General features: G+C 37.0%; 6 protein-coding genes and 1 long non-coding RNA gene across 8 annotated transcripts; 3 read left to right on the forward strand and 4 right to left on the reverse strand.

Moving 5' to 3' along the window:
- The first annotated feature begins 1,956 nt into the window (after positions 1-1,956).
- LOC120416281 (glucose-fructose oxidoreductase domain-containing protein 1) lies at positions 1,957-3,492 on the forward strand. Its single transcript, XM_039577995.2, has one exon. It carries the CDS (start codon positions 2,066-2,068, stop codon positions 3,245-3,247), a length of 1,182 nt encoding a protein of 393 aa, XP_039433929.1. The 5' UTR covers positions 1,957-2,065; the 3' UTR covers positions 3,248-3,492.
- A 5,611-nt stretch (positions 3,493-9,103) lies between these two features.
- Positions 9,104-10,381, reverse strand: LOC120416282 (protein tantalus). Its single transcript, XM_039577996.2, has 2 exons — positions 10,075-10,381; positions 9,104-10,005 (listed from the first exon to the last, which is right to left on the reverse strand). Exons 1-2 carry the CDS (start codon positions 10,143-10,145, stop codon positions 9,360-9,362), a joined length of 717 nt encoding a protein of 238 aa, XP_039433930.1. The 5' UTR covers positions 10,146-10,381; the 3' UTR covers positions 9,104-9,359.
- A 3,865-nt stretch (positions 10,382-14,246) lies between these two features.
- On the forward strand, positions 14,247-16,144 carry LOC120416280 (geranylgeranyl transferase type-1 subunit beta). Its single transcript, XM_039577994.1, has 3 exons — positions 14,247-14,745; positions 14,812-15,280; positions 15,340-16,144. Exons 1-3 carry the CDS (start codon positions 14,630-14,632, stop codon positions 15,904-15,906), a joined length of 1,152 nt encoding a protein of 383 aa, XP_039433928.1. The 5' UTR covers positions 14,247-14,629; the 3' UTR covers positions 15,907-16,144.
- Positions 16,145-22,357: 6,213 nt separating this feature from the next.
- Positions 22,358-24,018, reverse strand: LOC120416279 (aladin-like). The gene is made up of 2 exons (XM_039577993.2): positions 23,830-24,018; positions 22,358-23,767 (listed from the first exon to the last, which is right to left on the reverse strand). The coding sequence occupies exons 1-2, from the start codon at positions 23,938-23,940 to the stop codon at positions 22,442-22,444; spliced, it is 1,437 nt and encodes a 478-aa protein (XP_039433927.1). The 5' UTR covers positions 23,941-24,018; the 3' UTR covers positions 22,358-22,441.
- Positions 24,019-27,743: 3,725 nt separating this feature from the next.
- On the reverse strand, positions 27,744-102,924 carry LOC120416261 (CD109 antigen). Of its 2 annotated transcripts, XM_052707200.1 has the most exons (9): positions 102,724-102,924; positions 102,324-102,658; positions 39,953-44,123; positions 39,707-39,893; positions 39,248-39,642; positions 38,998-39,191; positions 29,040-29,214; positions 28,867-28,972; positions 27,744-28,804 (listed from the first exon to the last, which is right to left on the reverse strand). In XM_052707200.1, the coding sequence occupies exons 3-9, from the start codon at positions 44,084-44,086 to the stop codon at positions 28,590-28,592; spliced, it is 5,406 nt and encodes a 1,801-aa protein (XP_052563160.1). In that variant the 5' UTR covers positions 44,087-44,123; positions 102,324-102,658; positions 102,724-102,924; the 3' UTR covers positions 27,744-28,589. The 2 variants fall into 2 exon arrangements, with proteins under 2 accessions (XP_052563160.1, XP_039433898.1); XM_039577964.2 differs by having other exon boundaries at positions 102,324-102,924.
- On the forward strand, positions 31,411-32,556 carry LOC128092740 (uncharacterized). Its single transcript, XR_008211965.1, has 2 exons — positions 31,411-31,667; positions 32,020-32,556. It is a non-coding gene; the product is annotated as an uncharacterized LOC128092740 (long non-coding RNA).
- On the reverse strand, positions 33,045-33,885 carry LOC128092739 (uncharacterized). Its single transcript, XM_052707202.1, has 2 exons — positions 33,738-33,885; positions 33,045-33,685 (listed from the first exon to the last, which is right to left on the reverse strand). The coding sequence occupies exon 2, from the start codon at positions 33,590-33,592 to the stop codon at positions 33,194-33,196; it is 399 nt and encodes a 132-aa protein (XP_052563162.1). The 5' UTR covers positions 33,593-33,685; positions 33,738-33,885; the 3' UTR covers positions 33,045-33,193.
- Positions 102,925-107,244: the final 4,320 nt, after the last annotated feature.

A 107,244-nucleotide genomic window follows, 5' to 3' on the forward strand; every position in this document is an offset into this window, starting at 1 on the left:
GTAAAATTGTTAATTTGTTAAATCGACGGTAACATTTCAAAAGGCATCATGTACATTTTGACACTTTCTGGGTTATTGTATATTCTGAAAGTACTTCTAATAAGCTACCTCTCCACCAAAAATGAGCAAAAGTTACTTCAGTAAAGTCTGTTTAAATATGATTTTAAATAAAGTAACATAAACAAAATCTCTGCCATCAGCAGTCCCTGTTTATATAGCCCTGTCAACCTGTCAAACAAAAGGCTACATAAACCTCGTGACGAAAAAAAAAGCAACATGAAAAAAGCGCCATGTACATTCGGCGAAGAAAAACGAATCATAACAAAGCGCCCCCCTCAGTGACAGCAGGGTGATATCGACGTTGGTGATTTCAAAAGAAGTTATGTTTGTTTTTCTCAAATAAAATTACGGAAATTATGTTTTATTGAATATGGATGATCAAGTATCAACAAAAGCAACGTTTTTCATCGTTCGTTATCATTAGAACATCTTATTTTGCTTTTATATAAAAATGGTAATTGAAAATGGATGCTCAACATTCAAATGCGTTTTTCTCAAAACGCATGGTTTGTACATGATGCTTTTTGAAATGTTGGCATCGAAATGGTTAAATGGTTAAATTATAAAATTGTAAAATTGTAAAATTGTAAAATTGTAAAATTGTAAAATTGTAAAATTGTAAAATTGTAAAATTGTAAAATTGTAAAATTGTAAAATTGTAAAATTGTAAAATTGTAAAATTGTAAAATTGTAAAATTGTAAAATTGTAAAATTGTAAAATTGTTAAATTGTTAAATTGTTAAATTGTTAAATTGTTAAATTGTTAAATTGTTAAATTGTTAAATTGTTAAATTGTTAAATTGTTAAATTGTTAAATTGTTAAATTGTTAAATTGTTAAATTGTTAAATTGTTAAATTGTTAAATTGTTAAATTGTTAAATTATTAAATTGTTAAATTGTTAAATTGTTAAATTGTTAAATTGTTAAATTGTTAAATTGTTAAATTGTTAAATTGGGTACTAAAGCCCTATGCCAATTTTTATGTACAACGGTAAAAAACACGATTAAAAACCATTTCTGATCACTTTTTTTCATTTTAATGCAAAATTTTTTTTTGACAAGACAACATTTTTTCGATGGATTAACTATGGTCCCCTTTGAACGAGCTGTCAAGTAGGAGCTTTTCTGTCAAGAAGGACCGCGAGGTTAATTTTTCAAAATTGATTTAAAAATCCATTTTAACTACTTTGTGGTCGTACAAAGGGTCATTGTACTCAGAAAAATAAGCTCTATCGCTGTAAACAATAATATCAGCAATCTAAGCTTCATTTTAGGACCCAATTGTTAAATTGTTAAATTGTTAAATTGTTAAATTGTTAAATTGTTAAATTGTTAAATTGTTAAATTGTTAAATTGTTAAATTGTTAAATTGTTAAATTGTTAAATTGTTAAGTTGTTAAATTGTTAAATTGTTAAATTTTTAAAATGTTAAATTGTTAAATTGTTTAATTGTTTAATTGTTTAATTGTTAAATCAAGTGTTAAATTGTTAAATTGTTAAATTGTTAAATTGTTAAATTGTTAAATTGTTAAATTGTAAAATTGTAAAATTGTAAAATTGTAAAATTGTAAAATTGTAAAATTGTAAAATTGTAAAATTGTAAATTTTAAAATTCGATATGTCTATATTTTTAGGATTTCTACAATTTAAAAAAAATATAACATTGTAAGGCTCTAGAGCTTGCAGCTGCAAGTGAAAATGTTATGGTTGATAAGGGATAATCCACAAATCAAAATATTTTTTTAATGTTCAAAATTATACGAAATAATGTTTCGTAATTTTTTGGAAGGAACTTGTTACAAATTTCATTTCACCTATTAATTTACATCACCTTGGTTTTGATGTCATCGTTTCGGAGTTTGACAGCTGTTTGTTTTGTTGTGATTTTTCGTGTCGAACTTTTCTCGCGAGTTGGATGCTGTGTGGCTCCGCGGACAGTCCCGTTATCTTTTTGATGATAAATTCTTGAAAAATCCGTGGTTCCCCATTCTACGATCGTTTCAAAATGTTGCCCGGCATCGGGATGTTTGGCACGGGCGAGATAACGAAGGTGCTGGTGCCGATCCTGCGGGACAAAGGGTTCAACATCGCGGCGATTTGGGGACGAACCGTGCGGGAGGCGGAGGACGCGGCGCTGGAGTTGCAGATTCCGTTCTTTACCAGTAAGATAGACGACGTGCTGCTGCGGAAGGATGTGGATTTGGTGTTTATTACCTGTCCGCCGTATCTGCACTCGCAGATTTCGGTCAAAGCCCTCGGGATCGGGAAGCACGTCGTGTGCGATAAACCGATGAGTCTTTTTCAATCTGACGCGCTGAAGATGGTCCGCGCTTGCCAGTATTATCCGTCATTGATTTCCATCGTAAATCACTCGCTGCGATTCTTGCCAGCCATTGGGCACATGAAGAAAGCAATCCACGAAGGCTATCTTGGACCGCCGGAACAGCTGTCGCTGGTGGACGTGAAGGTCCGGATGGGTTCGCTGTTCCACAACAAGTTTGACTGGCTTTGCGACGAAACGATGGGCGGTGGTGTGCTGAACCTGGTCGGCAGTCACGTGATTGATTTAGTCAAGTTCCTGACTGAGCGGCGAGCCGTTCGGGTGCACGGAACCGTCCGGACGTACGTGAAGCACATGGGACAAATCAACGGCATTCGGCAGATCACGGCGCCCGATTTTTGCACCTTCCAAATGGAGCTGGAAACGGGAACGCTCGTCACGGTCAACATCAACTGCCACATCTCGAACAACGCCTTTCACCAAGAAGTGGCCGTTTACGGTGGAGAAGGTCATCTCACCGTGCGCGGAGGAGATCTCGTCGGACACCGCATCACTCCGGAAACCGGCGCCATCAAGGAGGAAATGCTGTACGTCGACGTGCAGGACTTGCAGTTCTCCACCTCGGACACGACCCTGCCCAGGCCCTATGTAAAGGGACTCTGCAAGCTGGTCGGTGCCCTGCGGGATGCCTTCCATCCGACCAAAGAGTCAACCGGATGGATCAAGGAACCAGTCCAAGCGGCGGCCACCTTCGAGGATGGCCTGTACGTCCAGGCCGTTCTGGATGCCGTGCGCAAGTCCAGCGAGGAGCGCTGCTGGACCAAGGTAAGCGTCAACACGGAATCGCCCACCAACCAGAAGTTTCTGTCCGCGGCCCGAATGACCTCGGCGACGGCGCTGCACTGAGGCAACCAGCTGAGACTGGCAGTATTATCGGGTGTCGATGCCTTTATTTTTCGCGTTTTATTACTCCAGCTGGAAGGTAACTTTGCACCTTTTTGTGTGTCTGTGTCTTAGCCGTAACACATTTTTGTGCTGTTTTTTTTATTATTTATACACACGTTATTTAAATGCTTTTACTAACTATTCCAGATAATTTTTTGATAGACTCAACACATTTTATGTTGAAATATACGCTACTATATTGTAAACTTAAATGGTTTTTAAGGGTTCAAGAAAAGTTGAGAAAGCCTTATGGAATTGTTGCATGAAAAAATAAAACAAAATAATTCTGTTTAAAGTTGTAGATCTGATTTTGATGAAACTTTTTCCTTTTTTTTCCTAGCAAATTGCAATCTTGAATATTTTTATACAAGTCTCCATACAATTGCGAGTCAGTCATATAAAACGTCTTTTCGCAAAAAAATGTTTTTTTTTATTATTTCTATGAAACTTTGTTCATTTTGTGTCTTAAAACGTAACTATGTTTCATTCGTTTTTTCATTAAATTTTCCATGCAAATTTTGGGTATGTCCATAGAAAGTTGTTATGCAAATAACAGGGTGGTCGCTCAAGTCGGAAATTCGCCAAAACCGGGAAAAAGTCGGAAACTTGTGATTTTTGTCAAACATTCGTGAAAAGGTGAAAGCTCGACAAAGTAAAAAAATGTGATTCGATTATCCAAAGATTCGATTATTCGAAGTGAAATTTTTCTGATCATTTTTCCGTTTGACCCCGTTGGTTGGTCAAAGTCAAACTGAAAAGTGACGAACTGTCACTTTTTACACGGCGCTCACGCACACTATCGAAACAAACATTTGGTAGTGTGTGTGAACTCCATGTAAAAAGGGTGTCAAACTAAAAAGGGACCCCGTTCGTTTGACAGGGTTTGGGTGTAGTTTGTTTTTGTTTTTTTTTTAATTCGTTTAGAATTTTGTTTAGTTATTTTTCATTGGTCATATTGGCTTTTCTATAAAAAGTTTTTCTTTTATAATTTTTTAGATAAAAAATTCCTATATAATATATAATTATGATGTATTATTTCTAGATTAAATTTCGAAAGGTCCTATCTGCATAGGAAACCCATGAGGGATAGGTTGTTTTGAAAATTTAATCTAGATTTCAGTTTTTGTAAAAGTCGAGAATTTTCAAGGGGGATTTGAGTAGTCACCCTGATAACCGAAAATCTTTGTCTAGAAAAGGGATTTACTGATTAAATTACTGTCTTTGGCAAATTTGGAGGTTATGACTGAAACTATTCTGGAAAAAAGATTTTACTCCAAATAAAAACTTGTTGTCTACAAACTCCAATGATGGTTAAAAAAAAGTTTGCCAAAATAATTATTTTTATTCAAATGATCCTTAACTTTATGTTTTTTTTTATAATTTTCACCTAATTTTCGTAATTGAAGAACACAACTTTTGGTACCCAAAATAGTATAAATTGATTTTTTCTCGTTTTCGTCATATTCCCGTTTTTGTCAGCGGCGCGTCGAAAAACCCAGTTTTTATTTTCAATAAATCATATCTCGGAATGCTGTTAATTAAACTTTTTTTGTATGTTACGTAAAATTGTCCGTGGAATCAGACATAAATTCTTTTCCAGTCACGAAATAGTTATTCTAGCAGAGATGGTTCTGTCAGAATCCTGCTAGAACGGTAGAACATTTCTGTTAGAATGCTGTAAGAATATCCAGCTGTGTAAGAACTCTGCTAGAATCCGGCTAGAACGTCGTGACTGAGTTGGTCCCGAATATTCAAGCTCTAAGGGCATCTCCACCGCAGAGATCTAATTGCGTGGCAAACCTATCGGTTGGATCCCCAGTTTTAGCTTTGCTCCGTAGCTAATACACGTTTTCGCACCGCTGGGAGCTAATTTGGCTACCAAATCAAGCCCACCGCGGGGATCTAATTTATTCATTTTCAAATTCTAGCCGTTTTGTTGATCGAAATCAATAAAAATACATTCTATCATGATAGAACATGCTTCCAATTGCATTATATGTCCAAATTGTTTGCTTACATCAATAAAATATCATTTCCAAAATTTTGAAAGAGTTCATCCGATTTGCTCCCGACATGTTTGCACCCCAACTTTCGCACCGCGGGTAGCAAAGCTAAAGCTAAATAAGCCTTCGAGTTCATTCAGCGAAGAAAAAGTTCATCGGGGATCCGTCGAGTAGCCAAGATAGGTGCTCGAGAAGTCCCCGAGCTGCGGGTGGCTAATTTTTTCAGCGATTTTTAGAATGATTTGTATTTGTTTTGGTTGAAGATGCATTTATTTTGATTATCAAATTTGAATGAATATTAAAGAAATCAGTGATTTGGTTCAAACGACTTAATTCAATTAAAAAATTGTGGAATAGATCATTTTTTAGTTTTTTTTAAATAAATAATAATCAAACAGCCATATTTTATTTAATTTGAATATATCCTAACTGAATTGAACATTTTAAAAATATGTTAAGATTAAAATTCAAATATATATATCAAGCGAAACACCCTGGAGATGGAGCCACACGTTGCCGTCGTTTCAGGGCTACTTGCAAAGATGGTTTCCGATGTTGATATATATCACACATTTATTTTATATTTATATACTTGTGTTGATAGAAATCACAGCTTTTATAATATGTAAAATTGCAAGATATTGAAATTTTTTATTTGAGTCTCAATATTCTTGTTCGTAAAATCTGTTAGGAACAGGTTTAAAACCGTTTGATAATGGGGAGGAATAGTTAGTTTTTTTTTGTAACTTTTTCTAGGTTGTTTAATACTTCCAGACTCCAGTTATGTGTAAGCCAGTTTAGTAATGCTATCAGAATCTCTGATTTTAATTGAAGTGGTATACTAACCATTCTGAACTGTCATAAAATCCATAGAGTCTCGATCAATCAGTAATGAAATGATATCGGACATAATTCGTTAATCTGTTGAACTAACGGTTCTCGGATTATGGTTGTATCGACCATTGTTGCGAATCGAGGATCAATTGGAGTTTTGACGATCAAATGGAGCCTAACATTTCAAATGGACACAAGGGTTTTGTGAACAGGAGTTCATCTCTTTCACTCAATTGACAGTTTATATTAGGTATGATAGGGATACACTCTTGTTTGCAAAGCTTGTGTGCCCTAATGAAATGGAAGGCACGAAATAGTCGTATTAACAACGAGTGTTCAACTTGTAAAATATGAACGTTTCATTAATATTTATTGTTTTTGGAAGCAGCAATACAGGTTTAAAAAATAGGTAAAAGAATGTTTGGCTTTGTAATTAAAATTTCGGGGATTTGAGATTCAAGTAACTTTCAGACGGTTTGTTGAGGTTGTTGATCCAAGTTAGTTAGTTTTCTGAAACGAATAATTGGACATAAATGATTAGTTAAATAAAAGTAAGTTGCAATGTACGACAAGACTACTGACGGACGCGACAGGACGAAGCCCAGAAAAAAATGCCCTTGACAAGTTAGTTTTCATCTTTCATTTTCCAGTAAATTTACTTGATTTCCTTTAAATTTGAAATACATCATAGGTTCCCTTTGTATAAATCTCAAATTAGTTTTTGATTGAATCATAATTTCAGATTTCCTTTATTCAGTTTTAAAGTTAGATTAACGTAACTGCTCATGTCATCCAAGTTCTTACTACTCACACCTACACTAATTTTCTTTCACCTTCCCCCTCCCGATCCCCTATATCTTCCGGTGGTGTTCATTTTGTATGCAATACTAGTTCGGCCACTACCCTTTTTTCCACAAGAAACCGGACTTGGACTGACTTGAGGCCGCGTCCCCCACCTTGCTCCGTAAAACGAAAACGAAAACGAAATATATATATCAAGCGAAACAATTTAATTGGGCCAATGTGAGTTTGTAAACAATGGGTATATCTTGTTCACGTCAGTGGGGAGTAAGGAAAAAATGCGAATATGTGTTTATTCTCGCCAAATCCCAAAATGCAGAATTTTGAAATCAAAAGGACATATCTCGCATTAGTTTTCAAAAAGCCGTAAGAGCCATTGGTAAACAAAGTCCTTTTTGCATCGGTATTCGACCTACTTACGAAAAACCAATATCAAAAATGCTTGAGATTGTTCACCTACACGTCCTTCTAAACCAAACTAAAAATAAATGAAATTTTGTTTAATTTGGGAGAAAAGCAAAAATTAGTGTCAAAGGTCACGGTGGCTCTTACGGCTTTTTGAAAATTCACCCGAGATATATAGTTTTCTGTCAGCCCACATGTCGGCCACTATTGCTAGTACCAATCAGCAACCTTTAGATTGTGAGTCCAGTGCGCTGTCCATTTCAATTGAATTCAAAATTTAAAATTTAAGAATTTTAGAATTTAAGAATTTAAGAAATTAAGAATTTAAGAATTTAAGAATTTAATAATTTAAGAATTTAAGAATTTAAGAATTTAAGAATTTAAGAATTTAAGAATTTAAGAATTTATTCAATTCAATAGTGTTTTTATTAGAATTAACTGTTCTGCTCCAGGATGTTACATTTGCAATTCAGAGATTTGGAGAACCTTTCAACTGAGATCAATTCATAAGCCTTTGCAGGGAGGGTACATATTTCTACGTTTAGATTTTGCTAACTGGGTGTTCTTTTAGGGAAAATAATTTTTGAGAAAAAACCCTAGATCTATGATTTAAGAATTTAAGAATTTTAGAATTTTAGAATTTCAGAATTTTAGAATTTTAGAATTTAAGATCATGAATGCTTGTTTTCAAATCCACATTGGCTTATTAAAAATGTTTTGCTTGACTTTTGGCTTTACTCAATACAAATGACTTGTCTCTTGCATGTCTGGCAGTTGATCGACAATGCGATGACCCAAATAAATCAAACACAGCCCCAATCTGACCGAAAAAACTAAACTGCATCACCCCAGAATGCCAAAAGTAATTTTTCATTTGTAAACTTGCAGCACAGGAGGGCAAATATTTGAGGAATTGAAATCGAAAAATCAAGCTTCACTGCTAACGTAAACATCTACTAACGTGAGTAGGATAAAATCTTTGTTTACAAAATCACATTGGCCCATTACATTGTTTTGTTTGAAAAAAAAAACATCCGTCAGATGATTTGCTCCCGTTAGATCCCGGAGCTAACCTGAGTTTTGTTTAGATTCGGATGAACACGGATGAACTCGAACCTAAATTAGCTCTCGCACAAGTACCGCGGTGGGCTTGACGCGGGTGCCAAATTAGCTTTGCAACGCAATTAGGTCCCTGCGGTGGAGATGCCCTAAGCCCAACCAATTGGGTACTAAAGCCCTATGTAAATTTTTATGTAAAAAACGCGGTATTTTACGGTGAAAACACGATTAATAACCATTCCTGATCACTTTTTTCTCGTTTTAATAAAAAAAATTGACAGGACAATTTTTTTCTATGGATCAACTATGGTCCCCTTGGAACGAGCTGTCAAGTAGGAGCTTTTCTGTCAAGAAGGACCGCGAGGTTAATTTTTCAAAATTGATTTAAAAATCCATTTTAAACTCTTTGTGGTCGTACAAAGGGTCATTGTACTCAGAAAAATAAGCTTTATTGCTGTAAACAATAATATCAGCAATCTAAGCTTCATTTCAGGACCCAATTACCTTTGATTTGCGCCCAAGACAGCTAAATTCGGTTAAAATGGCGCGAAGTTATGATTTTTTGAAAAAAGGAGGTTTTTGCTAAAATGCCTGAACAAAAAAAATCTACTGCTGTTTCGCCGATTCCAAAAACAAAGGTAACTGTAACAACACTGTTGTTTGATCGGGCTCAAATTGAACTGAGTGTTTGCTGGACGAAATAATTAAACTACTGTTCGTGGTGTACTTTTAAAAGTTTATTGAATAGTATATAATACCGCACAACAAAAATCGTTCCGAGTGCGGTTATTCTCGTTTCCCCCGGGATCTTCCGCAAACGCGTGGTTTCTTCAGTCGACAAGCGGCGAGATCGGCTCGCTCGAATGTTTTTTACTCTATTTCTCTCTCTCTCTCATTCATACAAAAAAAAGTAAACTAAAAACTACAGAGAAAATGTGTGTGTGTGTGTTTTGTAGGTAGCAGCTGATCAATCACACCGTATGATTTAGCTTGGGATCGACGAGGAGGAGCGAATCCGGGGGCGATTCGGCGGCCGTGTCCTCGTCGCTGTCGTTCTGCATGGACTTGAGCCGCTCCAGGAAACTGTCCATGGTCATCTTTTGCAGCTTCGGAACGCCACCGAGCATCTTCCGGACGCGGTTCTTGCGCGCCTTGGTGGTTGTTTTGTTCACGTTGAACCCATCGGAACAGTTGAGGCTGCGTCGGACCTTGCGCCCGCCGAAGAACTTGGACTTGGCCACCGCCGGCGAGCCCTCCTCGAAGATCGTCTCCAGGTTGGTCGGCTTCATGTCCACACGCTTGCTGTTGATCATGTAGTAGTTCCGGATTTCGTTCTCCGACGCGTTGAGATTGATTTGCAGTTTGGCCGGCTTCGTGATCGTTCGCCGCTTGATCTTGTGCAGCTTGCTGTCCAGCGACTTGGTGCGCTGTGACCGTCTCCGTTGGACACGGTTCGGCGTACTCGGCGCGCTGCTACAGCCGGGAGTTTCCTCGTCCTCGTCGTCGGAATCTTCGTCCACCGAGTCATGACAATCGGTCAGCTGCTCCTCCTTCAGGCTGAGATTCTGCTCCAACGCTTGCATGATCAGCGGCAGTTCGTTCTCGATGTTACCGGCTCTGCAGTAAACAAAACGCCCATCAGTTTACTAAACAAATTTCCCAACAAAAAAATCAATCGCGACTCACTTGAAAATTGTGCTGTTTGAAGGGGCGCTGCTTTCAATGTTGGCTAGAAACTGCAGCGAAAGTTGATCCATTGAAATGCGACAGTTAAAATGAAACACCTCAAAATACGGAATCCAGTGCGGGCAAACACTCAACAAAAATACATGGTCAAGGATTTAACTAGGCACGTAATGTTAGTAACGATTTGGATTTAACTGTAAAAAATAAATCACGAAACAGAAGAATCCGTTTCTTTTCTTTTTGCTAATGGCGCGTTTGTAAACAGCAAAAACAACAAAAAACGATGTTTTGTGCTCGTGCGAACGCGAGACGTCAAAAATGTCAGCCCGCGTGACAGCGGGGAGGTAGTCGGCTCCGTTGGTCGAAGTTGGCTTGATTTGTTCGGGCCGAAGACTATCATGGCTTTCTACCTTGGAAGACTATCGGGTAAAATACCAATAAATTGTACGCAAAATCTAAATAAGACAGATCTGTGTAAAATTTTATTGCGGATTTCAGAGCAGGCATGCCAGATTTTGCAGATTTTCGGGCACATCACAAAAACGCAAATGAATTTAACCTGATTAAAAATCAATATTTCAAATAACTTTTTTACGCAGATGAACTGTAACAGAGAGAAGAGAATTTAAGAATTTAAGGATGTTAGAATTTTAGAATTTTAGCATTTAAAAATTTAAGAAGTAAGCGATGGCATAATCATCATCAAAAGAAAATCATTTGACGTTCATCAAGAGAAAAAAAATCCAAAGGGAGCATGGTTCTTCTCTCTCGCGCACAAAAGATCGGGAAAAGGAATCTAAAAAAATCATCATCTTGATTATTCGGCGGAACATTTTTTTCACTACTCTACTTGCAAGTGTAACGTCACACGTCGAAATATGACCTGTCACATTTTGTAGGTGGGCAATGTGTGTGAACAAAGTGAAATAAATATGATTAAGTAGTGCTGACAAGGAAATTCACAAAAAAAAAACATCAGCAGATTGATTTTCTTGGAGAAGTTCGGGAGCGATTTTCTTTTGCGTGATTTGCCTCCTCTTTCTTTCGCGGGTGAATAAAGTTTGCAAGCGAAGTTGTTTTTTTTTGCGATTATTCCATCACTGGAAGTACAGTCATCCCTCATATTCGGAACAGTTTATAGATCGGCCAATGTTCAACAAATCATATAAAATCAATAATTGAACATAATGATTTGCTTTTACCTTCATTTGAAAGCTTTTCTTGCGATCTTTCGATTGATGTATAGACCGGCTGGTCTACTAACTTTTTGTGAAAATATCAGTTGAATTCAGGTGTTTTACAATTGTGGGAGACACAATAACATCCCACAATCATGGAACAGGCAATTTGGAGGCAGTGTTTTGGTGCTCTAGATAAAATAGTCTGGAAATGCAGTTTTTGTTTAAAAAGTATTACTTTTACTGGTGAAATAGCAAGAGAGTGTCCAAATAAAGGCCCTAAAAATAGCAGGGTCGGCAGGAAAGTTGCATTTTGCATTGTATTGACAAATTACGACAAAAGTGTTCCGAATATGTGGGATGGCTGTAAGCAATTTAAGAATTTAATAGTTTAAGAATTTAAGAATTATAGAATCAGTCTGAGATTGACAGAGCAACGAGTCAAATAAGTGCTAAAAAGTGCAAGAAATGCCTTACGGCAAGAAAAAGTGGCGGTCCTCACCAGCAGGATCGGCTGATTTGAAGAAGTTAAAGAATGCCGAAGCGCTACCTGCAAAGCCAGGCAGTTTGAGCAAGGACGCTCAAAATTCGTCAGGAAACCAGTTTGCTACCCTCCCTGTGGACGTGAGCGAGAAGGAAGAATTTGAACGACGGGAAAAGGTGCCACCCATTTTTGTGAAAACATCGTCATCGGACTCGTTGCGAAAGTGGCTGACCGGATTTATCAAATCTGGTGCTTTACTAGCTTTCATTCGCTTGTGTGCTGATGGACTCAAAGTTCTGCTACCTGGCAGAAAGGATTACAACTACGTTCGGGATTTCCTGAACAACACATAGATTGAATACTACAGCCATGACGATTATTGACGCTCCATGAAACAGGTCCTCCGAGGCCTGTACGACATGGATGTGAGTGTGCTGAAAGAAGAGCTCAAAACTCTTAAGTTGAACGTAATCGAAGTCTACAAGATGACGAGACACAATAAGGACATCAAGTATCGTGATCAACTGTACCTGGTTCATCTCGAGAAAGGATCGACAACGCCGTCTGAGCTGAAAGCAGTTCGGGCAATTTTCAACATCATCGTGACGTGGGAACGTTATCGTCCAGTGCACCGTGACGTGACACAATGTTCGAACTGCTTGCAGTTTGGACATGGTGGAAGGAACTGTTTCATCAAGAGTCGTTGTGCAACCTGCGGGGAGGTGAGCACAAAACTCAAGCTTGCAACACAATCAACGAGAGCATCGAAGCCAAATGCTTCAATTGCGGTGGCGACCATTCGGTCAAGAACCGAAGCTGCCCAAAACGAGCTGAGTTTGTGAAAATTCGGCAGCAAGCGACGACGAGGCACCAACCAAATCGCCGCAAAACACCACCGGCATTCACGGACGTGGATTTTCCTGCTTTAGCGTTACCAGGAGCGGGATCTGCTCGAGTGGTTCCAAATCTGCAGCCATTGCCGTTGAATCAGCGCAAAAAACCTCCAGGCTTCAGTCAGCAATCGAGGGTAAACCAACCAGCATTAACGGATGATGGCAGTAGTGACCTGTTTTCACCACAAGAACTTCTGAAATTTTCATCGATATGACAACAACACTGCGTGGTTCCAAAACTCGTGCAGAACAAGTAAGAACGCTTGGAGGAGTAATTTTGAAATACAGTTCGTAGTTTACTCGTTCTATTGATTTTGAATAATTCAAAGAATTTTTTATTTTAGTTTAAGTTTGTTATTTTTTTCTTTTTTACTTAAATGTATACAATTCAATGCAAACAATGTAAAAAGATTTGAAGTTAATAAATGAATGTGATAAGTTAATAATAAAACGAAAAATACAACAAAGATGAAGTGCATTGAGCCACACCACTTAGCATGTAAAAGAAATGTAATTATTATAAGAAAGTTCAATAAAGACATATTTAATTAAAAAAAAAGAATTATAGAATGTTAAAATTTTGGATTTAAGGTATTTAAGAATTTTAGATTTAAGAAATTAAAAATTTATATATTCAAGAATTATAGAATTTGAAAATTTTAAATGCGCAACTTTTTTTCTTAACCGCGTTCTTTTCAAACTCCGTACTCAGCTTGAAAAGCAATCAATAATTGGGTCCTAAAATGAAGCTTAGATTGCTGATATTATTATTCACAGCGATAAAGCTTATTTTTCGGAGTACAATGACCCTTTGTACGACCATAAAGAGCTTAAAATAGATTTTTAAATCAATTTTGAAAAATTAACCTCGCGGTCCTTCTTGACAGAAAAGCTCCTACTTGACAGGTCGTTCCAAGGGGACCATAGGTGATCCATCGAAAAAATGTTGTCTTGTCAAAAAAAAAATTGCATTAAAATGAAAAAAGTGATCAGAAATAGTTTTTAATCGTGTTTTTTACCGTTGTACATAAAAATTTGCATAGGGCTTTAGTACCCAATTTTTTAATGAAAATTATTACCTTCAGCTTATTGAAAATTGTTTTTGAGATACGAAATATGATTTGCAAATTCAAGTCATACAGATAAAATAAGCAGTAAATCAAGTAGTAAATTCTGGAATTCTTAAATAAAAAAGAAAAAAAAAAAACGAAGTTGACTTTATAGCTGTCGGCCACCATTGCTAGTACCAACCACTAGTGTCTTCCTTTTATCTACAAGGACTTCGCCGCCCTGGGCTCCTAAGTGTATGAAAGTATGGCACGGAGCGACGGCGCCGAATACCCATATTTACACAAAGAGTTTTAGAGCGCCCGCCGCGGGATTCGAACCGGCGACCTCTGGATTGTGAGTCCAGTGCGCGGTCCGATTGATCCACACGGGCGGGAAATAAAAAAGAAGTTCAATTAAAAAAAATTGTTCAAAATTTTACATTAAATTTAGATTTTTTAAATTTAAATTTCCCTGTATGTAGAACGTCGACCTTTGTATCTTCGGCCTTCCTGTCCGAATCCTTCGGCCTTGTCTTCATCATCTGACAGCTGGCCTTCGCGACTGCAGTGCATTTTGTAAATAAACCACTCATCTTTCACCCAGTTGGGAAAAAGTTTTTCCTCTACATTTTCCCCAAAAGTGCATTAAAATTTCATATCAACCACCCATCGTGTTTTTCCCCTGATTCTTCGTTGGTCATCTCCATGCCACCACCGTCTTCGTCGTCGTCGTCGCCATCCACCCGGGAACCGATCCGTCGTTGAAGAGTGTTCCGCAACAAATTGTTATTGCCCTGCTGCAATCATCTGCTGCTGCTGCCGTGTGATAACAGAGTTTGCCAGCTCAACCTTCTTATCTCTGACAATCGTCGCCGTCGTCGTCGAAGCCATCCCTTTCGGAGCTTCGGCCACAGTCAGTCGAGAACCCTGGGTGCGCTAGCAAGTCTCGTGATGGACGCAGCAGCCGAGGTCCCCGCGGAGGAAATCCTGTTCCAGAAGCACGCCAAGTACTTTGTCCGGTTTCTGAACATCCTGCCGGCGCGGCTGGCCTCGCACGATTCGACCAGGTGGGTTTGGCTGAACTCTAGGTTGCAAGTTGGGCTGGGTTCATTTGGAAGTTTCTGTCTTTTCAGAGTCACGATAGCGTTCTTCGCCGTGAGTGGGTTGGACGTGCTCGATTCGTTGCATTTGCTGTCCGACTCCTTCCGGACCGACATCGTCAACTGGATCTACTCGCTGCAGGTTGTTCCGGGTGTGGGAGCGCGACCTTGTGGGGGAATTCAAGGTTCCAGCACGTTGAACGTTCTTAATCCGCCGGAATGTTGTGGATTGGAAGCGTACCGTTGGGGCCACTTGGCCATCACGTACACCGGCATTGCGGTGTTGGTGGCCCTTGGCGATGATCTGTCGCGGCTCGATCGGCGTGCCATCATCGACGGGGTGGCCGCGGTGCAGCGGCCGGACGGAAGCTTCAGTGCCACGATCGACGGCAGCGAGCACGACATGCGATTTGTGTACTGTGCCGCGGCCATTTGCGCCATGCTGAACGACTGGGGCCGCGTCGACCGACGGAAGATGGCCGAATACATCCAGAAGAGCATTGTAAGTGTGGTGTGTAATATTGAACGATTCGTAAAACCTCAAACCTCATTCCGTTTCAGCGCTACGACTACGGAATCAGCCAACACTACGAGATGGAGTCGCACGGTGGCACGACATTCTGCGCGATCGCTGCCCTCGAGCTCAGCGGCCAGCTGGACATTCTCAGCGCGGACGTGCGCGCCAGGATCGTCCGGTGGCTCGTGTTCCGCCAGCAGGACGGCTTCCAAGGCCGGCCGAACAAACCCGTTGACACGTGCTACTCGTTCTGGATCGGGGCCACGCTCAAAATCCTGAACGCGTTCGAGCTGACCAGCTCCAAGGACAACCGGCAGTACGTGATGTCGACCCAGGATAAAACCGTCGGCGGCTTCTCCAAATGGCCCGGCTCGCACACCGACCCCTTTCACACGTACTTTGGCATCTGCGGGTTGAGCTTCCTGCAGGAGCCCGGCCTGCAACCGGTCGAACCGGCCCTAAACATATCGCAGCGCGCCTTCCAGCGACTGAAACAGCTGCACGCGGTCTGGGAGCTGGAGCGGGAACAGCCGGACGGCAACGGAACCGTTCCCAGCAGCAGCAGTAACAGCATCTGCGTCAAACGGGACGTCAGAGTTAACATTGAGTAAGCGCCGCGGAAGGTGAACCACTAATTTTATCGCACATTGAAGGGAATGGGAGATGCTTCTTTCGTACCAGATAAGTTTATATTTTTATTAGGCAAAAATTTAGAGGAGTACCCAATCATTGGTAAATTGAACTTTATTTAATCTCGCTGCAATTCCTCGTGTCTAAGCTAAATGTGTAAGTTGTAGCAAGTTATTACAGCAAAATATATACATATTGATTTCACGGAACAAACTAGAATTTGTGTTGTATTTTGTTGTGTTATCTTCATGTTGGGACTGACAATAAACCCTTTACAGCGTGCTCAAACAAACGTGACTGCGCGTGGCGCAGTTTTATCTGGAAGCTGTTACAACACGTCTTATCTATTACAGCAGCTGCATAAGGTAAGATGGTTGTAAAGTTATAAAAATTTTAATTGTTGGGAAGTGTAGGGGTTACATACAAGTAGAAATGTTGCAGACAATTTATTAAATCCACTAAAAGGTGATTTTCAACCCCTCCACAAAGTTTCATGAAGATATTTTTATAATAAAACTTAGTAAGAGACGATTTAACCTAAAAATCTTGCCATGTGTAAAGCAAACTGTCAAACTTTCTGAGCTTTTTTCTCCAAACACAGAGCTGCTTTACCGGTGCCACGATATCTTGAGATGGGATGGACCAAATTGGCTGAAATTTGGAATGACGACTTCCAAGGCGATTCCAAGACATCTCACCCTTGCTCTGAGTCAGTACGAGCAACACGCTAGAACACGCTTTGAGTGTTCGTGCCAGGCATTCGCACCTTCTTTTCCGGTTACTCCAGGGTTGTTACGGATAAGTCGAGAAAAAATCCGCGCCAGATCCGCGCCATATAAAAAAATCGCGACAAACAAAGAAGAGAGTAACATAAAAAATTAAATTTTAAACGAAAAAAGAATAATACACAAGGCATTTGGATCAGTACCTTTGATCAGTTGTGGATTCATATCCCGCCTGTACCAAATGGAACCATTTTTACCATTTCTGAAACAATATTAGCATTTTTTGCAACACTTTTAATATCGTTGTTTTAAAAACAAATTCAGGAAAAAAAAATTAAATTGGAAAATTTAAAAAAATTAAAACCATGAAATAAATCACCTAATTATAAAATCTAGGGATTTAGTACTTGATAATTCTCACCAAAACTTTACTCTGGAAAATCGAAACACGAAATTTCTATTATTTTCTTCTCTGAATTTCTCTAAACAAAAATATGACTCCGAAAATGATCCGAACTAAGAAAACGGCCCTATTGTAAAATCCTACAGTTCCTTCCTTGACTTGACGAAAAGTACAAGTTTTCGTATCCAATAAAGCAACAAATTACAAATAATTTAATAATTTAATAATTTAATAATTTAATAATTTAATAATTTAATAATTTAATAATTTAATAATTTAATAATTTAATAATTTAATAATTTAATAATCTAATAATTTAATAACTTAATAATTTTATAATTTTATAATTTTATAATTTTATAATTTTATAATTTTATAATTTTATAATTTTATAATTTTATAATTTTATAATTTTATAATTTTATAATTTAATAATTTAATAATTTAATAATTTAATAATTTAAAAATTTAATAATTTAATAATTTTATAATTTATTAATTAAATTTTTTAATGAATTCATAATTTCATAATTAAATAATTTGATGATTTAAAAATTTAATAATTTAATAATTTGATAACTTAAAAACTGTCTTTAAAAATTAAAAATTACCAAAAAAATCAATTGTAATATTTTTGTAAACTTTCAATTTAAAAATTGTACTTTTTAACGTTTTTTGAGTCTGTAAGTTTTGACAATTTCAAGTTATGAATTCTGTTTTTTTTTATTTCAAATTGTTGATTTCCAGATTTCTTATTTTTTAATTTTAACATTACATTTCGCTTTTAGACGGAGCTTTTAGCAGATTTCTAAGTGCATTTCGTCATGTTGTGATAATTGGGAGTAGAATCAATTCTACCTGAATCAGAGTGGCAACAGAATTTTTATTTTTTTCAATAATCCAAAAATTTAAATTTTTTATATTTAAAAAACATAAAAATCTAAAAAGTTTCATAGCTTCATTTTTTATAAATTCTGTAAATTTTTGAATTTTGTTATTTTGATTTTAATAAATTGGTATTTATTTGAATTGTTAAGCAGATTTTTTTTTAAAAATAATGAGTTGTAATGTTATGTTAAATTAATAAAACAAATCTCAATACATTAAAAAACATCGCTCCTTGAAGATTATTTCAAAGTTTCGTATGAAAAAAAAAAAACAATCAATAATTTTTAGAAGAAAATTTTCTTCATTAACAACTTCTTAGAAATTGATGTTTTCGCACTCAACGAAAAAGATTGAATTTAATTATTTCCTAATAATATTTTCCTTGTAATTTGAAAGAAATTCTATCGTTCTCAATTATTTTGTTTATCAAAATTGCTATCCGCGCGAAATCGATTAGATTAGATTAGACAAAATTGCTACCGCGCGAAATCCGCGCCTGAGCAAAATTATCCAGCAAATCCGCGCCAGATCCGCGCGATACGCGCCATCCGCGCGATCCCCGCCGTCCGTAACAACCCTGCATTTTAACTCGGCCGGGGGTGGTACATTACGTAGGGTTTGATGTAAGTATAAGCGCCTAACCATTTATAGTGTGCCTAGCAACTTTCATTAAAGCAAAAACTGTTTTAGTTTGAATTCAAAAACTAATTGTTATTAACAGTGTATTGTTTTCTCCTGAAATCTTCCCTATTGTTGAGTCGTGTTTATATGTTGCTATTTCTTTTGTCACGGTGTTTTGTTACAATTTTTGGTCCTAAGCATTTTATAAAAGTTTTTCAAAAGTACAATAGTAATATTTGTGTTAATTCTTTGATCATTCCAAAAAATGAGTAAGGGCTCAAACCCTCGGGGCAAGACAGTGAAGAAACCAGAACAAACTAGAGTTACTCCGGGAGCAAACGGGAGGAATCGAGAGAAATTCGGAGAAATAAGAGAAACCTCGCTCTTCTTGTCAGAAATGTCACTTTTGACATTGTTGACGTTTCTCATCTGATGTTATGTTTACCGTTTTGATTTTGCCTGTGTGAAGTTCGCTGCTTTTTGCGGCAATTATTTTTGGGGATAAAAACATGTTGCTAAATTTTCTGAAATGCCTTGCCCTGCGACCCACTCCAAGTACTCCGGTAAGTATTAACGGGGAGTTTCCACCCGAGTTGGAAAACCTCCGCAAGAAAATTGCCGCACTGTCCAACTCCAGTATGTATATTTTTTAACTTTCCTCCTCCCCCAGATCGTGTTGAAAAATGCACATCGGAATGTGCAGGAAGTGTACCGGAACAGCAACATTCCCGAAGGCTAGATCGGCTCATGTAACGACCCCGTACGAGGTCGTGGGCAAGTCATGGACCGGACAGAAGCTACAGACTCCAATGGACACATGGGAAGAACCAGGAACTAGGAAGGCCAAGGACATAATCGTCGATTGAGGACGTGTACGAAGGCCCGAAAAGGATTCCACGACATTGTGTCACCGTGGCCATATGCTGGCAGGGTTTTTTTTTGGATTTGTTGTAGTTTGGCCGTTATTTATTGTATCTCGTGTTGGTTAATAAACATTAATTTCCGTGGGGAGAGGGAAGGGAGGGGGCATCCTAATCTGCACCTTCGGGATTTTGAGCGATCTTCGGCAATACGGGATGATTATGTCCAGTTCGGTAAGTGGCTCTTCGCTTGGTTTTCTTCGTGTGTTTTGTCGTTCCCGGGACTCAGCAAGAGGTAGGTAGGTAGGTCGTGGTACGTTTTGGAGGTAGGTCCCTTGTAGCCGGTTAGCGGTTTGCTGCAACATGAACTGAACTTCTTCCAAGACAAATCACTTCGTCGTCAAGCTTCTATGACTCGTCGATCTTAGCGCATTTGGGAGAACTTCCGGTTGCACTTGTTCTGTTTCGAGTCGTCGAGAGCTGCCATTTGCTCGAAGACTTAGTCACTGTAAAGAATAAACGTTTAGTTTGAAACCAAAATCGTCACCAAACTAGGTGTTGACCGTGAGAATAATCGCAATGACCTGGGAAGCTTCTAGATTGACCCTCAGTTGAAGGATGGTTTCTTTGGAATTGCCAAGTACGGCCATGGTTTAGACGAGTTCAGCTTTTAGGGCAATCGGGACAGAACAGCTGATGAGGCCGAGTAGGTTGAGTGTTCGCAGAGGGCAACACGGGCCACCACAGCACGGATCACTAGCAGGACTGCTTGCAATCCTCAAGGCTCGGCTGATATAAACCGTCTCGGAACCGGGGTTCTGTTCCTGATAGTACCGGGACAGCAAGTTGAAGAAGTATTCCCACGAGATGGTCGGTGCGGCACCTCCAATGCCACCTTGGCTTTCCTGCTTCAGCAGGTTGAACGCGGTTTAGATACGGATTGAAGAGAATTGGAGGTAGATAATCTCCGGCCAACAAGATGAACTTGAACAGACAAATTGATCGTAACGACCCGCGATAGTTGGCAGCCACTTCCATCGGTCCCCATTTCTCGAGGGTCAGCGAGAGATGTTAAATACAAAATAGACGACTAAACGCAAGAAATGACCCATATTTCATCTGTGGTATCGGTCGAGAGTCGTGTCGATATCCTTCTCCAAGTCGATCTGGAACTGTAACGAACTTCCGATGCGGAGTGCCATTCTTCTTGTTGCATCTGTACTAACAGTCGACTTGAAACCGAACCCCGCCAATTACAACTTCCACTTCTTCCTCGAGTGAACAATTGGCCGCGGTCGACGTCGTGGTTCCCACCGCCGGATTGGTCGTGTGAATCACGGGCTGTGTTTCTGGAAGTGCCGTCGTGACTCACTTGCGTAGCCACCGCAGAAGCTGGCCTGCTGACAACCGACACTCCGATCGTATTTAATATGGCCAATCATGCCAGAGAACCATTCCAGATTCTGGAATCGTCTGGAAAAAAAAATCTTTTAAAGGTAAACAAACAACAAAATGACATTTCCTTGTTTCGCTCTTCTCTCTTTGTTTGCTCTCTTCATAGAGATCTCTCTTAAAATATTCGGAGCAAACGGGAGCAATCGGGAGGAATCTGGAGGAATGTAGAGCAACCAAGAGGAATGAGCTGAAAACGGTCAAAAGTAAAATTTCAGAGCAAACGGGAGCAAAGCAGAGGAAACGGGAGCAACCAGAGTAACTCTCTTGCTCACTGTCTTGCCCCGAGCTCAAACCTCATTTGTTTGAAGAAAAGAGTAAAGATTGAAAACAATGGACAGTGAAAGAAATATACTTTTTGAAGAATCAATAGTAAAAGAAAGATAGTAATTTATGAAGTTATGAAGAAATTAAGAATAATTAATAAATAGAGGTAACAAACAAGCTTAGATTGTATTGAGGGCAATTTACAGGGAAGATGAAAAATTATTCAAATAGATAAATAAAGAAAAGGCACATGATAAACAAAATTGACATCGCTGCCAAATTAAGGGAAAGCAGAAAGTTTGTTACAGCAGCATCAATTGGTAAAATAGAGTGGAAAAGCGTTGAGAAATAAGAGAATCAAATGAGTAAAATCGAAATCAAATGGAGGATAGTAAACAGAAGCCGCGTTAGAAAATCAGTGAAACAAAATAAACAGAAGATAGGTGGTAGCTGAAATGGAAAGAAGAGAAACCCCGTTGTGCGATGTTTCAGGTACATCCACAGCAGTTGACTCAACATACTGCGAATCAAAGCAATACCGTCTACAATCACAAATTACTTCCCTTTCCCACATTGACGCGCCCCTTTCTTTTAGCCGTCTCGACTTTGACCCGCGGTGGTCAAAGGTTTACGATCCGTTTCCACAGGCCACCAGCTAGGTCATCATGAAAACCAAGCCAACGTGGAGGTAAGAAAATAGGACACTCGCAAGGAACCAGAGCTATACTGTCTTGATCAAGAATGATCTAACAGGACTACGGACGTAGTCAGTGACGCTCCTTCCAGGATGTTCCTCGCCTGAGCGTCAACTGAAGAGGTATCATCAGCATCATTCGCCCTTGGCCTGCAAATAGCATTTTCTTTCTCAAACACAAACTAAATATCACAATGTGTAGAGAATTCAATGAATAATATTCATAAACATAAAAAATGGATTCAAGTTAAGAAATCATTCCATCTTGGACTGGACTGGAGTTTCTAAAAAGAACCGCGGCTCTGTTCGTTCGCTCTTTTTAGTGAACTGGCTCGCTCTTTTTTGCCCACCTCTAGCCGGCACGGTTGGCCACAAAATCGCCCAACTGCTCAGGGACGAGGATTGTGGCGTCAGGGTGAAAGTGGCCGAAGCGTTGGGTATCATCTACTGTGAATGCTAGAAAAACTGAGAATCTGCTTTCGTGGGAATCGTGATACTGTTTGCTTAAAAACTGGCAACAAATATTTTAAATCTGTTTATTAAATGCAAAATGAAGAACAAGTCAAAGAAAACGTTTTTTTTTACAATCAATAGAAAATAAATCCTTCAGATAAAGGGGAAATATTGAACCCGACCGCTTGACCAGCCAATTGTCAGCACGGTTTTTAATTTTTCGCTAGATCTACGACCTTGATGTTCCTGGAAGCAGATACACGAGGCACTTTCGATCCCAATCCCGGTGAGAAAGCAAGAAGGTGTAATGCTAATCTGGCTGCGGTTGATTACGGTATTGAAGATCGCGATAGCAGACGTGTCCTTGAAGGTGACGGCAAGATATTCGCTTTGAGGACACCACGCCAGGGCCTGCGGACGGCCACCCACTTCAGCTTGGCCAATGGCGATCTTGGACAGGTCGGCAATCGGAATTGCGGACTTTGGCACCAGCGTCGAGGTGAAAACTTCATCCTCCACGAATCCCAAACAGTACAGGAACGAGTCCTCCGACGTAACAAACAGAAGATGGGAGTCGGAACGGGACCACACTACCGATTGAATCGTGCCTTGATTAACGGTCCAACGGTCGGGTGACCATTTGTTAGTCTGCCAAACCCGGAAAACGCCGCCCACCGTTGTCGAGCAAAGTTTGGATCCGGTCGGGGACCATTTCAAAAGTGCACACGGTGGCCCAACTCGGCGCAAGGGAACCTGCTTGCTTTGGTCAACGTCCCAGATGAGAACGTCCGAATCGTTGATGCTGGCCGTCGCCAACAAACACCCGTTGGGACTCCACTCGACAGACGTGACCGGAAAGTGATTGCCGTGCTTTAGCTGCACCGCTTGTGAAAGTGGCCGCGTTATCAAGCTGTTTGGATCAACACTCCAGATGAGCGCACCATTCTGGCATCCAACGGCCAACTCTCCCGAGGTGAGATTTCGCCACGCCATGGAGCTGATGGATTTTTGAAGGCCACTCTTCAATATCGGCACAATGGTAGGTTCATCGCTGTAAATCCTGATACTATCGTCCGAAGCGGCAATCGCAATCTTAAAACAGTTTGGATGCCAACGGATGTAACGGATCGAACTCTTGTGCCATTCTTTAGTTTGCGTATACTTGCCGATGGAATCGACGCCCTGCTGTCCTTTGAGATGTGGCTTCAGGAAATACTTTACACGATTTCCACAACCGATAAGCACCAACAAGTAACGCGCCAGCGACCCTACGATGGCGTTGTATTGACCATTGTCCTCGCATGCCGCTTCCTGCAGTGCCTCAACGGGACCTTCTTCGAAAAATGTCCGAGTTATGCGCTTCACCAACGTTTCATTCACCGGCACCATCAGCGTCCGACGGTCTTCACGGACCTGCATCGACGCATGGTGATGGAACAGCTCGCGGCCGATGTTTATCTCCGGGTACGTTGAGAGTTCCTGTCCAGAAAGAGATACAATACAGTTACAGACCGTTGGCCAAAACCCTCACTCCTACTCACGTTTCCCGCACTGGAAGCATCGACCTCGGTGATTGGCAGGGTGCAAATTCGGCCATTCCGCTCGCAAATCGATATTTCTCCCGATTGGGGCAAATTCGGAAAGGCTGCCATGGTCTTCAGAGGTTCAGAGCACAAGTTGCCGGCACGAACGCGCAAATTTGAACACTTTTCCTTGTGACAGTTTGACAAAACAACAAAAATATATTGAACACGCTTGTCGAAACATACAGATTTTACTCTCATCGTCATCACGGAGAATCGGCATTACACTTTTTCGAGTTAGAATACACGAAAATCAGGTTCAAGTATGATTACATACTTTCGTGTAACAAGGGTCGAACTGAAAATCGTGTAAAATACTGAATCAATTCACCGGTGGGGGATTGCCTATATTTGGGCGTATTCTTTATTTATATTGCTTATTTTTTTGTGGTCAATAAAAATGTTAAACAATATTTTTAATTAATAAATTTTATTGATTCATTATCAACTTGTTATACAAAATATTTTCCAATAGAAGGCTAGTATGCAGATCGGAAGGAAAGATGAGAGAACGATGTTTTGGGGCAAGTTATGTAGATTTGATAAGGAAAGGCGGGAAGAAGGCTTTCTAGGCCCAGTGAAAAAAATATAATTTAACCCAAAAATGACGAACTTCTCGTCACAGTGTTCTGATGCAAACAATGCAACAATGCGAGCTCGAGCTGTCACAGCCCTGCGAAGTATGTTGGCTGACATATCGGGCGGCCAGTCAAAAAAACCAGCTAGAAGTGGCCTGACAAAAAACTTTAGTCAGAAAGAGATATGTAAACATACTTTGAATGTGTTGGTAAATTTCTGACTAGAAAGCCTTATTCCCAGCTGTCAAAATAGTTAGCACGAAACCCGAATTTTAAATGGAGATTTTAAGAAAAGTGAAAATTTGACCATTTTCCGGACAAATATCATCGATTTTTTTTCTGTGGGGTTGTTAAGCATGCCAAACTGAACCGAAAAACGCGTTTAGTTGAATTTATTGTTTTGAAAAAAATATTTGTGTTTTAAAAGCGTGTTTTGGTTCAGTTTGGCATGCTTAACAACCCCACAGAAAAAATCCGGTAAAATTTGCCCGGAAAATGGTCAAATTTTCACTTCTCTGAAAATCTCCATATAACATCCGGGTTTCGTGCTAACTAACTATTTTGACAGCACGAAAACCCGTCTTACCTTACTAATCTACATACATTGGTCTTCGGGCTTTTCTTCACCCTCTCTGGTTTGCTTATTGGTTTGCTTTCGCTGCTGCTGCTACACACAAAAAAATATAACTGTAATGACAAAAGTAGCTTACTTTCGAATTAAAAAGTTGCCAAAATTTGCTAAAGGAAAAGTTATTTTCTTGTTTTAAAAATGAAAACTTTTACTGCTACAGTTTTTGAAAATCTCCAACGAAGAGGAGTACGACGAAAAGCGGCATAATCGGAGGTGGTCAGCGCGGGGGTTTACAACACCGGTGAGTATTGAGAATGTGTGCAGTGGATAACCAGCCAACTTAACATACTTTCCATGTCTTTTAGCAACTTCCCGCCCACAAACGCTCACCTCGCGACGGTGTAGCTTCAGCCGAATGGACCTGGACAGTGCTCAAAATCGAATTCCGTTCCGAGGGCCTCATCAACCCCATGTTCCGTATGCGCTTTCAGGATCGGGAACTCCCCGTTCAGGCACTTTACTTCCCAGCCGGGAAATGTCGACCACCCTTCCCGAATCAACGGCCAACTCCTCCAAGACTGTCCTGATTGAGGCCGGAAACGTGGCCATCTTGTTCTTTACACTGCTGTCGCGCGTCGAAACCACCATCCGGAACCGTCCAGCCTGAGGTATTCAGAAGTGACCGGTGGCGCACCGGAAGAATCGGCCAAAGGGCTTAAACTCGGACCTTGGGCAGAAGCGTTAAATACAATAAAACAAGTTTTTTTTTAACATACTGTTTAGTTTTTTTTTAAATTAATATAAAAATCAAGCACATTTTTTCTGAAATTAGTGTAGTAGTGTTAAATGCAAGTTAAATGTTGTGTATTCTTGCCATAAAAGGTTTCTTTCCAATTAAAAGTAAAATACTTTCACCGATACAACGATTTTGTTCGAAAAATGCATGGTAGTATCAAAAACTTTCCAACTTTTAAATTGAAAAGTTTGAACTTTCTACGAATATTCACCTACGCGAACTTTTAATCCAACGAACGATCTTTTTAAATTTATAGTAAATATTTTTTCTTTGTGTGTATATTTGATTTTTTTTTTCTTGACCAATTGGGTCCTAAAATGAAGCTTAGATTGCTGATATTATTGTTTACAGCGATAAAACTTATTTTTCTGAGTACAATGACCCTTTGTACGACCACAAAGAGTTTAAAATGGATTTTTAAATCAATTTTGAAAAATTAATCTCGCGGTCCTTCTTGACAGAAAAGCTCCTACTTGACAGCTCGTTCCAAGGGGACCATAGTTAATCCATCGAAAAATGTTGTCTTGTCAAAAAAAAAAATTGCATTAAAATGAAAAAAAGTGATCAGAAATGGTTTTTAATGGTGTTTTTTAACGTTGTACATAAAAATTGGCATAGGGCTTTAGTACCCAATTACTTCGATTCCTTCCGAAGTGCATATACCGCTAGAGCAATTAGGTTCTAAAATTAAGCTTAAAGTGGGTATTAAACCCCTATGTAAATTTTTATATACAGCGGTAAAAAACACGATTAAAACCCATTTCTGATCACTTTTTCTTCATATTAATGCATTAAAAAATAAGTGACAGAACAACATCTTTTCGATGGAACAACTATGGTCCCCTTGGAACGAGCTGTCAAGTAAAGCCCTTTTCTGTCAAGAAAGGGCGCGTAGTTAATTTCCGTAGTTAATAATCCGTTTAAAATCCGTTGCGGTCGTTCAAAGGGTCATTGAACTCAGAAAAATAAGCTTTATCGTTATGACCAATGAATAATATCACAAATTTAAGCTCAATTTTAGGAGCAAAAACTATAAATATAATTTGTACCAAACTAAAATGAAAAAAAAAAAAAAAAAATCAGAAATGGTTTTTTAATCGTGTTTTTTTTTACCATTATACATAAAAATTACACCTTTACTAAAACCGAAAATGGATTTTATTTGGATTTTTTAATTTGGCTCAAACTTTGTGGGGGCCTTTCCTATGACCAAAGAAATTATACAGCTGTCCATCCAAAAATGATACTACGTAATATTCGAAAAGCCGGAGCCGGAGTCGGAGTCGTTTGAAATATGACCCGACTCCGCAGCCCTGGTATAAATAACCCTTAAGTGCTCATAACATTTGATAGGGTGATCAGATCTTCGATGTTTCAAGCTCATTTGAAAGGTCTTTTAGTTATCGAACTAACGATGCCAAGAATGTTTTCAAAAATAAATTTGAAATATTTCTAGCTAAACAGTGTAAATAGCCCAAAGTTGATGTGTAAACAAAGATTCTATCCTATAAACATCAACTGACGTCAGCAAGATAGACTCTTACTTTTACACTTTTGAAGTTTTTTTTTTATAAAAAGGTCCAATAAACAAAATATTGATTTTGATTTTTTTTGTGTTTTTAAAACCGCTGTTAGTCAGGAGTATCCAAAAACAACCAAAAAGAAAAAAATGAATATTTTGTTTATCGGACCTTCCTTATTAAAAAAAACCAGACTTCAAGATTGATTGGTTCTTTTTCTTCAAAACAGGCTGAAATAATCAAACGCTTTCTTTTTATACAGAAAATGTCATCTATTTATTTTGCAAATTTTCACTTTCCAGCAAACGTTGGTTTCGTTTCACTTTGTTTTACTACTCGCCAAAGTCTAACCAACTTGACATGCTTATTTCCGCCCAATTTTCTTCTCATTTTGTTAGTTAAAAAAAACTACGCTGATATAACTTTTTTTTCTATGATATATTTCATTTAATGGCGCACGTTTTTACTTCGCTGAGGTTGTTTCGCTATCTCTTTCTTTTCGTGTGATTGTTAAGGCACCTGACTGTTTGTATCATTGAGGTTTTGCCATATTTTTTTAAAGTCTAAAGTACGATTCTTGTAAGCGGTTATTCTTCACTACTAGCTGGAAAGTTGTCAACTAAACAGAGATTGCTTCTTCTTCTTCTTCGCCTACAATTCGTTTCGCGCGCTTAAGTTACTTCAATGGATGGGATTCGTTAGCGGTTTGAGTTCTAAAACTAAGTTGTGGGTGCTTAAAGTATAAAAAAATACAGAGAATTATTGACCAGATAATTTGGACGGCCTGGAGATTTCTGTTGCGTGAGATTACAGCTAAGAACTTAAGGAGAAAAAAACAAATACAATTCACGTTATCGCTAACTACAAAAAAATACTTTAAAAATAAAACAATAACTATTACTTCATAGTTTCTGTCTTTTACTGATAAAACGTAGAATTTTTGCGACGTTCTTTTAAATTTCTGCTCTGTAAAATATTGCTGTTTTTTTTTCAGTGAAAGTAAATGCCGTGGATGGAATTGTTTAGATCGATCGTTCGAAAAGTCTTGAAGAGGAATTAAAATGTCAGAACATCGTCTATTCTAGCTTCCCCTACTCTCTTCATTCCTAGCAGAAAAGCTTTCATGGTTTTGTCGTAATTGCAAATTATTTACACTCGTCTGGCTGCGCAGCAAGACGCAAAAAACAGGTGGCAGGATTCTCGTTCTTCAAGCTCATGCAAAGTTCGCATGCAAATCGTTCCCCCTCCCCCCCTTAATCGTTCCAGAAGATCCAACTGTTGGGATTCACTATTCGGTAGTGACGCGCCACGATGAGCACGCTGGCCGCGACCAGCAGCACCACCGACACCGGGTTCCGGATCGCGGCGTTGTAGATCGAACAGTACGGACACTGCGAGCTGCCGCACACCTCGCAGATGTTCAGCAGGTACGTCTGCAGCGAGTCGAACAGCGTCTCGTTGAAGCGTTCTGTAAGTAAATGTGAGGTTAGAGTTGAACTCAATTAACAACCTAAATCGCAGTCGACTTACCAGGAGCGTAGTAATCGTACACCCGGATCGGCAGGTAGCGGGACATGTTGGCCACTGGCATCCACCGTTCCAGCGTAAAGTTCACGCAGACAAAGTCGCTGTCCAGCTGGAATTATAACAAAATAATCGTTAATTTAACCCTCACTTTCCGAATCTTGGATAGAAACACTCACATAGTCGAAGTAGAACAGCACCTTGCGCTCCTGGTAGCGCGCCCGCTGCAGGTTGCGCACCCGCTTGCTCAGGATGTACGAGTCGAGCTTCTGCTGCTGGATCATGTAGCCGGTGGGGACGGCCACGTCCAGCACGGCCATGCCGGACCGGATCGACTCGTCCGTGTTGGTCCATCTGGAAAGGGGAGAATTTTCTAAAAATTCTGGACAATACACCAAAAATTGCAATGTTGTGAAAATCCATACAGCATTTTTTGTCGTTTGATATCCATATTGCAAATTTTTAACATTGTTTTTAAATATCGTATTTTGTGATAACGTAACACAAAAGAAAAAGACTAATATTATACAAATTTATTCAAAATAAATCGTGGTTGGCTACTCGATGAGAAATAGTATCACCCATTTTGTCAATTATAAAATTTTAAAATTTACAAAGTATTTTGTACAATTATGTTTTTCTTTTCTAATAATGAAACAAATTAAAAAAAGTACATTAATATACTTTATTTTGTGAAAATTTGTGTATTATACACAAAAGCTGTAATTAAAAAAAAAACTTTATTAATACTTATCAACATTGTATAAAAATAAACTTCCAGTTCTCAGCGACTATAAAATTATCATGCCCGAAATTTCATCTCACAATTTTTGCTGCCTTTGTTCCGTCACGAAATTCTCGAAACTGTTGATTTTTTCTCACAGTTAAATATACAATCCCGTGTTAAATTATTTTTTTTTCTCTCTCATTCCCGCATTAACAACCACCCCCCCCCACCCCTCAACAGGGCGCAGCCTCAAAAGTCGCCACAAAACAAAAATTGCCAACGCAGCTTAACGGTACGTAATGCGTGGTCGGTTCCGAATCCCTCTCTCGCGTGAGAAATCAAAAGAATCTTAGGCGAGTGAGCGTGAACGAAGAAAAGAGAAGGAGTGATAGAAAGAGAATGCTCTTGCTGGCAAGCACGAGATAAAAGAAGAGAACTCATTAGCTATAGTGACGGTCGCTATATCCTCTGATATTTTGGTGCAGGAATCATCAAATGATAGTTTTTTTTAATCACTCATTTACAACACTGATACTCATACTCATAGTATTTTCAAAAATTAAGTATTTTGTGAAAGCTTTTGTGGTGTACACTGAAAACTATCATTTAGTGAAAAATACAAAATTTCGCCAAATATTATAACCATTTTTGAATTTTATGAGCATAAAATTTAATACTGAAATAAAAGAAATATTTTCAAAAAATACAGTATTGTGTAAAATATATTTAATTAAGCATTTTACACAACAAAAAAACTTCAACATAGCGAAAAGCCGTGATAAATTTCGCAGCATGTAATACTCATATGGTAAATTATGAAAATTTGAGAGTTTTGAAAAGATAATTTTAGTTTCTGCTATGTGCTAATTGGGTCCTAAAATGAAGCTTAGATTGCTGATATTTTTGTTTACAGCGATAAAGCTTATTTTTCTTATTTAAAATGGATTTTTAAATCAATTTTGAAAAATTAACCTCGCGGTCCTTCTTGACAGAAAAGCTCCTACTTGACAGCTCGTTCCAAGGGGACCATAGTTGATCCATCGAAAAAATGTTGTCTTGTCAAATTTTTTTTGAGTTAAAATGAAAAAAAAAGATCAGAAATGGTTTTTAATCGTGTTTTTTACCGTTGTACATAAAAATTTACACAGGGCTTTAGTACCCAATTCGCTCATCAAGCAAAAATTCCAGTAAAATTTTGCACCATCGTAGGTTTGTCCAAATTGCGGTATTTTGGTGAAAATTGTAGCTCTAAAATATACAAATAAAAATTATATTTTTTAGAAAATACTGTATTTTGTGAAAGTTTTAGCCTTTTATGAGTCTATTAAAAAAAATTGTTTGATCAATACTTATAATTCAATTTTATGACCCTTAGTATTTAAAAAAGCATAATAATCAAGCAAAAAAAAGCGTTTGGGTTTTACAAGTTGTTTGTGCACCGGCCACGGTTGGCCAGTGTTTCGGAGTGGACTGTATTTAGGGGGGTCGGAAAGGGGGTCCAAAGAAAAGGCACCGGAAGGTTCTACTTTCACTTTCTCTATTTTCTCCTACATCACTTCCTTCTTCCTCTTCTTCTTCCTCCGCTCTTCCTTCCTTCACTTCTGCTGCTGCGCGTCGCGTCCGGTACGTTCGGTGGTTTGATGACTTGTGTCAAGCGCGCCCAACGCGCTTTTGTTGCTGGGCGGTTCGAGCGGCAAACTTGTTGTTGTTGACGTCGTCAATGACAGCTCTGCCGTTGCGCAGGGGCGTAGTCGTTCTCGTCGTACGGGTGGGGGCAAAAACTATTCGGCCGTCCCGAACACAAGTAAAGTCACGAGGTGGTCACTTAAAATATATTCTATATATGACATATGTTGATCCGTATGCGCATCCATATTTACGTCCATGTCGTCCATGTAAGATTTCATTATACGTTTTATATCAGTGTTGTAGCTTATAACTGTCATCGCAGACGCGCGCACTTTTCGAGCTGTTTTGTTTACCAACAAGTTGCATAACCAAATTAAACAGCATCAAACAGCATTTAATTTAATCCCGCGGCAAGGGAACCAACATAAAAAAACAACGAACGGAGAAAAAGGTCAGTTTTTTGTGCGTCGATTCAAAGTGTCGTGCCAAGTCGAGCGCCTGATATTGGTCTATTTGGAAATCGATTACGAAGAGGTCTAGATTCGATCGTCACCGAAACGCAGCAAATGTTAAAGGTTGTCATCGTCCAACCCGAGCAGGTACAGGAAGTCTTGCTTTAAAGAGACCACAACGTCGCATCGGAAATCCACCATAAATACACGGTTTCGTCGGCGACGGTTAAATGTGGGTGTGGGTGACCGGTTTCCTGATCGTGGCAAACGTTTGATTGCGTGCCCCGGCGACGACGATGATGAGCCTTTTAAACTTTTGATTGCAGTTGAGTACATCTTCTTGTCTTGCAGAATAATCACACTTCTGAGCATCGGTGATACAATCGAAGACGGACAGTGAGTACCTCGGAACGACTGGGCGGACAAGCGTCATTTAAGGCGGACAAGCGTGTCAACAAATGAAATATCCTTGGGATGAAGACCATCGTTATCTGTGCTGAAACGGCCGGAAGGTTGTGATTGCGCTTTCCGGTGTCGAGTTGGTGTAGCTGTTCCGGATCAAGATGCTTGGGATTTGGGAGATTGTTTCTTCCTGGGCCGAGGTGCAACAACAACGCCAAGATCGGTGGAACGCGGACGGCTGGAGGCCGCTGAACGACGGCGCGTAATGGCCGGAATAGATCCGGAAGCCGCGGTGCGTGTGCAGCTGAGGAGGTTGCGTTGCAGGTGCAGATATGGAGAAGAAGAAAAGTGTGATTTAAGAAGTGTGAAGAAGAGGCCGAAGGCCAACATGGATCAAAAAGGAAGAGGTTGAGAATAAGAATAAAATGATTAAGCGAAGAAGTTATGTACATTTGTGGGCAATAAACATGTGACGTTGTTGGACAACCTTTGCGTTTATTAATTAGAAAAGAGTCTACTCGGACATTGGCGGGTTGGACAAGCAAATCCAGGAACTAATTGAGGCCGTTGTGCTGCCGATGACGCACAAGGGCATGTTCAAGAACCATGAAATTCATCCGCCGAAGGGAGTGCTGCACGCTTTCGGCTGGTACCTGTGTGACGCAAATAAAGTCGACCTTCCTGAAGCTGGCCGGCCCGCAGCTGGTGCAGATGTTCATCGGAGACAGTGCCAAGCTCGTCCGGGACACGTTTGCGCTAGCCAAGAAAAAGTCGCCAGCGATTACTTCCTGCACGCGATTACGCTGTAGACGCATCTAACTGTTTCATATGCATGTTTTAAATTTATTTGACCTAATTTGGTCACCTGGAGTTCAATGAGAGACGAACATTGAAGTTACTTGGATTTTCTTTTTATTTGTGGTTTCAGCTGTGTTTTTTTGTATTGTTAAATATGATGAAAAAAAAATGATCATAGTGTACGGTTTTTATTTGCCGAATTTGTCATTTGTCTGACCATGTGCAGAAGCACCTTAAAGATGCGCGCGGGATCCTTCTGCTGGAGGATTTTGTAAATCCACATTATTGGCCTTCACCTTCGCTTGAACTCCATCCTCCGCTTCGTTCAAACATTTAGACTTTTAATCTTCGTAACCTCGTGGTCACTTCCAATCCACGGCAGCGACCGTGCCGTGACCTTCCGCTTTTCCTCACGCTTCTCCCCGTTCTCCGCCGTCGAACTGTCCGACTCAAAACCCTCACCCGCTTCCCCATTCTCACTGCCAATGCTGTACGAATCCGACGAATCCGTCACGTCCTCCAGCTTCACCGGCACGGCTGTCGGGGAAAATTCCGCCCGAAATTCAGCCAACTCTTCAACACCGCCCACACAATCTCCGCAAATCTTCGTCAACTTATCCCAGCTGTTGATCTCAACCCCTAAACAATCCCGCACCGTTTGCACCTCATCCGCCACGCTCCCGCCGCCGCCCGGAAAACAACTCGACCAACGCCACCCCGCCATCCACCTTCAAGCAGAACTGGCACACGTCCGTGCGTTGACGCGTTCGGCACAGCCGGCGCAAATCCGCACCGTCGGATCGACCTCCGGTGAAATCTGCGAAGGCAGAACGATTAGAAATGAAGCAAAAGATCGGAGGATTACTCACCCCAAGTCCGAGGCAGTCGGTGGTCTTGTCGGCAATTTCTGGGTCGGAGCGCAGATCCGCACTGGGCTTCTTGCACAGATTGCTGGTGGATTGCGGGGAAGGTTGTTGCGAGGATCGGTTCCGCAAGTGAAAAAAAACCTAAGGCTCGAAAAATATTAGAGCGGTGACAGTTTGTAAACGAAGGAAACAAACAAGTGACAGTTCTTAACTGTCATTATCCACACTGAACAAAATGTTGTGCCGAATATCGTGCAGGTGAATAATATTTACCTATATTTACGATATTTACGGAATATTTACGGAAGTAAATCCAATGCACTACGGATCAACCTTGTGCCCAACCCCGTGAGTAAAGTTCATAAGAAAATTCACCCCGTTAAAAAGCCATATTTTCAATCGTGAAAATTCGAGTATTATCGAATAAAATACATTTTGGAAAATTTTGGTGATTTCGAAAAAAATAATTTTGTAAAATTTTTAGTACTTTCAGATATCAACAGTACTTTTTCAACAAATGCAGTATTTTGTCGTTTTATACTTATATCGCAAATGAAAAAAATTAAGTATTTTAAATAAAACACTACTTTGGGTAATTGTAATTTAATATTTTATAACAAATAACCAAACTAAAATTCTTATAACTAATCTAATCTTTTCGTTTAATTTTAATGTTTAAAAATCAATACAGAATTTCGATACTTTTAAGCTTATGACCTTTTGAATTTTTTTCATCGAAAAAACAGCATTGACACTTTTTTAGTTTATACCCCGTTGGTTGGTCAATGACAAACTAAAAAGTGACGAACTGTCACTATTTACACGGCACTCACGCAAACTATCAACACAAATGTTTGGTAGTGTGTGTGAACTCCGTGTAAAAAGGGTGTCAAACTAAAAAGTGACCCTGTTCGATTGACAACAGTTGGTGTCAAACCATCGGGGTTTGAGTGTTAAATCTCTTATTTATTCATAATCTGTACGAAATTTCGCAAGGTGGATTTTATGAAGTGTAGGTTGAATTTTTTGATGAACTTTTTAGGATTTTTATAAAAAAATCTGATATTTTGCAAAAATCCTAATATCTGACACAAAAAACTGTAGTGATGTTAAACGCCACACAAAATGTTGAACTCATATTGAAAATTATGAAAATCTGAGTAGTAAAAATCCACACAAAATTTCGTACACTTTTATATTGCATATTTAGAAAATTTGAGTAATTTCAAAAATACAGTATTTAGCGAATATATCAGTATTTTGAATATCTATACAAAGTTTACTGTGATAACAATTTTTCTATTTTTTTTAGTATTTTTAAAGTGAAAACTTAAGTAGATATTTTTTGGGGAAAAATTTCAACTTTTTTGAAAAAAATACTTTTAAAACATATTGAAAAAAATTGCAAAAAAATCATTTTTTACAGTTATTTTGCACAAATTGCTCTGATCTACTAAAAATCCGTATAAATTTAAAAAAAATCACAAAAAAGCTTTATTTATTGCATTTTTATAGAATTTTGAGATTACTAGTGTAAAACTGGGTGCAGAAAAGTTGTTTGCAAAGCGGCCTCAATTTAGAACTGTCAAAGTGGAACCAATTTACTGTTCGCAAAATGATACCAAGAAGTGGAAAGTATTGTAATCGATCTATAATTTATTTTGTCGCTGGTGTCGAGCTTTTGCGGTATTCGACGTAAACAAATCTTAAAAAGAGGGTAGAAATCGAGAATGGGTAAATTCGTCGCTAGCATTTCAATAAGCGCTATGTCTTAAGCAAAACCTACGTTTATGACGTTTTTTGAAATATGAGCGACGAATTATCAATGAATGGCACATGCCAAATAATATTGAATAATCTTACTTCAACATTATTATTGCGTTTTAAAGATACACAATCTCGGAACTTCGATACGGTTGTTCTTCTGATTCACAAAAATTCCACCCGCCCATCGATTAGTCTACGAATAAAAAAAGTGCGAAGCCCTTAATTTTTCAACGAAAATTTAAACATGAACAGATTTAAAAAAATCAAAACAAGTCATTTCCGCAGCAAAAAATATGTCACGCTTGAGCTTGAACATAGCCTTCCACTTTGTTTATGTTTACAGCTGTAGTGCAGATGTATTAGTTAGGAGCAGTGGGGAGCATTCGAAAATCACGTTACGCATTCTGTCTTTTCAGCACCCAGGTGTAAAATATGAGAAAATTAGAGTAGTTTTTTTTTTCGAAAAATAGGATTCGTGAAAAAATTAAGATTTCAGAAAAAAACAGTTTTTGATTTTTTTTTCTCCAAAAATACAGTATTTTTTCCCTTATCGCAATCGAACGAGCCACGTAGCCCAGTGGTAACGCATCTGCCTCGTAAGCGGTAGATCGGGGTTCAAATCCCGGCTCGGGCTAGAACAACTGGCAGGGTTGTTACGGACGGCGCGGATCGCGCGGATGGCGCGTTTCGCGCGGATAGCGCGGATTTGGCGCGGATTTGCTGGCTTAATTTGCTCAGGCGCGGATTTCGCGCGGATGACAATTTTGATAAATAAAATAATTAACTTTCAAGTTATAAAGAAAATTATTATCAGGAATTACTGTAATTTTTTTAAGTGCAAAAACTTCAATTTCTTAGAAGTTGTTACCGAAACAAAATTGATTTTTTCCGGAAATGTTTGTTTGTAATTTTTTAATATGAAACGTCGAAATAATCTACAAGAAGAGATAATTTTTGTTAAAGATTTTTTAAATAAATTTATTCTTACACTCAACTCATTATTAACATCTGATACGGGTTCTAAATATTCCATCTCTTATGAGTTTCAGGTTATGTTTTATCAACAATATGTATTGTTTATTTTATACTGGATACATTTTGATTTGATTCTTTTGAACCATATTTCAAGCTTTTCTATAGATATTCGGATTAAACAAAAAAAAATATTGGGGGTGCTCTGGTGGACGTATTGTGGTCAAATCCCAAATATGAGCAATATTGGACGGAACAGAAGCTGGCTTTCCGCCTTTGATTTTAGTTAGGATTTAACCCGTAGAAAGGTTTTTTTTAATTTACATGAAAAAATAAAAAGATCTAAATATTCAAATATGAAAGCTCCAACATTCAAAATTAAAAGTTCAGAAGTTCTAAAATTCTATTTTTTTAATTTTTATAGTTGTTAAATCCAAAAATTGAAAAATTCTGAATTTTAAATAGCCAACAATAAAAAAATCTAAATTTCTAAATAAAAAAAAATTCCAAAAAATCAGGAATTTAAAATATTTAAAAATCAAGAATAAATTCTCCAAATTTACAAATTTTGAAAATTGATAATAAAAACAATCAATGGAACAAAAACTTATAAATTCTCAAATAAAGTTCTTAAATTCTTAAATTCTTAAATTCTTAAATTCTTAAATTCTTAAATTCTTAAATTCTTAAATTCTTAAATTCTTAAATTCTTAAATTCTTAAATTCTTAAATTCTTAAATTCTTAAATTCTTAAATTCTTAAATTCTTAAATTCTTAAATTCTTAAATTCTTCAATTCTTAAATTCTTAAATTCTTAAATTCTCAAACTCTGGATCTTAATAAAAAGAACCGCAGAATTCTTAAATGCTACAATTTTTGTCACCATCATAGATTTCAGAAAGTCTGATAACTTTGGAGCATTTTTTAAGTAATATTTTAGGATTGAGAATTTTTTAGAAGAATATAATACAAATTTCGTGTCGAGCACGAACAGCATGTTTTTATCTAATCCTTAGATTTATGAATTTTCAAATCTTAATTTTTTTTCAATTTATTGATTTTTTTAATTTAAATTTTCAAATCCCTATTTGAATTTCTTTTTTGCTAAATTTATTGTTATGGCTTTTCTCTCTGGTTTAATTCATCCTAGCAAAAATAAATTTGATCATATAATTTTCAGCGTTTCAACATTCTGGGTCTTGAGATTAAGATAAAGCTATTCTGGATTTTAAATTCTATTTATTGAATACAACATAATTTTAACGTTTGTGGTTTTTGCGTTCCTTCCGACGGAACCCTTAATCATAAAACGATTTTAATTTTTGTTCTCAAATACTTTCATAAAAATTAAATTGTTGTGAAACTCTGTTGTATATTTGTCGCGCAAAATTATTTTTCCTATTATGGCGCGGATTTCGCGCGGATTGGGTTTTTGGGACGGCGCGGATTTGGCGCGGATTTTTTTTCGACTTCTCCGTAACAACCCTGAACTGGTGATCTTTTCCCTTCTGGATTCGATTGCTTAGTATCGTCACAAGCCGGACCTTATCATGACACCTTAGGGAGTCGCATTCCCTTTCTATGGAATGATAACAGTAAGTTAAGAAATAGTCACTGAATCCAGTTTGTAAATGCGGCCCGATACTCTTCATGAGTCATGGGAAATATTTACTTTGCTTTGCAAATTATGAAATGTCTTTCAAAAACACAATATTTGTGTTAGCATTTTTTAGCATTAGCATTTGGAGGACGCCCTACCACCGGAAGGCTCCACAACGCTTATCCCTCTGTTTGGTCTGGTTGTGTTAGACCCTCATCCGGAACAATAATCCAACACGGGAGATACCATGTCTTCATCTTTTGATGAGTGTGTAATACAGCCCAGGGCATAAGGGGGTCCAGGCCGGGTCCAAGCTATCCTCAGGGATATGAAGGATCGTTAGTAAACACCTATCTAAAGTGCGCAAGGACCCCTACGTCACCTTAGTGGTATAGATGTTTGTAGGGAGGTTTTGGACTCAATGTTAGTAGGAGAGGTAGAACCCTAGGATACACCTCGAAAGGCGTTGCGGGTTGGTTGTAACAGTATTCCTAATTCCAGTCTATGCTCACCAAGTCGCCATGGCCTAGTGGTTAGCATTTTTGCTTACCAATCCAAAGGACGGGGGTTCGAACCCCGCCTTCGGCGACTTTGATTTTTCGTTTATATTCAGCATTTCAAGTATTTCTATGTCCTTAACTTTCTCGATGGGAGCAGATGGGAATCGAACCCAGAACCATTCGCTTACAAAGCAAACACTGTAACCATTCAGCCACAGCTGCTCCATAACACAATATTTGTGTTATATTGAAAATTATAAACTAAAAATTTTCATCAGGCGAAAAACCATGCCTTTTGATGAAAATTTCAGTATTTTCAAAAATATTGTATTTGGTCACACCCCAAATCTGATACAAGTAACAATTCATAAATAATTACAGTTCCTTCTGGAAATCTAATCGCTGCCCCAGACTCAACACTCACCTCTGGCACACGACGTAACTGATGTGCGACTGATTCCTGCCGTGGAAGATGGTGCGCGTGGTCAGATCGAACGCCTTCACCGGCGGCATCGTCTGGAACTTGTACGAATCGACCGAGTACTCGACGTGCATTTGGAGGATCGCATAACCAACACCCTTGGCGTGCACGCGGACCGTACCCCACGCGTTTGGAATCTGAAACAGTTGATTGACCATTAGAAGGGATCTTGCGAAAATGTGGCGATCCTTACCTCCAAACTCTGCGCGGCAGCCAGGTTCCGATTTCCAATGTGCAGCACCTTGGACTCACCCGGCAGTGACGTCGCGTCGATCGTCACCGACAGGCTGGTCACGTCCGCGACGCGATTCTTCTTGCTGTACTCGCCCAGCGCCAGCATCACGATGCCGGTGTCCTGCGAGGAGGCCCACCCGCCGTCGGTCAGACGCTGCGAGTTGAGCCAGCGCACGATCGGTTCCACGATGAACGTTTCCTGGCGGGACACGTACGTGAGCAGGGCGTACGCCGTCGTCTCGATGTTCAGCGAGTCGTACTTGTAGGGGAGACGGGGCAGGCTGAAGTAGCGCTGGTTTTCCAGCTTGGTCGGCGGTTGCGGGACCTCGTCGTTACCCCAGTAGGAGAGATCGGCTGGAAGGAGAGAGAGGAAATTAGTTAGTTTTGACGGAAGCTCGATCATACGATGTGAACTTACCGATATTCCGCATCCTGCTGGCGAGAATCTTGAAGGCGTGCTCCGCCTGCGGCGCCTTCGCCTTGGCCAGCGCGTAACTCACGATCGAGATCTCGTACGGCGAGCCAAAGTCCTTGATCAGTCCGATGTTGCGCTCGATGAACTTGTACGCCTTTTGCTCCGCCAGGACTACGCTCGAACTGAGGCGCTGAAATCAAAATGATCATTAAAATTGGGATTTACGATCAAGTGATCGTAACAACTTACCCCGGAGATGTCTTTAACCGAGGACAGCGTGATCAGCACGTGTGCCGTCAGTGTAATGTTCTTCGATCGGATGATCTCGTTCTTCGGGTCGATGGACGACTGGTTGACCTTGCGATCGGGCAGCCACGTGACCTCCCAAAACGATCCGTCGTCCTTCTGATGCTGCAGGATGTAGTGGATGTTCTTCTGGATCACCACCGGGTCGATGTAGATGAAGTTTTCGTACTCGTAGAACGAAGCCTCGGTGAAGATGCGCGCGCAGTACGCCGTCAGCCAAACGGACGAGTCCGACTGGTTCCAGTCCGAGCGGAACAGCGAAAAAGATCCGTCGTCGTTCATGTAGCTGAGCTGCTTCTGGTAGCCAATGTTCATGTACTGGAAGGCGAGCTTCTCCGTCCGCTTGTTACGCTGCTTGATGTTACGCATGTACTGGATCGTGTAGAAGTTCGCGGCGAAGCTGAACATGTTCTGTTCGGCCGAGTCCATCGGAAGCGAGAGCAGTGAAGTGGCGTTGATCGGCATTGTGGGGAAGATCGCACCGACGACGTCTCCCACGACTGAGAGACGAGCCTTGTTCGATCCGAATACGTAGTAACGATCGATCTCGTACGGGATGATCGGCGTTTCCGTCACGTTGACGTGCATGTACTGCAGGAACTCGGCACGGTTACTCAAATCAAGCAGGATCGATTGGTGACGGTGCTGGACGAGGCCGTCCGGTTCGACGTTGATCTTGCGGCTGATTTGATGCGCTCCTAAAAGTGTTGAGGCGTGGATCGTAACCTCGATCTCGCCTAACCGGGTTGGCACGATCGGCAAGTACACGTTGGACGAATCTTGCGCGTTCAAGTAGATGTAGAATTGATGCTCTCCAAAGGACGTCCTCGGGTTGTACGATCGTACGATGCCGTCTTCTTCCACGTGGATGAACTGATAGTCCGGAGAGCTGTGCAGCACAACGGTGACTTCAATGTCCACCGTTTGGTAGTTGAACACGGCCACACGAATACCGACCTGTTCGCCCTGTCGACAAACCGTCGGCATCTCCAGGTTGATGAAGAATGGCTGAACACCGACGTACTCGATCGGTTTCCGGATCATTCCGTATCCGAGGCTGGAACTTACGCCGAAAGCGGACACGATCCACAGCGCCGGAATCTGCGGCACCTCCAAATTGAAAATGAACCTTCCATGCGGCCCGATGTTGATGTCCTTCCACAGCCACACGTTCTGGTAGTGTCTCAGGATCCTGTTGAACCGATACTTGCGGAAATCCGTCAACATGGTGCTGTTCCGATCGTCGCAACCCGCCTCATCCGTCCCATCCTCACAGTCAAAGTACCCGTCGCATCGCTTGTCACTTCGGTAGCACCTTCCGTTCAAGCACTCCGTATAGTTCAACGCAGGATCGCAAGTCATCGGTCGTCTCGGAACAATTCCGTCCGTAAACACGACCAACCCAGCAAACTCGAACGTCCGATTCGCATCAATTCCGAACGTCGAACTCGGGTAGTACACCAACTCGTCCGGATCTCCCTCGTGCGAGATCCACGTCTGCTTGAACGTCCCATTCGTCTGCTCATCAAACGACGCCATCTTGGTGATCACGTTCGCGTAGCTCAACTCGTTACCCGCCTGCATCGTGTAGAACGCATTGTCAATTCCGGAAAGCCCCACGTACGATCCCGGCTCGCCATAAATCGCCACCTCAACCTTCTCCCCCGTCCGCGCCTTCCGATTGTTGATAAACACGGTAAAGTTATTCCGCGAGATCCCGTTCACCGGGAAGGTCAAACTGTCCGCGATCACCCGACCGTACCGTCCAATGTGCCACACCACGATCGTCGCCGCCGGGGCCATCTCGGCACTCAGCGTGATCGACATCGTGCGAACTCCACCGCTGATGATCTCCTGCCCCGTAACCAGCACGATTCCCTTCGACATGACGATGTAGTGGAAGTCCTTGATGTAAAAGTTGCTCTGCACGTGGAAGATCATGTACTCGCCCACCTTGGCGTCCTTGGTGCTGCTCGAAACCTTCAAGTTGTGATTGTTCGGCGAAAAGTGCGACAACATCAGCAGCTCCGCCGTGGCGCGTTCGCCCGACGGGTGGATGTAACTAGCCGAAAGTCGCATCGACTGGATCTCGTTCAGGAACTCATTGGTGGTCTTCGTGTTCTCCAGGTTAAGATCGTTCCGCAGATCGACCTTCAGCTCCCAAACCCCTGGCTTGTCCGACATTTGCAGCTCCTTCGGTTCGAACGTGTTTCGACCTCCACCGCTACGACTGTCGATCGTACCGGAGATCTCCATCCGGCCCGGGTAGAACGGATCGATCGGCAGAGGCGACCCGTCGTGGTACTCCGCGATCAAGTACACCGTAAACGGCATCGACGGTTTGAAGACTTGCGGTGAGTTGCCGAGGAACGCGATCCGGATTGAGCTGTTGAAGATGCGCGTCATGGCGTAGCCCTCGATCACCTCGTCGTAGAAGCGTTCGCCGACGCGGGCCGTGATGAGTACCTCCATGCCGGCCAGGTTGGTGGTGAACAGTTGGGACAGTTCCGACATCGGGAACCGGAAGTGGTACGTTCCGTTGAAGTAGCGCAGGTAGGGGAGCGTGTCCCGGTAGGTGTTGGTCCACGAGTCCCACTGGGCGTCCGTATCGACCGGTTTCTTCACCCAGAAGGGCCACTCTTCGTCAAAGTTGAAGTGTCGCTCGATCATGAACGAATCCTGGTAGTTGTTTGAAGGGTATCGCTGGTCGTACGGCTGGTTGTCTTGATTTAGTTGGCTTGTGAACTGCGTCTGGGCGTTGTACAGGTTTGGATCGGTCTTTTGTAGATAGAACGGCACGTTCGGGTCGTACTCGCGCCGATTTCCCGTGTTCCAAACTCGGTTCATGTGGTTGATCGCCTGCGGGTTCATCCAGCCAATCGGTCTGATCGTTGCTTTTAGCGTAAGGTTACCCTTTACCGGCGTTCCGTTGGTGAAATTGGCCATGATCTTACCGTGGATGTACGGATCGGTTTGGAAGAAGAACGCCGGCATCGTGACGTTCACCTCGAATCGAGTCTGGTAGTACTCCTCAACGGAGAAGGTCGTCTCCTCGACCTGACCCTGCGCGATCACCCGGATCTTCCAATCGCCGTAGATCGGTTGATCGGACAGTTTGTACTCCAAGCTGACCGAACCCAAGTTCGACTGCCGAGAAAGCCACCGCCGCATGATGTGCTCGTTCGGATCCAGCATGTAAACATCGACGGCATCGTCGTATCCCTTCAGCTCGGTCGTGATCGGGATCGTCCTGAAACGGATCATCTCACCCTGCATGTACACCGGCTTGTCCGTCTGGATGAAGATCGTCATCGATCGCTGCGAAAACGTCAGCCGCGTTTCGTTCACAAACACGTACCCCCCGAAAGTGTTCTCGTACGATCCCTCAACCCGCAGTTTGTACTCCCCTTTCACACTGGTCGGCGGAATCCGCATCAGCAGCGTCTCCGGCACGCCCACCTGAATCGACTTCAGCTCGTTGCTCAACTCCACACCATCGCGCGAAATACTGGCCCGCACCGCCATCGGATGCTGCGATTCGACCAGATTCACCGACACCTTGTAGATCTGCCCAGGTCGGACCATGCGCGAAGCCACCACAAAGTACGAAATCTCCTTGACCAGGGCGTTGTTGTTGAACAGGTCCAGGAACGAACTCCGGCTGCTACTGCCCGGCGAGTAGTTGAACCGACTGCGCGGCGTCGTCGAGAACCGCCCGAAGCTAAGGTCGCGCGGAGTGCTCGACTGGGTCGGTCCATCGCGATCGCGGCTCGGGTCGAACCGGTTGTCGATGCTGTTCGAGTCCAGCTGGCTCGTGCCACCGGGACCGTAGTAGTCCCGGTTGTTGTAGTTGGGGTTGCGAGGATCGCTACCCGCGGGCGGCGAGTTCCCCGGTTGGTACGATGGTCGAGCCCGGTTGAACGGGTCCAGCGGGTTGTATCGTGGCACATCGTTTGGGTTGTTGGACTGCGGTTGCTGCTGCGCTTGCGGTTGTTGGCCCCAGGTGGAACCGCTGAGACAGATCAGCAGCAGTACCGCACCCGACGCGATCGTCGGATGCCGTCTGCGTGCTGCCATGCTGCTGCCGTTACCGGCACGGGGCCAATTTTGGGGTCTGGAAATAAGGTAGAGAAGTCCGGAATTAATTTGATGTTCGAAGGGAAATATTTGTGATTGAATTAGCCAGTTACACCATCCCACTTACGAGACCAATTGATCGCGCTAACTACAATTCACGTTGACCTATGAACCTAAGCTTAATGTGCTGATGATCTGAACTCAGTGGTTCACAAACTTTTACAGTTCTTGTTCGGTAACTGGGCGCTTGATAATTGGGTTGTAGCCCACTTAAAAGACGACAAACGTCAAAAAACAAAAACAAACCAAAACAACCAAGGGGGAAGTGGATGCAAAAATTAAGTGTTATAAATAAAAAATATGTTTTAAGTTTTTATGAAATTTCAAGTCACAATTAAAAGAAACTTAAAAAGCTAGCTCTGGGCAAAAATTTCAGTATTTTTTTTTTAATTTTATTAAGTGGATATTATGCATCGGTGGTCCCCTCGGCATTTTTCGTTCAGCCCAGTTACTGAACCAGTACTGTATTTATTAAAAGGCATTTCAAACATTGATTTCAGTTTTAATTTGTTCAAATCTATACCAGGAACCACTGCCCCAAACCTATCCGATTGTAAGTGTCTGTACTTAAGCCACACTATGTAGTCATTCCTGCCCTAAACAACGCTCTGCTAGTAGTCACGAGACGAATGATTCATTCAATTACTCTGTCTAACGACGACTACGGCAGAAGCTGAACTACGCCCAGCAATTTAAAACCGGCTTCTCTCCTGCTCCAACTTCTCCGTCTGGTGCTGATGTTCGCCAATACGTCACAATAGTGAATTTTATTTTCTGTTTTGCATGCAAACGGACAACATTCCGCTTTACTGCCGGTTGACCCTCCCGTATTTGATCGGCACACACGGCTTTGAACTTCAAAAAACACGTTGTCCAACACAAATGTCCATTCACTCCCAATAAAGAGGAAGAAGATCGTCGTCGTCGGCGTTGACAGTTGCAATTGGGGGGGCGATCCATTGTCAGGCCACACGCGCTTCCAACGGTTTGTTGATGGTGATATAATGGATTTCGGGCCCAATTCTATGGGTCGAAAATTTGAAACTGAATGAAAGACAAAATTAATTTATCATGCCACAGTAGGTCGAAAAATTGTAGCGATTTGGTGCGGTGCCCAACCGGGAGACGTGGAAATAATAACAGAGCTTAGTCCCGCAGGAGTCGGTTCAATTTCCGTTCTTGGATTTAATGTGTAATTCTGTCGGTGCAAACTCCGGCCGGAGATATGCTAATTTAATTTACTTCCTCGGTTAAGCAGTGTGGGTAGGAAGAAAGAATGATTAATTTTCATTGGGATTGAGATATTTTTCTTCAGAACTGAGAAAGACTGTACAATAAATCTGTGACTTGAATGGCAATAGGGTCCTTAAGCCTTATGTCAATTTTGATGTAAAACGGTAAAAAACACGAAATCATTCCATTTCCGATCACCTTTTTTTTTCATTTAAATGCAAAAAAAAATAAATTGACAAGACAACAAGCTGTCAAGTAGGATGCTTTCTGTCAAGAAGCGGCATTTCAGAATGTGCTGTAGACATTGTTGCCAGCGATTTTCTGCACTTTTAGTGCAATAAATGGCAACAATGACAAGCGATTCGAAGAAGAAGATCAATAAAAACAAAACGCACTGTATGGGATTTGACAGCGCGCATTTGCTGAAAGTACGGCGCGTCGTTCCGAGGCTGGTAACTATGCCGCGTGTCTTTTCGAGCAAAACACGCAATACTCAGAAACATAAGCTTTATCGTTGTGAACAGTTATATCAGTAATTTAAGCTTAATTTTAGAGGGCCCAATTCGTGGACTTCTTGTGAAAAAAGCCTTCAAAATCTTAGCTATGTTTATTTCGGGTCATCGATAGTTTCCAAGATAACGCGATTTGATAAATTAAAGTTAATTAAATTAAATTGGAAAAAAAAACTTTTGTATCATTAAATTTGATTTTCAAGACGCTATCTCAGCAGTCTCATCAACAATGGCAATGTAAGAAAATAAAATTATAGAAAATTTCTCAAGATTTTCGTGCGGAATGCTTTTCCGTCATGATTTTTTATAAGTTGCAAAAAATATACAATTAAAAAACACCTTAAAATCTCTATGACTTGAAAACGCTACACTTTATCCAAAAATGTGTAAAGTCATTTTCGATTTAAAATTTAAGTTTGCATCTCAAAGTGATTATTAAAATATTGTTTGACAATAAAATCGTTTTTTTTTTTCAAGTGGCTTAGAGTTGCAACCAGATTTATATTTCCAAATTTCCGATTTTCAGGTTTTCAAACAAGACGAAAAGGAATTTTGCCGAAAAGTTTTTGCTTAATATTTTAATTTCTTATGAAAGCTAGGTAGCACTATTTGTGAACAAACTAATTTTTGGTTGGTTTTCAATTCAAATTTCCGTTCAATTTTTCCAAACTCAATATCAAAAATAACTTCATTTAGTTAGAAATGTAAATTACAACTCTTTGAATATAAAAAGAGCCAGAAAAATCTACATTCACCTTAAAATCGTTTTTTTCTGATCGACTTTGTATCTTCGGCAAATTTTAGGTTTTGATGAACAGAATTCCAAAAAATATTGAAGTCTTAAAAATAACCCGTTTTTTGATGTTTTTACCTTGCAAACGGAAATGCGCGAAATAATCATTTTTTATTTATTTTTTAAAGTTATAACAATTACATGTTAATATCGTTTTTCTTTTTGTTTATTTTTGTTGTGTTTTTTGATATACCACCATGAACATTTATTTATTTTCTCAGCAATTCTAAGAAATATTGCCAAAAACTGTTATGTTATGTCCACCAAAAGTTTCACCTTGTTCATTTTTAAAAATTAATTTTGAAACATGTTCTTAAAATAAAACCATAAGTTCATTCAATTTTTCATTGTGTTCACAGATATAATACTGAAAAAATTATATTGAATCATTAAATCTGCTGATACCCAAATAAAAAATATTAAAAAAATAATGAAAAAATGCCTGTTTAGAGAACTTAAGTTTTAGTGTAAATAAATCAAATATCGAGAGGTTTTTGCCAGCTAAACTATCTTTTTGAATGATCCTAACTTACAACTTTGCAGAAGACATCAAATCGATCAGAAATCACAACCCAAGATACCAATTTTTAGATATATAAAATTGTTTGAAGTATTTTATGGAAGACTTGCCTCATGGCTTCTTTTGTCATAGGGAATGCATGGACAAATTATCAATTAAATTAAGAATTACAAAATAAATGTCTCGAAAAAAATGCTTTGTTATAGAACATTTTTAAAGTATTTTACAATAACATTTCAAACGGGCCAAAGAGTAGTGCGGTGCCTGTGGGGACGCGCAGTCCTGTTTTTTTCGTGTTATTTTCCGTCTCTTTTGTGTCGCTGTTCGAGTGCATGGGGTGATTGGCCATTATAATTAAATAATGGCATCAGTAGTGCGGTGCCTGTGGGGACGCGCAGTCCTATTTTTACGTGTTATTTTCCGTCTCTTTTGTGTCGCTGTTCGAGTGAGTGCATAATTGGCAAAGGGAGCGCGTGGTCGTAAAAAATATTCGGAGTGAAAAGTGATTTTTTTTGTGTGTGCCTTTTGTTTCACATTTTTGTCGTGAATTGTGTGCTGCGAGGAGAAGATTACCCTCTGAAAATGCAGCGTCATCAGTGCATAATTGGAAAACGGGAGCACGTTTTGTGATTTTCAAAGCCCTTCCTATATCATCGTTGATCGGAAGGCACGGCGTCGGGTGGACTGTGTTTAAATTTTTCGAATAAGGTTTTATTTTTTTGCGGTGAAAAAGCCATTTCTATATAATGAACGAAAGACGCACTGACAATTTGGATCGTTGAGTTAATAGTGGAGCAAAATAACTGTGTGTGAGTGAGTTTGTGTGTTAACCAGAAAGACCTTCCCATAGCATCGTTGCTCGGAAGGCTCGCCGACGGGTCTGTTATGAAAGTCCTCCCCATAGCGTCGTAGCTCGGGAGGCATCGAAAAGCCAATACCTTATCCTACTAACCCAAAAAAAAATTAATCACGTGATGCTTGAAGGAGATGCTGTGGATTCAACGGTCTCAAGCGGTATCAACAAGTATATAGCGAAAAACTATGTGCTTGATGAGTCTGCAACTTCAACTATCGGACTAACATTCCTCCCTTTCGTTGAACTGCAGGCTTCTTGGGAGGGCGTCGGTATTGACTAATAAAGTAGGGATCTTCAGAGGTTAAACAGTGAACGGATGGTTGGCTCCCACTGATCATTTTTGATTCATTGTTTAACTTCAGCTGATCTGTCAATAACGGAGTAGCAGCTCATTGGCAGTCAACCATGCTCATGCTCATGCTCATAACATTTCAAACGGGCCAAAATGTAGTTTTATTGCGTATCGTTAGATAAAAAAAAACAAAAATAATTTAAATTAATTTTTCATAAAAATTTACTTATTTTACAACATTTGTTGAATGAATGAATGGATATTTTCAAACTGTTCGATTTATTACATTTTTAATTTCTCTTTTAAACTTTGCTCCAGAATGAATCCCTCATGTGTTACGAGTCCATACATTTTTAATTTCAATCAAAAGTTTTATCCACTTTTCCAATTTACTGTTATCTATTTCCCGAAACCAAGCCAGGCGTGCCTGTTCCAAACGTCCTGTGACGTGATGCTAACGATAATGCCAAAAAGATGAAGATTGATCAACCGTACGACCCTCCAGAGAGAAGCACAGACCATCGAACACTAATCTCCTTCGAAGGCACGTTAAACTTGATTGACATTTTTGCCACGCTCACACTTGCCACGCAGCCCGAAAAAGTCATAAACACTTTACTCATCGCCACACGCAACACCCACCCTATTCACTGTCCAAAAGCAGTGGCGATTGTGTTGTTTTGTAATGTTTTATCCAGTAACAAACACATTTTACACACACCGAATTAGAATTGGGAAGGAGGGGGTGTCAATGCGCAATGATGGCCCTCATAAATTCCCGGCAACCCCTCGCTCAGATCGCTCGCTCTAATCCTACTTTTATAGCGTTGTGGGCTTCTCGAAGGATCATATTTCCATTGTTTCAATCTTCTGCCACCTAAGAGTGTTGGCTATGGTCACTGAGTTTTACGACTTGGTCAATGGAAAAGTTTGAAATTCATCCAGATGGTGCTGAACGCTAAGGGATTACCTCTTGGATAGCCTACATAACTTTGGCAAGGATAGAATAGTGGCAAAGTTTTGCACAGTGAACTTAATTCATGTTTTTTTTTATTTTCTAGAAGATTTTTTTTATTTAAAAAAATAAAAAGGAATGATCAAAACTTTATACACAACATTAATAAAAAACACTTTAGAGAAAATTACCCAAAGTCTAGAATTTTAACCACTGTTCAAATTTAAAAGTAGGGAAATCCGGCCACATGTTGTGGGTGCCCCGAGGGCACGAGCAGAACCCTCTTCCGAAGACAGGCAGGCCCTCTTCTCTTCTTGTAGTGGGTAATCTAATTTCCAAGATTTGTGTGACGATTATGCTGCCGCCAGATCCGTCTTGTGTGTTCTTTTGGGTAAATAAGTTAGGAAAAGAGGGAGGATTGAGGAATGCTTACTGGAGGTGTGGAAATGAAAGAGAGAGTTTTGCAATATTTAATCACCACAGGAGTAACCAATTTTCGAAAACATTGGTAGCAGGAAGTGAGGGGAAATTGTAGGGGGAATCTCAAGGCGAAAGAGTTTTGTTGAAGACGTGTGATGCTGGGAATGTTGGAATTTTATTTTGAGGATAAAATGTAAGAAAAAATTGTATACAATTCATAAACTTTATTAAAGAAAACTAAATGCATAAGGTCAACTGCTATCGCTAAAAATGAATTTTGTAAAGCTTTATCATTAAAATGTTGTTTAAACCTCTACTGCCCACATCTTATTTTCGAACATTTTTTTCAATTTTTTGCTTGTGTTTCACATTGTCTGCTCTAGAAATAATGCGTTGAGGAATACATACTCAATTATCCGAAGGCCCCAGAAAAAAATCAGTTCGACTAATCGAATCCAAAAAAAATTTTTTTCGTTGTCTAATTTTTAGTGCTTAAGCTTGAGTGTAACCAATAAACTACTCTAATTTTCAGTTTAGGCGTCATCCATAAAGAATGCCACGCTGAAATCGGCCAAAATTCTAAATCATTTTAGAGTAGTTTACGGGTCACACTAAAGCATTACAATGAAACATAAGACAGCGATTTTTTTTTTGTGGTTCGATTATCCGAATATGTCCGAGGCCTTCGGATAATCGAGTCTGGACTGTATTTGAATGGAATTTTATGTCAAACATCCATGTGTAAGTAAATTCACCGTTCCAAACAAAAAAATATTGAAAAAAGTTACTTTTCGATACCAGTGCTGAAAAGTAGAACTTTTCAGCACTGGTATTTAATGGTGTTAATTTTCCATTTTGTTTTTTTTTGGTAGAGAAAAGTAGGCCTTTGCGTTGCTCGAGAATGACTGGAAAAGTAAGTAGTTTCACGACGGAACTGCAAAAAAAAAAAAAAGATTCAATAAATCAAATCACTTTCAAGCCAAATTAATAGCACGAATGCATGACCAATGTTTGATCCAGTTCACAGCATATGGAGATCAAAACTGTACGAACTCTCATGTGGATATATGCGGAATCAATCGCCGAGATTCGTTCCAGGATTAGCTACAATCTGTTCGTGCTGAGGATGCACCATTATCGACGGCACGTGCCACGGCACGGCATCCATCAAAAGGTTGGCAATCGCACCAACCAGACATTTGCGGACGGAAGCAAGGGAGAACTTGACCTAGAACCGGGTGCCGCCACCGGTATGATTGATAGTTTTGCATGGGACATGTCGCTGACAAAGATTAGGAACAGCTGCGTTCGGTGTAGTTGCATCAAAAAAACTAGTTCAAAACACACAAACCTGGCACCCCTTTCGGGGTCTTCTTTCTACCTCAATCAGATCTACGCACACAGCATAACCACTTATCGTATTTGTATTAGCACAAGGCCGGGGGGAAAACCCTATTATTGAATTAGACATGAAGGCAAATACTCTGTGCGCGGTGCGCTACCGAACATCCGCACTTCCTGATACAGTTTTTCAACCTTTCCTCCTCCGGCCGGGCACCCTCGTCGTGAGATACATGAACTCGGGAAAATCCCGTTGATAACCTTTCTGGTGAAGCACGTGGATGATGATGCACCCTGCTTCACTTCAGGGGCGAGGGGAAAAGTCTCTGCCAACTCACCGTGATTGCCGTCGAAACGGAATCGACGCATGGAAATAGGATTAACCGGGACAAATGGGGTGCCGCTGCCGAAAGCTGGCCCTGCAAGCATAAATCACTTGAAAACAATTGGATAAAAACATACATTGCGGACGAAAGATGAGCGGAAGCACCCCTAAAAGGAAACATTTTCGGGTGCTCTACTTTCTGTGGGTGAACAGACGAACGGCAGACAGAACATTTGAAATTGGACGAAAGTAGTATGATCCGCAAATTATGCGGCTCGGCACATTTTCCACACATGCACCTTTACTATACATGCACGACATGTTCGCTTCCCATCATTATGCGATGAAAGTTGACGGGGGGAGTGAGCAGTTGAAAGCATTTTGAATTTGTGGTGAATTTGTATCTTCCTTCTTGCAACAGATGGCCGATGGGGGTGAAAGTCGAGTTGGCAGTTGTAATTACTGTAATTTTACAAATTCTAAACAAATGCATGCTTTCACATTCGGGGTTGACAAATAGTTTCTTTAAATTCTTTTGCAAGCAAAATTAGAGAATTGTCCTTTGTTCGCCGGTTTTTTTTATGCTGTTGAAGAGAAAAGGTAAAACAATGTGCTCAGTTCCAATAGGACTTTTAAAAAAAAATTCGTGGAAATTTCACTGAACGTGCCAAATGCTAAAATAACGTATACAATCACACTATCTTAGTGTAAAAATAATACGAAAAAAATGGCGAAGAAACGCTTTACCGAACTGTTTATGGAAATTTCACTTATATTCAGAATATTTTAAATGACCTAAAAGTAATAATAAATGCATTTGTTTTTAGTTGCTTGCTCTTCTGTTATCACTGAACATTTTAAATTACCTTGAAAAAATATTGTTTCTGTTTCTAAAAAAATATTAATGTATTATTTTAGAGATTTTTTTTCTAATTTGAAGCAAAAGTATCCATTAATGTTTTATACCTTTTAACAGATTAATGCTACTTTGAATTATTTTTTGCAAAATATCGATAAGGCCGTTGCAAATATTTATCAAAGTGTATGTCGCCCCCCTTCAAAATTATTGGTCCAAAAACAGGGGGCCAAAAAAATAAAAAAAAAACTAAAAAATGTCAATGAAAATAGGGAGAGTTCTTTTATAACGTAACGCAAAAAAATGGATTTCTCGACCCCCTCCCCCTCCCCCCCTCGTGACAAAATTTCCATACAAAATTAAAAAAAAAAGTATGGAGCGTTACACGGCCTTGAACACGCTTCAACTCCCCTCCCCCTCTCCCCCCCAACTACGTTACGTAATAAAAGAACGCTCCCATAGAAGTGTGTTTCATATGTTTAAAAAACCTCTTAAAAAAATACTATGGATTTGTTAAATTTGTTATTTTTATGCATTGGTTTCAGAAATTCGTCGAGTTGTGGAATTTCACGAATTTTACGCTGTCCGCGAAATCGTGAAAATTCACCAACCCCACTTATATCTTATAAGGAGCCATCCATTAACCACGTGAAATCTTTATTTGAAATTTTGTATATCTCAAGAATAAAATCGAATTTTAAGAAAGTATTTGATTGATTAACTCAATTTGGCACAAAATGCACATGCGACAAGATAGCACGACCTCGGCAATTTGGTGATCAACATTTGATCGACTGTTGTTTGCACTTTGGGGGGCTCGGTAATCAATTATTTGTTAGCAATCCTGAACAATCTTGTAGAGTTCCACAAACTTTACCAATTTTTGAGGAAACATCTAAGCAACCTTCAAAAATCAGCCATTTGATCGTATCAATTCAGGGTTAGGTTTAAGGGAAAAGTGACTTTAAAAACTCTTCAAAAACAAACAAGAAAATTTAGACCTAAGGGACAAAAGTTACAGCCATTTTAAGGTAAAAACGTTACTAAATCCACCTTTAGGTGGTTGGTGCCTGTAGTGTATAAATATATAAAGTGTATAAATAACACTTATTTTTATCCAAATATCTGTGATCCGGCCTAAAAAAAAGTGTATTAAAAACACTAAAGCACTTATAACTTATGATAGGGTTGTCAGATCTTGAATCTTTTGGGCTCGTTGGAATGTTCTTTTGATTACCTATCCAACGATGGGTCGCATGATAGATCCGGATAACTTTTTCATCAAAATATTTGAGATCCGGCATCAAAAAAGTGTATAAATAACACTAAAGTGCTCATAACTTTTGATAGGGTTGTCAGATCTTCAATGTGTTGGACGCGTTGGAAAAGTCTTTGATTCTGAGTCGATAGGTATACGTGAAGGTGGTTCTACGAGGTCGAATAAAGAAGTTCATTTTTCGAGTGATTATATAGCCTTTCCTCATTGAGGTGAGGAAGGCAAAAAGATGCAATTTTAGAACCCAAATATATCGATAAGAAAAAAATTAAGCCGCACTACAAATGCTGAAAAAATCTCAGGGGTATTTTTTTTTCTTTTAATTCGAAGCATCTTAATTTGAAAATGTCACCTTTTTCTAGTGAAACGTGTATAGGACCACCCAAACGACATCAGAAATTGTCCAACTAAATTTTTCCATGTAATTTTGCAAGCTGAATCTGAATCTTCTCTCAGAATTGAGCCAATGCCTTGCAATGCGTCAAAATATTAATTTTTGGTCATATGTTGTGTTTCTATGGGATTGTATTATGATTTGAGTTAGACAATTGCTTCGTTCAAAAAAATAAAATAAAAAAATAATAATACAGATTTTTGAAGGTTTGCTCAGTTGCTTTCTGTAAATTTGGTCGTAGAAGGCGTTGATTGCGAGATAACATTTTGGTGTCTTGCACAAAGTTGCTTGAAATAGCAAGCCTAAAAACTTTCTGGAAGATGAAAAGAATCCCAACATATTCCTGAAATGTAAGATTTTCAAAAACGCACTAATCGTATACCACCCTAATTTTCAACCAAGCTATTTTCACTTAATTTTTGCGATCTGGACCACTGTGCAATGTAAACCAACAAAAAAAAATTTTTGTCGGTGGAAAAAAACCAACTTCAATTTGTCAATAATTGTTTTCTTAATGTTTTTGACTTATGGTATGGAAACAAAAAAAAGTTATTCTAATTGTTTATTGCGTTGATTTCTTTTTTAAATGAAGCAATTAGATTTAATTCAAAACAAACCGATTTTACTTGACTCTAAATTGTCTTCAAAAAAATACAATACAAAACATTTCACTTGTACCCTTAGTACAACAGCACGTGACCCATCTTTTGCACAGTGAACTTGGCACTCCCTTCTCTAGCCCGACAGTACCTACATTCAACTCGACCTGACGGTACAAATTGGGCCGCTCTCTAGAGGAATTGTTGCGCAATCAATCATGCGTGTTATTAGTGTTCAACGTGGCATCGTGTGCTCATCTTCACTTACACACAGTTCCATAATCGTTTCCCCCTTTAGATTTGTCGATTCACTATTTACCGTGTAGAAGAATAAGACGAAAATGCCATCAATAACCTACAATTCGGTCCTAAAATGAAGCTTAGATTGCTGATATTATTGTTTACAGCTATAAAGCTTATTATTCTGAGTACAATGACCCTTCGTACGACCACAAAGAGTTTAAAATTGATTTTTAAATCAATTTTAAACGCGGTCCTTCTTGACAGAAAAGCTCCTACTTGACAGCTCGTTCCAAGGGAACCATAGTTGATCCATCGAAAAAATGTTGTCTTTTCAAAATTTATTTTTGCTTTAAAATGAAAAAAAGTGATCAGAAATGGTTTTTAATGGTGTTTTTTACCGTTGTACATAAAAATTTACATAGGGCTTTAGTACCCAATTCATCCGCTCGTAAGGGGGCGATTGTAATTGAGACATTAGTGCAAAAGTGTCGAAGTTTAAAATGGTTTCGATAGAGGGGGTACAAGCATTATTTCTGGTATAGACACTTTCTTTCTTCTGAATTTGAAACAAAATTCCTGACGAGGGACACGAGGAAAGCTCTAAACCTGCCAGCACCAGAAGATAATCCTTTTCCAATCCAAATTCAACGGGGGGCTTCCCTTAGGTTTCGATAATGATTATTTATTCACACTGCCCGTCGTCGCTTTCCCCTTTGGTAAGGTAATCCCGTTTGAGGGTTCAAAAGAAAGCAAACACGTGAAAAGCTGCTTCCATTGATGGCTAATAGCCAGTGTGCAGTGTTTGTGTGGACACTTTCCCCGATTGGCACCGGTGTGTGATGGGTAAATAACCCCTCCACTCTGTTGGTCGAGTGTTGGAGAATGGTTGACGAGGAAGAGGTAAGGGACCTGCAGTTGACGGGTATCTCTGTGCAATTGGGGTTGGAAATTCGATTGAACTTGTTTGTCTGAAGTACCTGACAAATTTGGATGGGAATTAATTTTAGAACATAATCAATGAATTGAATTTTAAACTTGTCCATTTGGTTAATGGCTTTTTTTTAAATTCAGTTTAATTTTGTTTATTTCAAATAATGTTCAAACTTCAAGGATAACGTCCTTCGCGGTCATTGACCTAAAATTATCAAACGCAGAATTTAATTCCCCCGGGGACGCCCGCTTTTCGGCAGTTTTGGCACAACATAATCGTTCTAAGCCTCCACATAAATCAACACTTTATGGCCCCCAGTAAATTTCGTCCTTTCACAAAACGGCACACCGTGGAAATGGTATAGCACCGGATTTTCCCCCAATGCAAATAAACTGTTGTCAGTTTCTTATCACAGCCATAGTCAAGCAAAAACGTGACTTTTCGAGGCTTGATCTACCGCGGTGAAAAGGGGAAAATCTAAACAAACAAAAGTTTAATTTTAGATGAGAACCGAAAAAAGGGTTTTCCAACAGTATCAATTTGGAGGAAATCCTTTGCTCAGTCAGGCTTCGCGACGCCTGTTGTGTTCTGCTTTGATAAGCTCCCCTCTTGATTGAAAACGGCAAAAAATTGATTCCAATTTCACACTTTTCTTCCACTTAGGGTAGGCAGATTTTATGGATGCATAAATTTGTTATGAAGATGTTAACGTTAGCTTTTTTATCTCTTTTCAACTTTTGTTGTAATTTTTCCAGCTGATTGCGTCACCTTTAAGTGTTATTTACTTTAAATTGGTTTTGGCACCACCTGACAACCATCCCCCACTAAAAGCCTCTCAAGGACACCAGCAAGAAAATTCCGTCACGTCCTTTTATCCTGCAAGAAAACTCGACTCGTCTTTCCAAATTACGTTTGTAATTACCGGTAGGTGCCACAGCAGGGGAGTTCATTTCCATCTCCTAGCGATGTCGAGAATTCCGCTGAATTTAAATTAAAATTTCCTCGCCACATCTAAAATATATCAGAGCTCGCACGCTGCTTGAAATACTTGAATTCGTCTCAAATTGATGAGCGTGCCGAAGGAAGGATTTGGACATGAAACAAGACACACGAGCGTGTGCTGTGCTATCGTGGAAGTCAAGCAGTGACCTGAAATTTAATTTCAAAATATATACACTTTCCCATTTTGAACGACGGTTGGTGCCGATTTTCATCCCCGCGAGGGGTGCTGACTTGAGAGGGAGGACTTGAAGTCGGTTTTTGGCTGAAATTAAACAGCATCCGGCGAGGCGGATGGTTTGGCAGGCAGTTTTGTGGATTTGAAAGTTTAGGGTTCATCAACCATTTTGCACCAACAAGAAGAATAAGCAGAATCTAAGGACTAGCGATTTTAAAGTAGTATTCGTTATCTGTTTGTTGGCCAAGAGTCAGATGTTCCATCGGGAAAATATTATGTGAAAATATTCTAAAAATTTCAAAATCAAGTTCAATATTTCTAAACGTTTAACAGAGGCGACGCGTGGCCAAAATGTTTACCTGTTCAAACAATCTTTTTAGTAATTTTCAAGTTTTTTAGCTCAATCACATTTAAAAAATATCTTTTATACATAATAAGAAAATATTAGATGATGTTAGCAATATTGTTGTGAGAACTGTTGATCACATGATTTTTATTGAAATAGTAACTCTTTCAAATTACAGCAATTATTATTCTTCAAGAAGTGTAAAATTGAAATGCTTTTTACATTGTAGTTTTCTATAATTAGCTTGTTTTGTAAATAAAAAAAACTAAATCAAAACTTGAGGCATAATCCAACCACAAGTTTTTCCCTGGAGTTTTCTTTAGAATGACTTCTCTTATGTTCCATTGGATTAGATTAGAGCAAAAAAAATTCTCACAAAAACGTTGTTATGGTTTTGTTTGAGCAACCTGCCAAAAATGTATGGAATTTCGTAATTTTTGTTCTCGTGGATCAAACTTACTTTTTGCCCAGGTATTTAAAAACGTAGATTTTTAAGAAACCCTAGATGTATGGGTATCAAAAGATCGGAAATTTTATGCCCTTTCCGATTCCACATAGGTTGACTTTTGAATCGTGGACCGTTTCGGATGCCGGCGGATTTTCCTACGACGTAATTCCGGGTTGGTACGAAATTCCAACGAAAAATCTATTCTATCGATACAAATACCCCCAAAACGGTGTTATACCCACTCCAAAATGTTTATTTAGCAATTCTATGGTAATATATTGACATTTAGTTGAATTGAAAGTTTGCAAAATTAAGTTTAGATAAGTTTTATATAGAATTTCCAGAGTTATATAAACTTTTATACTAAGTAGTTAGTAAACTTTATATTCAGTTCAAATTATTTTTTTAATCAGTCAAGGATGCCTATTCGGAGTTGGATGACTGGATTTATGGTGATTTGTCAACAAATAACATTATTTATGTCAATTTTTCAAAAGGTGTAAAAACTTTTTTTGCACCTTTTTTATTTTCGTAATAGTATTTGTTATATAACTTTTTATAGAAATCATCTTTTCATGAGCTTTTTGTAGCAAAATGTTTGGCATGAGTTTCTGAACAAAACGTAGTACTAGGTTCCTGTTCAACTTTAATTTTTTTACATGTTTCATCACAAAATGTGCATAGTGCCCAAGGGGTGTAAATACTTTTTTTACATACTGTAAGTCCAAATATTCATTTGCTAACTAACTTGAATTGAAAATCTAAACTTTAATCTAAAATCCTCTAAACTTAATGTTCAAAGCTAAACATTCCTTTAACTGTTGTAGTACTACTTCTATCAAAAACAATACAAATTTATGAACAGTAACTGATATACAAATTGGATAAACATCGCGATTTGAAAAAGAAATGACCATTTACGTCAAAAAATCCGTAGTTCCTCCATTCGCAACAATGGTCGAAACAAAACTAATCCGAAAACCGCTAGTTCAACAGATCAACGAATTTTGTCCGATATCATTACATTATTGATTGATCGAGACTCTATGAAAATTTTGACATAAAATATGCCTAGTAGTCTACATCAATCAAAGTCTATTGACAGCATTACTCTAGCATAAAAATTGCAACTAACTTTAACTTTAAATAGATTTTGAAAGAATACAGATTTATTTTCAATGCTAATGCTAAGCAACAACAGAATTGTACTATCCTGAAGTCCCAACCTAAAACCCACATTGTGATAGTGAAAAAGTCACAGAAGCAGCGGTGTCTTGTGCAATTGTGATATTTTCACTACCGGAGAACTACCTAGTTCACGAAGACAGCTTATCGGTCAACGCTTAAGCCCTGGGGCTGCGACAAAGCGAGTTCTCGTAGCATGAAGTGGTGTCCAAAGTGCTTATAAAAAAGAATGTATACCCAAATTTTAACTAATGCACTAGGATCAAATCATGCCACTTGACTTTACAAGGCTCAGGGAGAATCACAAAAAAATGTTGTTGTCTTATTTTTGATTGTCGAGCTTAGTATGACCCCTCAGCTACACTAAAGTGATTTAGAATTTTTAAATCCAAGATGGCGCCCAATATTGCAGTGCTGAAATATTAAAAAACTGCATTTTATTATTAAATAGGCAACCCGCTATTCAAATTTGACTAATATGGGGTAGCAGAACTCGAATATGGTGTTAAAAAAAGAAAAAGAATATTTAAAACGAAAATGTTTTTTTTGTTCGTGATTCGATTATCCAAAGTTCCATACAAACCTTCGGATAATCGAACTTCTGGACTGTAACAACGAACTTTCATCAGTCGGATGATAGATTCATCAGACCACATGTCACACTTTACCTCCTCCACATTTGGTATCTTGATCAGACAATGTCGTCCTTCAAAACGCCACATCCACCCGTAAACCATCATTCCAAACCTGCCCTGTAACACGATATCTCACCATTCAGCTCAACCGGAATATGATCTCTCCAGTTGTTCACAAAAATACACAAAAGCAACCAAAAAAAAAAAAGAGGAGAAAGAGTCCCCGAAGACAGATGAGCACGAGGCAAACGTCAAACCTGCATAAATGCCACACATCTGTATTTGTTCCTAATTTGGTCCCGCGCGCGCTCGTCCCCTTAAGGCGAAAGGCAAAGCCGCGGGGCCGGCTAGTTGGCGCGAAAAATCTCATAGGTTACTGCGATGCGCGCGCGCCACGTGCTCTCGTTTTGAATGCTGGCGTGGCTCAGTTACTGTTCGCACGAACTGCGTGCAGTGGAAAGTATTGTAATCAGCATGAAAATAAAGAAATAAATATTTTTTCAAAACAAATATTTTTTAAATAGTTTCAAGCAGTGTGGTTGGTGTTAGTAAAGCGTAAACGGGTTTTTCGAAATATGAAAAAAATAATCATTTTGGATTGACAGTTTTTGTGAACTATATCGAACTGCTAATATTTTATTTATTTTTATTTGTTGTTCAAATATTGTTTTGGCAAATATTTTAGTAAGGTTTGATTTAAAAAAAAAAAAACATTGATAAGCATGATTCGAATGTAAGTAAAATGACTGCATATCGTTATTTCGATTTACAGTAACTAAAAAAACACACTCAGCCTCACGAAACATGTCAATGCTTCGGAGGCTAATTGCTAATCAACTGACGTAGTATAAAATACATTTTAAAACACTTTTTTCATTCAAATGTAGTAATTTGAAATTGTGTATGTGTTGAGGGACATAAACATCAAAATATATTTTGAACAGTGCCTTACCGAGTGATGAAGACGAGTCAAATAATTAAACAATTTGAGGAATGTTATACAAAAACATCAATCCCTGACATAAACATTTTTCTATTATCTCTAAGAAACTACATTGTACGCTTTCAATATCATCAAAATAATGAATTAAATAAATTTCGAAGTCAATTTTGTTGTTAGGAATAAGCAAACATAATTTTCTATATTTTTTTATTAGACGCCCGTTGAGACAATATCAACTTCAAAGTCAAGAAAAATGTTCTGATAAAAACAGGAAACCCATTTATTTTCAAAGGGCAAATGAAATGAATAACATCAATTTATTCAATTTGTATTACAAAATCAATGCTAGTTCTTCTAATTGCTAGAAATTTAATATAAAAAGAAACTGAATCGTTGGAGCGACAAAGAATCGACAAAGTCAACTAAATTTAAAAAAAAATGCTAATGTCAAGATAACTTTTAAATAATTTGAAATGGCGGGTTTCATTATTCATTCCTCCTTTTTTCATAGTAAAATAATTTAATTGAATTCGTAATCAGGTTTAAGAAAAAAATTAAATAATATTATTTTTCCTTTAACAAAAATATGGGTTACAAAAATAATGGCATGCAAAATATTGCATTCATCTAAACGAACGCAACGTAAACGGTAGGGTGCGTTATATCGATAATGGCATTTTGAGTCTGTTCCTGATCAAACTTGTAATCAGAATTTATTGTTTCATATCCCTGAAGTATAAATTCGAAATATCAAGTAAATTTGAAATTGATAAAAAAAAACTCTCTGCGATGGCAGTTTGGGTTAGCTCCTGATAAAACTAGTAATCAGAATTGAGTGTTTTATATCTCTGAAATATAAATTCAAATTTTGCCAAATTACAAAGTGAAATTTAAAAATGTTAAAAAATCTTGGAACGTCAGTTCTTCCTATAAATTATTAAATAATTTTGAAAACTTTCGGTGATGGCAGTTTGGGTAAGTTCCTGGTGATCAGAATGTATTGTTTTATATCTCTAAAGTATAAATTCAAATTTTGCTAAATTACCTAGTGAAATTTAAAATTGATTTAAAAAATCTTAGAAGGTTAGTCATTTCTAGTAAATTATTAAATAATATCAAAAACCCTCTGCGCTGGCAGTATGAGTCAGCTCCTGGTCAAACTAGTATTCAATTTTTTTTATATCTCTAAAATATTATTTAAAATTGTGCCAAATTACTAAGCAAAATTTAAAATTGATAAAAAAAAGTCTTAGAATGTTAGTCATTTCTAGTAAATTATTAAATAATTTTAAAAACTCTCTGCGATGACAGTCTAAGTCAGTTCCTGGTAAAACTCGTGATCAGAATTTATTGTTTTATATTTGTAAAGTATAAATTCAAATTTTGCTAAATTACATAGTGAAAGTTAAAATTGCTAATAAATCTTGGAAGGTCAGATATTTCTAGTAAATTATTAAATAATTTCAAAAACTCTGTGTGATGGAAGTCTGAGTTTGTTCCTGGTCAAACTAGTGATCAGAAATTATTGTTTTATATCCCTGAAAAATAAATTGAAATTTGCCAAATTGAGAAATGAAACTTAAAATTAATTAAAAAAAATCTTTGAAGGTTAGTCCCTTATAGTAAATTATTAAATAATTTATAAAAAAAAACTCTCTGCGAAGGCGAGTCAGTTCCTGGTCAAACTAGTATTCAAAGTTTACTGTTTTATATCTCTGCAGCATAAATTATAATTTTGTCAAATTACCTAGAGAAATTTAAAATTGATTAATAATTTACTCGAAATGACTAACCTTCTAAGATCAATTTATCAATTTAAAATTTGACTATGTAATTTAGCTAAATTTGAATATATACTTTATAGATATAAAACAATAAATACTGATCACTAGTTATACCAGGAACTGACTCAGAATGCCATTACAGAGAGTTTTGAATATTATTTAATAATTTACTCGAAATGACTAACCTTCTCAGATCTTTTTTATTAACTTTAAGTTTCATTTCTCAGTTTGGCAAATTTTAATTTATGCATCAGGGATATAAAACAATAATTTCTGATCATTAGTTTGACCAGGAACAAACTCAGACTTCCATCGCAGAGAGTTTATGAAATTATTTTATAATTTACTAGAAATGACTAAAATTATAAGACTTTTTTTTATCAATTTTAAATTTTGCTTGGTAGTTTGGCAAAATTTTAATTAATACTTCAGAGATATAAAACAATAAATTCTGATCACTAGATATTCCAGGAACTGACTCAGACTGCCATTACAGAGAGTTTTGAATATTATTTAATAATTTACTCGAAATGACTAACCTTCTAAGATTTTTTTTTATTAACTTTAAGTTTCATTTCTCAGTTTGGCAAATTTTAATTTATGCTTCAGGGATATAAAACAATAATTTCTGATCACTAGTTTGACCAGGAACAAACTCAGACTTCCATCGCAGAGAGTTTATGAAATTATTTAATAATTTACTAGAAATGACTAACATTATAAGACTTTTTTTTATCAATTTTAAATTTTGCTTGGTAGTTTGGCAAAATTTTAATTAATATTTCAGAGATATAAAACAATAAATTCTGATCACTAGATATACCAGGAACTGACTCAGACTGCCATCGCAGAGAGTTTTTAAAATTATTTAATAATTTACTAGAAGTGACTAACCTTCTAAGATTTTTTTTTATTAACTTTAAGTTTCATTTCTCAATTTGGCAAATTTTAATTTATGCTTCAGGGATATAAAACAATAATTTCTGATCACTAGTTTGACCAGGAACAAACTCAGACTTCCATCGCAGAGAGTTTATGAAATTATTTTATAATTTACTAGAAATGACTAACATTATAAGACTTTGTTTTATCAATTTTAAATTTTGCTTGGTAGTTTGGCAAAATTTTAATTAATATTTCAGAGATATAAAACAATAAATTCTGATCACTAGATATACCAGGAACTGACTCAGACTGCCATCGCAGAGAGTTTTTAAAATTATTTAATAATTTACTAGAAGTGACTAACCTTCTAAGATTTTTTTTTATTAACTTTAAGTTTCAATTCTTAATTTGGCAAATTTTAATTTATGCTTCAGGGATATAAAACAATAATTTCTGATCACTAGTTTGACCAGGAACAAACTCAGACTTCCATCGCAGAGAGTTTATGAAATTATTTTATAATTTACTAGAAATAACTAACATTATAAGACTTTGTTTTATCAATTTTAAATTTTGCTTGGTAGTTTGGCAAAATTTTAATTTATATTTCAGTGATATAAAACAATCAATTATGATCACTAGATATACCAGGAACTGACTCAGACTGCCATCGCAGAGAGTTTTTGAAATTATTTATTAATTTACTAGAAATGACTAAAATTATAAGACTTTTTTATCAATTTTAAATTTTGCTTGGTAGTTTGGCAAAATTTTCATTAATATTTCAGAGATATAAAACAATAAATTCTGATCACTAGATATTCCAGGAACTGACTCAGACTGCCATCACAGAGAGTTTTTGAAATTATTTATTAATTTACTAGAAATGACTAAAATTATAAGACTTTTTTTTTATCAATTTTAAATTTTGCTTGGTAGTTTGGCAAAATTTTAATTAATATTTCAGAGATATAAAACAATAAATTCTGATCACTAGATATTCCAGGAACTGACTCAGACTGCCATTACAGAGAGTTTTTGAAATTATTTATTAATTTACTAGAAATGACTAAAATTATAAGACTTTTTTTTATCAATTTTAAATTTTGCTTGGTAGTTTGGCAAAATTTTAATTAATATTTCAGAGATATAAAACAATAAATTCTGATCACTAGATATTCCAGGAACTGACTCAGACTGCCATCACAGAGAGTTTTGAATATTATTTAATAATTTACTCGAAATGACTAACCTTCTAAGATTTTTTTTATTAACTTTAAGTTTCATTTCTCAATTTGGCAAATTTTAATTTATGCTTCAGGGATATAAAACAATAATTTCTGATCACTAGTTTGACCAGGAACAAACTCAGACTTCCATCGCAGAGAGTTTTTGAAATTATTTAATAATTTACTAGAAATGACTAACATTATAAGACTTTTTTTTATCAATTTTAAATTTTGCTTGGTAGTTTGGCAAAATTTTAATTAATATTTCAGAGATATAAAACAATAAATTCTGATCACTAGATATACCAGGAACTGACTCAGACTGCCATCGCAGAGAGTTTTGAAAATTATTTAATAATTTACTCGAAATGACTAACCTTCTCAGATCTTTTTAATTAATTTTAAGTTTCATTCCTCAACTTGGCAAATTTTAATTTATGCATCAGGGATATAAAACAATAATTTCTGATCACTAGTTTGACCAGGAACAAACTCAGACTTCCATCGCAGAGAGTTTATGAAATTATTTTATAATTTACTAGAAATAACTAACATTATAAGACTTTGTTTTATCAATTTTAAATTTTGCTTGGTAGTTTGGCAAAATTTTAATTTATATTTCAGTGATATAAAACAATCAATTATGATCACTAGATATACCAGGAACTGACTCAGACTGCCATCGCAGAGAGTTTTTGAAATTATTTATTAATTTACTAGAAATGACTAAAATTATAAGACTTTTTTATCAATTTTAAATTTTGCTTGGTAGTTTGGCAAAATTTTCATTAATATTTCAGAGATATAAAACAATAAATTCTGATCACTAGATATTCCAGGAACTGACTCAGACTGCCATCACAGAGAGTTTTTGAAATTATTTATTAATTTACTAGAAATGACTAAAATTATAAGACTTTTTTTTTATCAATTTTAAATTTTGCTTGGTAGTTTGGCAAAATTTTAATTAATATTTCAGAGATATAAAACAATAAATTCTGATCACTAGATATTCCAGGAACTGACTCAGACTGCCATCACAGAGAGTTTTGAATATTATTTAATAATTTACTCGAAATGACTAACCTTCTAAGATTTTTTTTATTAACTTTAAGTTTCATTTCTCAATTTGGCAAATTTTAATTTATGCTTCAGGGATATAAAACAATAAATTCTGATCACTAGTTTGAACAGGAACAAACTCAGACTTCCATCGCAGAGAGTTTTTAAAATTATTTAATAATTTACTAGAAATGACTAACATTATAAGACTTTTTTATCAATTTTAAATTTTGCTTGGTAGTTTGGCAAAATTTTAATTAATATTTCAGTGATATAAAACAATAAATTCTGATCACCAGATATACCAGGATTCAGACTCAGACTGCCATCGAGGAGAGTTTTTAAAATTATTTAATAATTTACTCGAAATGACTAACCTTCTAAGACTTTTTTTATCAATTTTAAATTTTGCTTGGTAATTTGGCAAAATTTTAAATAATATTTCAGAGATATAAAAAAAATTTGAATACTAGTTTGACCAGGAGCTGACTCATACTGCCAGCGCAGAGAGTTTTTGAAATTATTTAATAATTTACTAGAAATGATTAACCTTCTAAGATTTTTTTAATCAATTTTAAATTTCACTATGTAATTTAGCAAAATTTGAATTTATACTCAACAAATATAGAACAATAAATTCTGATCACTAATTTTACCAGGAACTGACTCAGACTGCCTTAGCAAAAAGTTTTTTTTTTAATATTTAATAATTTACTAGAAATGACTAACCTTCTAAAAATTTTTTATCAATTTTAAATTTCACTATGTAATTTAGCAAAATTTGAATTTATACTTAACAAATATAGAACAATAAATTCTGATCACTAGTTTTACCAGGAACTGACTCAGACTGCCATCGCAGAGAGTTTTTAAAATTATTTAATAATTTACTAGAAATGACTAACCTTCTAATATATTTTTTAAATAATTTCAAAAACTCTCTGCGATGGAAGTCTGAGTTTGTTCCTGGTCAAACTAGTGATCAGAAATTATTGTTTTATATCCCTGAAGCATAAATTAAAATTTGCCAAATTGAGGAATGAAACTTAAAATTAATTAAAAAGATCTTAGAAGGTTAGTCACTTCTAGTAAATTATTAAATAATTTTAAAAACTCTCTGCGATGGCAGTCTGAGTCAGTTCTCGGTATAACTAGTGATTAGAATTTATTATTTTATATCTATAAAGTATAAATTCAAATGTTTGCTAAATTACATAGTGAAATTTAAAATTGATAAAACAAAATCTTAGAAGGTCAGTCATTTCCAGTAAATTATTAAATAATTTAAAAAACTCTCTGCGATGGAAGTCTGAATTTGTTCCTGGTCAAACTAGTGATCAGAATCTATTGTTTTAGATCCCTGAAGTAAAATAATATAACGGATGTGAAATTTAAAATTATTAAAATAGCTTGGAACGTCAGACATTTGTATAAAAAAAAATTGGGAAAGGAGTCTGAGAGTCAGTTCTTGGAAATATAATTTGATCTTTTATATTCTTGCAGTGTCAAATTACAAAAGTAGCAAAAAGCTTGGAAACTCAGTTGTTTGAATTTAGTTTTTTAAAATAAAAATAAACTTTCTGAGATTGGAATCCAAATCAGTTTCAAGTCAGGTTAGTGATAAAAACTGGTTGTTCCTGGAGTATAAAATCACAACTTAGCATAAGGCCATGTTGAATTTCAAAAATCTATAAATCTGATAAAACTAGTAAATTTAAATAAATTATAAATCTTATTTTAATATCCTTCTGGGATGGGAGTCTAATTCAGTTCCTGAAAATGTAAGCGATCAGATTTTTTTTAAACCTTGTAGTATACATTCACAAATTGGTATATTACCATGCCAAATCAACAATTTTTTTTTGAAAATAATTATTTATTTAATTATTTTTTTTATATCTTTTTTATTTTTATGCATTTGCATTGTTTATTGTTTTATCTGGATATAATACAATAATTTCTGATCACTAGTTTGACCGGGAACTTACCCAAACTGCCATCACTGAAAGTTTTTTTTAAATTATTTAATTATTTAAATAACTGACGTTCCAAGAATATTAAACAATTTTAAATTTCACTTGGCAATTTGGCAAGTTTTTAATTTATAAATACTTCAGGGATATAAAACAATTATTTCTGATCACTAGTTTGACCAGGAACTAACTCAAACTGCCATCACAGAAAGTTTGTTTAAAATTGTAAAACGTGGGTTTCATAGAAAACCTATATGTTTGGGTATCAAAAGATCTGAAATTTTATGCCCTTTGGCGTCATCCATAAAGTATGTCACGCTCTTGGTGAGGGGGGAGGGGGGGGGGGGAATTGAAATTGCATGTTATAAGTATAGGAAAAGTGCGACAAAGGGGGGAGGAGGGTAAATTTTGGCTGATTTTTGAGTGACGTACTTTATGGATGAAGCCTTTCCGATGACACATAGGTTGACCTGTGAATGGTGGACCGGTTCAGATGCCGGCGGATTTTGTGTGGTCTTCCACATACATGATTTTGGTTAGTTTTGACCATGTTGTTTGTATTTTATCATCTATTACTGGGCAACCAGCGGAACATTTCGGTCGCTGTTATTTGCACAAGAATAACAACATTTGATGTTTTTGTGAACAGTGATATTCTTCACAACTTCACAAATTTCAATACTTTGATGAACGGCATATGTTTGAAGTTTTTTTCTGTGCCAAGGATATGAAATAACAAAGATTGAAAAAAAGATATTAAAACGAAACTGCATAAAAGTTGGACCAAAAGATTAATCAAAACTAGGGTTAGTGAAATTTCACGATTTCGCGGACAGCGTGAAATCCGCGAAATTTGGCTTTTTCCGCGAAATCCCGTGAAAGTTTATGTTTGTGTGAAACTGTAACGATTTTACTCAAAATGATTTATCAAACTCAAAAAGGAATAAAAATAATCTTATGAAACACTGTAGAATTAAGCGAGTGAATACCCTTGTTTAATTACTAATATAGGGTTAGTGATTTTTGACGATTCCAAGGATGGCGTGAACGTGAAATGTATCAATTTTCTCAAATCATTTTTTTTTCAAAATAACAACATAACAAATATTTCATTTCTACATACTATTTAAGAGGCAGTATTTGTAGATTCTGCTCGGTTTGTTCTAGAGGTCGTATCGAGGTGCTCCGATTTGGATGAAACTTTCAGGGTTTGTTTGTCTATACATGAGATGAACTCATGCCAAATATGAGCCCTCTACGACAAAGGGAAGTGGGGTAAAACGGGCATTGGAATTTGAGGTCCAAAAAACATGAAAAATCTTAAAATTGCTCGCATTTACGTAAAACTTGATCAATTCCAACTCTCTTAGATGCATTCGAATGGTCTTTCGAAGCCCTTCAAAATGTGCTATAGACATCCAGGATTGGTTTAACTTTTTTTTCATAGCTTTTGCAAATTGCTGTTAAAATTTGATTTTTTTATAACCATAATATCTTTTTGCAACAGCCTCCAACACCACTAGCGTGCCCAGGGTGGGGCAACATGGGGCAGTTGCCCCACCATCCTCAGAAATTTGTTTTAAAATTGCCAAGGGGGTGTCCATAAACGACGAAATTTTCAAAACGCTCATATTGTTGCCCCACCTTCCTTGAGGATCTGGGCACGCTAGTGTCCAACACCCATACTCCCATAGGTCAAAAGATAGGTAATTTCATGAACTATAAGCTTACGGTATTAACTTTTTGGCCAATCGCAGTTTTTCTCATAGTTTTACGATTTTTCTAGAACAAATATTTTACAACGTTAGTTTTTGCCCTGTAGGCCAAGAAGACGGCACTTTTTGGTCTCAATTTTGTCATTTTCGGAATCCTCGGTCAATTTCACGTAAGTTAGAAGTATTGGAGTTGTAATTTTGATTTAAAAAATAATTAAATAAAACATTTTTGAAAAAAGAAATAGAACTTATTTACCCTAAGATCAATACGTCAAATGCTGTATCAAGTAGGCGAAAACTTGTTTTACCCCTAATCCGACAAAATTCTAAATAATATTTTAATTAATTCTAAATGGCATTTTTTCCAATCAAATTCAAAATTCGAACACCTCAATCTAATGTAAAATTTTCTGAGGATTCCGAATATGACAAAATTGAGACTAAAAAGTGCCGTCTTCTTAGCCTACAGGGCAAAAACTAACGTTGTAAAATGTTTGTTCTAGAAAAATCGTAAAACTATGAGAAAAACTGCGATTGGCCAAAAAGATAATACCGTAGGCTTATAGTCCATGAAATTATCTATCTTTTGACCTATGGGAGTATGGGTGTTGAAAGCTGTTGCAAAAAGATATTAAGGTTTTAAAAAAATCAATTTTTATCAGTAATTTGCAAAAGCTATGAGAAAAAATCAAACCAATCCTGGATGTCTATGGCCTATTTAGAAGTGCTTCAAAAGACCTTTCTAATGCATCTAAGAGAGTTGGAATTGAATAAATTCTACGGAAATGCGAGCATTTTTAAAAAATTTATTGTTTTTTCGACCTCGAACTTCAAAGCCCGTTTTACCCCAATTCCCTTTGTTGTAGAGGGCTCATATTTGGCATGAGTTCATCTCATGTCGTCGCCATCGTGCTAACTTGTCGTACGTGCATTTTGGGCCAAATTGAGTTAAGAACGCCATTTTGTGCAGCTCACAATGCCTCACCTTTTGACCTTCACAGATCCCCAAAAATCGATTTCAATCCTGAGATATTCAACAAAAACCAAAAAAACTCCGTGCATTTTTGTCACTTTACATATGAAAGTAGTTTCAATCTTGTCGTGCTATCTTGTCACTCCATGAAAATTGATGTAAGTGCGACAAAAGGCCAAAGGGATTTCAGGCCAGAAAAATCAGGATGCGTTTGTCGCACGTACAAGCTAGACTACCGTAAATATTTGTAATTATTACTCGGGACTCCAGCATCCAACTTCAACCAAACTTTGGGACAATGCACAGAATGGTCAGCCAAACAAAACGTGTTTGTTATTGTTTACATTGCGTGCTCTCGTTTTTGAATATTCAAGGTCAAACATTGAAACGCGTTTTTCTCGGAACGTCGAAATGGCGGGTGCGACAAGATAGCACGACGACGTCGATGTATAGACAAACAAACCCTGAAAGTTTCATCCAAATCGGAGCACCTCGATACGACCTGTTTCACATCGGTGAAAAACTCGCTCTTAAGTAAATTTTATTAGTTTACAGTTGATAAGCTTGATATGAACCATTTGAAGAATTGTTCAAATTTTAATATTTTTTTTTGGAAATTAACTAAGTTTAGTAATTTGTAATTTGTAATTTATTGGAAATGATAGCCTGTTAGTATAACAATTTGTATCAGATTAAGGAAGGACGTTGTGATGGTTACTTTAGGTTAGTTTAGTAATATTTTCATACGCTGTAATAAAAAAATTAACTGCTATTTTATTTGAAAGGTATAGTTACATAAGAAATAAAAAGAATCAAGCTTTGTTTTATTCAAATAAAAATAAAGGGTATTTTTTATCTTTGAAATCAACTTTTAAAAATATTTCAGATTATTGTGAGTCCTGTTTAATTTTAACGATATTTGATTATTTGGGTGGATCATTCCCGTGAAATTTTAAAAAAGGCTTTTTTTTTTGTTTTCATTTTGAATTATTTTTTCAATTCAATTCGGTTTCATTGGTGAATAATCAGGATACAATCAGTTCTTTTGCAATTCATAACAGAATTTTGGAGTTCCTTTCAGCTGTGTGTTGCATCGTAATCCATTTTGGAACAATTATTTCTATAACTAAAGCACTAACAAGAGCAAGAAAAATAAAAATGCTAAAATATCATTTTGAATAAAAATTTCGAATACAAATATATTATTTTTGCATATTGATTTAAAATTTAAATTTGAATAGGGAGATGAAAACCTTTGAAATTATTTTAAATTTGCTAAGTGTGGCAAAAAAATCAAATTATTTAAATCATTTTGGCTGGACAAGATTGTTGAATCTTGCCTTGATATGAAATTCAGTAAAATGAAGCAAATCAGCGAAAACTATAAAAAAAACAGTTCAATAAATGAGAATACGCATGCCCTACATTTTGTTTCAAAATATATATAGAGCCCATCCATGAACCAGGTGGAAACTTTTTGGAAAATTGGGAGATTTTTTTTTGTGTCAGGTTCAACTCTATTGAAAATGTTTTTAGTGTATTTAAATAATAAATAATGAAGCATAAAAAGCAGTTTCGTCGATTTAAACATAAGATTTTCAGAGTTATTTAAACATTTTTCACGTTCCGCGAAATTTGCGTGAAATTTGGTGTTATGAAATTGAGGTCCCCGTGAAATTTGCAATTTTCGAGCGTGAAAAATCACTGAGCCTAATCAAAACTATCAAATGATTCGTCAATCTAAGTACGTACCATTAGATAAAAGTTATTTTGTATGTTTTGTTTATAAATTTAATAAAAAAATAAATTAAAAGCTACAAAAATTATTAACGTTTGGTATCCCGAAAAAAAAAAACGTTTTCAACGCTTTCTCTAATATCCTAAGAGCAGGCTTGCCCAACCTTTTTGGCTCAATTTTCACAAGACATGTTATCTGCATCTGGATCACTTTTTTACTTAAAACTTACACAAAAATGACTTAATTTTTTTTTCCGATCTTTTGCCAAAGTTATGTTCACTGGTCATCTGAAAACTGATTCCACCAAATAAACCATGAAAAAATGTAGAACTGTTATTCTAATGATCATTAATGTGAGAATTGAGCCGATCTGGTCGAATTGGTCTGTCTTGAAAAAAAAAAAAACAAATTCAAAATTTTCCAACTCCTATAAAACATTAAATTTGAATTTTCATTTTGATGAAAAATTTATGACCGTGTCAAAATTTGTCAAAAGTTTCCTAATGTTTTAGAAAAAATGGTAAAAAACTAAAAAAACACACACAAAAATTGGCCTCCCGACTAAGAAAACCATTTTACCAAATTCCACTTCGAAAGTTTCAATTCCAATTCAAGCATGACATTTTTGGATTATGCAACACCGACGAACACCCTATTTCTCCATACAAACTTTAGAGAAAATCTAATCAGTTCTGTCTGAATATTTTCGAAAAATCAATTCAAAGTTTATGCTTCCCTCTTGATGAGACTGTGCATGATTTTTTTTTCAATTTTTGTAGGTCATTGTTAGCTATTGTGTTTCATATGTTTATAGGACATAATAAAAAAAATCTAGAAATTCTGATCACCTGCATGACAAAAACTGAATCAGAATCTCATGCCAGACGTTTCTTTAAATCATTCAATTATTAATTATAAATAAAAGAGTTTCTAAGATTTTAGATATTAATAAATTTGACATGGCCGTATGCCGATTTGTTAATTTTTACTTCTGGGATGTAGAAATACAAATATTGATTACTAACATAACCAGTAACTGTATCAATCTCCCATCCCGGTCTTACCAATTTATAAATTTATACTTCTGAGACAATATGATAATAACAAATTGTCTGATGTGTGCTACCTTGTGACATAGACCATTTTGGTCAAAAATTAGTTATTGATAACGTTTTGTTATAATTAACAAACTCTACAAGATGCTATAACCCGATTTAGGATATTCGCTTCCGTCTTGCTATCTTGTAACACGTCATACAAATTGTTGGAAAATGTAGAAATTATTTCTTTTTTTTTCACAAATTTACATTAAAAACATTTTTAAATGCAATGCAGTCGTTTGTTATTGAAAATATACTGATAAAATCGGTTAAACTCTTGATTTATGCTTATTTTAGTTTGTTTGGGAAATCTGTGCACACTTGTGACACGTAGTTCCTTTTTACTTTCAAGGCCCACTTGGTCGTTGTCACAAGATAGCACACAATAGACGAATTTTGATTAGTAACATCAACCAGGAGCTGAATCAGTCTTCCATCTCAGAAGGATTTTTTTAAATTAAATTTTAATTTTAAACCAGGGGTGACCAAAGTATGGCCCGCGAGGTGATATTTTGTGGCCCGCGGACCCATTTTGAATGATCATGTAAAATGGCCCGTTGGCCACTTGTAAAGTGATTTAATACTTTTTCAAAATTAAGGTTTATTTTAAATTTTTATATGCTAAACTTTTCTATTTATTGTTAATATACAAAAAAACTTATGATTTATCAATATTTTGATCCCCACTTTAGGATACAAATATTTTTTTCAAAATATTTTATAGTTAAAACAACTTTACACGTTTCAATGTGAGCGAAACTAGTAAATATCGTTAAAATTTTCAGCAATTTTTTTAAGAAATATTAAAAAACGTTAAAATTTTACTTAGGCAGAATTCTGTAATAGTTGCAAAAATGTAAGTTTTCTTTATTAATTATATATTCTTCATTAATTGCAATGTCATAATGACACTTTTATGAACTGACCCTGAAACATACATTGCACTTCCTTCGTGATTCGAACTCATTACAGTTAGATAACGAATCTGATTGACTACCAATTGATTTAGGCAGACAAAATGTGGAAATCGGAGGATCAAGTTTTTTACAAATATTTTACAAAGCTTTCGTCGATCAAACAACCCCTCCACCATTATTAAAAAAATGGTTAAAAAACCAGGAGCAAAAAAATATTTTCAAAAAACTTCAAAACTTCAAAAAAAAAAATGAAATTTAAGTGCATTTAGCTGAAATTTATTAAATATGCATTCCTTTGCATTTAGAATCATTTAAGCATGTTTGGGTTTATTAAAAAAATTTAGTTAATTTTCGATGAAATTAATAAATGTTTTTTTTGCTTAAATGTTTTTTTTGTTGTTTTTTTTTGTTGCTTTTTTTTTGAGAAAAATGATTGCAGTTTTACTATACGGAAGCTTAGAACATTCTCTAAAAAAAAATTCATTGAATTGTTGAAATTCTGGCTCTCAACGATTTTTCATTAGCCACACTTAATTTATACATAAAATTACGCCTTCAGATGAATTGTTCAATATGTAATGTCACCATTTTTGAAATATAAAAACAAAACTTTGTTTTTTTTTTTTAACACAAGTACATTCAGCTAAAAACTTTTTTTCAAATACCTGAAACAATAAAATCAACGATCCCAGAAGGTCCTACGACTCGCCTTTCGTCGGACGGGGAAGTAAATGAAAATGTTTCTAGAATATTTCTTGCTTACTTTTTCAAAAGGTCCTATGTACATTTGAAACCCACAGCGCATTGGTTGTTTTGAAAAAGTAATCATGGCTTTCATGTGCAGGAACTGACTTAGATTCGTACCTCAGAAGGATTTATGATTTTTTTTATAAATTATTTCATATATTTAATTTTACTCTATTTTTTTATTTCACGTTGCCTTACGCCAAATTGTGAATTTATATTCTAGGGATATAGAACTACAAATCTTATCGCTTTCATGTGCAGGAACTGAATCTGGCTTGTATCCAGGTAGGATTTCTGAATTATTATATAATTTATTATAAATAATTAATAATAATTTAGATAATTGTATATAAATTTTTAATAATTAATTTCTTTTGAATTTCTTCCTTATGTCAAGTCGTAAAGGTATATTTCAGGGCTATAGAACTAAAAATTCTGATAAGCAGGAACTGAATTAGTCTTCCATCCCAGAAGAGTTTTTAAATTATTTCATTATTTATTTCAACAGAACGAAATTTCCTTGATTTCGCCCCTTTAAAAAGTTTTTATTTTATTTTATTTAATTATTTATTTAAGAAAAAACTAATTTTCTAGAAATTTTGATAATAAGATATTTGACATGGCCTAATGCCGATTTATAAATTTATACTTCTTGTATATAGAATAAAAAAATCATATTACTAACTTGAACTGGATTTGAATCAGACTCCCATCCCAGAGGGATTTTTTTATCAATAATTTATTTTTTGGACAGTTTTTAACTGGATTTTTTTTTGTTGGTTAACCCGTATAGGCCTGGGTGAAACTGAAATCATTGAAATGACCATAACTCATCCAATTTGCATACTTCTTTTTTAATTGGACTCGTTAGAATGTCTATTTTTCGAAAATAAGCCGGAAACCCCAAACATTTTCTGGTGGGTCAACTGGGTAAAAAATGGCGATTTAGGGGTCCCGCAAAAATTTTAAACAGCGATCTTTGAAAAAAAAATGCAATTATTCAAGTTATGAACGTTGTTCCACCAGACAGTGCTGGCCATGCATTCTGGACCACCGAAGATCTTCCGGATTGGGCGGGTAGGTCTCCAACCCCGGGGAAACCGGTCATCCATGAACCCCAGAACCACTTTTGGACCGATCTGGCCACTTTGGGACCGGTTCCCGGTACTCCTGTGAAACCCGAAATATGACAAATTATGGGCATATTATGGACCCAGTCATTTGGGTGTCAAAGTTCATAATTTTCAAATGGTAGGTCATCCATGAACCCCACTTTACGATCTGGCTACTTTGGGACCGGTTCCTGGTTCTCCGGTGAAACCCGGGATATGGCAAATGGTAGGTCATCCATGAACCCCACTTTACGATCTGGCTACTTTGGGACCGGTTCCTGGTTCTCCGGTTAAACCCGGGATATGGCAAAGAACAATTCTGGACCCAGCAATTTGGGTGTCAAAGTTCATAATTTTCAAAATCTAGCTCATCCAGGAACCCCAAAATCATTTTTGACCGATCTGGCCACTTTGGGTTCTTGAAACTTTTATGCAATTCGAAATATAACTAATGACGCGTTAATTTTATATTAATTTTCGACAAGGCAATATAGGTGCCTAAGTTGATTATTTTTAAAATCAAGCTCATTGATGATCCCCACAATCATTTTTTTACCAATCTGGTCCCTTTTTCAACGCAATTTTTGATCAGGCAATTTGGGTGTAAAAATTCATCATATATAATTTCACATCAACATTGGCTAGTTACTTTTTCTGAAGGAGCCCCGGAACCGATTCAATAGTTTCCAGATCTGCACCGGAGTTACTAAGTGACCAGATCGATCCAAAAGTAATTTTGGAGTTTTTGGATGCCCGACATTTTGAAAATGATGAACTTTGACACCCAAATGGCTGGGTCCATAATATGCCCATAATTTGTAATATTCCGGGTTTCACCGGAGTACCGAGAACCGGTCCCAAAGTGGCCAGATAGGTCCAAAAGTGGTTTTGGGGTTCATAGATGATTTACATTTTGAAAATAATGAACTTTGACACCCAAATTGCTGGATCCAAAATTGTTCTGAAATAACCCCGTAATTTGCCATATTCCGGGTTTCACCGGAGTACCGGGAACCGGTTCCAAAGTGGTCAGATCGGTCCAAAAGAGGTTTTGGGGTTCATGGATGTCCTATATTTTGAAAATGATAAACTTTGACTCCCAAATGGCTGGGTCCATAATAATCACATGATTTGCCATATTCCGGGTTTTGCCGAAGTACAGGGAACCGGTTCCAAAGTGGCCAGATCGGTCCAAAAAAGGTTTTGGGGTTCATGGATGTCCTATATTTTGAAAATGATGAACTTTGACCCCCAAATGGCTGGGTCCATAATAATCACATAATTTGCCATATTTCGGGTTTCACCGGTGTACCGGGAACCGGTTCCAAAGTGGTCAGATCGGTCCAAAAGAGGTCTTGGGGTTCATGGATGTCCTATATTTTGAAAATGATAAACTTTGACTCCCAAATTGCTGGGTGCAAAATAATCACACGATTTGCCATATTCCGGGTTTTACCGAAGTACCGGGAACCGGTTCCAAAGTGGCCAGATCGGTCCAAAAAAGGTTTTGGGGTTCATGGATGACCAACCTTTTGAAAATGATTACAAGCTTCTTATCCCATGCTTTTTCATCCAAAGCGCTTAGAAAAATCATAACCATTTATTTGGCTGGCCACATGCGCAAAACATTTTAAAAAATATACTATACAATATACTACATCATAATCTATCAAAAGAAACAAAAACGAAAAAAAATTTTTTTTATTAATTTATCATTAAACTTCTCCCACGCGCAACATCAGTAAAGTCACGCATGGCTTGAACAACAACACTCCTGCTGACCAGCGTGGTGCGCTGCCGGCGGGCGGCTGTGAACGCGCGTTGGAGGCAGGCCATGAGATGCGCGCACACACAAACAAACAAACACCAAAAATGATGCAAATTTTCAAAAGTTTGCATTTGTCTAGGAGAGTTTCTCAAAACCTATTCATCCTAGAGATTTGGTCCCAAAGAACAAAATGTAGAGGATGAGTTGCTCGAATTTCGTATGTCGTAAAAAAGGTACCTTTTCTAACAACTATTAGGAGATATTTTGAGTCAAAGTTGTCAAAGAGAGTTTCCCGGCATTACAAAAAAAATTCAAAAACTTTTTTAGTGCAAAATGTTTAGCAAAGAGTACTTGAATTTTGCATGTAAAAAGATTTGAGAAAAAACCTTACCATGTTCGAAAATCCCCCACATTTACTTGCACCTTAAGAATTTGTTGTTAACTCCCGACTTTCAACACCCGGAGGGCGGCCCAAGTCAGTCGGCAACCGCAAGTTTATGTTTACCTAAGTGTTTTACGTTTTACTGCTGTTGATTCTACTTTACGGAGTGAAAATAGAATGCGGTGGCCAAGCGGCAGCGAGTTTTCCGCCGGAAAATGCACCTTTGAGCCTCTGGAGGTGAGCTGAGACAAATTGTCGTTAGTTGCTTCCTGAAAAATGTGGGTCTTTAGTTTATGTTGGAGGGTGGATTTATTTCTAGCTTTAACATAAGTTGGAACTTGCACCTGATTAAGTTGATGCAATTGCACCCTGCTGAGGCCAGTTTCCCCTGAGAAAATGTGCATCAGCGGCTCGCTTGTTTACATCGTAAATTATCATTACGCATCTAAAGTAACTGATAGTTTGATTAAATTTACGACCTGTGTGTCGATAGTCGGCAATTCGTTTTCGGTAGCGTTTTTTTACTCTCATAAAATGATTTCCAAGAATAAACGAAAACAGCCCACAAATAGGGGTTCATATTTAAATGTGCACTTGAGGGTAGCAGTGTTAATTAAGCACCCAAATTTACGACCATCGCTAATGAAAAATTTATAATCAGTGGCACTTAGCTGGGAACAGAACCGTTTTCCTGCACCAACATAAAACAAAAAAAACACCTGACCTAGGTCTGTCACCCTGGAAGTCCTGGTCCCTTCACTATGATTGATTAATTGCCCACAATCAGAACCGTATTTGGAACTACTTGAACTTTGAAGCGCATAATTCAACGTGAACTCCAAAAGTGAGGAGAATTAGTTGCAACAACAGAGCACTTTTACCCGCCTGCGGCGCAAACAAATAACTCACATTTGTAAGCATAAATCACTCGCGACGTGTTAGGTTTGTTTGGGTTTTTTCTCCGGAGTTCTTTGGAGAATTTGGAGCGTTTCGGTGCCACTCAATCAAGATCAATTACTTACATGGGGAGAGAGGTCTAGATCGGATACAAATTAGTTGAAGATCAATGAATACTTAAAATAAGGAAAAGTTTGAATCAATTTGAAACCCTAATGATTAAAATATTAATGGCGTAATCATTCGGTATTCTATTCTGTAGAGAAGCTATGGAATGAAAAATATCTGCAGATCACTAGAATTTTGCAAAAACTGATTTTAATTTTGGAATTGTTGCCATGTCAGCACTTCGACGTTCAATTAAAGCTCATAATACGAGTTTTCAACAAAAATCGAGTGATAAATAGTTCAATAGAAAGGGAACAAGCAAGTTTCTATAAAAAGTTTTACCAAATAAATTGTTTAAATAGTGAAAAACTGCAAATTAGATGCAATTAGAGCGAGCGAGTATTTAACCTTCTTTCAAGATACCATCGATTGAAAATTGAGGGTCAATTGAGAAGAACTAAAAAAACTATTTTTTGGAATTTTCATTCTTTGCAAGGTATGACCTCAGCAACCAAAGGTCGGATCAACAATGTCCAAAACGTAAATTTTTGAGAATTTTCTCAGCTTTTCGAATGTATGTTTTTTTCAAAGATTGACATAGATGGGCACTATTTATTTTTAATTATTTTTTTTTGCCATTTTTCGAACCACCCTAGCACGATGTAAGTCACCCTAATGGCCTAACAAAAAAAAAAATACGGGCTTAATTATTTTGACCAAAGAACCCCCAGAAAAATTTAGAGCCCGATCAAAGAACTTTTTTTTCGGTTTAGGCTCTTTTCAAATGGAATTGCTGTATTTACATGCTCGATTTTCGAAATTTCAGAATAAATAGTATTGCAAATGCTTTATTTAATAACAGTTATGCTACAATCAAATAATAGAATATCGATGAATTTAAGAAAAAATCCTAAACTTTTACAGGGGTTGGACAAAACGATCGCGACAGGCAATTTTCATAACTTTGAGAAATTTTAATCGGTTTTGTTCATTCAAGAAGCATTTGAAAGGAAAATTATTCTAGTTTCTGAATGTGTACCGGTACGAGGTAACTGTCCGTGGCTACCGGAGATGTTCCGATTTTACAAGAAAAAAATTGAAATAAAATTTGCAGTAGGCTTATTTCGACTTTTCAAACTTTTCTTAGAAAATATGAAATTTCCTTAATTCAATTTCAAGATATGCTCAAGTTTATTAGAGCATTTACTCTCTGATACATTTTCTTCACCAAATTTTTTAGTTATTTTCAAATGTTAGGCTAAATGGAGTGTGGGAGCTGTCACACGGCGATGAAGCAAAAAGTTATAATCCGAGATGAATCAGAATGTACATGAATAGATAAATTATATTGAAAAAATCTTGTACAATCGATTGTAAACTATGTATGATACATGCAATAATATTTATTTCTGTATTTATTTATTCTGATCAAAAAGAGCATTTTTGAAACTTAAAGAAAATGAAGTTTTAGGACGCACAAAAAACACTTTTGAAAAAATCCTCAATTAATTGTTTTTTTTTAATTTTGGACAGTACCATGAATTACTGTATAAACTCCCAAGCTCATGTTCGCATAAATATTTTTATTTGTAAAAAATAGGACAATTGACCGAATCGGGTATAAATTTAAACTTTAATACTCCTGAATATGTTTTTCTACTATATCTATGAAAATTAACTAGCATTTGACTGAATAAAAAAATCTCAATATTGCCTACATGAGTTTAAATCAACATCTAAAAAGATATGTATAATTAAATTTATTTTTTGATGAGCAAAAACTAAATATTTTCAAATCTATTCTTTTTCGAAGTTTCTTATATTGCTCTAAAAATACTTGATTTGAAAACTTTTAAAATATTTTTAGAAGTGTTCGATAGCTAGGCCATACCGGGACTTCAACCCTGGACGGAGTGGTAGTATGGTCAAGCAGTGGACAGATTCTCCATCTGATCCACGGGCATGAGGTTGTAGTTGTATCGACCGCTTGCTATCCACACTATCTTCTCTACGTTTCTCGGGGATTCTCTTTTGACTCTAGGGAAAGCGTTAGGACAGCAGAATCCACCTACACGGGCCGAAGGCCCAGAGATCTCCGTAGGCTTGATCGCGGAGGTAACAACTGTTCAGGGACTGATCTGATCAGTCAGTCTCCACTGGACCGCGGTGGACAACGGTCAGGATGACCGCGCCGCGCCGTATTTTAACTCGTTTAGTGTAACTTGTATCGTTTAGTCTAAGTGCTGTAAATAAAGTTGTTATCGTGTACTTCGTGTTTAATGTAACCGCGGGTGTTTCATTTGGCTGCACGATGACCGGAACCAGGGAAGAAGTGGCTTGGAGGCCACTTCTGCCAGCAGCACAACACCACCTCTAAACGGCCCAAACTCAGCACAACTCCATGGCAAGTTAGACCCCCCCCCCCCCCCTGGTAACCAGGGAAGAAGTGGCTTGGAGGCCACTTCTGCCAGCAGCACAACACCACCTCTAAACGGCCCAAACTCAGCACAACTCCATGGCAAGTTTGCCCCCCCCCCTGGCGTGTTGGATGCGGACCTCCAAGCTATCGAAGGAGAGGTCCCAGGTCCGGGATCCGACATTTGGTCCTTCGAGCCGGATCCCGTGGACCTGGGGGAAGCTGCCAACGTACGGAGACGACAAGGTGGAGGATGTGCTGAGTTTCGACGATACAATGGGGCAAGTGGTAAAATACGCCATCATGTCGCGAAACAATTAACCTTTTCGCGCGGGAACTGGACAATGGACTTGGCCAAAATCACCATTTTGCGGAAACCCAAGCAAAGCCAACGCAACACCGTGGAGACTCATCACGGAATCGGACATTCCAAGGAACTGGGACATCGATCAACTCGGTCTGGACAACAACCACGGTACTGGTTTCACAAGTAAGTTAACCAGCTACACAATATGTCTGGCCGAAGCATCGACAAATTCTCTTGCTAACACCCAACATTCGACGTCTCTTCCAAAACTACACTACGGAGCGCCCATTCATCCGAAACCCTCGAGATGATCTCAAGGATCTGGCCGGAGCTGGTGTTCGGACACCTCACCAACTCATTCTCATCAACTCTCGGCAAATAGAAGACGATCAAATCTGTGAGGTCGACGGAGTTACGATTCAGCAACCGATGCGCGCGGATGCGTCGGTCATTACGGCGGTCACCTGGAAGCGAACCTGTGGAACTAATCGCTGCGAGGAACAGGAGCTGTGACGAACAGGAGTCATCGTCAATCAAACGTCGTTCTGCACGATGGTATTGGTCAACGACGGGTCGTGCTTTTCATCGCCCGGTTCAACAGCTACAGCTCGGTGTGACGTCAGGACTACGTCATCAGCGAGTGAGGGTCATCCAGGAAGAGGCTGCGCAGCATTTAGTTTGTCCAGGTAAATGCATATAGAATGGTATTTGTCTACCGAAGCGGGACTACGGAAAATGCACATTTTAATAAATTATCCTCTTCGGCTGGTTCATCGTTTACGATCACGTCATCAACACATCTTCGCTGAGATCGGCTCGGCACACCACAACAGCGCAGTGAAGGATCTGTGCTACGGCAATCGACGTGAACAACAACGCAACTGGTATTCTCTTCGCCGACGGTTTGTTGCTGTTAGCACCACCCACTTGGAGGCGCAGGATAACTACAGAGCGGGTCGCTCTACGTTTCGGGATCGGAGAGCACACGAAACCTGACAGCTGGCCACGTGACTCCTCGGGTTTTGGTCGGACTCACACACCAGCATGACGTCATCTGCTCTCGATCAGCACATCAACACTACACCAACTGAAACGAGGATTTGGTTGGCAGGATTGTCATCGGTCGGACCACGTGACTGATCGGCAGCAGCTCGGTCAGCAACAACGCACAACGAAGAGACGGCTCAACAATATGTTTCGTAAGGTAATAGCTACACTTGTATATGTCCGCCGGAGCGGGACGTCAGTACTACACGCCCTTACGATTGTTACATCCTCTTCCATGTGCTGTTATATTGTTAACATTCTACTACGATGACTGGCAATTGCACTGCGAGATTTGCTCACTTTGGTGATGTCATCGTTTTCAACATCGTAGGACTCAGGACGATGTCATACGTAATCAGTGACGTCGTGATGATCATCAGCTCAACGGGTAACAATTTCGGGACGTCGACAGGCGACGTCAGCTATCACACCAACACAACTGTAGCTGAACATCAATCGAGCAGTGGAACAACGGTATGCGACTCGGCGATGGATCGTATCGAGTCATGTGCTCTCGTTACTGCAGTGGGACTCGCTGGTCAAGGTGATCACCGGAACGGGCAGTCGGGATGACATTCCACGGAACAAAAGGGTTCCGGTTTCAAACAGGAAGACAAGCACATGATCTCGTCCAACGAGCAGGCTGGGGCGCAAAGCAAAAAAGATTCGTGTAGCTGCTCAATCAACTTTTCACCTGGCATGGCCAGCCAGTATCAATGAAACGTGTGTCATTGGCCATTGACTACACCAATCGCGGGACGTAGGATACGTCTCAACAAAGGTACGGAAGGGAATCTACAACAACGGAGGCTGGAAGCAATCAATAACCCTCATCAAAGCGTGACGTCGTCGGGACGTTGCCGGATGCGGTTTTACCGGGGTCGGCATTTGGAACATTGTCGTCCATTCATGGATTCTCCGAACCTTGAAGTGTCCAGGAAGCGCACTTCGAGGTCACGCACATTCGGAGCAAGGGCTCCACGTGGGAAGGGCAGTTGGTACACTGCACTTCAACTTCAATTCAACGTGTCGAGGAAGCACACACGGAAAGAATCGGGGCAGCGCTCCATTCTGGTGACATTCACTGTCATTCATGCATGAATTTACACACCATCAAAGGGTCGAGGATGCACTCTTTTGCATGGATACCGAACGAAGCAAGGGCTTCAATTGGCGAAGGCGGTTGGAACACAGCCTTCGGAGCGTGGGCGGCGGTTGGAACACTGCTGCAGAATCTGAAAAGGGCCATGGACGCGCACTTCAAGGATTTCAGCTTCATCTGAAGCAGGGCTACACCAGGAGATCAGCAGTTGGAACACTGGCACTGGCTGGTCAAGGTACACACACTGTACTGCAAAGCAGTCTACGATCGGACATCGTTACTGTTTACATTTACAATCGGAAGATCGAAGAAAAGGAGGAGGTAGGCTTAAGTTCAAAAAATACACACCCAAATTGTAACTTCATATACACACAAACTCACACACACTCTCACCCAGGCTGGAGGTTTAGTAGGAGTTCAGAAACTGGACGTTTCAGGGCGGGTGAGAATGTTCGATAGCTAGGCCATACCGGGACTTCAACCCTGGACGGAGTGGTAGTATGGTCAAGCAGTGGACAGATTCTCCATCTGATCCACGGGCATGAGGTTGTAGTTGTATCGACCGCTTGCTATCCACACTATCTTCTCTACGTTTCTCGGGGATTCTCTTTTGACTCTAGGGAAAGCGTTAGGACAGCAGAATCCACCTACACGGGCCGAAGGCCCAGAGATCTCCGTAGGCTTGATCGCGGAGGTAACAACTGTTCAGGGACTGATCTGATCAGTCAGTCTCCACTGGACCGCGGTGGACAACGGTCAGGATGACCGCGCCGCGCCGTATTTTAACTCGTTTAGTGTAACTTGTATCGTTTAGTCTAAGTGCTGTAAATAAAGTTGTTATCGTGTACTTCGTGTTTAATGTAACCGCGGGTGTTTCATTTGGCTGCACGATGACCGGAACCAGGGAAGAAGTGGCTTGGAGGCCACTTCTGCCAGCAGCACAACACCACCTCTAAACGGCCCAAACTCAGCACAACTCCATGGCAAGTTAGACCCCCCCCCCCCCCCCCTGGTAACCAGGGAAGAAGTGGCTTGGAGGCCACTTCTGCCAGCAGCACAACACCACCTCTAAACGGCCCAAACTCAGCACAACTCCATGGCAAGTTAGACCCCCCCCCCCCCTGGCGTGTTGGATGCGGACCTCCAAGCTATCGAAGGAGAGGTCCCAGGTCCGGGATCCGACAAGAAGATAGCAATAAATCACAAATGTTAGATTTGTTATCATTGAAAATCGACAGTGGTAAGGGCATAAAAACAATAAAATGTGTTTTCTGTCATTTTTGCAGTTTTGGAAAGTAAATTGAAATTTTGTTAAGTTCGATTCCAATGTTATCGTAGACACGCATGAAAAGAAACAGGATTTTTGGTGATTTTATCATACATTTACCAAACTTTTTCTATTTTGTGTAATTGACATTTTACAACATATTTTAACAGTTATTTCTAGTTCCCGTCCCTCAGACACAACAAATTTTTGTGTCTCAAATTTCACCCAAAAACCAGACCACATCGTCTCGAATCGCGTCCTAATCGCGTCTCAAAATCGACACATCTCCGTCTTTGCGCGCCAAAAATAGCTCCAAACCGCGGCTTTTCTAGCCGCCCAAAACCGGCCTTCTTGCTGCATTCTTCGGTCACAGACTCCGCGGTGCAGTTTTCTTTTCTATCGTCGTCACCTTCGTGTTCACACAACGACGTTGCAGACAAAAGCATTTTCCTCGGTGATTTATCGGGAAAATCTCTGGGGATAAATTCTCGTTGGCGGCACGAACACCCAAGTCAGCATAATTTGGTCTCCATTAAAAACTCTTCGCAATGCATCATTCTTGCGGGAGGAGGGGTGGTCCCATATTTCAATTTACAGCATAAAGTTGGCACGTTAAGATAGTGAGTCTGGGTCTCGGCACTTGTGGCAACGCGAAGATTGACTGGAATTTGTTCTCTTTTTTCTCGGTGGGATAATCTCAAACTAATCGGGTGCCCGGCGCGCCAAATCAAAAACACATTAAAACCCCTTTCTGAGCGGAATTTTAAACAGTCTGGTTTGGGAAATTCAGCACTGTAAAAAAAAAAAAGATTTTTGTTTCTCATGTTTTGTTATTTTTGTACGGTGCGCAGAACGCGTGCGGTTTTGGTTGTTTTCCTTAGCATTTAAGTTAAGATCGGAAGAATCACACTCTCTCACTCGAAAAAAACATGTTTTTTTAACGTTTAGTCGAAAAGCCGATCGTATTTTCCAAGCAGTTAATCTCTGCGCGTTGCTTTGTTTTGCTACCGGCCAAAAAGTGCTCAGAAGAGCGATTTAAGAAAATAAATACCGGAGATTTTCGCCTCGGGATTGACGAGGCTGCCAAACGAAATTGTTTCGGCATTAGGCAAATTCCTGCCGTTTGGCGGCTCTTTTAAAATAGTAGCCAAGTTCAAAGCATAGTTTGAGGTGGGAATCCTTTTCATCGCGGTGTGATGCACTGTGCTGAATGAGAAGTGTTAATGGGTTCAACTGGAAGGAATGTCATTCACAGCTCCTTCAAAGGGATAGCTGAATGAAGGAAGGTGTGAAATGATTCACCAATCGTTGTTTAATGCACTTTTGTTGATATAATGGATTATAAAAAGATGTTTTTTTCTTTACAAAATTATCAAATTTATTACCATCTATTCTTGAAAGGAACCATTGCTGTAGAAGTCTTTAGAAGTAGTTCGGCCTATGAATGAAGTCATTCATTACCCATCAATCGGTATTCCTCGTCGATCGCATTTACGCGTGTGTTTACACGTTTATCATAAAATAACATCAACATTCACGAGGCTCATTCATCCACACCAAGCATCAGGCCGAACTGACTGACGAGAGACTCTCTAATGGATGCTGCAATAAATGTGCGCGAGATTTTCATCACAACATCGCGCCAGCAGCAGCACAGCTGCACATCACTTAAGGGTCCTTTTGCGAGCAGATCGTGCTGAGCTCTGACGGACAAGTGCATCGCTTTATTGTTGTTTAACTTTGCCTCATTTACACTCTCGACGGGGCGAAAATTTTCCCATTTTTTTTTTTGCCTCTCGCCAACATAGCAACAACAACTGCAGCATTGAGCTCGAGTTTTCCTCTGCACTTTGGCACGCCAGAATCTTTCATCAGTGGGGGCAACATAAGATCGAACATCAGGGGAATCATATTTCTACCAGCCGGCAGTGCGAACACGGCCACATGGCCCTATTAGGGCACGCGCCAAGCCACCACCGGGGTGAACGAGAGTCTGGTTTGAGATTTTAACTTGAAATATTTTAAAATAATGCAAGTTAATTGCCTCTAAACTGGTGGAAGGGTCGATTGCTGTTTTTTGCTTTAGCACAATTTTAATATGAATTGTTATAACATAGTTTCAATCATGCAAAATATAATTGAGAATTTTGGCCCGGGCCTAAAAATTTAAAGTTGCTCAAATGAAAAAAGTATAAGAGATCGCCCGAAAAAATTTTGAAAATGGGGCCTGTATCCCAAATTTCAGCCCATTTGGTTGAAAACTGGCTGAAATTTGGGATAGGACCGCATTATCAATACTCTTTCAGGTAATCTCAAATACTTTTTATTTAATCTGGGCTAATTATCATCTTTTCAAACGAAATCAAATTAATCAACTTAATGTTAACATGTTAAGGTTAATGTTAACATTCCATAGGTTGTCTTCCTAAGGTGTCTTGATAAGGTCCAGTTTGTGACGATACACTACCTTCCCTTTACTAAGCAATCGAATCCAGAAGGGAAAAGATCACCAGTTGTGTTGGTCCGAGCCGGGATTTGAACCCCGATCTACCGCTTACGAGGCGGAAGCGTTACCACTGGGCTACGTGGCTCGGTCAATAAAGAAATTTAAATCTAGTAAAATTAAGACCTAGATAACATCAATGAAAATATTTGCTATAAATTTAGACTTTCTCTTTAAAGGTGATTAAATTTATGATATCGATAACCAGGATGTCATTGATAGATTTCCATTTTATTTTATTCAAAAAAAAGTTGAGTTGAAATTTTTTAATTAAATTCCGGGATGTTTCTCACAAATTTCAGATTGAAGGTGGGCAGATTGAATTTATCTCGTCAAACGAACCGTTTACACAAATGGTTCAATCCAAGATGGCGGTCAATATGGCGGTGACAAAATATATATGTCACTCCGGTTCAAGGTATATTGTTGTTGTTGTTGTTGTTTTATTATAGAGGTTTTACACTCCAAAAATTCAAGGTATATTCTAATTTGTACCAAATCTCTAATTGACCGAACCACGTAGCCCAGTGGTAACGCTTCCGCCTCGTAAGCAGTAGATCGGGGTTCAAATCCCGGCTCGGACCAACACAGCTGGTAATCTTTTCCCTTCTGGATTCGATTGCTTAGTAAAGGGAAGGTAGTGTATCGTTACGAATTGGACCTTAGGAAGACAACCTATGGAATGTTAACATTAAGTTGATTAATAAACTGCCGGCCCGATACTCTTGAAGGGTGTTCCCCTCAGGGACAGGGAAAGATTTACTCTTACTTACTTTAATTGGTACATATTCAAATTCATTAATTATTTGTTCCATTATATATGCTTTTTCATATTATGCTTTACGTGAACAAAATTTGAGAATGTTTTATGTCAATTTCAAAAATGCTCTTCTTGATTTAATCAATACATCTTAATTAAATACATATCTAGTAAATTAATTGTACTAACCTCATATGAGCAACTCTCTACGAAATCGGCCGATTTCGATCATTTTTATTTTTTGTATTTTTTGATTTGACTCAAACTTTGTGGGGGCCTTCTCTATGACCAAAGAAGCTATTTTGTGTCATTGGTTCACCCATACAAGTCTCCATACAATTTTGGCAGCTGTCCATACAAAAATGGTACGTAAATATTCGAAAATCTGTAACTTTTGAATGAATTTTCTGATCGATTTGGTGTCTTCGGAAAAGTTGTAGGTATTGTTGAGGACTATTGAGAAAAAAATAGGTACACGGAAAACAAAAATTGCTGAGTTTTTATTAACATTTTTTTCACAAAAGCTAAATTTCCCAAAATAAGTATTTTTTTTGTTATTTTCGGGATTTTTTGATATGTTTTAGGGGACAAAACCCCGCAACTTTTGAGTCGAAGAGAAACATAGTCAAAATATCTGCCGCTGAGTTATGAATTTTTGAAAAAATAGTGATTTTTGGAAAAAATCGAAATTTCATGCAAAACCAAATCTGACGGAATTTTTTAATGTGAAATTGAATTTCCAATCGAAAAGTACTTTTTTAGAAAATTTGCTATAAAATTGTTAAAGAGACATTGAAGATTAATCCTCTGGTTGCTGAGATACAGCGGCTTAAACAAAAAGAAACACGAATATTAAAGTTTTCTAAGTCTCACCCAAACAGCCAACCATTTTCTTATAACGATATCTCAGCAACTAATGGTCCGATTTTCAATGTTAAATCATGAAAAAATCGTGAATTTTTCCGATCTTTTCGAAAAAAGTATTTGGAATTTTTTTAAATCAAGACTAACATTTTAAAAGGGCCAAACATTGAATATTAGGCCCATTTAAAATATTATTCTTTATTTAATTTTTTTTTATATTTTTTTTGGGAAGTTTGGAAGATTTCACGAATGTTTCATGTTTTAACATTGAAAATCGGACCATTAGTTGCTGCGATATCGACATTAAAAAATGGTGGGCTGTTTGGGTGAGACTTAGAAAACTTCAATTTTCGTGTTTCTTTTTGTTTAAGTCGCTTTATCTCAGCAACCAGAGGTCTAATCTTCAATGTCTCTTAGACAATTTTATAGCAAATTTTCTGAACTTTTCAAAAAAAAATATTTTTGGAAATGGTCACTCTTGCAGGGTTGTTACGGGAAAGTCGAAAAAAAATCCGCGCCAAATCCGCGCCGACCGAAACCTCAATCTGCGCAAAATCCGCGCCATGTAAAAAAAAATCGCGACCTGCATTCAAGAAATGTTATTTGCAAAGAAAAAAACTAATACAGAAAGTATTTGATAAAAAAAAAATGAAACTCGTTTTATGTTTGAAAGAATGAAAGCAAAAATCTTTTTTAAAAATACCTCAAAAGACATCAAGACAAGTGTCACAAAAAAATCTTTTTGCAAATCAGAGGGACACTTCAATAACTTTGACCAATATAAACAAAATAGAAAATTATAAACCAATATAAACAAAATTGAAAAATCTAATAAATGAAATTTAACTTAAAAAATATAAGCTCAAAAAACCCAAATCTATAATTTTAATATGATTAAATTTTAAATTTCAAAATTCAAAAAATTCAAAATCTATGAATTTTAATACAGATTGTATTCCAAATTCCTCACTAAAATTTCATTCCGAAGAATGAAGAATTTAAGAATTTAAGGATTAAAGAATTTAAGAATTTAAGAGTTTAAGAATTTAAGAATTTAAGAATTTAAGAATTTAAGAATTTAAGAATTTAAGAATTTAAGAATTTAAGAATTTAAGAATTTAAGAATTTAAGAATTTAAGAATTTAAGAATTTAAGAATTTAAGAATTTAAGTATTTAAGAATTTAAGAATTTAAGAATTTAAGAATTTAAGAATTTAAGAATTTAAGAATTTAAGAATTTAAGAATTTAAGAATTTAAGAATTTAAGAATTTAAGAATTTAAGAATTTAAGAATTTAAGAATTTAAGAATTTAAGAATTTAAGAATTTAAGAATTTAAGAATTTAAGAATTTAAGAATTTAAGAATTTAAGAATTTAAGAATTTAAGATTTTAAGAATTTAAGAATTTAAGAATTTAAGAATTTAAGAATTTAAGAATTTAAGAATTTAAGAATTTAAGAATTTAAGAATTTAAGAATTTAAGAATTTAAGAATTTAAGAATTTAAGAATTTAAGAATTTAAGAATTTAAGAATTTAAGAATTTAAGAATTTAAGAATTTAAGAATTTAAGAATTTAAGAATTTAAGAATTTAAGAATTTAAGAATTTAAGAATTTAAGAATTTAAGAATTTAAGAATTTAAGAATTTAAGAATTTAAGAATTTAAGAATTTAAGAATTTAAGAATTTAAGAATTTAAGAATTTAAGAATTTAAGAATTTAAGAATTTAAGAATTTAAGAATTTAAGAATTTAAGAATTTAAGAATTTAAGAATTTAAGAATTTAAGAATTTAAGAATTTAAGAATTTAAGAATTTAAGAATTTAAGAATTTAAGAATTTAAGAATTTAAGAATTTAAAAATTTTAAAATTAAGGAATTTAAGAATCTGAGAATTTAAATTTTATTTGAGATTATTTTGATTTCCGTTTTTTTTGCAAAATTGTTATTAATTTAATAATTTCTAGTTTTAAATTTTGATTTTTTTTTAATTTTGATTTTTTTAATTATGAATTTTTCCTTAAATTTTGAATTTTGGATTTTTCATTTTTTTGGAGTTTTGAATTCAGATTTTCAAAATTTTGAATTTAGAAATTTCGGATTTTTTAAATTACGATTTTAGAAATTCGAAAAATTTTTAATCTGAATTTTAAAATTTTTTATTAAAAAAAACTATTGAAATATAAAAAAAATCGAATTTGAAATTTGAATTCTCAAAACTCATAAGAAATAACATATTCAGAGCCGGATATATTTAGAAATGAGATAAGTGTAGTAATAATTTTATTTAAGAAATTTTCAACCATACATTTCAAAAATAATTTCTACATAATCTTCATCTTAATTTTTCGACGGTTCGTATTAAGAAAATACAAACTAACATTTTCAGAAAAAAAAATAATCTATTCATGAGAAATTTAAGAATTTAAGAATTTAAGAATTTAAGAATTTAAGAATTTAAGAATTTAAGAATTTAAGAATTTAAGAATTTAAGAATTTAAGAATTTAAGAATTTAAGAATTTAAGAATTTAAGAATTTAAGAATTTAAGAGTTTAAGAATTTAAGAATTTAAGAATTTAAGAATTTAAGAATTTAAGAATTTAAGAATTTAAGAATTTAAGAATTTAAGAATTTAAGAATTTAAGAATTTAAGAATTTAAGAATTTAAGAATTTAAGAGTTTAAGAATTTAAGAATTTAAGAATTTAAGAATTTAAGAATTTAAGAATTTAAGAATTTAAGAATTTAAGAATTTAAGAATTTAAGAATTTAAGAATTTAAGAATTTAAGAATTTAAGAATTTAAGAATTTAAGAATTTAAGTATTTAAGAATTTAAGAATTTAAGAATTTAAGAATTTAAGAATTTAAGAATTTAAGAATTTAAGAATTTAAGAATTTAAGAATTTAAGAATTTAAGAATTTAAGAATTTAAGAATTTAAGAGTTTAAGAATTTAAGAATTTAAGAATTTAAGAATTTAAGAATTTAAGAATTTAAGAATTTAAGAATTTAAGAATTTAAGAATTTAAGAATTTAAGAATTTAAGAATTTAAGAATTTAAGAATTTAAGAATTTAAGAATTTAAGAATTTAAGAATTTAAGAATTTAAGAATTAAAGAATTTAAGAATTTAAGAATTTAAGAATTTAAGAATTTAAGAATTTAAGAATTTAAGAATTTAAGAATTTAAGAATTTAAGAATTTAAGAATTTAAGAATTTAAGAATTTAAGAATTTAAGAATTTAAGAATTTAAGAATTTAAGAATTTAAGAATTTAAGAATTTAAGAATTTAAGAATTTAAGAATTTAAGAATTTAAGAATTTAAGAATTTAAGAATTTAAGAATTTAAGAATTTAAGAATTTAAGAATTTAAGAATTTAAGAATTTAAGAATTTAAGAATTTAAGAATTTAAGAATTTAAGAGTTTAAGAATTTAAGAATTTAAGAATTTAAGAATTTAAGAATTTAAGAGTTTAAGAATTTAAGAATTTAAGAATTTAAGAATTTAAGAATTTAAGAATTTAAGAATTTAAGAATTTAAGAATTTAAGAATTTAAGAATTTAAGAATTTAAGAATTTAAGAATTTAAGAATTTAAGAATTTAAGAATTTAAGAATTTAAGAATTTAAGAATTTAAGAATTTAAGAATTTAAGAATTTAAGAATTTAAGAATTTAAGAATTTAAGAATTTAAGAATTTAAGAATTTAAGAATTTAAGAATTTAAGAATTTAAGAATTTAAGAATTTAAGAATTTAAGAATTTAAGAATTTAAGAATTTAAGAATTTAAGAATTTAAGAATTTAAGAATTTAAGAATTTAAGAATTTAAGAATTTAAGAATTTAAGAATTTAAGAATTTAAGAATTTAAGAATTTAAGAATTTAAGAATTTAAGAATTTAAGAATTTAAGAATTTAAGAATTTAAGAATTTAAGAATTTAAGAATTTAAGAATTTAAGAATTTAAGAATTTAAGAATTTAAGAATTTAAGAATTTAAGAATTTAAGAATTTAAGAATTTAAGAATTTAAGAATTTAAGAGTTTAAGAATTTAAGAATTTAAGAATTTAAGAATTTAAGAATTTAAGAATTTAAGAATTTAAGAATTTAAGAATTTAAGAATTTAAGAATTTAAGAATTTAAGAATTTAAGAATTTAAGAATTTAAGAATTTAAGAATTTAAGAATTTAAGAATTTAAGAATTTAAGAATTTAAGAATTTAAGAATTTAAGAATTTAAGAATTTAAGAATTTAAGAATTTAAGAATTTAAGAATTTAAGAATTTAAGAATTTAAGAATTTAAGAATTTAAGAATTTAAGAATTTAAGAATTTAAGAATTTAAGAATTTAAGAATTTAAGAATTTAAGAATTTAAGAATTTAAGAATTTAAGAATTTAAGAATTTAAGAATTTAAGAATTTAAGAATTTAAGAATTTAAGAATTTAAGAATTTAAGAATTTAAGAATTTAAGAATTTAAGAATTTAAGAATTTAAGAATTTAAGAATTTAAGAATTTAAGAATTTAAGAATTTAAGAATTTAAGAGTTTAAGAATTTAAGAATTTAAGAATTTAAGAATTTAAGAATTTAAGAATTTAAGAATTTAAGAATTTAAGAATTTAAGAATTTAAGAATTTAAGAATTTAAGAATTTAAGAATTTAAGAATTTAAGAATTTAAGAATTTAAGAATTTAAGAATTTAAGAATTTAAGAATTTAAGAATTTAAGAATTTAAGAATTTAAGAATTTAAGAATTTAAGAATTTAAGAATTTAAGAATTTAAGAATTTAAGAATTTAAGAATTTAAAAATTTTAAAATTAAGGAATTTAAGAATCTGAGAATTTAAATTTTATTTGAGATTATTTTGATTTCCGGTTTTTTTTGCAAAATTGTTATTAATTTAATAATTTCTAGTTTTAAATTTTGATTTTTTTTTAATTTTGATTTTTTTAATTATGAATTTTTCCTTAAATTTTGAATTTTGGATTTTTCATTTTTTTGGAGTTTTGAATTCAGATTTTCAAAATTTTGAATTTAGAAATTTCGGATTTTTTAAATTACGATTTTAGAAATTCGAAAAATTTTTAATCTGAATTTTAAAATTTTTTATTAAAAAAAACTATTGAAATATAAAAAAAATCGAATTTGAAATTTGAATTCTCAAAACTCATAAGAAATAACATATTCAGAGCCGGATATATTTAGAAATGAGATAAGTGTAGTAATAATTTTATTTAAGAAATTTTCAACCATACATTTCAAAAATAATTTCTACATAATCTTCATCTTAATTTTTCGACGGTTCGTATTAAGAAAATACAAACTAACATTTTCAGAAAAAAAAATAATCTATTCATGAGAAATTGAAATTGCACTCAATGGAAAAAAAATTCTCGTTATTCTTGATAATAATCTTGATAATTACTTGAAAGTGATTCTATCTTTTTATCTATTTATTTATCAAAATTGCCATCCGCGCGAAATCCGCGCCTGAACAAAATTAGTCAGCAAATCCGCGCCAAATCCGCGCGAAACGCGCCATCCGCGCCATCCGCGCCATCCGCGCCGTCCGTAACAACCCTGCTCTTGGTCACTATTTCTAAAAATCGAAAAACTGCAAATATTTCGCTAAAATTAAAATTTCGGCGGCTAAATATTAAAATCAGAGCCTTTTATCAAAAAATCTGTAAAGTACCCTTCGATTGGAAATTCAATTTTACATTAAAAAATTACGTCAGATTTGTTTTTGCATGAAATTTCGATTTTTTCCAAAAATCACTATTTTTTCAAAAACTTATAACTCGGCGGCAGATTTTTTTACCATTTTTCTCTATGGCTCAAAAGTTGCGAGTTTTTGTCCCCTAAAACATATGAAAAAATCTCGAAAATCAAAAAATACGTATTTTGGGAAATTGAGTTTTTGTGAAAAAAATTTTATCATATAATCGGCAAATTTTCTTTTCATTGTACCTATTTTTTTCTCAATAGTCCTCAACAATACCTACATTTTTGCCGAAGACACCAAACTGATCAGAAAATTGAGTCAAAAGGTACAGATATTCGAATATTTACGTACCATTTTTGTATGGCAAAAAAAATCAAATTATTCGCTCTACAGCATTGCCTTGGCGTTCTCGATTGCGAGATTCCTACTCGAAACTAAGTGTCCGAAGGCTTGATTGTTGAGGCAATTGCAAACCTCTTTTTACACCTTAGCTTCCATCCACCCCGGGATTTGAACTGACGACCTTTGGATTGTTAGTCCAACTGCCTACCAGCGACTCCACCGAGGCAGGACCCAGGGAGACGACTCCTACACCTGGACTGAGCTAACGACCTAACCTTTTTAGGTTAGAACGGGGCCAACATTTACTTCCCCGTCCGACGGAAGGCGTGATCAGACAAATCACGTCTCGAAAAATGCCACCGGAACCTTCTGGGATCAAACCCAGGCCGACTGGGTGAGAGGCTATTACGCTTACCTCTACACCACGGGTCCCGGCATTTTTGTATGTTGTTGATTATTTTATTAACGTGACTTTAACCTAGAGAGGTCATTCGTCACTTATTTTTGTATGAACAGCTGCCAAAATTGTATGGAGACTTGTATGGGTGAACCAATGACACAAAATAGCTTCTTTGGTCAAAGGGAAGGCCCCCACAAAGTTTGAGCCAAATCAAAAAATGCAAATAAAATCCATTTCCGGGTTTGATAGAGAATTGCTCATATTCCTATTGGTATTCAAACCACACCGAGTGGAAACAAATTCCATCAAATCACCTTTCAACAACACAATCAATGAATTTCTGTGTATCACCAAGTTTCCCTAGAAACGTCTTTCGGTCTGTTCAAACGATTCTGCGCCATTCCGCGCTGTTGCCGGAACATTATCGCTTTGCTTAGGGATAGCCCGAATCCAACTCGCAAGCACGTGTATTCTGGAGCAACTTGCCGTTTTCACACTCCAATTCCTGCAATTGGCTTTCATCGAACCGCGAGACTTCCTTCAAAGTCATTCCCGACGGGAAACAAGGATATTTGACTCGGGGCAGGGGCTCCGCGGACCCAGGAAGCAGACGATGATAATAGACCAATCAATAAATAAAAAGTGGTTATTGGTACCTTTTCGTCAGAGGTTGAAACAGCTTTAAATATAGATTCATTTTGGTTTAGGGAATGAGTAAAAGCCAATCGGCGGTCATTCATTTGAACAAAGCGAAGTCACGCAATTTTTTTTCACCGTTTGTATCGGAAGTGGTGGAAAAGTAATTCTGTTGGCACAGATCTTCACAGTTCAAAAAATAAGTTGTTATAATAGAGTAAATTTATAATAATTCTTTAGTAAAACTTTTACTCTAAATTTGTGTCAGCGTAGATCTTTTTTAAATATTTGTTTTCTTTGTGTAGGATGACTTTCACCATATTTCAATTAAAGTACCTCCTCGTACAGTAGTCAAAAGCCGGCCGGCTGATTCAGCCGCAAAAGGCACGCCGGTTCCAAACAACTATAAGGGTTTGCAAAGTTGAACCCACCATGTCCGTCAACAGAAATGCAGAAATATGAGAATGTTGAGAGAGAGTGAGCGAAATGAAAAGAAACTATGCTGAAGGGTCACGACTAATTAAGTTCTTGCTTCCCCCTGGTGCAACTTTTTTTCTGCCCTGGCCAAAAGGGTCTGGGGCCAAAGTGAATGTGTGCATTAATGGGAAATATGTGCATATCGTTAGTTTTGCCCGTCTGCGGCGTTTGTTCTTGTGCAGTCAGTTTAACTTTTGAACACGATTGGTAAGGGGTCAAAATTCGTACTTTTGTGTGGTTTGGTCAGCGTTGGAACGTTTACATTTGGTTGCAGTTTAGAGCTTTCTCAATTTTATGTTTGAATGTTAGAATTGATTTGAGTTTTAAAATTAATCAACGCTCAACATCAAACTGTCAAACGAATCACGCAGTCCTGTCACGCATCAGTCGTCAGTAGTGCGTCCATCCCGGGAATTCCCGGGACAAAAATCCCGGGATTTTTCCTAAACCGGGAATTCCCGAATCCCGGGATTTTCTATAATTTGTCCCGGGAATTCCCGAAATTGAAAAAAAAATCATATTTTGGTCTGGAAATTCAGATTTGGTTGTGAAAATAAAATCAAATTATTCGCTCTACAGCATTGCCTTGGCGTTCTCGATTGCGAGATTCCTACTCGAAACTAGGTGTCCGAAGGCTTGATTGTTGAGGCAATTGCAAACCTCTTTTTACACCTTAGCTTCCATCCACCCCGGGATTCGAACTGACGACCTTTGGATTATTAGTCCAACTGCCTACCAGCGACTCCACCAGGACAGGACCCAGGGAGACGACTCCTACACCTGGATTGAGCTAACGACCTAACCCTCTAGGTTAGACCGGGGCCAACATTTACTTCCCCATCCGACGGAAGGCGTGGTCAGACAAATCTCGTCTCGAAAAATGCCACCGGGACCGTCTGGGATCGAACCCAAGCCGACTGGGTGAGAGGCAACCACGCTTACCCCCACACCACGGTCCCACGGTTGTGAAAATAGTAGAACAATAAAATGAATTAAAATTTGTATTCAGCAAATCTCAGCATTAAATTGGCATTTAAGGAAAAAATATTATAATTTGAATTACCAGGTCCGCAAAATGCCTAGTGCTTTACATTTTTTCTCTATTATTTTATTTTTTTGAAAAACTGGATATATTTACGTATATTTTCGATTTTAAATAAAAAAAAATAAATCTCATATCAAATTATTTATAATCAAACACCGGCATCTAGGGCAAATACGTACAAATGTAACGAATAAATACAGCTATTAAAGCAAAAAATATTTGCATGACGTTTTGGACTACTTCGGTTGAAACAGTAACAGAACAAAACAAATTGTACTTCCAAATGTATTGCTCTAAAATCTCCTGTACCTATTTAGACTGTAAATTTCCTGATTTTCCCTCGGTTGGCGGTAGTAACTTGAAGATAATTTGTAAAATATGTTTTATATAAAACAATGAATTCAAAACTTATCTAAAATTTTACATTGACTGGTATCATTTTATTTATTGTCGTTGTTTGTTTTCTAGCTGTTTTAGTCATGTCATATAAAATATATATAAAAGAAAAAAAAATATGAAAGAATTCCAAAGTTTTTTTTGAATAGGTCCTATAAACATATGGAAAACAAAAGCTTATTGGACCTTTTCAAAAAAAAAAAACTCAAGAATTATGTAATTTGATTCGCAAATAAAAAAAATGATTAATCACACTGCAATTAAAAATAGTAGTTGATATAAAATTCTAAACACCACAAAGACAAAAAAAATTCTTTTAGGCTATTTTAAAACTGTCGTCTTTGTTTAGATTGAAGTGAGGATTATAACCATTTGATATTATTAAGCTAATTCAATGATTTTAAGCTTGAAAACATAACAAATATAATGAAACATAGATTTTATTACTGATTCAAAAATTTCCCGGGATCCCGGGAATTCCCGGGATTCCAAAAATATTTTTCCCGTTTCCCGGGAAATTCAAAACCCGGGAAAATTGGACGCCCTAGTCGTCAGTTTTGTTGAATTTTTGCTTTGTTTTCGACAAACATCACTCTTGACACCCCCTCTCCACAATCTAAGTCTGCTTTTTTCGGCAGCATACAACAAAACACAAAACTCCAAAGTCAATTTACAAACGTAAAATGGGTAGTTTAAATGACAACCAAAGAGTACAAAGCCTTTCAAAGTTCGTCGTCACATTCAGACAGCCAGGTTGGAAATTTGATCCTTTGACAGTCCTTAGTGCAGATATCAACACAGTAAAAAATGTGTTGAAAATATTTATTTGATCTTATATGAAAACATAATTTAATTTCATTAAATTAATTCATTTTCCAGATATTTTATAATATTAACCTTAAGAAGATTTACTCCATTATCCTCATTTAGGAATTGTTCAACCCATATGCAGTAGGTACGAAAGCGTTCAAATAAATCATAAAATAGACTTTTTTCAAACTGGATTAATTTTTCACAATAGTACCTGGGTTACTGCAAAGCCCCACTTATCATTTACCGTGTAATGATAATGATAATTAGTTCGTAGTCGCTAGGAAGACATACCAGGACATAGACATATTTTGTAATTTGAGATCCTTTCTGCTTGAACAAGATATGGGCCACTGGCAGTGCGTAATTGGGTGCATTTCCCATCCAAAAAAGCAACTCCTTTGACAGCTGGTTGGCGGCGGACACTTTTGTTAGTTGAAACCAAATTCATCCAGTTTTAGGCTCGATTTCAAGTTCATGACAAACGAGCGTTCCGGAACGCTGGCGCTGGGTTTTGGAAATGCATCAATTTTTGTCTCAAAATTTACATATCAAATTGAGCATTGCGAATTTAATTTCGACCACGATGGGCTCGTACCTTCCGTCCCAAAATGTTGATTATTAAATTCGACAGCAACACAAAAGGAACGATCGTTTATTCTTACCCTCAGGGGGGGAAATGTTGTCCTGTAATAAAACGCTTTCCCGTATTGTGTATATTAAACATTCTGATTAAAAATGATAAAATCCCTTCCTTATCTGGCAGCGGCCAATCTCGCACCCCCTCCCAAGCATAAAACATTAAAAACACCGAATGTTTTCGGCGGCTGAAATCGCTTATTCATTCACGTTCAGTAACGTGTGTTGTTTTCCATTACGGATCCCTAATCAGCAGCAGCAGCAGCAGTCCCGTTTTTATTCCCATAATGGCCGGCGACGAACTCGATGTAAGAAGTGGAAGGCAAAAAGGACACACATCGAGACGTCGCGACTTCACTGGGCAATACACGAAGGTCCTTTTTACCTAACGGCGTCAGTGTGTGCTAATGAGTTATCTACAAGTGCGATCGGACCCTTGGACGAGGTCCAGTCTGCACGGAAACCGCACACGGGAAGTGTTTGTGTGTGGGTTTTTCTATAGGGTTTGATTGAAGTATGATGAAGTCCTTTTGAAAGCGAAAGACCGCTTCAATACGGACAACAATTTATAACTTGAGACTGAATGGAAATTAAAGAGTGTGATTTATAGCAACATATTCTTTTGTGTGTGTGTATAATGAAATTAAAGGATAACCAAATTTTCGTATGATCAAATCAAAGAAAAAAAAAAATGTTTTGTTTGTATTATTTTTGATTATTGAGTTTATTTGCCTCCAAAACTACTCGAAAATTTCTGAAAATATAAAAAAAAAACTGAGAATTTTTTTACATCGCTTACAAGTGACAATAATGAGAAAACAGCGCAATTGATTAAAAAAGTGTTTTAAATGTTTTGATTATATATTTATTTTCTTAAATCCGCAAGTCAGTTAAATGATTTTCTCAACAGATTTATTTTTACGTCAGATAAAACATCCAAATATTTAATTTTTTTCATTTTTTTTTTCAGAGGTAAATTTTCAAGACTGTAGCTTTATTTTCTAAGTGTTCCTGTTCAATACTAAGAACTTTGCAAAAGATTACATTTTGTTAAAAAACTGCGTAAAAAAAATGTCTTTATGGACAGCTGCAAAAAAAAAAAGAAGATTTGTTTACCAGGACAAATGGAGCTTAACATTTCAATGAGGCACATAACTTTTGTAAACAAGAGAGATTTCCAAAAAGTGTCCACGTGGTTTATGAATGGTCCCTTTGCCAGATTTAGGTTTCTTGTATTTTTCCTTTAGTAAATTTTTAAATCTTTTTATGTCATTTAAATCAAACCATTTACTGTTAAGTTGCATCAAATTGCGAATAGGAACAAACCAAAACAAATTGCGAGATATATATTTTTACTAAACACAAAGGGAGTTAAGTAACATGACTAAGGTTTATCTTAAATTATAGTCAATAAATGCATTTTTTAAAACATTTTCAAAGTCATAAGTTACAAACAAACAAACTCTTAGTATCCTAGAAATTTAGAAATTTAGGAGTTTTGCATTTTGATTTTTAAAAGGCAATCGACTATTCAAATTTGACTAAAATCGGTACACAGAACTCGAATTTGACGTTAATAACAAAAAAAAAACATTTTTGTTCGTGAATCGATAGTCCCATACAAACCTTCGGATAATCGAACTTCGAATAATCGAAATTTCAGATAATCGAGCCTGGACTGTACACGGAAAAAAAAGTTCCCAAAATCGTGAACAAGCGTTCATGAAAATGGGAACCTCTAACAAAGTGTTTAAATCCCATGGTACAATGTTGAAAAACGTATCATGAAATTTGAACACTTTGTTCGTGGTTCCCATTTTCATTAAAGCTTATTCACGATTTTGGGAACTCTTTTTTCTCTGTGTATTATATTTTTACTCCCTGTCTAACGAAATTTATACAATATAAATTATGTTTTGTGTGCTTTTCCAATAAAACCGACACTAGAACTCCTCCTAGAAGAATTCTAAGAGAAAGCATCCAAGAATGTTTACCATCAGCATTGAGTGACCAATGTTTACCTATGCAGCCCACACACTCAAAGACAGCATCTCCGCGAGAGCCACAACAAATTATTCTCGATTACGTCACACACACGTATCTATCCGTCAGACTCCAATCATATCACGCAGTGTGCATAAGAAGTGATCGCGAGAGCGAACGATCAAGCGATCCACCCTTCTCGCACACAATCAAACGTACAACACACCGGTTGTTGTGGTGTGGTTGGTTAAAGGTGTTCGTACGATCGCTGGATCGCTGCGCAGGTGGTTGTGCAAAAAGTCAGAAAAGTCAAACCTAAGTCAAATCTGAGTATTGGTAAAGCGGTGGATCGTGAGTAATGATTAACTTCAGCCCGTTTTACCTGTCAGGTAACATTGGCTAATGGTTGGAGGAATTCCTAACAGAACATTCTAAAATTGAAGGTTGGGTTAATGCGGGACTTGATTTGGCGTTTGTAAGGGCTAAAATATGGATTTGGGGTCTAGTTTAGGCCATCGTGATCGCAAGCGATCCACGCCCCTTTTGATGACATTCTTTCGTGAAGTCACACTAACACTTTTCCAGGTGTGTCAATCTACAGGTGTCAGTCAAGTTTGGAAGAACAGAGATTTTCGTAGGTTTCTTCAAGATGGATCTTTAATCATTCAAGCTTTAGTTGAAGATTTCGCAATATTGTAAGGTTTCAGACCTGGTCAACGCCCAAATCTCGATACAAGTCGAAGATCTCCCGCAAGTCTTGGGAGTTGTTTTCTTATGATTAACACACCCACCTGTCTGTATTGGTGCGGGTCTCCGGTCCGGGGTCGTGGGGCCCAACCAGTCCACGCTTCACTGCGGGAACCTCCCTTTTTTTCTCACTTTCGGGTCACCTCCCCAATTAATCCAACTTGTGCACTGCTCCCGTGGTCACTTCACTAGCCTATTGGCGGATCACCACACTTTGACCTCTCCGGTCATCGCTGAATCACTCGGCAGTTGTAAACAATTAGCCACTTAATTTGAGAACGCGTTGCAAGCGTTGCTCTCCACGACGAACGACGACGACGGCACCTCGATTCGAACTGAATCAACTCGCCTCAACTGCTCCAGCTCACCAATACGAAAACTTCAAAAAAGGGAAATATTTAAACCACCTCAACACACACAAACGATCAAACCCAAAACACTGACCGTGCCGCCGCGACTTCGCGTTGTAATGTAATTCCAGTCAGGCACTGACCAACACTCGCTCACTTACTGGTACGAAGAGGCGAGAGAGGGAGCATAATAAAAACAGAAAAGCCGCACGAAGAAGAGCGCGCGATTTACAATACACGGGTGCCTGCTACGGTAAAGGACGATAAAGGTATTGTGCGACCGTTACGAACGGAACCTCGACGAAGACTGACTGAACGAAGCATGCGGCGGCAGCGTACACAAAACAACACAATCAACACAGTAAGCCAGGGGTGCCAGTCGGGTGGGTGGTGTTGGATTTGGTCTGCCTTTGCTGCAGAGTTTTTTGGGTGGTATTGGCGGTTGCAGTGAAATCCCTTCTCTCTGGTAAAATGTTGGCGATATTTAAATTTAAGCAAATTTTGCGTTTAGTATAGTTTTAAATTACTCTGTCAAATTGTAGTAAAACAAATTTCGGCTTCGGAGTAAAACAAATTTCGGCTTCGGTAGAGTTACATCATTTTCATCGGAAATTTGCATGTTTTCAATGCTCTGTTTGTTCAGTTTTTTTTCTGAGTAGCCACGATTTTAAATTTCAGCAAAAATGCGTTAAAACATTCATTCTACACGATTAAATTTGTGTGGTATGCATTAGATTAAAAAAATTGTTTAATGTGAAGCCGTTGAGCATTTTCGGAGAAAATTGATCATCACTCTAAAATGCTCTGTATTGAATTCAATTTAACGAATTTCTGCACCAAATTGAATCAGCATGTGCCGGTTGTTGCCTTCTTGAAGCCACTGAAAGAATTTTTGGTCTAAATCAAATGTGTTTCGAAATTTATATAATTTTGTGGTACAATCATTGACGTCCTACTTGCCAATCATTGATTAATGACGATTTCCATAACTTAACAAGGAATGTGATAATCGTTGCCAAAAGGAATCAGCATGTGAAGAGCACTATTCTAAACAAATTGTAGAAGGATTTTTTTTTCAAAATATTGAAAGCGACGCATAATTTATATCTTTGAACGAAAAATCATGGCAATGATGGAAGTCTTCACGTTAAACACATTGAAAACACTGAAAAAGGCCATCCATGAACCACGTGGACGCTTTTTGGGAATTTTAGACCTCCGAAAGATTGTAAAAGGGTAGTTTTTCTTTAATGAGCCTAAAACATCGAAGATCTGACAACCCTATCGAAAGTTATGAGCACTACGGAGTTGCCAAGATATCGGAATTTGCAGATTTTTGACGTTATTTGGGTAACCCAGAAAACCTATTTTTCCTACTTGTTTTGCTTTTTCTGTATCTGAGCAAATGCAATTCAAATAAATAATCCCCATCTTTGAAGCTGAATTTAAGGATTTTTTTTCCATTAATGATAGAAATGATGACTGTTGAAAAATGTTGGAAAATAGTTTTTTTTTCAAGAAAATTTACATGCCCTTCTAAAAAGTGTTGTTCGATTGCAAATTTGATTTTATGTCAAAAATTATGCTAAAATTTTGTTTCGTTCTAGAATTTGAGATTTTAAAAATTTTAGCAACTAGTTTTCCAAAAATAAAAAAAAAGTTGTTAAATTTGCTTTTTTCCTTCTATAAAAATGTATAAGTTTTGAAACAATATTTATAAGCAGAGGTATGGAGTAGTGCGGTGCCTGTGTGGACGCTCAGTCCTGTTTTTTCGTGTTATTTTCCGTCTCTTTTATGTCGCTGTTCGAGTGCATGGGATTGGTCATTATAATTAAATAATGGCATCAGTAGTGCGGTGCCTGTGTGGACGCGCAGTCCTGTTTTTTCATGTTATTTTCCGTCTCTTTTATGTCGCTGTTCGAGTGCATGGGATTGGTCATTATAATTAAATAATGGCATCAGTAGTGTGGTGCCTGTGTGGACGCGCAGTCCTGTTTTTTCGTGTTATTTTCCATCTCTTTTGTGTCGCTATTTGTGTACATGGGGTGATTGGATTTCTTCTGATTCGTGTTGTTTTCATCTCTTTTATGTCGCTGTTTGTGTGCATGGGGTGATTGGTCTTCTTCTTCTTCTTTTTTCTTTATTTTTAGTTCGCGCGTTCGTTGGCCAATGAGCTTATTTTTGTTCTCTTTACATAGTTTTCGATAGAAACGATCCGAATTCTTTTTTTTTCGAGACAAGCAAGTCGTATTGCTGGATTAAGTCCTTTCTATATCATCGATGATCGGAAGGCACGCCGACGAATATGTTTTAAGGCTTATGATATAAAATCATTTTAATGAATAAAGCCCTTCTTACATCACCGTTGATCGGAAGGCACGCCGACGAAGAATTTCTGGAGGATCGCGGTCGAATTAATACTATATTTAAAATTCTAGATAGCTATCTTTCGGATTCGATTGTGAGTAGCGGGACTTCGCGGTTACTATGCAACGTATTTTTATATTTTAAATTTATAAGTCCTTCTTTTATCATCGTTGATAGGAAGGCACGCCGCCGGTTAAGTTCGTTTAAGTTATTGTTTTAATTCCATTACAATCGGTTACGTGGTGTCCTGTTTTCTTTTCGTTTATATTCGTTGATCGTAATAATTTATTCCAACTGGCAGCTTTAGTATTAACTCATCTACTATTTTTGAAATTTGCTCGCGTTATCTTAATTGTACCAACAGTAAAAATATACTGACAAGTCCAGCCCATAGCACTACCGCTCGGTTGGCACGCGTTCGATTAAAACAAACTTTTTAAATAATCAATTATTTATCTTTCCGCAGCCGGCTGCCTAAGATTTAAAATTTCAACCGATAAACAAAATGCTCATGGTCACATCACAGCCACTCGTGAATCCTGACCTCATACCCATCTACTAACCCCCTCAAAACTCATGTGATACTTTGTCGGAGAAGCAGTCGATTGGGCGGTCTCTATCACTCAAGTATCGGACTAACATTCCCATCCACTTCCCCGTGACCCTACCACTGGTCGTGGCCGGCGCCGGTATTGATCAGCATGATAGGGGCCTTTGAGAAGTTGCGAAGCGAGGAAAGATAGCTCCCACTTATCTTCCACGGCTCGTGGATGTAACTTCTGGGGGTCCTGGTCAATAACGGAGTAGCAACTGCGGGTGGGCACCTATGCTTATGCTTATGCTTAATATTTATAAGCAGAGGTATGCCAAATTTAACCAAAATTTAATCAAAAACGTTACTTAATCCACCATTAGGTGGTTGGTGCTTTCCTCACATTTTGAGTGTAATGCTAGGTAATGTCTGAGATTCGGCCTCCACAAAGTTTATAAACAACACTTAAGTGCTTATAACTTTTGATAGGGTTGTCAGATCTTCAATCTATTGAACTCGTTGAAAAGGTCTTTTGATTACCTACCCAACGATAAGTCGAATGATAGATCCGGACAACGTTTTTGTCAAAATATCTTAGATCCGGCCTCCAAAAAGTTCATAAATAACACTTAAGTGCTTATAACTTTTGATAGGTTTGTCAGATCTTCAATCTTTTGAACTCGTTGAAAAGGTCTTTCGAATACCTTTCTAAAAATGTATAACATGACCTCGTCGAGGTTTCTTACAAAAACCACCCTTTTTACAATCTTCCGGACTTTTGTTAAATTCGTTTTTTAGCATAACTTTTGACGTACTTAACTAAACTTTATCATTTTCAATAGCGACTTATGAGACCCCAAGACGGATCAACTGAGACCAAAACGGTCCAAATCGGGTCAGCCAGTGCCGAGATAACTCAGTGCAAATTGTCCCACCACACACACTGACATTTGCTCAAAATTTGATTCTGAGTCGATATATATACATGAAGGAGGACAAATTAAGAATTTCGTTTTTCGAGTGATTTTATAGCCTTTCCTCCAAGCTTCCCTGCACCGTGCGGTACACGCGGTTCGCTTGTACCTCGGGTTTGCTTTGCGCCTGCTTTGTTCGGTTTACACCCGTACCCGACTCACACGAACCGAGGGTATTTTGGTTCATCGTACCAGCGCACCACGACACTCTCGGTTCGCCGCGTCGGTTTTGTGTCTGGCACTCACCCATGGCATGAACCCAGTATATGAGCCAAGGTGCTTCACTCGTTACGAGCCGAGGTACGTGCCGTGGTACGCGCTGGCGGTACAAAACGGGTTCAATACCACGACACGTACCACGGCACGCTGGGTTCATGCCATGGGTGAGTGCCAGACACAAAACCGATGGGGCGAGCCGAGAGTGTCGTGGTGCGCTGGTACGATGTACCAAGATACCAATACACAAATGGGTTCAGGCACGTACCGAAGCTAGAAAATCAAACCCGCGGTGTGCGTTGGCACTGGCGCATGGGAAGCTTGCTTTCCTCAGTAAGGTGAGGAAGGCAAAAAGTAAATTTGATTTATTTGCAGCATTTTTCATGAATTTCTACAACTTTGTCGAAGACACCAAATCCAAAAGCAGTTTAGTCATAGAAATCGAAATTCGGCTGAAGGTTCTTTGGCCCAACTGATTAGACCCTATAATATTATTATTTTTTTGCTTGGCAATTAGAGTTCTAGT

Source organism: Culex pipiens, chromosome 2 (genome assembly GCF_016801865.2).
Source record: "Culex pipiens pallens isolate TS chromosome 2, TS_CPP_V2, whole genome shotgun sequence".
NCBI classification, from domain to species: domain Eukaryota; kingdom Metazoa; phylum Arthropoda; class Insecta; order Diptera; family Culicidae; genus Culex; species Culex pipiens.

Excerpts from the sequence above, each read along its gene's own strand:
- LOC120416282 (XM_039577996.2), bottom strand. The coding sequence starts at position 10,145 with ATGGATCAACTTTCGCTGCAGTTTCTAGCCAACATTGAAAGCAGCGCC. Across the intron at positions 10,006-10,074 it reads TCAAACAGCACAATTTTCAA|AGCCGGTAACATCGAGAACG; the intron begins GTGAGTCGCGAT and ends TGTTTACTGCAG.
- LOC120416261 (XM_052707200.1), bottom strand. The coding sequence starts at position 44,086 with ATGGCAGCACGCAGACGGCATCCGACGATCGCGTCGGGTGCGGTACTG. Across the intron at positions 39,894-39,952 it reads CGGTTAAAGACATCTCCGGG|CGCCTCAGTTCGAGCGTAGT; the intron begins GTAAGTTGTTAC and ends TTTTGATTTCAG. Across the intron at positions 28,973-29,039 it reads TGCTGTTCTACTTCGACTAT|CTGGACAGCGACTTTGTCTG; the intron begins GTGAGTGTTTCT and ends TTATAATTCCAG.
- LOC120416280 (XM_039577994.1), top strand. The coding sequence starts at position 14,630 with ATGGACGCAGCAGCCGAGGTCCCCGCGGAGGAAATCCTGTTCCAGAAG. Across the intron at positions 14,746-14,811 it reads GCCTCGCACGATTCGACCAG|AGTCACGATAGCGTTCTTCG; the intron begins GTGGGTTTGGCT and ends CTGTCTTTTCAG. Across the intron at positions 15,281-15,339 it reads AATACATCCAGAAGAGCATT|CGCTACGACTACGGAATCAG; the intron begins GTAAGTGTGGTG and ends ATTCCGTTTCAG.
- LOC120416281 (XM_039577995.2), top strand. The coding sequence starts at position 2,066 with ATGTTGCCCGGCATCGGGATGTTTGGCACGGGCGAGATAACGAAGGTG.
- LOC120416279 (XM_039577993.2), bottom strand. The coding sequence starts at position 23,940 with ATGGCAGCCTTTCCGAATTTGCCCCAATCGGGAGAAATATCGATTTGC. Across the intron at positions 23,768-23,829 it reads ATGCTTCCAGTGCGGGAAAC|GAACTCTCAACGTACCCGGA; the intron begins GTGAGTAGGAGT and ends CTTTCTGGACAG.
- LOC128092739 (XM_052707202.1), bottom strand. The coding sequence starts at position 33,592 with ATGGCGGGGTGGCGTTGGTCGAGTTGTTTTCCGGGCGGCGGCGGGAGC.